This window comes from Trichomycterus rosablanca, chromosome 8 (genome assembly GCF_030014385.1).
Source record: "Trichomycterus rosablanca isolate fTriRos1 chromosome 8, fTriRos1.hap1, whole genome shotgun sequence".
In the NCBI taxonomy this organism is placed as follows: domain Eukaryota; kingdom Metazoa; phylum Chordata; class Actinopteri; order Siluriformes; family Trichomycteridae; genus Trichomycterus; species Trichomycterus rosablanca.
Genome location: NC_085995.1, coordinates 36,999,147 through 37,143,325, shown reverse-complemented (window position 1 = coordinate 37,143,325; position 144,179 = coordinate 36,999,147). Strand labels below are relative to the sequence as shown.

General features: G+C 41.4%; 3 protein-coding genes and 2 long non-coding RNA genes across 9 annotated transcripts in view; 3 read left to right on the top strand and 2 right to left on the bottom strand.

Moving 5' to 3' along the window:
• Window positions 1–8,270, top strand: part of LOC134319132 (uncharacterized) — a 12,088-nt gene extending 3,818 nt beyond the window's left edge. Inside the window, exons 2-3 of the long non-coding RNA XR_010013469.1 lie at window positions 4,277–4,319; window positions 8,134–8,270. This is a non-coding gene — a long non-coding RNA (uncharacterized LOC134319132). The remainder of the gene's footprint in view (window positions 1–4,276; window positions 4,320–8,133) is intronic.
• A 20,859-nt stretch (window positions 8,271–29,129) lies between these two features.
• Window positions 29,130–40,154, bottom strand: LOC134319131 (uncharacterized). The gene is made up of 4 exons (XR_010013468.1): window positions 40,114–40,154; window positions 30,976–31,085; window positions 30,789–30,867; window positions 29,130–29,397 (listed from the first exon to the last, which is right to left on the bottom strand). It is a non-coding gene; the product is annotated as an uncharacterized LOC134319131 (long non-coding RNA).
• A 9,273-nt stretch (window positions 40,155–49,427) lies between these two features.
• chst1 (carbohydrate (keratan sulfate Gal-6) sulfotransferase 1) lies at window positions 49,428–51,082 on the top strand. The gene has a single exon (XM_063000144.1). The coding sequence runs from the start codon at window positions 49,470–49,472 to the stop codon at window positions 50,730–50,732; it is 1,263 nt and encodes a 420-aa protein (XP_062856214.1). The 5' UTR covers window positions 49,428–49,469; the 3' UTR covers window positions 50,733–51,082.
• A 6,449-nt stretch (window positions 51,083–57,531) lies between these two features.
• zgc:101566 (Transmembrane protein 263-B-like) lies at window positions 57,532–124,899 on the bottom strand. Of its 2 annotated transcripts, none has more exons than XM_063000835.1 (3): window positions 124,837–124,899; window positions 120,927–121,038; window positions 57,532–61,504 (listed from the first exon to the last, which is right to left on the bottom strand). In XM_063000835.1, exons 2-3 carry the CDS (start codon window positions 121,012–121,014, stop codon window positions 61,224–61,226), a joined length of 369 nt encoding a protein of 122 aa, XP_062856905.1. In that variant the 5' UTR covers window positions 121,015–121,038; window positions 124,837–124,899; the 3' UTR covers window positions 57,532–61,223. The 2 variants fall into 2 exon arrangements, with proteins under 2 accessions (XP_062856905.1, XP_062856904.1); XM_063000834.1 differs by lacking the exon at window positions 124,837–124,899 and adding an exon at window positions 124,226–124,309.
• Window positions 124,719–142,928, top strand: acte1 (actin, epsilon 1). Of its 4 annotated transcripts, none has more exons than XM_063000825.1 (9): window positions 124,719–124,860; window positions 132,754–132,894; window positions 133,854–133,982; window positions 134,109–134,219; window positions 134,963–135,047; window positions 135,305–135,466; window positions 135,545–135,736; window positions 141,273–141,454; window positions 142,631–142,928. In XM_063000825.1, exons 2-9 carry the CDS (start codon window positions 132,766–132,768, stop codon window positions 142,772–142,774), a joined length of 1,134 nt encoding a protein of 377 aa, XP_062856895.1. In that variant the 5' UTR covers window positions 124,719–124,860; window positions 132,754–132,765; the 3' UTR covers window positions 142,775–142,928. The 4 variants fall into 4 exon arrangements, with proteins under 4 accessions (XP_062856895.1, XP_062856898.1, XP_062856894.1 ...); XM_063000828.1 differs by lacking the exon at window positions 124,719–124,860 and adding an exon at window positions 125,673–125,720; XM_063000824.1 differs by lacking the exon at window positions 124,719–124,860 and adding an exon at window positions 130,886–130,942.
• Window positions 142,929–144,179: the final 1,251 nt, after the last annotated feature.

The following is a 144,179-nucleotide window of genomic DNA, read 5'->3' as shown; positions in this document are numbered from 1 at the left end:
CAGAAGACAGTAAATCTACACTGCTATACAAGTTGTACACTGACTACTCTAAGTTATATCCAAGTTTCATGTCTATAGTGTTGTCCCATGAAAAGATATAATGAAATATTTGCAGAAATGTGAGGGGTGTACTCACTTTTGTGATACACTGTATATATATATATATATATATATATATATATATATATATAAAGAAATGTACGCCAACATATGATTTTTCTTGATGGTGGATCATTCTCAGCACTGCAGTGACACTGACATGGTGGTGGTGTGTTAGTGTGTGTTGTGCTGGTATGAGTGGATCAGACACAGTAGCGCTGCTGGAGTTTTTAAATACTGTGTCCACTCACTGTCCACTCTAGACACTCCTACCTAGTTGGTCCACCCTGGAGATGTAAAGTCAGAGATGATCGCTCATCTATTGCTGCTGTTTGAGTTGGTCATCTGTAAGATCTTCATCAGTGGTCACAGGACCCTGTCCACGGGGCGCAGTTGGCTGGATATATTTTTGGTTAGTGGACTATTCTCAGTCCAGCAATGACGGCGAGGTGTTTAAAAACTCCAGCAGCGCTGCTGTGTCTGATCCACTCATACCAGCACAACACACACTAACACACCACCACCATGTCAGTGTCACTGCAGTGCTGAGAATGATCCACCACCTAAATAATACCTGCTCTGTGAGACCTCCTGGGAGAGTCCTGACCATTAAAAACAGCAAGAAAGGGGGCTAACAAAGTATGTAGAGAAACAGATGGAATACAGTCAGTAATTGTAGAACTACAAAGTGCTTTTATATTGTAAGTGGAGCTGATAAAATGGACAGTGAGTTCTTAACAACTCCAGGCAGGCTTTCATATAGCTTTTACTGAACGGTGGCTTCCATCCTGCCACTCTGCTTTAACGACCTGCTGTATTGAGCATTGCGGAGGTGACTTTCTATCCAGCAGGTTCTTACATTTCCACAGGACTTTTGGAGTACTTTCAGAGTGCTTGTTCATTCAGGGTTCATCTTTGTTCACATCAACAAAGACTTTACTGCCCAAATGCCCAATTTGGCCAGATGGCCATTTTAAAATTGTTACTGTGGTCCTGGGAACACTCAATGCATTAAATATTGTCTTATATCCTACGACTGGTCTATGTGTTGCCACAATTTGATTGCAGAGGACTTCATGACTTGGCTTTTGTCCTGACAATGCAGTATAAATTGTTAGTCTTTATAACAGGAGCGGTTTTTCAAACGATGTCTAATCGATTTTCAACAGGTGGACTGCAACTGAGCTCTAGATGAACCTCGAGGATAATTAAAGCCAACCAGATGCACCAGACCAAAGATAAAATGCTTGAGATTTCAGCTTCTGATTTATAATTCATTCTGAAAAACTAGATGGATGTAAATTAATGCATAAATGTCAGTTATATCAATTCAAAATCAAATCCATAATGGCTTGGTGGGTAGCACTGTCACCTCACAGCAAGAAGGTCCCGGGTTCGATCCCCAGGCGGGGCAGTCCGGGTACTTTTTGTGCGGAGTTTGCATGTTCTCCCCGTGTCTGCGTGGGTTTCCTCCCACAGTCCACAAACATGCAGTCAAGCTAATTGGATACACTGAATTGCCCTATGGGTGAATGGGTATGTGTGTGTGTGTGTGTCTGCCCTGTGATGGACTGGTGCCCCGTCCAGGGTGTTACTGTGTGCCTTGCGCCCATTGAGAAGCTGGGATAGGCTCCACCCCCACCCCCTTTCTCGCGACCCTTATTGGATAACCGGTTAAGACAGTGAGTGAGAGTGGGTTTTTTACTTTGGTTCCATTCATGACTGGACAGCTAGTTACAAGTTACCCATGATTCATCAGTTTAAGTTTAGTGTTAAACACCATCATGGACTATTTTGTATCTTCAGTTCACTTCACTTGCAGTCTTTGTGGTGTGGGAGGAAACTAAAGCTCCTAAAGAAAACCCACACAGACACCCACCTAAGAATTAAACCCAGGACTTTCTTTCTGTGAGGCGACGTTGCTACTCACTGAGGCACTGTGCTGCCACATATTTACTAAGACACTGGGTCTGTCCGAAAACCTACTGATCCCTCTACACAGACACATACGTCATCCTATACACGCTCCCGAGAAGAAGGCTGTCCGAATTCTTATATACCTTAAAATGCTGCCTACTGAGGTGCCTTATTTCAAAGCGATAATCTGGCTGAATGACGAGGGAGCTTCCGATGCTTCCTTAATGGTGAAGGCAATCCCAGCATTCAGTGCGGCACTACTTTTCTCGCCAAAAATTTTTAATATGATGGATGAATGCGGAGTTCTTTTCAAATGTAAACAAAGTCTCATTGATTTATAATTAGTATAAAGTATAAACACATACTAGACATTTACAGGAGGAGAGCCAGGAATATTTCCTCTGACCCCACACACACCGGCCACTTTCTGTTCTATCCACTGCCATCTGGGAAGAGGTACCGGAACATCCGAGCCAGAACCACCAGACTTAAGAACAGTTTTTATCACTCCTGGTCACTCCTGCAACACTAACCAGGACATAACATACACAACTCTGACTGCCACTATCCAACCCTGCTCAATAAACCCTTAAGACTATACCTTCATTGCACATGCACTTTAACTGGACTTTGTTTACTTAAACCAAAGCTGCTAATTCACTACCTCAGAGCTGTCTATGCACCTATGCACCTTGCCTTGTTAATGCACCTTCGTCTTTGTCCATGCACATTGTCATTGCACCTTTGTCTTTGTACCTTCATATTTGCACCTTTCCCCCCCATCCCTTCTCCCCTGTTGTCTTTGCACTATTGTTTTTTGTTGTCTGCACTGGAGATGTAGCCTGACAGTGTTTTGTTATACTGTACAACTGTATTGTATAATGACAGTAAAGTTAAATTTAATTTAATTGAATTAAAGGTGTACAAGTATGGGTGGCCTGTTCCTTAGGCCGATCGGGTGACGCACCACCAAAGGGCGAAAGGGAATAAATTTTTCTATCACATTCAACCAGTGTTAAACTAGCTGTGACTGTTCTGGACAGTCTGTCTTGCCTCTGAATATCGTAGTCCAATCAGCGTCAAGTTGTGTTCCGTACAGTACCGCCCCTTTTGGGCGATTTCAGTCTAATTGAAAATCGCCCGGATTGCTCTGATAGACTCTCATGTTAAGGCTCTTTTTTTCAAACTGCAGGCGCTGCAATACAATCTGTATGAGTTCCGGGAGGGCTCGCACCTACGTGCTTGCGTCACACGTAACCTGGTGTAGCGATAATTGGAGCAGCTAGCAATCTCGTCAACATGACTACCATTACCTCAGGATCTGCTGCACCTAAAATAAAATGCTATCTGATGAAGACTGAATTAAATTGTTAGTGTGAAGGCTTTACTTAATTTCATGATTAATGGTAAAGCTGGTCTCTCTCCATGTTCAAAGTTATTTGTGAGGGCAAACTGACAGATGACTTAAGATGTTAATTGTTTAAGCTTTAATTTAACCATTGAACGGGTCACCTTGGCCATCATCGCAACAATTGCCCCCCTGAGAGATTTGGCAAGAGCCGCCACTGTGTACAAGTGTTGTTTATTTGCAAATTAAGACAATTTAACAGTTTGCGGTACATGGAGGGAGACATTTGAATAGCCTAAGGCTAACTGTGTTAGCTTAGTAAGTGGAAACTGCAGTGATGTAATCGGTGTAATCTCTGTCTAAGTAGTGCATCTAAATAATCTGCTGTAAAAAGGAGTACGATAGGTTGGGCCAAGTGTGGGAGACTTGCAAGTAGGACAGAAGCTCAGGAGTCCAAGTTCCAGTACTTTTGTTTTATTTGCACAAACAAGAAATATTTATACACACAGTTGAAGGTTAAAAACCACAGCTGGTTGACCCAAGTAATCCTATTGGCTTTAGCCAACTAAAACATAGTTACCCAGGTGAAAAGCTTTTGACCGTAGCGGTCACCATAAGGCGGTACTAGCCACCATAAGGCGGTACTTCCGCCATCTTTCTTTCCCCTTCCCTCCTAACTTCCCCCTTGTTTTAACAAAAAGGCCCCTCCCCTCTAGGACCTGGCGGCCAATCCTCAAACAGGAGAAATTAGAGAGAACATTTAAACACTAACAAAACAACACATACATATGGCCATATCATTCGAGTATACTCATTCATTCATAACACACAATGCATAACTTAAATCAATCATTCAGCTAGCTTTATTCATTCTGTTCTTTTCTCTCTCCACGTACCTTCTACCCATCAAAGTCCCGGACCAGCACCGACCCCCGGATCATCTCCATCAAGACAGGTAAGTACTTATTTATTTATTTACACTATTTACAATTATAAATTAGTCTAGCCCCCTCATAATCCATACAGCCAGACTTGGTGATGTGTAAGCAGTACTTACATCATCACATCTGCCTTATGAGTTCGATGTTTTATTAGATTCCTCTCTACTGAGGCAGCTGATCAGGTAGGCAGTAAATAGCAAATCAGCTCATTGGGTATTTGGACAGACCCGCTCAATAATTATTTTATATATGATGACAAGATAAAATCTCAATTGACAATCTCAATAAAATAAAATCTTTTAAACATTTAAATGAAAATGTGTTGAGATACAAAAAATCTGTCTAAAAAATTCCATTGTCAAAAACTACAGTAGAAAACTGAGTCACTGCTGAGGGTTGCAGATGAGCTGCTTCTAAAAATACATTACATTACTCTGTGCTCTGCTGTCTGGCTAATCCTGGCCAAGTCATGAATCACAATGTAAAATTTCGACTGGTGCTTTACATTTAACCAAGACTGTAGCATCTATATGTAGCGTATTACTTCTCTTAAATTTGAATTTAAAGTATTTGTATAAATTCCAATTACATTTGGGACAGTATATAAATGATAAAAAAGGAAGAGCAGTCATGTGTTAATGTACTGTGTGTATGGGGGTGGTGAGGAGGAGCTGTACAGCTGACTCACCACCATCAAGCTGATTCTGAATCCATATGATGCAAACACCAGTCACAAAACATAGTGAGGCTGTGTGAGACTAGTAAGCAGTAACCCTAACCCTAGTAAAGAATCTAAAATATGTTTGGATAAAACACTATTGAAACCTCTGTGTGTTGACCTGTGCTTCATCTTGCTGGTGGGGTGATAGCAAAACTAAGATTCGAACTTAAGAGCTCGAGATTTTACAGCTGAGCCACCCCAGTACAAGGATTTTTTAAAGCTCTGGCATTAAACAGCCAAATGTGACTGTTTTTTTAACAACCAGGGTTTGATCCTGGTCTCCACTTACAATCTACTAGTGATCTTCAAAAAGTTTCTACACTTTATATTTTTGTTATAAACGATGAGGGTAGGAGGACTAGTAATTGGTCGTGTTTGAGAGAAGCTTATAAGCTTTAGGTTTAGCTCCATCTGAATTCCACCTTTTTGGACGCTCAAAGAATCTTTAAGGGGAAGAAGATTTTCATGTGATGATGATGTGAAAGCAGTGCTGCATCAGTGGCTACGAGCTCAACCAAAAACATTTTTAGCTGATGGCATTAAAAAGTTGGTATGACGCTGGAATGACGCTGGAAAAATACATTGGAAGCTGACTGTGTAGAAAAGGGATGTCATTTGGTTTTGAAATTCTTATTAAATAGAGTTAAAAAGTGTTCTTTTAAAAAAAAAAAACTCATATATTTAGTTTGATAAGTAATTTATGTTTCTACTTCAGGTTTTCTTCAGGTAGTCCAGTTTCCTTTTTATGTCCTGAAACATTTAGAAGGTGAACGGGCTGCTTGAAACTGTCCGTAAGTGATTAAGCAAATGTATGAGTGTGAATTGCCCTGTGATGGATTAGTGCCCCCTTCACTGTGGATTCTCACCGCTTAGTGAAAATGAATCAGTGAATGAATGGATTTTAAAATGTTCTGTGTCAGGGCTCAGCTTAGGAGAATAAAAACCAGCGGCTGGTTTCTGAGTTCATATAAAACCTTCAGTAATCTGTTAAATCACACACATTACATTCATTTAGATGGACAGTTGGAAAGAATCGGTTTAGTGAATTTTATCGAACTTCCCATAACTAGAAGTAATCACGGTGATAATGAAGTTTATATTGATCCATTTTTTAATGAAAAAATTGGAACTAATTAAAGTTGCTTTAAAAAAGGTTCATTACTCTGGAGGCTCATGTAGAACATCGATTGTCTTTTCCTCCTTTTTTTCTAAATCAAATTATAGTCATTTCATTTAATGTCTGAAATATGATCAGTTTCATTATGCAGACCGGAGAGAGGAGGACGCTCAAGTGATTTCAAGGTCATTTATTACACTAAATTACAGCTATGGAGAAAAATTAGGAGACCTCTCCAAATCTTTACACGTCTGCCAGCCGTTCAATTCCATTCCATCCCAGTGTCTGTTAAATTCCAACACAGGATCTAATTCAACTAATAATCTGATTCTGAGTAAATGATCACTGGAACCAAATTACCAAGGAAAAGTATAAAAGCTTTGCTGTGGTCATCACTGGGCATCTGCATTAGGACCGGCTGGGTGTTAAAAACAGTGTTATCAGTCTTTTAAAAATTACTAGAATGCAAAAATTACTATTGAGCATCCCAATACAGTGGGAAAGAAAGGATTCAGTTCTGGCTTTAGCAGCAGATGAATACAGCAAAACACAGGATGTTTTTTATTCTGCAAATTTCAAAGATTTTCTTTTTAAAATTATTTAAATTACAGGGCGCTCAGGTGATGCAGCGGTAAAACATGCTAGCACACCAGAGCTGACGATTCAAAATTGTCAGTTCGAAACTCAGCTCTGCCATTCGGCTGGGCTGGGCGGCTACATGAACAACGAATGGCTTGTTGTTCATACAGGATGGGAGCCGGACCACGGACTCCTCATAACTGATGCAATTACGACCTCCGCTGGCTGATTGATGGTGCCTGCACAGAGACGAGGGATAATGAGGATCAGGCTCAGGCACGTGGCTGTCAGTGCGCAAAGCTGATCCACATGTGATCTCGTCTTGTGCAGGTGAAAAGATGCAGTCGGGTACTGCACACGTATCGGAGGGGGCGTGTTTCAGTCTCGCTCTCCTCAATCAGAAGTGGAGATCAGCATCATTAGAAAGAAAGGGTAATGCAATCGAAAAATTGGGTACAACTAGATTTGGGGGGAATGAGCCTAAAATGTTACTTATTGCAATTGTTCATACATTATTAATACTAATAAAATATTAATAATAGTAATAATGCATCTACATATCTACATACAGCCACGAAGTGTGTGGTGTGACGATGTGTGTGATGGATTAGCACCCTGTCTGGGTTGTGTTACTGCACTGCATCAAGTGATTTCTAGGAAATTGGACCCACTGTGACCCTGACCTGTATAAATTGGTGGTAAAAACATGAAAAGAAATAAAAATAATAAGAATAACTAACCAGGCGGCCTGGTGGCTCGGTGGGTAGCACTGTCACCTCACAGCAAGAAGGTCCTGGGTTCGATCCCCAGGCGGGGCGGTCCGGGTACATTCTGTGCGGAGTTTGCATGTTCTCCCCGTGTCTGCGTGGGTTTCCTCCGGGAGCTCCGGTTTCCTCCCACAGTCCAAAAACATGCAGTCAGATTAATTGGAGACACTAAATTGTCCTAAAGATGAATGGGTGTGTGTATGTGTGTGTGTGTGTGTGTGTGTGTGTCTGCCCTGCGATGGACTGGCGCCCTGTCCAGGGTGTTACTGTGTGCCTTGCGCCCATTGAAAAGCTGGGATAATCTCCAGCACCCCTCTGCGACCCTGATTGGATAAGTGGTTAAGAAAGTGAGTGAGTATGTGAGTGAGAATAACTAACCAATAAATACATATCAAGTAAGGAAGCCATGAAATGTATGTGAATGAAAAATAAATATATAAAGTGAGCAAACATGAAAGAATGATAGTGTATAAAAAAGAAAAGATAATGATAATGAATGCACAGATGGAGTTAAACATTATTGCAGGTATTTAACAGACTGATGGATTTTCGGAGGTAAATTCAGGGCTGATTCGATGGTGTGGAGAGAGACTGCTTCAGTGCTGAGCAGAGTAATTATAACAAAAGCTGATTTATTTCCTCAGTAAGAGGGGAATGAATAAAGGCTGAAGTGGAGAATGAGAGGAAGATCAGTGCTGGAGGTTAATGGTGTGTGGGAGCTTCACAGGACACGACGCTATGAAGAATGAAGGACTGAGAAGAGAAACCTCTTCACTGTCAACGGTGCATCAACTTTATCTTTAACTGTTTACCTCAATCTGAGAGATTTGTACAGAATAAAAATGTCAACACGAGTCTGTTACAGTGTTCATCACAGTCTAATTAATATTTATTAATAGAATTATTCATGTATTTAATTTAGGGCATACATATACACCGATCAGCCATAACATTAAAACCACCTCCTTGTTTCTACACTCACTGTCCATTTTATCAGCTCCACTTACCACATAGAAGCACTTTGTAGTTCTACAATTACTGACTGTAGTCCATCTGTTACTCTGCATGCTTTGTTAGCCCCCTTTCAGGCTGTTCTTCAATGGTCAGGACCCCCACAGAGCAGGTATTATTTAGGCGGTGGATCATTCTCAGCACTGCAGTGACACTGACATGGTGGTGGTGTGTTAGTGTGTGTTGTGCTGGTATGAGTGGATAAGACACAGCAGTGCTGATGGAGTTTTTAAATACCGTGTCCACTCACTGTCCACTCTATTAGACACTCCTACCTAGTTGGTCCACCTTGTAGATGTAAAGTCATTGACGATCGCTCATCTATTGCTGCTGTTTGAGTTGCTCATCTTCTAGACCTTCATCAGTGGTCACAGGATGCTGCCCACGGGGCGCTGTTGGCTGGATATATTTTTGGCTGGTGGACTATTCTCAGTTCAGCAGTGACAGTGAGGTGTTTAAAATTTGGAGAAAAAGGAAGAAAATGCATTAAAAAATAAAAAAAATAGTCCAGTACCTTAACCACTGAGCTACCACTGCCCCACATTAGTGAGAGGCACTAACATTGGATGAGAAGGCCTGGTTTGCAATCAATGTTCCAGTTCATCCCAAACAAGTTTAATGGGGTTGAGTTTGGGGCTCTGTGCAGACTAAGGGAGTTCCATCATACCAAACTTGTCACACCATGTCTTTAAAGAACTAGAAGCATGAAGCATATTTAACTTATCTGAACTCAATAATTAGGATGGGTGTCCTAATACTTTTGTATGTCCATTATGAGTATATAGTGTTCACATATTTGACGTCAACTGTATTTCTCTTCACGACTCCTTTGTTATTAATACCTAATGAATGCACTGTAAGATGAAAGCTGCTGACCGATCTTCGTCCTCCGTCCTGATCTGGGTAGCAACAGGCACAGCTCCGGCAATAAACGTATCATCCAATCAAACCAGATTACCATCCACCAGTCAGGAATCATCTCATTAAAACATCCTGTGTGGCACACTGGAATCCAGTTGGAGCTAAAAGAGAGGAGCTGGGGTGATTAGGTTGGAGAATGTTTTGTTGAATCGATCACAGTTATAACAGCAGATGCTGTAATGATGCACCAGCATCTGCATCGTCTCCAGTGTGTTACAGATGCTTCGATTAATCTCTTATACATGTAGTACTTCTATTAGTCTGTGGGTACATTCACACTGAGGTGAAATGGAACACTTCATTCAAAAACAGTTCGATATTTGCAAATGTGAGCAAAGATTGAAGCAGGTTCAGCATTAGTCTGAATTACACAGCTCCTCTCATCCAGCAATCCCACTACATGCACACTTGACCCTATACCATCCACCATCCTCAAAGACATCTCACAGGACCTAATCCCCTTCATCACACCCATCATCAACAACTCCCTGACATCAGGTGTTGTCCCTACTGCTTTTAAGAAAGCTCAGGTCATTCCCCTTCTTAAGAAACCTACACTAGACACTACAGACATTAACAACTACAGACCTGTCTCACTCCTCTCTTTTCTATCAAAGATTCTTGTACGTGCTGTCTATAACCAACTATCTGCCTTTCTTACTCAGAGTGATCTCCACGATCCGTACCAGTCTGGCTTCAAGGCAGCGCATTCTACGGAAACAGCTCTTGTAGCGGTTACTGAGAAGCTTCATGCAGCCAAAGCAGCCAAACTGTCATCTGTCCTTATTCTTCTTGACCTCTCTGCGGCCTTCGACACAGTGAATCACAGCATTCTCTTGACCACTTACTCCAACCTTGGAGTAACAGGTTCAGCATGGCAATGGATGGCCTCCTACCTAGAAGGGCGCTCCTACCAAGTGTCATGGAGGGGATCCATATCTCCCCCATGCACTCTCTCAACCGGTGTTCCTCAGGGCTCTGTACTCGGCCCACTTCTTTTCTCTATCTACACCCGCTCTCTGGGCAAGGTCATAGCCTCCCATGGCTTCTCCTACCACTCCTATGCAGATGACACTTGGTGACACAGATGACAGCTCGTTCTGTCATTTCCTCCTTCAGACACGCAAGTCTCAGCTCGCATCTCAGCATGTCTGCGAGATATCTCACAATGGATGTCGGCTCATCATCTAAAACTTAATACAAGACAGAGATGTTGCTCATTCCTGGAGATCAGTCTCCAACCCAGGACCTAGTCATTTCTCTGGATGACTCCCAGATCAGACCATCTGATAAGGTAAGAAGTCTTGGTGTTGTTCTTGATAACCAGCTGACATTCTCTCCTTATATAGCCAACATGACAAGAGCGTGTCGGTTCCTCCTGTACAACATCAGGAAGATTCGTCCATTTCTCTCCAGGGAAGCTACTCAGATTCTGGTGCAATCACTTGTAATCTCACGGTTGGACTACTGCAACTCCCTTCTGGCTGGAGCTCCCATGTCCACGATTAAACCCTTACAGCTCATTCAAAATGCAGCTGCCCGTCTGGTTTTTAACCAACCCAAACACTGCCACATCACCCCACTGCTGCGTTCTCTTCACTGGCTTCCTGTAGCTGCACGCATTCAGTTTAAAACACTGACGCTCGCCTACAAAGCCAAAAAAGGACCAGCCCCAAGTTACCTTCGGGGTCTAATCAAACCCCGCACTGTACCACGCAACCTCCGAGCCTCTAGTCTCGCTCGACTTGAGCCTCCATCCAGGACTAAAGGAAGACAAGCATCAAGGCTCTTCTCTGTTCTAGCGCCCAAATGGTGGAACGAACTTCCTCTGTCTGTCCGAACATCTGAGTCTCTTGCTGTCTTTAAAAAACGATTAAAAACCCACCTTTTTACTAAACACTTAGGCTGACTTGTACTTATTTACTAACACTTTATTCAAATCTTTTCCATTAAAAAAAAAAACAAACAAAAAAAAAAAAAAGGCCACTTTGGTTCTAACAGGTTTTAGCAGATTTGTGTTCTTCGACTGTTGTTTACCTAAACTTGAGAAATGAAATGGTTACTATAGAAGCACTGTAAGTCGCTCTGGATAAGAGCGTCTGCTAAATGCTGAAAATGTAAATGTAGTCTAGTGTAAGATGAGTTCTAGTTTAGTGTTGCACTCCAACAAAATGCTGGTTAAAAGGCCACTCTGGGATCTCAGACTCTCCAGTTCAAATGTTAGCTGAGATATCTACTTGATGTGGCATCTGACAGGCACATCTGTCCATGTTTGAGGGGCGTGTGCTAGTCTGCTGCTCTTCTTAGTCATTAGTGCAAGAGGACGAGGAGCTGAAATTAGGAATTGGAAATGACTAAATTGGGACAAAATAGGAAGAAATGCAGGAATATGAATTACCAGTCACTCACTCACTTTCTTAACCGCTTATCCAATTAGGGTCGCGGGGGAGTGCTGGAGCCTATCCCAGTTTTTCAATGGGAACAAGGCGCACAGTAGCACCCTGGATGGGGTGCCAGTCCATCGCAGGGCAGACACACATACACACATACTCAATCACACACCCATACACACACCCATTCACCTATAGGACAATTCAGTGTTTCCAATTAACCTGTCTTTAGACTGTGGGAGGAAACCGGAGCTCCCGGAGGAAACCCACACAGACACGAGGAGAACATGCAAACTCCGCACAGAAAGGACCCGGACCGCCCCGCCTGGGGATTGAAGCCAGGACCTTTTTGCTGTGGTGCTACCCACAGAGCCACCGTGCCGCCGAATATGAATTATATAATATCTTTTGATGTATCTCCACTGTACAGCCAACAGCATGTGAACCACATTCAGGTGTTTCATTCATGTTTAGGTTTGAGAAACTCCAGCAGCCTGCACAAAGTTCTCCAACGATCCCTTCCGAGATGAATAGGAATGCTGATTGTGAGTCCTAGTTGTAGACTACAGATTTCCCTCTAAATCCTCTATGGCATCAGGAGACCAAATTCTCACTGAGGATGAGATGGATGAGGCAATGGTCAGAGTTTCTAAATGGGACACAGGAGGTGGCCTGCTATGTGTCCTTGTTTTGTCTTCTCTGGTACCTTCATGCTTTAAGAACCTCCATCATCATATCAGTTTAAAAAAGATCTCTTGCCTAAATGACTACAAACCAGTTGCCCTAACAACTGTAGTCAGGAAGTGTGTTGAGGTCTGATACCTTACAGGACTCTCTGAATGTGCATATAAAGCTAACAGGTTTGTAGATGATGCCATTATGTTTGCTCTGCACTATATACTGCAACACCTGGATAGACCTAACAACTCTGACCATGTCCATGTGCTGTTTGTAGACTTTAGCCCTGCTTTCAACACCAGCATTCCTGATCTTCTATTGGATTAACTCTGAAAACTCAGTGACCCCAAATCTGTCTGATATTGGATCCAAACATCTTGTCTAACAAGAAACAGGGCACATACCTGGGCACCACCATTCAGCAGAACCCCAAATGGGACAGACATAGCACAGTTATAAAGAAGGCCCAGCAGCATTTGTACTTCTTTATAAGCTTACAAAATTCGGACTGCCTCGAGCATTGCTGGTCTGGTTCTACACTCCCACAGTAAAGTCCAGAATCACATCCTTCATCTCTGTCTGGTTAGGCTCTGACTCCACACACACCAGGAGTAAATTGGCTCTCCACCCTCAAAGACCTTTACTTCTCTAGGACGAAAAAGAGAGTGTTAAGGAAATCAAGGCTGACCCCTCTCACCCTGGTCACTCTCTCCTCCAATGGTTTCAATCTCAGTGGAGACCAAGAGTCAGAACCCTTAGGACTCAAACCAACTGCCAGTTTCAACTTTTTACCCCTAATCTTCAGAAAACAGGGACCCTTTTTACATCTCTTTGCTTTAAACTGCTGCACTTAAGCAATAGAACACGAGAGGGAGTGTGTTATCGCGAATAACATCACGGCTGTGATTTGGTCGCAGGCACGAACCGAAGGTGAGTGCCGTAGATCATCACAGCCGTGATGTTATTCGCAATAACACACGACCTCGAGTGTTCTATTGCTTTTATACAACAGTTTTTACAAAAGAAAGAAAGAAAATAAATCAAAGAAGCCCTGAATTTCATATTAAATATGCTTTAATATTGACAATACCTTCCGCCTTCCGTCACTCCCTTCATATATCCATCCATCCATCCATCACTCCCTTCATATATCCATCCATCACTCCCTTCATATATCCATCCATCCATTCATCACTCCCTTCATATATCCATCCATCCATTCATTGCTCTCTTCATCTTTTCATCATCCATCCATTATCCATCCATCCCTCGCTCCATTCATCCATCCCTCATCCATCCATCTCTTGCTCCCTTCATCCATTCCTATCCATCCATCCATTACACATCCATCCCTCGCTCCATCTATCCATCCATTAATCCATTCCTCATCCATCCCTCGCTCCATCCATCCATCTCTTACTCCCTTCATCCATCCCTCACTCCCTTTATCCATCCCTCATCCACCCATCCATCCATTCATCCCTCGCTCTATCCATCCATCCATCTCTCGCTCCCTTCATCCATCCCTCATCGCTCTATCTATCCATCCCTTATCCACCCATCCATTCATCCATCACTCCCTTTATCTTTTCATCATCCATCCATTATCCATTCATCACTCCCTTTATATGTCCATCCATCCATCCATCCATTAATCTAACATCTCACATGTACATCATTGTATTCAATACTAAATGTATTCAATTTTAATTATGAATCATTACTGATAGCAGTAATCAGTTCACTACCTTCATACACAAGGACATTCACTTCAAACTGAGTTAGATAAAGCCTGGTAACAAAAATAGAATGCATGAATAAAATCCATATTTCTCAGTGGTTTACTGCAAAGAAAGCTAAACAAATATTTTTCAGCTTGGGAGCTTGCTTGCTGATCCTTGACCTCAGCTAAAATGAGAGAGCCATGTTTGTGGATTGGTGCTTGGTGATGCGCTGAAGGCTGTGCATCGACATTCTTGTGGTCTCTGAGCTTAGTGTGTGGACTGATCAGGGATTTGCACTCCCCCGCTTTGAAAAATCACTGCAAAACAACGGGTTGAAACCAGGCTAGTAAAATGTGTCATCCTGAGGCGCTTGTTGTTGGAGAGCAGAACCGGGACTAGAACAATATCATCTCTGAGCTCAAATCCAATGACCTTGTATAATTTGTAGCCATCTTCAGTGTTGAGCCCGGGGGTAATAAAATAAACAATGCACTGTGTTTGTGACGTGTTGTTTTCTTATGAAGGTTGTGTATATTGTGACAGCAGACTCTGTATCTCCCATATGGATGATTCTTAAAAATAAAGACTGGGCAACGATATATCAGTAAGTAATGCCTCATGTGAGATTCCATACCTGCTCAATAATCAGCTCATGGATGTGTATGTATGCTTGAATGTTCCCAAATAGACTCATTGTGCATTTGTCAGACAATATGAAGACATTCCAGATAAATAACCACAATATACTGGGTTTAATATCCACAATACAGCTGCAGTTTCTTCCTTCCTATGCAATGGTAATGTAGGGTCTGATTATTGTACTGTAAAAATGCTTTGACCCTTTTACACATCTTAAGCTTTATTTTAACATCTGCTGTATGTAATTGTCAACTAATTGGTAGAATTGTCAAAATCTTAGTAATCAGACAGGACATGAAGTATAAGCAATCTAATAATGTTACAGAGTAGGGATTTTGTTTAACCCTTGTGTAGTCAACATTCTGTTTCTCTGTCCTCAAAATGACATGCCCTTACTAAACCCCTTAAAATTAGGGCAGTTTAATTAAATTTTAAACCCAAACTTATTTTGCATAAAAAACAACGTGTCATTTATCACAAACTTTGTGAATATTCGTGGTCACTCTAGGAAAGTCAAATTTTAGGTTTAGAATGAATGTTCTCTGCTGATAATCATATTGTTGGGTCATTTTTTTACCCTTAAGACAACACAAGGGTTAATAAAAACTGGTATAGTATACTTCCGTTCAGCCATCCCATTCATCCAGCTATCCATCCCATCCATCCCATTTATCCATCCCATTCATCCATCCATCCATTCCATCCATTCATCTATCCCATTTATTCATCCATCCATCCATCCATCCATCAATCCCTACTTCCAGTGGTGATACTACTAGACTTCATGGCCAAAAATATTAGAAACTCTTTTTTAATTATTAAGTTAGTTTATTGTAGCCACACTCATTTATAAAAGACATATATAATTATTTACATAAAATAATTTTTATGCTTACAACTTTGTAACACTTTTTGGGAAGTATGACTGTGCCCTTGTGTACAAAGCCGGTTTCATAAAGACCTGGTTTATGGTTTTGATGAGTCACACACATGAGAACCACAATTGAATATTCAACATACAGTTAGTCCCTAAACTTACAAATTGACAAATACTATTTTGACCAAATGGGCACAGATTTTTACAGACACACTCCAAAATCTTGTGGAAAGCCAGTGGCCATAAAGGTTGTGTGTGGGGTAGGCGTAACAAGTTCGCTGTGCCAGCCAGAGGTAAGCCATTCATCTGTTCATTCCTATTTATGTAGCAAAAAATGAAAAAATAAATAAAATATCCAGCCCTCAGTTGGCACAGCAGTAAATTACGCTGGCCCACTACCGCTGGGATCCAGGGTTTGAATCCCCAGCGGTACTATTAGCCGGTTGGGAGTCTACATACAGACGTACAGAGATGATTGGCTGTGTTAACAATCTCCATTTTTACAAACACAAAACTAAACTCTAGGATTTCACACACACACACACACACACACACACACACACACACACACACACACACCACCACCATTGAGGGGGCTAACTAATTGATGCACATAATTTTGGAAAAGGATGTGGAAATAAATAAATAAATAAAAGAAATATTACTTCCAGATTCTGTAATGCTGCTTTACTTGAACAATTCGTTTCTTTATTTCATTCCTCCTCATTTCAGTATCGTACATTTAGTCCGTTTTACCCTGAGGCTTTGGTCATTATCTTCATGGGGTGTTTTTGTTGTTTTTTATAGCAGTATGGAGGTCAATCTGGCTATTGAAGTTTTTGATTAGCATAAGTCTAGGACAGCAAAGGCTTTCCCCTGAAAGTGATTTGCTGACTGTATATCATTATTACTGGCCATAACCTGCACACATTAAAGCCTAGATGGCAATTGAGGAGAAATAATATTTCTGAAATCTGTACTTTATGTGTGAGCTGGTTTCTCTGGGCTCATTAGCAGCAGAGATGGGGCTTTCATTTTAATCTTCAAAGCTATTTAATTAAAACCTGATGTGGCAGGAGGATGTTAACACAATCTAAAGACCTTCTGCTATTAGTAAAACCAGCTTTTCAAGAGATGCCATCTAGTAGCCAAAGCTACACTGACCAGGAATAACATTATGACCACTGACAGGTGAAGTGAATAACACTGATTATCTCTTCATCACTGCACCTGTTAGTGGGGGGGATATATCAGGCAGCGAGTGAACATTTTATCCTCAAAGTTGATGTTAGAAGCAGGAAAAATGGGCGAGCGTGAGGATTTAAGTGAGTTTGACGAGGGCCAAATTGTGATGGCTAGACGACTGGGTCAGAGCATCTCCAAAACTGCAGCTCTTGTGGGGTGTTCCCGGTCTGCAGTGGTCAGTATCTATCAGGAGTGGTCCAAGGAAGGAACAGTGGTAAACCGGCGACAAGGTCATGGGCAGCCAAGGCTCACTGATGCACGTGGGGAGCGAAGGCTGGCCCGTGTGGTCTGATCCAACAGACGAGCTACTGTAGCTCAAACTGCTGAAGAAGTTAATGCTGGTTCTGATAGAAAGGTGTCAGAATACACAGTGCATCACAGTTAGAGGGCTGTTTTGGCAGCAAAACAGGGACCAACACAATATTAGGAAGGTGGTCATAAGTTAATACAGACAGACAGACAGACAGACAGACAGACAGACATAGATAGATAGATAGATAGATAGATAGATAGATAGATAGATAGATAGATAGATAGATAGATAGATAGATAGATAGATAGATAGATAGATAGATAGATATGGATGGATGATAGATAGATAGACAGACAGACAGACAGACAGATATGAATGATAGATAGATAGATAGATAGATAGATAGATAGATAGATAGATAGATAGATAGATAGATAGATAGATAGATAGATAGATAGATAGATAGATAGATATGGATGGATGATAGATAGATAGACAGACAGACAGACAGACAGACAGATATGAATGATAGATAGATAGATAGATAGATAGATAGATAGACAGACAGACAGACAGACAGAGATAGATAGATAGATAGATAGATAGATAGATAGATAGATAGATAGATAGATAGATAGATAGATAGATAGATAGATAGATAGATAGATAGATAGATAGATAGATAGATATGGATGGATAGATAGATAGATAGATAGATAGATAGATAGATAGATAGATAGATAGATAGATAGATAGATAGATAGATAGATAGATAGATATGGATGGATAGATAGATAGATAGATAGATAGATAGATAGATAGATAGATAGATAGATAGATAGATAGATAGATAGATAGATAGATAGATAGATAGATAGATAGATAGATAGATAGATAGACAGATAGATAGATAGATATGGATGGATGATAGATAGATAGACAGACAGACAGATATGGATGATAGATAGATAGATAGATAGATAGATAGATAGATAGATAGATAGATAGATAGATAGATAGATAGATAGATAGATAGATAGATAGATAGATAGATAGATAGAGCCTTGTTCAATTATACAAAAGACTAAATAAATAAAAACTAAATAAAATCTTTCTCTAACGCTGATGGAATACAGTAATTGTTGAAACTTCCTCATAGATGTGCTAACTCAATCCTGCACAATATTCAGTAAAATGACGTTTAAATTCATTTTACTATTAAATTATTCTCTATTATGTGATGCAGTTTGGGCTCTTACTGTTTGGTCACTTTGAAACTTTAGTAGTTTTCTCCTGTTGATTTAAACCTTTTATTCATTTCAAAATGATTTATTTTTGATTTAGGTAAGTTGTTCTTTTTTTAATGATTGTTCTAATAAACCTAAATATTTGCTGACTCATCTAAACTGCCTTACAACTTCATGTTTATTCCCTGCAAGGATTAAATCAGGAGCCAATCTACATATTTATTTGCCCATTTTCAGCTCCCTGTTTAGTATTCACTCTTCACTCCCAAATTCATGCCCCCAGACGAGGGTGCGTTGCCATGCGTGTATTACAAGACCCTGCATAACAAGGTGAGATCTCCACTTATTCCATACAAATGAGGACGTGCCTGACATTCTCGTGCCCAAATCATGTAGCCGAGCTACGAGTTCCTCACGCACCGTGCCCAGGCTGCCATCCAGGTCAGTGCCCACATGGACCCTACAGCCTGCCTGACACCGCCAGTTGGAACAGGTTCGCTCCAGACCTTCTGGCATTACATATGGCTCAGTTACACTAGGTTGATTGCTACAAGTGCTCAGAAGAATTCTGCAGCATGTTTCGGGGATTTGGACCGGTTGTACTGCGCGTGTATATTTAGAATTTTAAATATTTAAAGCTCAGAACAATTCAGGAAGGATGTAAGACTGAGAATTATAAGTGTGGCTCATGTTACACCAGACTCAGCAAATCATCAAATCATATTCAGACTTTGTGTGCAGACTGTCTGGCCAAAAGTTTGTGGACACCCAATTTTACTATTAAGTTCAAGGTTTGTGGCAACAATTTAGTGAATGTCTTTTCTGTTCCAACATGGCTGTTCCCCTGTGCACAAAACAAAGTCCATAAAAGCATGACTTGGCAAGTACACCGATCATCAATAACATTAAAACCACCTCCTTGTTTCTACACTCACTGTCCAGTTTATCAGCTCCACTTACCATATAGAAGCACTTTGAAGTTCTACAATTACTGACTGTAGTCCATCTGCATATTTTGTTCTTTAATGGTCAGGACCCCCACAGGACCACCACAGAGCAGGTACTATTTAGGTGGTGGATCATATCAGTGACACTGACATGGTGGTGGTGTGTTAGTGTGTGTTGTGCTGGTATGAGTGGGTCAGACACAGCAGCGCTGCTGGAGTTTTTAAATACCGTGTCCACTCACTGTCCACTCTATTAGACACTCCTACTTAGTTGGTTCACCTTGTAGATGTAAAGTCATTGACGATCGCTCATCTATTGCTGCTGTTTGAGTTGCTCATCTTCTAGACCTTCATCAGTGGTCACAGGACGCTGCCCACGGGGCGCTGTTGGCTGGATATTTTTGGTTGCCTAATGCATAATTAAGTCAGAATTTACTCTTGGAATGTAAAAATGCCTTGATAACGTTTGTATTAAATAAAAAAATAGCCACTGCTAAACTGCTAAACACAGTGGAGGAGTAATTTCAGGTAAAATCTTTCGTTCTCAGTCTGGCCACGTCCCCTCCACAGAGCATGACAAACAGTGAGCTTCTGGTGTTACTAGAGCTTAAACTAGGCACACATTAATTCCACTGGGTGATTAGTTTTAGATTGTTACTTGCCATGCTAAAGAGGGTCATTCTGAACTATGGTTCCACCTTAAATCTCTTGAAATTACAGCTCAGTCTGAAGGGCGAGTCAAAGTGTAATTGGTTGACCCCGAATCCTCATTCCAGATAGAGAGTTTATTGCCTATCCGAACAGGGCTGGATTAGAAGACGAAGCCTCGTTTACACACCAATGCTCAGGGCTTGACACCTTCTGATACTTGAGCACACATAGTGATTAAAACTGAAGATACTAAACACACACACACAGATAGAGAGAGAGAAAGGTCCTGAGGTCCATCCCACCAAATGAGAAGGTAGGGGGTTAAAGAGGAAAAAAAGGGAAAATCATTTGCACAGCAGGGTACATTTATTTATTTTGCTCTAATCACTATAAAAATACATTATTCAATATATCTTCGAATGCTTTTGAAATATGCACAAGCAGATTAATTAAGCATCTAGCTTTTTAGAAGACCTGAGAAGACCAGGAGGATTATAAAAGGCTTCACCCACCCGAACCACTGCCTGTTCTCACAGTTGCCGAGCGGCAGGAGGTACAGGAGCATCATGTCAAGAACCAGCCGGTTTCGAGACAGCTTCTTCCCCCGAGCCATCAGACTGCTGAACAGCAATGGACAGGCACACCCCTCATAATCAATACAGTGATCTCCACAGGAACCCCCACCATACACACCCCATACAACCCATTCTGCTCTCTGCACTTTACTCACTCGAACTATATTCACCACACCTGCACACATACCATGTATAACTCATAACTTGTACAATAACTGTACATTTCGGACTTATTATTCCAAATTTTACATAAAGAGTCTTTAATCAATACCTGTATATATTAAACAAATGGTGCTAGTTTTATGTAAGTTTTATGTAAGTTAATGTGTATATTTTTTGTAATTAATGTGTATTGCAACTGTGAGGAACTATGCACCTAAGATTTTCACTCACCTTTCACACCTGTGTTAATGTGACGTGACAATAAAGTGATTTGATTTGATTTGATTATCAGTCTGCGGTGGCCAGCGGCCTCTTTTTTTGCTGTAGTGTGCTGGGGTGGTGGCTTCAAGGCTGGAGAAACCAATAAACTAAACAAGCTGGTAAGGAAAGCCAGCTCTGTGGTGGGTCTGGAGCTGGACAGGTAGTGCGTGAGAGGCCGATTAAAGGACAAAATTACGGCAATCCTGGACAATCCCTCTCACGCTCTCAATGAGGAACTTTGGCAGCTGGGCAGTTCCTTTAGTCATAGGCTAATTCCACCAAAGAGCAAGATGGAGCGCTTCAGGCGTTCTTTTGTGCCAACTGCCATCAGACTGAATAATAATAGCAGAATACACAGACTGTCCTCACACTGACAAGCCTACACAATAACTCGAAGATCTTCCTCCCCCACCCTTTTCCCTGCACTTGAATCTACATGTCATACTACATATGTACACCGATCAGCCATAACATTAAAACCACCTCCTTGTTTCTACACTCACTGTCCAGTTCATCAGCTCCACTTACCATATAGAAGCACTTTGTAGTTCTACAATTACTGACTGTAGTCCATCTGTTACTCTGTATGCTTTGTTAGCCCCCTTTCACCCTGTTCTTCAATTGTCAGGACCCCCACAGGACCACCACAGAGCAGGTATTATTTAGGTGGTGGATCATTCTCAGCACTGCAGTGACACTGACATGGTGGTGGTGTGCTAGTGTGTGTTGTGCTGGTATGAGTGGATCAGACACAGCAGCGCTGCTGGAGTTTTTAAATACCGTGTCCACTCACTGTCCACTCTATTAGACACCCCCACCTAGTTGGTCAACCTAGTAGATGTAAAGTCAGAGACGATCGCTCATCTATTGCTGCTGTTTGAGTCGGTCATCTTCTAGACCTTTATCAGTGGTCACAGGACGCCACCCACGTGGTGCTGTTGGCTGGATATATTTTTGGTTGGTGGACTATTCTCAGTCCAGCAGTGACAGTGAGGTGTTTAAAGCTCCAGCAGCGCTGCTGTGTCTGATCCACTTATACCAGCACAACACACACTAACACACCAACACCATGTCAGTGTCACTGCAGTGCTGAGAATCATCCACCACCCAAATAATACCTGCTCTGTGGTGGTTCTGACCATTGAAGAACAGCATTAAAAGGGGGCTAACAAAGCATGCAGAGAAACAGATGGACTACAGTCAGTAATTGTAGAACTACAAAGTGCTTCTATATGGTAAGTGGAGCTGATAAAATGGACAGTGAGTGTAGAAACAAGGAGGTGGTTTTAATGTTATGGCTAATGTATATATAGTGTTATTTTATAGTTATAATTGTCATACTGTTGTATAATAGTAATTGCATTACAGAGTCAATATTTTTTTTAAACTTTTACATTTTATTTTAATGTTATTCTACTCTATTTTATTCACTCTATTTACTGTACTTACTGTTCTTACACTGTACTGGAGCTGTTGTAACACCTGAATTTCCCTCATGGGGATCAATAAAGGAATCTTATCTTATCTTTGTGTCATGTCTATAACACATACAATACTGCAAATCTAAGCTTAACCAATTTTGCAATCTGAGTTTGCATGTTCTCCCTGTGTCAGCGTGGGTTTCCCTTGGGTGCTCCAGATTCCTCCCACAGTCCAAGAGACACAGTCAGGTTAACTGGAGATACAAAATTGACCTAGCTGTAACTGTGCGTGTGTGCGTGTGCGTGTGTGTTTGCCCCGTGATGTATTGCCAACCTGTCTATGGTGTTTCCTACTTTCGCCCAGTGAATTTCACCCACAGCATCCCTGACCAGGATAAAGCGGTGGTAAAACAGACAATAAATTTTAATAAAGTTTTACACTTACAGCACTTGACGGATGTTTTTATCCAGTGTGACTTACAATTCTAGGAAACCTGAAGAGAATGGATCTCTGTTGAGTCTGGTTCCTCTCAAGGTTTCTTCTTGGTGATTTTAAGGAAGAATGTATTGGCTTGCTCAGCTGGCTTGCTAGTTTTTGGTGCTGGACGCTGTAAAGAGACAACATCTGTTGTACAGAGCACTACTTCAATTCATTTGACTTGACAACTGTAACTGAATACAATTTAAGTAATTGAGGGTTAAGGACATTTCCCAGGGGCCTAACAGTGGCAACTTGACAGTGGTGGGGCTTGAAGCAATTGAGGGTTAAGAAACTTGCTCAGAGGCCCAACAGTGGCAACTTGACAGTGGTGGGGCTTGAACTAACATCCTTCTGATTACTGATCCAGTACCTTAACTGCTGAGCTACCACTGCCCTACCATTTTAAAACCAACTCTCTGTTTTCATACCTAGAATGAAAAGAACAAACTCACTTGTACTGGCTATTACAATCCCTACTGATGCACATTCTGTGCCGGGAAATTGAGGCCAGTCGGCATAACAGATGCTTGTGATGTACACATTCTGCTGCATGTGGGGCAACAAAGACCTGGTTTGGGACAATGTCTGCAGCACACTGATGAAGCTGAGAATGTTTCTTGTCAATGTTTTGTTTTGTTAACCTTTTAGGATGACCTGTTTTAATATTTTACTGACATCCTTAAAGCCTTTCTGGTCCTTTTTGTGTGTGGCCATATAGGACTTGTCAGTAGAGTCAAAGGTCTGTTTTATAAATCACACGTTTTAGCCACTGAAGGTGATGCTCAGCTAGTTCTTCTACACTGGGGTGACACTTTACCTTTTAACAGCCAAAGACCACTGGAGTTGCTTTGTGGCAAGTCTCTGAATGTCCTAAAAAGACCAGACTTAAACCCCATCGAATGTTGGTGGAGGGTCTAGTGATGTAGTACAATGTAATACTCATACATACACTGCCACAGCCTGCTTAGTACAGCTGAAAAAGAACCAATAGTGGTTTAAATGTTCCTAAATAAACATGAATCTGCTTGATGGATGAGAACATTTCACCACAAATGAAAATCAAGACAAACATGAGGAACAGCGTACTGGTAAAAACAGATTTGCAATTCATTTGATTTGACAATTGTCACTAAATACAATTTAAGTAACTGAGGGTTAAGGACTTTGCTCAGCAGCCCAACAGTGGCAACTTGACAGTAGTGGGGCTTAAACCAACAACCTTCTGATTACTGATTACTGATTACTACCACTGCCCTACCGTTTTAAAACCAACTCTCTGTTTTTATACCTACTGTAGAATGAAAGAACAAACTCACTTGTACTGGCCATAACATTCTGTGCAGGGAAATTGAGGCCAGTCGGCATAACAGATGCTTGTGATGTACACATTCTGCTCCATGTGGGGCAACAAAGACCTGGTTCTGGGACAATGTCTGCAGTGTGCTGATGTCACTGAGTATGTTTCTTGTCTATATTTTGTTTAATGGGTTTGTAGATGCAATGCACTGTGACACTGGTAACCTTTGGGGATGACCAGTTTTAATATCTTTACTGACATCCTTAAAGTCTTTTTGGTCCATTTGGTGCGTGTTCCGTTTGCCATATAGGACTTGTCAGAATAGTCAATGATCTGTTTTATAAATCACACATTTTAGCCACTGAAAGTGATGCTCTGCTAGTACTTCTAAACTGGGGTGACACTTTACCTTTAAGCAGCCAAAGACCACTGGAGTTGCTTTGAGGCAAGTCTCTGAATGTCCTTGAATGGCCGAGCCGGTTGATGGAGGGTCTAGTGATGTAGTACAATGTAATACTCATGTACGTTAAACATTTTTGTACCCAATAGTGGTTTAAATGTTCCTAAATAAACATGAATCTGCTTTATGGACAGGAATATTTTACCACAAATAAAAATCAAGGCAAACATGAGGAACAGTGTACTTATAAAAACAGATTTGCACTTAATACAAATTTAATACTGAAATGGGACAGGAGCTATATACACCGATCAGCCATAACATTAAAACCACCTCCTTGTTTCTACACTCACTGTCCATTTTATCAGCTCCACTTACCATATAGGAGCACTTTGTAGTTCTACAATCACTGACTGTAGTCCATCTGTTTCTCTGCATGCTTTGTTAGCCCCCTTTCATGCTGTTCTTCAAGTGTCAGGACCCCCACAGGGCCACCAGAGAGCAGGTGGTGGATGATTCTCAGCAGTGCATTGACAATGACATGGTGGTGGTGTGTTAGTGTGTGTTGTGCTGGTATGAGTGGATCAGACTCAGCAGCGCTGTCACTGCTGGACTGAGAATAGTCCACCAACCAAATATATCCAGCCAACAGCACCCCGTGGGCAGCGTCCTGTGACCCCTGATAAAGATCTAGAAGATGACCGACTCAAACAGCAGCAATAGATGAGCGATCGTCTCTGACTTTACATCTACAAGGTGGACCAACTAGGTAGGAGTGTCTAATAGAGTGGACGGTGAGTGGACACGGTATTTAAAAAATTTAGCAGTGCTGCTGAGTCTGACCCACTCATACCAGCACAACACACACTAACACACCACCACCATGTCAGTGTCACTGCAGTGCTGAAAATGATCCACCACCCAAATAATACCTACTCTGTGGTGGTCCTGACCATTAAAGAACAGGGTGAAAGCAGGTTAGAAAGGTATGTAGATAATCAGATGGAGTACAGTCAGTAATTGTAGAACTACAAAGTGCTTCTATATGGTAAGTGGAGCTGATACAATGGACAGTGAGAAACAAGGAGGTGGTTTTAATGTTATAGCTGATCAGTGTATGTATATAATATGTATATAAAGATACACCAAATTATTTACAAATTAAAACTAAGTTGTTATGGCATCCTTCCCCACATTTCTGTGTAATACCGACGTCACCAGTTGCCATCAGAAGTCACATAATTATTTAAATAAGGTCTACCAATGTGCTAGTAATGTGTCATAAAACCTCAATGTAAATACACCCTTGTCCTGAAGGGCTCCAGAGTTGTCAACACACGTCCAGAACAACATTCTGGAACATATTCATCAGAGTTTGGTTAGAGAAAAATATCCTAAACTTATAGAACATAAGAAATGAAGAAAACATGAACCATTTATTAAAAAATGGAAACAATATTGCACAGCTACATCCACTAAACACAGTGCCAGGTTTAAAAATCATCAGAATTATTTAACATTTTTCAAAAAGACATAAAAAAGTTATTCAAAAGACTTACAAAACAAACGGAAATTGGTTCTCTGGTCCATTAAGACCAAATTAAGATCATCCTGCCCCTAAAGCAAAAAGCTGCATTTGCCAGATATCTAACAACACTCACCCTGAGAACACCATCCCGACAGTGAAGCATGATGGTGGCATCACGTTGTGAGAGTGATTTTCATCAGCACGAGCTGTGAAACTGGTCAGCCAAGAGGAATAAAGTGTAATCCTTTAAAAAAAAAAACTATTCCATTTTGCAAGAGACTTAAGACTGGGGTTCAACAGAACATCAACCCCTGAGTATGTCGCCACACTGAAGTGGGTCAAAACAATCTGACAATGTCTGAGCAATTTTGCCAAGAATAACCAGGAAAAAACAGGGTACAGAAGTGCAAGCAGAAACATTAAATAAAAGCTAATAGGTCAAGGGCCTTGTGGTACTTAGGTAAGACATTGTAATACCCTTGTTTGTTTGGTTATTAGGATTTTAACGTCATGTTTTACACCATTCATGACAGGAACGGTAGTTACTCATTACACAAGGTTCATCAGTTCACAAGTTTATATCGAACACAGTCAGGGACAATTTAGTGTCTCCAGTTCACCTCACTTGCACGTCTTTGGACTGTGGGAGGAAACCGGAGCACCCGGAGGAAACCCACGCAGACACGGGGAGAACATGCAAACTCCACACAGAAAGAACCCTGACCGCCCCACCTGGGGAACTAACCCAGGACCTTCTTGCTGTGAGGCGACAGTAAACCTGATCCATGTGCAATACCTTTTAAAAACAGTGCAACATTTGTAGGGTAGTTGTAGCCTAGTGGTTAAGGTACTGGACTAGAAATCAAAAGGTCACTGGTTCAAGCCCCACCACTCCCACGAACGAATCCAGGACCTTCTTGCTGTGAGGCAACAGTGTTACCCACTTAGCCACCATGCCGCCCTAATACCCTTATAAAAAGTTGCCTGGCTGGTGTGTAGAATTAAAATCTTGAACTTCACAATCAAAGTCAAGCAGTCATCCTAATCTGTTTAAGAAAAGGGCTACAAAGTGACACTTGACAATGACAAAGACCTACTTGTTTTAGCTTCTGCCGCCTTAATTAATGTAACTTCAGATAACTGAATTTGATCGCTAAGAGACTATTTAACCATTATAAATGCAAAAGAGGTCATCCGAAAATACTTGTCAAAAAATATGACCCTGAAGGAGAAGTCCTTCACAAAACCATGGCCTTGCATGGATGCGACATGCATAAATAAGTTATGCAAGAGGCCATGGACCTGGTCCTTAAAGCAATCCAATTGTTACAAGCTGACTTAATATATATGAAGCAGAAATGTGTTCCAATTGAAGCTCAAGTAAGAAATGTAACTCTCAAATACCCCTTTTCCACTGATGTGGAACAGTTCCAGTTCAAGCACTTGATTTTGAACCGGTTCCGTGTGTTTCCACCGAGAAAAAGAGGTTCCAGACAGCAAACTACCGTCTAATCTGGCACCACAGAATACTTGGTTTTTCAGCGCGAACCGTGACGTCATCGGTGGGTGTGTCAAAGTGTAGAGGTTTGGGTGCTCTGTTCTGTTGTCTCGTATGGAGCTTGACACTGCATTTCTTTTTTTTAAAGTTTATCTGATTTAATTTTGAGGCAGTTTGCCGCTAATATTTGCTGATCTTCAGATTTTCAAAGCGCCTCAAATGAGCTGAACTGTGTGATATGACGTGGTAAAAGTGACCCCGAAAGTACGAAAAACGCTTAACGTGAAAAATAAAGTGTAACGTGGCTTGTTGCACTAAAACAGCGGCCGATGAATTTGGGCAATACAGAGCACTTATAACCAGTAACAACGGAGAGAAATTTAGTGTCGTACTTTTAGTACAGTCATCCACGTTACGCTTTTTTTTACGTACAGAGTTTTTGCCTCTGCCGAGACGCTGATTCTCAGAACCCCGAGCTGCGTAAACACCACTCGTGAAGTAAATACAGCTAAACACAGATGTATGTATTGGATTTTAGACTGGATTTGATGGTTATTTCACACAGATGTTTGTTCGTGTCGTGGAACTTCAGTGATGTTTAATCGCTCAAGCTGAGCGCTGAGCAAATCGGCTATTTGTGCCGAGGGTCGCGGTGAGAGCGAAGCACAAAACTCTTCTCACGTCAGTGAACTAAAGAAAACAACAACTGCGACAAACACGTCTACGTCTTCTTATCACCAATAGCTGATCGATGCTTTTTGCATAAAAACAAACATCTGTAACAACAGCACAAATCCCCACAGTTAATCTACACGCTCCACCATCATGTTACTCTTTACTTTTGTTGTGTAACACCCACCGTTGTTGACGCAGGCTTGGTTCCCAAAAACTGGTGGAAACGTGGGTCGGTTCTCTAAAAAACACCAAGGTTCGAGGAAACCCGAACAGAAGTGGTTCAAGAATCAGAGTTCTTTTGGTGGAAAAGCGCTAAAAATGGCCAACCTAAAGGAAACATGCATTGACCTGGAGAGGCACTTAAAGCTGCAAAACTTATGGATTCCGTTAGTGCAGGCGGGGATGGAATATGCCCAAAATATTAAGGATTTTACAGCGAAGCTGAAAGAGAGTGCACTAGGCCTTAAGGAGCTTTCAATTATAGATAGAGAACACAGAGTACTTCACGTCCAGCCTGAAGATGGAAGCCTGCCCTGACAGCTCGTTCTCCATGTGCCCTCCTATAACGTGTTGAAAAACACACTGTCAAAGTGGCTGCAAACAAACATCAGTGTTTTAATGGTCAGTATTTAGTTGTTCTATGCTGCTCATGTGTTAATGTTCATGGATCAGAAAGACAAAGAGGTTTTTGCTTAAGAACTCTATGAAACTACAACATAAATTACATGATTTATTAAGGAATCTTTAATATAATCACTTTTGGTTAACAGCACAGCATGCATGCACACAGGCACAGCTGGTATCAACAACAACGTGTCTTTAGGCAAAAGTTTACAACTGTCTGCACTGTGAATATGGGCGAGGTGTTGGATGGACTTAGTTTTTCTTCTGTTTTGAGTTGTGCTGTACAGTTCTGTTACAAAGGGTTTCTATGGGAAGGGGTTGGCAGGTGTGAGTGCTACCAAGTGTGATAGGTGGACGTGTTGTACCCAATTTACAGTCTCAATGCAAGGTGAGACAAATGCAGCTGTGGAAGGAACTCAGGGTTAAATTTAGTAACATAGAATGTACAGGTTTTAATAATCTTTAGATAATACACTGATAAGCCATAACATTAAAACTACCTCCTTGTTTCTACACTCACTGTCCATTTTATCAGCTCCACTTACCATATAGAAGCACTTTGTAGTTCTACAATTACTGACTGTAGTCCATCTGTTTCTCTGCATGCTTTTTAACCTGCTTTCACCCTGTTCTTCAATGGTCAGGACCCCCACAGGACCACCACAGAGCAGGTATTATTTAGGTGGTGGATCATTCTCAGCACTGCAGTGACACTGACATGGTGGTGGTGTGTTAGTGTGTGTTGTGCTGGTATGAGTGGATAAGACACAGCAGTGCTGCTGGAGTTTTTAAACACCTCAGTGTCACTGTTGGACAGGGAATAGTACACCAACCAAAAATATCCAGCCAACAGCGCCCCGTGGGCAGCGTCCTGTGACCACTGATGAAGGTCTAGAAGATGAGCAACTCAAACAGCAGCAATAGATGAGCGATCGTCTCTGACTTTACATCTACAAGGTGGACCAACTAGGTAGGAGTGTCTAATAGAGTGGACAGTGAGTGGACACGGTATTCAAAAACTCCATTAGCGCTGCTGTGTCTGATCCACTCATACCAGCACAACACACACTAACACACCACCACCATGTCAGTGTCACTGCAGTGCTGAGAATGATCCACCACCCAAATAATACCTGCTCTGTGGTTTCCTGTGGGGGTCCTGACCATAGAAGAACAGGGTGAAAGCAGGCTAAAAAGGTATGTAGAGAAACAGATGGACTACAGTCAGTAATTGTAGAACTACAGAGTGCTTCTATATGGTAAGTGGAGCTGATAAAATGGACAGTGAGTGTAGAAACAAGGAGGTGGTTTTAATGTTCTGGCTGATCAGTGTATATTCTTGCAAGAAACCTCAAATGTGAAACAACTCTAATTCTAGATGACGGTGAACATGGATTGGTCAAATATACGGTATCAACCACATTTTCACAGTCTAATGAAACCGCCATTCTTATTTGGAAAGGAGTTTCATTTAAGCATTAGTTTAATTTCAGATATGACGAGCAGATATGTAATAATCCATGGGGAGCTTTAAGTGTATCAGTTACATTATGACTTGGGAGTGATTTCATAAATAGTACTGGACAGCTTGGCGGTGGTTAGGTAAAGAAACCTCAACTCCCACTTCAGTGAACTTCTAGTAAAGAAAATTTAAAGAGAACATGGGGATATTTACGGCTTAAACACAAAACCTGCTTTAATTCTCAACATTATCTAGTTTATGTCAAACTAGGGTAACATGTGTAAAGCCACTGGCTGCATCTTCACACCAACTAGAGGCAGATTCGTACATACCCACATAGCAGGTGACTCTGAACTGGTTCCGACTAAGTCTCCCCAAATCGGGCAGACTGTGACATCAGCAAGCACGGATCTGGAACAAAGACGTTCACAATGACATAACCAAGTGTGAATGAATCATTAGTCACTGAGCACATCCAAGCCAGGATCCAAGCCAGATCAGCAGTTCGATTATCCTGACCATTTAAAATTCACCGTTCTTGCAACTGCTCTGTGATGGATTGATGTCCCGTCCAGGGTGTTCCTGCCTTGTGCCCAGTGTTTTCAGGTGGAACTGGACCTGCCGTGGCCCTAAAAAGGATTAAGTGGTTGATGAAACTAAAAGGAAATTAATTTTATTAAGACGAATCCAAACATTAAGTAAAAAATGACTCATTTTTGGTATCTAAAGTAAGAGGACGAAGATGCTTGCATAGCCTTGCTAATATCCTAACTTATGTCTCACTAAAAATTGATCTGGGTCACATTTAATAATGGCCAAGGTGCATGTGGACCAGATTCTGTCCTTTTTGCATCAGATATGGTAACCAGATTCATGCCGGTATTGGACTGCTGTGCAAAATGACACTCAGCCAGATCTGTTTTATAACTCTAAACTAGACTGCAATACATTTGTCTCAATTCTCTTCCAGAATCCTCTTGCTGTGTGTGTAGACATAAGTCCCCATCACACTACACAATTTTAGCCCTACTTTTCCTCTTGCCAATTGGAGGACCATGCTACTCTCACAGTATTCTTCCACTGCTTGTGTTGGTACCTCAACCAAACAGTAACATTAAGTACCCATCACCCCAAAATCCCCGTTAGGTGATGTAAGGTGATGTTTGTGGTGATGTTAGATGATGTTAGGTGATGTTTGTGGTGATGTAGGTGATGTTTGTGGTGATGTTATGTGATGGTGATGTAGGTGATGTTTGTGGTGATGTTATGTGATGGTGATGTAGGTGATGTTTGTGGTGATGTTATGTGATGGTGATGTAGGTGATGTTTGTGGTGATGTTATGTGATGGTGATGTTAGGTGATGTTTGTGGTGATGTTATGTGATGGTGATGTAGGTGATGTTATGTGATGGTGATGTAGGTGATGTTTGTGGTGATGTTATGTGATGGTGATGTAGGTGATGTTTGTAGTGATGTAGGTGATGTTAAGTGATGTTTGTGGTGATGGTAGGTGATGTTAGGTGATGTTTGTGGTGATGTAGGTGATGTTTGTGGTGATGTTATGTGATGGTGATGTAGGTGATGTTTGTGGTGATGTTATGTGATGGTGATGTAGGTGATGTTTGTGGTGATGTTATGTGATGGTGATGTAGGTGATGTTTGTGGTGATGTTATGTGATGGTGATGTAGGTGATGTTTGTAGTGATGTAGGTGATGTTAAGTGATGTTTGTGGTGATGGTAGGTGATGGTGATGTTAAGTGATGTTTGTGGTGATGGTAGGTGATGGTGATGTAGGTTATGTTTTTGTGGTGATGGTAGGTGATGGTGATGTAGGTGATGTAGGTGATGTTTGTGGTGATGTAGGTGATGTTTGTGGTGATGTTATGTGATGGTGATGTGGGTGATGTTTGTGGTGATGTAGGTGATGTTTGTGGTGATGTAGGTGATGTTTGTGGTGATGTTATGTGATGGTGATGTGGGTGATGTTTGTGGTGATGTTTGTGGTGATGTAGGTGATGTTTGTGGTGATGTTATGTGATGGTGATGTGGGTGATGTTTGTGGTGATGTAGGTGATGTTTGTGGTGATGTAGGCGATGTTTGTGGTGATATTTGTGGTGATGTTATGTGATGGTGATGTTAGTTGATGTTAGGTGATGTAGGTAATGTTTGTGGTGATGTAGGTGATATTTGTGGTGATGTTTGTGGTGATGTAGGTGATGTTTGTGGTGATGTTTGTGGTGATGTAGGTGATGTTTGTGGTGATGTTTGTGGTGATGTTAGGTGATGGTGATGTTAGTTGATGTTAGGTGATGTAGGTAATGTTTGTGGTGATGTAGGTGATATTTGTGGTGATGTTTGTGGTGATGTAGGTGATGTTTGTGGTGATGTTTGTGGTGATGTTAGGTGATGTAGGTGATGTTTGTGGTGATGTAGGTGAAGTTTGTGGTGATGTTAAGTGATGTAGGTGATGTTTGTGGTGATGTTAGGCAATGTTTGTGGTGATATTTGTGGTGATGTTTGTGGTGATGTTATGTGATGGTGATGTTTGTGGTGATGTTAAGTGATGTGGGTGATGTTTGTGGTGATGTTAGGCGATGTTTGTGGTGATATTTGTGGTGATGTTTGTGGTGATGTTATGTGATGGTGATGTTTGTGGTGATGTTATGTGATGGTGATGTTTGTGGTGATGTTATGTGATGGTGATGTAGGTGATGTTTGTGGTGATGTAGGTGATGTTTGTGGTGATGTTATGTGATGGTGATGTAGGTTATGTTTGGGGTGATGTAGGTGATGTAAGGTGATGTTTGTGGTGATGGTAGGTGATGGTGATGTTAGGTGATGTTTGTTGGGATGGTAGGTGATGGTGATGTAGGTTATGTTTGTGGTGATGGTAGGTGATGGTGATGTAGGTTATGTTTGTGGTGATGTAGGTGATGTTTGTGGTGATGTTATGTGATGGTGATGTAGGTGATGTTTGTGGTGATGTTAGGTGATGTTTGTGGTGATGTAGGTGATGTTTGATGTGATGTTATGTGATGGTGATGTAGGTGATGTTTGTGGTGATGTAGGCGATGTTTGTGGTGATATTTGTGGTGATGTTTAGTGATGTAGGTGATGTTTGTGGTGGTTTTTGTTATGTTTGTGGTGATGTAGGTGATGTTTGTGGTGATGTTAGGCAATGTTTGTGGTGATGTTATGTGATGGTGATGTAGGTGATGTTTGTGGTGGTGTTAGGTGATTTTTGTGGTAATGTTATGTGATGGTGATGTAGGTGATGTTTGTGGTGATGTAGGTGATGTTTGTGGTGGTGTTAGGTGATGTTTGTGGTGATATTTGTGGTGATGTTTGTAGTGATTTTTTTCCTGATGTTAGGAAATGTTAGGTGATGTTTTTGGTGGTGTTAGGTGATGTTTGTGGTGATGTAGGTGATGTTAGGTGATGTTTGGGTTGATGGTGGTGATGATTGTGGTGATGTAGGTGATGTTTGGGGTGATGTTAGGTGATGTTTATGGTGATGTTAGTGGTGATGTTGGTGATGTTAGATGATGTTTGGGGTGATGTTTGTGGTGATGTTAGGTGATGTTTGGGGTGATGTAGGTGATGTTAGGTGATGTTTGTGGTGATGTTAGGTGATGTAGGTGAAGTTTGTGGTGATGTAGGTGGTTAGGTGATGTTTGTGGTGATGTAGGTGATGTTTGTGGTGATGCAGGTGATGTTTGTGGTGATGTTAGGTGATGTAGGTAATCTTTGTGGTGATGTAGCTGATGTTTGTGGTGATGTTAGGTGATGTTAGGTGATGTAGGTGATGTAGGTGATGTTTGTGGTGATGCAGGTGATGTTAGTTGATGTTAGGTGATGTAGGTAATCTTTGTGGTGATGTAGGTGATGTTTGTGGTGATGTTAGGTGATGTTTGTGGTGATGTTAGTTGATGTTAGGTGATGTAGGTAATCTTTGTGGTGATGTAGGTGATGTTTGTGGTGATGTTAGGTAATGTTAGGTGATGTAGGTGATGTTTGTGGTGATGTTAGGTGATGTTAGGTGATGTAGGTGATGTTAGGTGATGTAGGTGATGTTTGTGGTGATGCAGGTGATGTTAGTTGATGTTAGGTGATGTAGGTAATCTTTGTGGTGATGTAGGTGATGTTTGTGGTGATGCAGGTGATGTTAGTTGATGTTAGGTGATGTAGGTAATCTTTGTGGTGATGTAGGTGATGTTTGTGGTGATGTTAGGTGATGTAGGTGATGTTTGTGGTGATGCAGGTGATGTTAGTTGATGTTAGGTGATGTAGGTAATCTTTGTGGTGATGTAGGTGATGTTTGTGGTGATGTTAGGTGATGTTTGTGGTGATGTTAGGTGATGTAGGTGATGTTTGTGGTGATGCAGGTGATGTTAGTTGATGTTAGGTGATGTAGGTAATCTTTGTGGTGATGTAGGTGATGTTTGTGGTGATGTTAGGTGATGTAGGTGATGTTTGTGGTGATGCAGGTGATGTTAGGTGATGTTTGTGGTGATGTAGGTGATGTTTGTGGTGATGCAGGTGATGTTTGTGGTGATGTTAGGTGATGTGTGTGGTGATGTTAGGTGATGTTAGTGGTGATGTTAGTGGTGATGTTAGTGGTGATGTTAGGTGATGTTAGTGGTGATGTTAGGTGATGTTTGTGGTGATGTTAGGTGATGTTAGTGGTGATGTTAGTGGTGATGTTAGTGGTGATGTTAGGTGATGTTTGTGGTGATGTAGGTGATGTTTGTGGTGATGCAGGTGATGTTTGTGGTGATGTTAGGTGATGTGTGTGGTGATGTTAGGTGATGTTAGGTGATGTTAGTGGTGATGTTAGGTGATGTTTGTGGTGATGTTAGTGGTGATGTTAGGTGATGTTTGTGGTGATGTTAGTGGTGATGTTTGTGGTGATGTTAGGTGATGTTAGTGGTGATGTTAGGTGATGTTTGTGGTGATGTAGGTGATGTTTGTGGTGATGCAGGTGATGTTAGGTGATGTTAGTTGATGTTAGGTGATGTAGGTGATGTTTGTGGTGGTGTTAGGTGATGTTTGTGGTGATGTTATGTGATGGTGATGTAGGTGATGTTAGGTGATGTAGGTGATGTTAGGTGATGTTTGTGGTGATGCAGGTGATGTTAGTTGATGTTAGGTGATTTAGGTAATCTTTGTGGTGATGTAGGTGATGTTTGTGGTGATGTTAGGTGATGTTTGTGGTGATGTTAGGTGATGTAGGTGATGTTTGTGGTGATGCAGGTGATGTTAGTTGATGTTAGGTGATGTAGGTAATCTTTGTGGTGATGTAGGTGATGTTTGTGGTGATGTTAGGTGATGTTTGTGGTGATGTTAGGTGATGTTAGTTGATGTTAGGTGATGTAGGTAATCTTTGTGGTGATGTTAGGTGATGTTAGGTGATGTAGGTGATGTTAGGTGATGTAGGTGATGTTTGTGGTGATGCAGGTGATGTTAGTTGATGTTAGGTGATGTAGGTAATCTTTGTGGTGATGTAGGTGATGTTTGTGGTGATGTAGGTGATGTTTGTGGTGATGCAGGTGATGTTAGGTGATGTAGGTAATCTTTGTGGTGATGTAGGTGATGTTAGGTGATGTAGGTGATGTTTGTGGTGATGCAGGTGATGTTAGTTGATGTTAGGTGATGTTTGTGGTGATGTAGGTGATGTTTGTGGTGATGCAGGTGATGTTTGTGGTGATGTTAGGTGATGTTTGTGGTGATGTTAGGTAATGTTAGTTGATGTTAGGTGATGTAGGTAATCTTTGTGGTGATGTTAGGTGATGTAGGTGATGTTAGGTGATGTAGGTGATGTTTGTGGGGATGCAGGTGATGTTAGTTGATGTTAGGTGATGTAGGTAATCTTTGTGGTGATGTAGGTGATGTTTGTGGTGATGTAGGTGATGTTTGTGGTGATGCAGGTGATGTTAGTTGATGTTATGTGATGTAGGTAATCTTTGTGGTGATGTGGGTGATGTTTGTGGTGATGTTAGGTGATGTAGGTGATGTTTGTGGTGATGCAGGTGATGTTAGTTGATGTTAGGTGATGTTTGTGGTGATGCAGGTGATGTTTGTGGTGATGCAGGTGATGTTTGTGGTGATGTTAGGTGATGTGTGTGGTGATGTTAGGTGATGTTAGTGGTGATGTTAGGTGATGTTAGTGGTGATGTTAGGTGATGTTAGGTGATGTTAGTGGTGATGTTAGGTGATGTTTGTGGTGATGTTAGTGGTGATGTTAGGTGATGTTTGTGGTGATGCAGGTGATGTTTGTGGTGATGTTAGGTGATGTTAGGTGATGTTAGTGGTGATGTTAGGTGATGTTTGTGGTGATGTTAGTGGTGATGTTAGGTGATGTTTGTGGTGATGTTAGGTGATGTTAGTGGTGATGTTTGTGGTGATGTTAGGTGATGTTAGGTGATGTTAGTGGTGATGTTAGTGGTGATGTTAGGTGATGTTTGTGGTGATGTAGGTGATGTTTGTGGTGATGCAGGTGATGTTAGGTGATGTTAGGTGATGTAGGTGATGTTTGTGGTGATGTAGGTGATGTTTGTGGTGGTGTTAGGTGATGTTTGTGGTGATGTTATGTGATGGTGATGTAGGTGATGTTTGTGGTGATGTAGGTGATGTTTGTGGTGGTGTTAGGTGATGTTTGTGGTGATATTTGTGGTGATGTTTGTAGTGATTTTTTTCCTGATGTTAGGAAATGTTAGGTGATGTTTTTGGTGGTGTTAGGTGATGTTTGTGGTGATGTAGGTGATGTTAGGTGATGTTTGGGTTGATGGTGGTGATGATTGTGGTGATGTAGGTGATGTTTGGGGTGATGTTAGGTGATGTTTATGGTGATGTTAGTGGTGATGTTGGTGATGTTAGATGATGTTTGTGGTGATGTTAGGTGATTGGGGTGATGTAGGTGATGTTTGTGGTGATGTTAGGTGATGTTTGTGGTGATGTTAGGTGATGTAGGTGGTTAGGTGATGTTTGTGGTGATGTTAGGTGATGTAGGTGATGTTTGTGGTGATGTTAGGTGATGTAGGTGGTTAGGTGATGTTTGTGGTGATGTAGGTGATGTTTGTGGTGATGTTAGGTGATGTAGGTGATGTTTGTGGTGATGTCAGGTGATGTTTGTGGTGATGTTAGGTGATGTTTGTGGTGATGTTAGGTGATGTTAGTGGTGATGTTAGTGGTGATGTTAGGTGATGTTTGTGGTGATGTAGGTGATGTTTGTGGTGATGCAGGTGATGTTAGGTGATGTTAGTTGATGTTAGGTAATGTAGGTGATGTTTGTGGTGATGTAGGTGATGTTTGTGGTGGTGTTAGGTGATGTTTGTGGTGATGTTATGTGATGGTGATGTAGGTGATGTTTGTGGTGATGTAGGTGATGTTTGTGGTGGTGTTAGGTGATGTTTGTGGTGATATTTGTGGTGATGTTTGTAGTGATTTTTTTCCTGATGTTAGGAAATGTTAGGTGATGTTTTTGGTGGTGTTAGGTGATGTTTGTGGTGATGTAGGTGATGTTAGGTGATGTTTGGGTTGATGGTGGTGATGATTGTGGTGATGTAGGTGATGTTTGGGGTGATGTTAGGTGATGTTTATGGTGATGTTAGTGGTGATGTTGGTGATGTTAGATGATGTTTGTGGTGATGTTAGGTGATTGGGGTGATGTAGGTGATGTTTGTGGTGATGTTAGGTGATGTTTGTGGTGATGTTAGGTGATGTAGGTGGTTAGGTGATGTTAGGTGATGTAGGTGATGTTTGTGGTGATGTTAGGTGATGTAGGTGGTTAGGTGATGTTTGTGGTGATGTAGGTGATGTTTGTGGTGATGCAGGTGATGTTTGTGGTGATGTTAGGTGATGTAGGTAATCTTTGTGGTGATGTAGCTGATGTTTGTGGTGATGTTAGGTGATGTTAGGTGATGTAGGTGATGTTAGGTGATGTAGGTGATGTTTGTGGTGATGCAGGTGATGTTAGGTGATGTAGGTAATCTTTGTGGTGATGTAGCTGATGTTTGTGGTGATGTTAGGTGATGTAGGTGATGTTAGGTGATGTAGGTGATGTTTGTGGTGATGCAGGTGATGTTAGTTGATGTTAGGTGATGTAGTAATCTTTGTGGTGATGTAGGTGATGTTTGTGGTGATGTTAGGTGATGTTTGTGGTGATGTTAGGTGATGTAGGTGATGTTTGTGGTGATGCAGGTGATGTTAGGTGATGTAGGTAATCTTTGTGGTGATGTAAGTGATGTTTGTGGTGATGTTAGGTGATGTTTGTGGTGATGTTAGGTGATGTAGGTGATGTTTGTGGTGATGCAGGTGATGTTAGTTGATGTTAGGTGATGTTTGTGGTGATGTTAGTTGATGTTAGGTGATGTTAGTTGATGTTAGGTGATGTTTGTGGTGATGTTAGGTGATGTTTGTGGTGATGTAGGTGATGTTTGTGGTGATGCAGGTGATGTTTGTGGTGATGTTAGGTGATGTGTGTGGTGATGTTAGGTGATGTTAGTGGTGATGTTAGTGGTGATGTTAGGTGATGTAGGTGATGTTTGTGGTGATGTTAGTGGTGATGTTAGGTGATGTTTGTGGTGATGTAGGTGATGTTTGTGGTGATGCAGGTGATGTTTGTGGTGATGTTAGGTGATGTGTGTGGTGATGTTAGTGGTGATGTTAGGTGATGTTTGTGGTGATGTTAGTGGTGATGTTAGGTGATGTTTGTGGTGATGTTAGGTGATGTTAGTGGTGATGTAGGTGATGTTTGTGGTGATGCAGGTGATGTTTGTGGTGATGTTAGTTGATGTTAGGTGATGTAGGTGATGTTTGTGGTGATGCAGGTGATGTTAGTGGTGATGTTAGTTGATGTTAGGTGATGTAGGTGATGTTTGTGGTGATGTTAGGTGATGTTTGTGGTGATGCAGGTGATGTTTGTGGTGATGTTAGTTGATGTTAGGTGATGTAGGTGATGTTTGTGGTGATGTTAGGTGATGTTTGTGGTGATGCAGGTGATGTTAGTTGATGTTAGGTGATGTTTGTGGTGATGTTAGGTGATGTTTGTGGTGATGTTAGGTGATGTTTGTGGTGATGCAGGTGATGTTTGTGGTGATGTTAGTTGATGTTAGGTGATGTAGGTGATGTTTGTGGTGATGCAGGTGATGTTTGTGGTGATGTTAGGTGATGTAGGTAATATTTGTGGTGATGTTAGGTGAAGTTTGTTCAGTCTCGCGCCTCATTTTAGCTCAGGTTTGAACTGCCACCCGATGATGAGCGAGCGTCGCGCGCACTGTCTCACTCGCGCCTCACTCACTTCAGCACGCGCACACACACGCCAACCGCCATCCTCTGTCAGGCGAGTCTCGCGCGCAGCCTCATCAACGAATTTTAAAGGATTTTCATCGTTCTTTTATAGTCTAAACATTTCAGTGTGTTTTTATATAAACAGTTAAATGAAATATAGACGGACGCTTGTTTTCTGACGGACGCTGACCGACGGATTACAGCGTGTTTGTCTTTATTTATTCCCGTGGACAAATCTTCTCATCTTTATGACCGGCTGCTACCTGAGTGTTTCTGTTATTTTGTTTGTTCTCTTTCTCCTCATCGTTGTACGACACTAACAGGCAAGAAAATACGATTAAACTAGTTATGTGACATTTGATTTTACCTTAACGCTGCTCTTTCGCTTTGTATTCTCTCTCCGCAGCTGTTTGGGGCTTGATCTCAAAATGTATGCTTTTGTAAATACAGTGCACTACATAGGGTGCATAAACGCATTGATTATATACCCTCTGTAGTGCACTTGAATGAATAGCGAGACGTGATTTGGTATTCAGCCTGACTTTTATTTATTTATCGTTCTCTCAAGGCTGCTAATTCCGTTACACTGCGGTATGTACAAACGCTGGCACAGATCGATGTTTATATTAATGACATTTTTTAGGCTCGTATGGTCTTAATAGTCTACACGTTTTTGAATTTTAATATACTGTGCTTTATAAATCCTCCACAGGTGCTTGAACTCGTCACTGAAGAGTCTTTAAATAAGGAAAACTGGTCAATATTCTTCAGTCCCATTACAAACATGATGTTTCTTTGAGTGGCTTTGAGCTCATCGTGCAGATCTGTATCCCAGCTATGCTATAGATTGTTAGGATTGCATATTTCACAATTTGGTGATCTACCATTTAAAATAATGTTAATAGAAGTGCAACACAATCAAGCAGGCTTTGATTAACCACCTTCCAACTTGTCCCTATGAAACATCTAACTAAAAATCCCTACAGAGTTGAGAATCCTTTAATGATGTTTTAAGGGTTTTTCTATTCTTTAACATGCACATTTGCATATTTGCAATGCTGATCTGCATTAATTCCTAACAACAATTCTAAGAAACACTTTGATTATTTTTACAGGTTTGTTTTTTGCAGTGTGTAACTTATTCGCTTAATATTTTTAAATAATTTCTGCTGTAATTTGCTCTAGAATCTAAAGTTTGTTTATTGTTTGTTTATTAGGATTTTAACGTCATGTTTTACACTTTGGTTACATTCATGACAGGAACGGTAGTTACTCATTACACAAGATTCATCAGTTCACAAGTTTATATCGAACACAGTCATGGACAATTTAGTGTCTCCAGTTCACCTTACTTGCATGTCTTTGGACTGTCGGAGGAAACCGGAGCACCCGGAGGAAACCCACGCGGACACGGGGAGAACATGCAAACTCCACACAGAAAGGACCCGGACCGCCCCACCTGGGGATCGAACCCAGCACCTTCTTGCTGCGAGGCGACAGTGCTACCCACTTAGCCATCGTGCACTCTAGAATCTAAAGATAATAATTCATTGCTTGAGCTGTTGGGTCTGAACATCACATTGATGCACAGCTTAACAGTTACTTGACTGTGTGCTGAATTTGCACATGAATTTTTTCCTGCAAGAACAAACAATTGAGGTAAAAAAAAATAAAATGCATTTTTTGCACGTTTTCTTATGGCAGTCTTGAGATTTTAAATCTTTTACAGTGTTTTATTTCAATTAATTGTACGTTTTCTTAATATAGAGCTAAATATACATACAATAAAGCAGATTATTATTTTGGTGATGTAGAAGACAGCTGGTGACTTCTCTGTGCCCATATACACTGATGAGCAGTGTAGTAGGCAGTGCTACCTTAGGCAAGCTGGACAGTGTTGTAGAAGAGCATCAACCCTGCAGCAGGACCGGTATCTGCTCCTTTGTGCATGGGGGAACAGGGGGAGCACTATTTGAGCCCTACAAAATGACCTTCAGCCCATATACACCGATGAGCAGTGTAGTGGGCAGTGGTAGCTTAGTGGTTAAGATACTAGACTAGTGGTTAAGGTACTAGACCACCACTGTTGGACCCCTGAGCAAGGCCCTTGCCCCTTAATTGCATGGACCGTATTTAGTCATAATTGTAAGTTGCTCTGGACAGAAGACATTAGGACTACCTGTCTAATATCCTGTCAGTACGAGACATGTGAAGGAGTCCTGAGGTATCTGTTATTAGGACATTATAGGCAGGTCTTTGTGCATCCTGGACCCATCACTTCTGATAATGAACCATGCACACATGCACATTGTAGATGCTTTTAACAGTGCACAGGAGTTTGCCTGCTACTGGTGCACTGTCTGTTGTTTCACATTCACCTCATCAGCAGGGTTAAAATGATCTGTGATCTGTACAGTTTGACCCACGGTAGCTTTTCTGTCGGTCCGTACCAAACCGCATAGACTTCACGTCCTCTGGAATCAATGAGACCTGGCTGCCTAACAGCCTGCTAGCGATTGGTGGCTTGCACCTCGTTAGACCACTGTCAGTTTTGGAGATTCCTTATCCCAGTGATCCAACCATAACAAGCTGGCCCTTATTAAAGTCACTCAGGTCTATATGCTGCCAAAATCATCTGTATTCAACTTGTGTACTATGGGTAATTACCATAAGAATTGCCAGTGTGTAAATAGGGCTGTATACAGTATATTTTACCTACTGGAACGAGTGACGTGCATTACAGAAGATAAGTCTTAGAGCAGGTCAGAGAGAATACTTAAAAAATGGTGTTAAATTGGGCGCTATGGTGGCGCAGCGGCAAAACATGCTACCACACCAGAGCTCATATATAAGCTTCGAATGTCAGCTTCGATACTGGCATGCCAGGCACCTATGATGATTGACTTGTCTTGAGGGTGGGAGTGCCAGAGATGATTTCTCATAACTGCTGCAATTATGATCTCTGCCTGCTGCACAGAGATGGGGGATCATGACTATCTGTACGTGATACGGATCTCTAAATAAACTTGCCTCGTGCAGGTAAAAAGAAGCGGTCAGCTATTGCACACGTGCCAGAGGGGGCGTGTGATAGTCTCGACCATCCTTGGTCAGAGTGGATGTCTGCAGCAGTACAGGAAGCAAACTACAATCAGGTAATTGGATATGACTAAACTGGGAGGAAAATTGGAAAAAATCCATAAAAATGCACTTAATTAGTCATCATTTAAATCCCAAGACTGCCATAATGTACGTACATTCTCCCTACCAGTGGTTGTAAACATTTGATCTGTACTTTTGACATACAGTAGATGCCCTCTTAAATATTCAAAAATTACATCCTGTAGCTTTAATGTACCTACATGTAATACAGACTCTAAAATTAATGAGTGTTATTTCCAGCTGTGTTTTTAAACTTGTCATGGAACGTTAGGGTTCAGTTGCAGCTCTCATTAAAAAGATACTATCAGAAGGTGTTACCAGACTAAAAAGCAAATAAGGATCAATTCTATCAGACAAAAATTATGATTACACATAAAGGTTTAATCTGATCACAGGTGATCTGTTTGGCGCTTCCTCGGATCGCCGGTCCTGTTTAAAAAGACAAAAGCTCTCTTAATTATTTCAGTTTGATTCGGATAATCACTTTTCCCTCTTTTTAATTAAATCAGCTCTGACAAATGAGTGTGTCTTAATAACTCGTTTTAGAAATCCTCCGCTGATAATCACTTGTATTTCAGATTCTAATTGGTGTGTTTGTCTGTGTGTATCCAATAAATTACAAACATTATTAATAAGAAATTTTAACAGATGGGTTAATAGAGAGAGTGGCATGCATTTAGTGTCCAATTTCTTTAATTTTCTGTAAAAAACAAAACAATAAAATGTATTTTAATACATTTTGTACTATTTATTATGTAAAAATCTCAATACATAATTTTATTGTGAAATACACTGATCAGTCATAACATTAAAACCACCTCCTTGTTTCTACACTCACTGTCCATTTTATCAGCTCCACTTACCATATAGAAGCACTTTGTAGTTCTACAATTACTGACTGTAGTCCATCTGTTTCTCTACATACTTTTTTGCCTGCTTGCGTGCTGTTCTTCAATGGTCAGGACCCCCACAGGACCACCACAGAGCAGGTATTATTTAGGTGGTGGATCATTCTCAGCACTGCAGTGACACTGACATGGTGGTGGTGTGTTAGTGTGTGTTGTGCTGGTATGAGTTTAAATACTGTGTCCACTCACTGTCCACTCTATTAGACACTCCTACCTAGTTGGTCCACCTTGTAGATGTAAAGTCAGTGTAGAAACAAGGAGGTGGTTTTAATGTTATGGCTGATCAGTGTAAATACCTAATATTTAGGCATTTCCAGTTCAGAAATGTCAAATATGTGTATTCGCCCAAACGCATTCAGATAAAATACCAAAAAGTGTGTTTAAATCACATCCAATCTTTGTTTGAAAACTGTGACACGCTGCAAATCTGCACAGATTAAAAAATATCTATAAAAATAATCAGGTTTTGAGATGATTATATACACTGCTAAAAAATAAATAAATAAAGGGAACACTAATCATCACAGTATAGCACCAAGTCATTCAAACTTAATGGGTATCGATCTGTCCAGTTAGGAAGCAAAAGCGATTGTGAATCAGTTTCACCTCCTTTGGTGCAAATGAAAGTAACAACTGGTGCACTGTAGAGGCAACCGCAGGACAGCCCCCAAAAAGACAGTCTCAAGAGCATTGAGAAGATACCAGGACATGGGCTATTACATGAGGCAAGCTGGACAGGGCTGTAGACGGACATCAACCCAACGGCAGGACCAGTATCTAGTTCTTTGTGCAAGGGGGAACGGGGGAGCGTTATTTGAGCCCAACAAAATGAACCTCAGAACAAACTGTCAGAAACAGACTCCATGGGTGGCAAGAGGGCCTGACATCCTCTACTGGGACCTGTTCTTACAGACCAGGACCATGCAGCTCTATTAACATCCAGAAAACACCAGAAATAGCAGGTCTGCCATGTGCACACTAAGTAAATGTGACAGGTGAACATTATGTTGCCTGCAGCATCATTTAGCATGACAGGTTCAGTGTTGGGTCAGTGAAGGTTTGGGGAGGCATATCCTTGGGGGGTCGCATAAATCTCCATGTGATATCCACCGATACCCTGATTGCGTTTATGTAGTGGGATGAAATCCTCAGACCTTATGCTGGTGCAGTGGGTTCCTCCTGGTGCAGGACAATGCCCTCAACGTCCTCATGTGACCAGCGTGTGTCAGCACTTCCTAAATGACAAAGGAAATGATTACATCGACTGGCCCTCACACTGCCTAGACCTGAATCCATTTGAGAACCTCCGGGACACGATGAATCAGTGCATCAGACGCCACTAAGTAGTGCTACAGACTGACCAGGAGCTCAGTGATGTCCTGAACAAGGTCTAGGAGAATACCATAAACACTACTGAGTCACGTTATGAAATTCGTGCCAATCAAATCAGGCTGTGATTTCAAATTTTCACTTTGATTTTTGGTGTGATTTTGAATCCAGGCCTTGAATACAGACTTGATGATGATGATTTTGGTTTCCACGTCATTTTGTTCTCAACAAATGACACAATTTAAATCATCTTTCGTTCTGCGAGAGCCACAGTGTAACATAAATGTTCCCTTCATTTTTTTGGAGCAGTGTATTTAAACTGATATTAAACTAATGTACATACACTGATCAGCCATAACATTAAAACCACCTCCTTGTTTCTACACTCACTGTCCATTGTATCAGCTCCACTTACCATATAGAAGCACTTTGTAGTTCTACAATTACTGACTGTACTCCATCTGTTTCTCTACATACCTTTTTAGCCTGCTTTCACCCTGTTCTTCAATGGTCAGGACCCTCACAGGACCACCACAGAGCAGGTATTATTTAGGTGGTGGATCATTCTCAGCACTGCAGTGACACTGACATGATGGTGATGTGTTAGTGTGTGTTGTGCTGGTATGAGTGGATCAGACACAGCAGCGCTGCTGGAGTTTTTAAATACTGTGTCCACTCACTGCCCACTCTATTAGACACTCCTACCTAGATGGTCCACCTTGTAGATGTAAAGTCAGAGACGATCGCTCATCTATTGCTGCTGTTTAAGTTGGTCATCTTCTAGACCTTCATCAGTGGTCACAGGACGCTGCCCACGGGGCGCTGTTGGCTGGATATTTTTGGTACAGTGAGGTGTTTTAAAAAAATACCTGCTCTGTGGGGGTCCTGACCATTGAAGAACAGGGTGAAAGGGGGCTAACAAAGCATGCAGAGAAACAGATGGACTAAAGTGCTTCTATATGGTAAGTGGAGCTGATAACATGGACAGTGAGTGTAGAAACAAGGAGGTGGTTAAATGATGTTAAATGGATTATTGCAAATACAAAATACATTATTTACTTTTTTAAACTTATCAGTGACCCACATACATCAGTGATGTTTCTGGGACAGTTACACTAAATGAAAATTTCAGACACTGATGGGGTTACATAAACTACACTTCTTTTCTTCTTGCCTGTTAAGTGAGATGCACTTATGCCCCCATACTGTTCTTATTTTCAGTGCTGAATTGGCACCTGCAGTGTTATAATGTAACATAAAATACACTTTTATTATGCAGTACCTCACAGTTTAATCGAACTGTAGCTGAAGCCTAACAAATTGATTTAATAATTATGGCTGGGAGATGGATTTATATACGCTGAGTTTATTGGGTACACCTCCCGTTTAGGGGGTTGTTACTGGCTGCTTTATTGGGTACACTTACCTTGTTGGTACAATAATAAATGCACAGATACTATAGCTCAACTTTTTAGGGATCAGCACCTCACACACTTTTATCAGCACCTCACACACTAATGTGATACACTTATACCAGCACCACACACACTATCATAGTACACTAGTACTTGTAGTACACTAGTACACTCACACTACCACAATATACTTTTACCATCAGCACACACACTGTTGTGGTACACTCATGTTACCATAGTACACAAGTAACATCACACATACTATACACTAGCATTATACACTCGTGTTATCACACACTAACATGATACACTCATACAGGTGTCACACACACTACCACAATACACTTTTACCATCAGCACACACACTATCATAGTACACTAGTACTTGTAGTACACTAGTACACACACACACTACCACAATACACTTTTACCATCAGCACACACACTACTGTGGTACACTTATACCAGCGTTACACACACTACCATAGTACACTTTCACCATCACCACACACACTACCATGGTACACTTTCACCATCACCACACACACTACCATGGTACACTTTCACCATCACCACACACACTACCATAGTACACTTTCACCATCACCACACACACTACCATAGTACACTTTCACCATCACCACACACACTACCATGGTACACTTTCACCATCACCACACACACTACCATAGTACACTTTCACCATCACCACACACACTACCATAGTACACTTTCACCATGACCACACACACTACCATAGTACACTTTCACCATCACCACACACACTACCATGGTACACTTTCACCATCACCACACACACTACCATGGTACACTTTCACCATCACCACACACACTACCATAGTACACTTTCACCATCACCACACACACTACCATAGTACACTTTCACTATCACCACACACACTACCATGGTACACTTTCACCATCACCACACACACTACCATAGTACACTTTCACTATCACCACACACACTACCATGGTACACTTTCACCATCACCACACACACTACCATAGTACACTTTCACTATCACCACACACACTACCATGGTACACTTTCACCATCACCACACACACTACCATAGTACACTTTCACCATCACCACACACACTACCATAGTACACTTTCACCATCACCACACACACTACCATGGTACACTTTCACCATCACCACACACACTACCATGGTACACTTTCACCATCACCACACACACTACCATAGTACACTTTCACCATGACCACACACACTACCATAGTACACTTTCACCATCACCACACACACTACCATGGTACACTTTCACCATCACCACACACACTACCATAGTACACTTTCACCATCACCACACACACTACCATAGTACACTTTCACCATGACCACACACACTACCATAGTACACTTTCACCATCACCACACACACTACCATGGTACACTTTCACCATCACCACACACACTACCATGGTACACTTTCACCATCACCACACACACTACCATAGTACACTTTCACCATCACCACACACACTACCATAGTACACTTTCACCATCACCACACACACTACCATAGTACACTTTCACTATCACCACACACACTACCATAGTACACTTTCACCATCACCACACACTACCATAGTACACTTTCACTATCACCACACACACTACCATGGTACACTTTCACCATCACCACACACACTACCATAGTACACTTTCACTATCACCACACACACTACCATAGTACACTTTCACCATCACCACACACACTACCATGGTACACTTTCACCATCACCACACACACTACCATAGTACACTTTCACCATCACCACACACACTACCATAGTACACTTTCACCATCACCACACACACTACCATGGTACACTTTCACCATCACCACACACACTACCATGGTACACTTTCACTATCACCACACACACTACCATGGTACACTTTCACCATCACCACACACACTACCATAGTACACTTTCACTATCACCACACACACTACCATGGTACACTTTCACCATCACCACACACACTACCATAGTACACTTTCACCATCACCACACACACTACCATAGTACACTTTCACTATCACCACACACACTACCATAGTACACTTTCACCATCACCACACACACTACCATGGTACACATTTACCATCAGCACACACACACACTATTGTGATACACTTATACCAGTGTCACACACACTACCATGGTACACTTTCACCATCACCACACACACTACCATAGTACACTTTCACCATCACCACACACACTACCATAGTACACTTTCACCATCACCACACACACTACCACAATACACTTTTATCATCAGCACACACACTATTGTGGTACACTTATACCAGTGTCACACACACTACCATGGTGCACTAGTAACAGCACACATATACACCAACATTATACACTCATACCAGTGTCACACACTACTATAATATACTTTTACCATCGCCACACACACTATTGTGGTATGCTTATACCAATGTCTCAAACACTACCATAGTACTCTAGTCATTTATAATACCCTTGTGTCATCACACACTAACATGATACACTCATACCAGTGTCACACACACACACACACACACACACACACACACCACATTAGACTTTTACCATCAGCACACACACTTTTGTAGTACACTTATACCAGCACCGTACACATTGCTATGGTACACCAACCATGTATAAGTCTACATTTACTTTCTGATTGTGTACGTGTCATTTATCAAGTTAAATATGGCATTTGTTATTTTCCACTTGTCAGGTAGTTAATTACTGAAACTGGCACACACTCACCCAGACTCTCCTCTCGTTTCCTCTTAGCTCTTCGTTTGCCGATGGGCCCTGAATCCGACTGCAGCGTCTAAATGAAGTTCCTGCGCCATGCAATGTTCCTGGAAGGCTGTGATTCTACTCGGCCTGGCATCCATCGCCATCCAGTACACAGTGATCAGGACGTTCACGTCCGAACCCTATCAGATCTGTCCCGTCCCGAGCCCTGTGAACTGTGGCCTGGCTCAGGAATCAGAGACCTCAGAGCGCTATTGTGACGATTTCTCTTTTTTCTCGTATAACACCTCTAAATTAAAGACGCACATCCTGATCCTGGCCACGACTCGGAGTGGCTCATCTTTTGCGGGCCAACTTTTCAACCAGCACTCGGATGTATTCTATTTATTTGAGCCACTTTATCACGTTCAGAGCGCTCTACTCCCTCACCTCACACACAGCCGGTACACGTCGGATCGCAGGGTGATGCTCGGAGCGAGCCGCGACCTTCTGCGCAGCCTGTATCACTGCGATCTGTACTTCTTAGAGAGTTACATCAAACCTCAGCCTGCCAATCACAGCACGGACAAGCTTTTCCGCCGAGGAGCCAGCCGGGCACTTTGCTCTCCGCCTGTCTGTGATGCTTTCAACCTTAACGACATAAATATAGACGAGGGCGAGTGCGTCAGGAAGTGCGCGCTGCTCAACTTGAGCCTGGCAGCCGAGTCTTGCAAAGAAAGGCGGCACGTTGCAATCAAGACGGTGCGGATCCCAGAAGTAAGTGACCTCCGCGCCCTGGTAGAAGATCCACGACTCAATCTGAAGATTATCCAGCTGGTCCGGGATCCACGGGGCATTTTGGCGTCGCGTATCGAGACTTTCAGGGACACGTATCGTCTGTGGAGAATATGGAGGGCCACCGGGCGCAAACCATACAACCTGGACCTTAGTCAGATCACCACGGTCTGCGATGACGTTCTCCGGTCGATCAGCACAGGCTCCGAGCGTCCGGCGTGGCTCCGGGGACGCTACATGCTGGTGCGATACGAGGATTTGGCACGCCGGCCTCTTCAAAAGACGCGTGAGATCTACACCTTTCTCGGCTTGTCCATGGAGAAAGGGGTAGAGGAGTGGATTAGGAACAACACCAGAGGGAGCAACGAGGGCTTAGCAAAGCATAAATATGGAACAGTGAGAGACTCTGCTGCCAACGCCGAGAGCTGGAGGCTTAAACTCTCGCATGACATTGTGGACTACACCCAGACAGTGTGTCAGCAGGTCTTGGAGGAACTCGGATACAAAGCTGCAAATTCACCCGAGGAGCTGAAGAACCTGTCCATGTCGCTGATCGAGGACAAAACGTTTGTACCTTTTTAGGGAGGGCTGGGGTTTACCTATTTTTCTACATTTCTATGTTGCCTTAATTAAAACGTTTGCACTATGAACTTTTCAGTCACGATACGAACAGCACAATAACAAACCAAAATACCCACAAGGATGAAGATCCACTGGGGATCGACTTATTACAGGACAGAAATGACAGATGTGTTAATTAAGTTTACCAATAAACACTATTTGCTCCTTGTATCCAGGCCATTGCTCTGATCAAGGTTTGTGGTTTGGGTGCAGGACTGAAACTACGTTTGAAAATTCACAAATGCACATCCATTTGCTAATGAGGTCTGAAATAAGAACACCATGCAATAAACTTGTGAATGTTGCAGTCAGTCCTGATTTCTCAGCTCTTTCTTTTACTGATAGCGCTTTTCCACCAAAAGAACTCTGGTTCTTGAACCGGTTTTGTTCGGGTTTTTTGGAACCTTGGTGTTTTGTAGAGAACCGACCTGTGTTTCCACCAGCTTTTGGGAACCAAGCATGCGTTATCATCAGCAGTAAGCGTTACACAATGTAAGTTAAGAGTAACATGATGGTGGAGTGTGGAGATTATGTGCGAGCATTTGTGCTGTTGTTACAGATGTTCGCTTTTATGCAAAAAGCATCGATCAGCTATTGGTGATAAGAAGACGTAGACGTGTTTGTCGCAGTTGTTTTCTTTAGTTCACTGACGTGAGAAGCGGTTTGCGCTTCTCTCTCACCGCGACTCTCGGCGCAAATAGCCGATTTATTCAGCGCTCGGCTTGAGCGATAAAACATCACTGAAGTTCCACGAAACGAACAAACATCTGTGTGAAATAACCATCAAATCCAGTCTAAAATCTCCACACGTGTCTGTGTTTAGCTGGATTTACATCACGTGTGGTGTCTATGCAGCTCGGGGTTCTGAATCCGCAAAAAGCTTCAACTAAATACATTTAACTAAAAGTACCACACAGAAACACTCAATTTCTCTCCGTTATTACAGGTTATAAGCGCTCTGTTTTAGTACAACAAGCCATGTTAAGCTTTATTTTTCACGTTAAGCGTTGTTCGTACTGTCCGGGTCACTTTTACCGCATCATATCACACCGTTTATCGCTTTGAAAATATCAGCGAATATCAGCGGCAAACTGGCTCAAAATTTAATCAGGTGAACTTTAAGAGATGAAAGTGGTTTAAATTCTATATAATGTTATAGGGTGTGTTCTGAAAGCTAGTGATCTCTCTACACAGACGCATTTTACGTCATCCTACGCGCGCTCCCGAGAAGGAGGCTGTTCGAAATCCTAGATGCCTTAAAATCCTCACTACTAAGGTATCTTAAAATGTCAATGCTATTTTGACTCGAGAACGAGTGAGCATCGGAAGCGTCCTTAGTGATCGAGGCAATCCCAGCATTCAGTGCGGCAGCTCTTCTCTCACAGAAAAATAATAAAAACATGGCTGACGGGGCGGAGAAACGAACGAGTTATTTTCAAACGTATATAAATTATTGATTTTTAACTTATTTGCAAGTTCGGGCTTGTCAGCGAATCTAACCGTCTTCGGTACACGGAGGGAGATAGGGAGAAGAGAGTTAGTGGACATGCTAGCGTGTTGTGCCTCCCCATCCCATTGGTTTGAATGACAAAATGCTAAATGCGAAACTTGATGGAATCGCTGTCTAAGTAGCGCGTTCGAATAACCTGCCTTATAAGTCATTGACCTATTAGAATCTTCTCCACTGAGGCAGCTGCCTGTGTAGTCAGTAAGACAGCAAGGCAGCTCACTAGGTTTTCGAACACACCCATACAGTCTCAAGTGAATGCCTCTACACTGTGACACGCCCACAGATGACGTCACGGTTCGCGCTGAAAAACCAAGTATTCTGTGGTGCCAGATTAGAATGCTAGTTGGCTGTCTGGAACCTCTTTTTTTTCGGTGGAAACATGCAGAACCGGTTCAAAATCAAGTTCGTTAACCGGAACAGAGCCGGATCCCGGTCGGTGGAGAAGGGGTATGAGGACAGTGATTGCAGGGAAACAGAAGTCATTTTTCGCATGAATTGACCTTTCTCTCTATCAGCATTAACACTCAGCCGGCTTATCATGGAAATCTGCTTTTCTTTTTTCATCCCTTGCAGCGAGTGGCTTACAAAAGTAATGTATGCATGTTTACACAGCGCTGATTTAAATAGTTCAGGATCAGTCTGAGTCTCGTGGGCATCAAATGCAAATATCAAATTTGCACCTCAGAATTCTAACATTAGTGCTAACGCCGTCCGACTGAACACATATCCAAAAAATAAATAGAGGGAAAGAACTGGGTGGTGATGCGGATGTATTTTTGGTCACTCTGAGGTTTAGTATGTTTTATATACACCGATCAGCCATAACATTAAAACCACCTCCTTGTTTCTACACTCACTGTCCATGTTATCAGCTCCACTTACCATATAGAAGCACTTTGTAGTTCTACAATTACTGACTGTAGTCCATCTGTTTCTCTGCATACTTTTTAGCCTGCATTTACTCTGTTCTTCACTGGTCAGGACCCCCACAGGACCACTACAGAGCAGGTACTATTTAGGTGGTGGATCATTCTCAGCACTGCAGTGACACTGACATGGTGGTGGTGTGTTAGTGTGTGTTGTGCTGGTATGAGTGGATCAGACACAGCAGCGCTGCTGGAGTTTTTAAATACTGTGTCCACTCACTGTCCACTCTATTAGACACTCCTACCTAGTTGGTCCACCTTGTAGATGTAAAGTCAGAGACTATCGCTCATCTATTGCTTCTAGACCTTCATTAGTGGTTACAGGACGCTGCCCACGGGGCGCTGTTGGCTGGATATTTTTGGTTGGTGGACTAGTCTCAGTCCAGCAGTTACAGTGAGGTTTTTAAAAACTCCAGCAGCGCTGCTGTGTCTGATCCACTCATACCAGCACAACACACACCACCACCATGTCAGTGTCACTGCAGTGCTGAGAATGATCCACCACCTAAATAATACCTGCTCTGTGGTGGTCCTGTGGGGGTCCTGACCATTGAAGAACAGCATGAAAGGGGGCTAACAAAGCATGCAGAGAAACAGATGGACTACAGTCAGTAATTGTAGAACTACAAAGTGCTTCTATATGGTAAGTGAAGCTGATAAAATGGACAGTGAGTGTAGAAACAAGGAGGTGGTCATAATGTTATGGCTGTACACTGATGTCAAGGATTTGTTGGGAAAAAAATTAAAATTAAATTTTTTTTACTGTAGGTTTTGAAAATTGGACAAAGTTTGTTGGGTTAATCCACAAAGTTGAATCAGTTCATCTGGACACAAGTTTGTTGTAGAGAAATGTTTTTTCACTCAATCCGAATGACTTCTTGAGTCTGAGCTGGTGGTGAATACCCCGACCTTATATGCATAATGACCGATCACCCCCCTTTGCATAACAGTGAAACTGGTGATCAGGTCCATATGCAAATCAGAATGACCATTAATTACAATGGTCATGTGTGTCTTTCACACATGATTGGGGTAAAGCTCCTATTACGGCGTTGTATGATGGTGAGAGATGTACTCTCAGGCACCCTACCCGGTTCTGTTATGGTTGTTCCCTCTTCACATAGATGGCCACTTTGACTCCCCGTTCAAACCAGCATTCCTCCTTGTCAAGGATCTGCACATCTTCATCATTAAATGAGTTACCGCTGGCTTGCAGGTGAGTGTAAACCGCAGAGTCCTGGCCAGAAGAGGTCGATCTTCTATGCTGGGCCATCCGTTTCGCCAGTGGCTGTTTAGTTTCCCTGATGCACAGTTCCCGACAATCCTCCCGGCACCTCACAACATACACTATGTTCCTCTGTTTGTGTCGTGGGACCCGGTGCTTAGGGTGAACTCATTTCTGGCGTAGCGTGTTCTGGGGTTTGAAAGCAACTAAAACACGGTGTTTGGAGAATATCCGTCTCAATTGTTCCGATACTCCTGCCACATACGGAATCACCACTGGTTTGTGCTCTGCACTGGTTATGCACTGGTTATGCAATGGGCGGTGATCAGTCGTTATGCAAATCAACTGCATATAAGGTCGGGGTATTCAACACCAGCTCAGACTGAAGAAGTCACTTGGATGAGTGACGAAACGTATCTCTACAACAAACTTGTGTCGGGATGAAGTGATTCAACTTTGTGGATTTGTGTACCTGGATTATTGAGCATGCATCAAGAGATGTGTTGGGTTAAACACACATCAAACTTTTTCAATATTTGAGTGTACAGTGGACTCAAAAAGTATTTAGACCCCTTGAATGTTTGCACACCTATAGTTTTAAGGATTTAATTTTTTAATGGTTATAACTGCATTTTTACCCATCAGTGGACATTTGATACCTCATAATGACAAAGTAAAACATGCTTTTAGATTTTTACAGAAATGTATTAAATCTTCTCACAATCTAGGTTTTCTCACATGCAGAGTGGATGGTGAGCATCTGTTAAATCTCTTCACAAATGTTTTATAAGGTTTAAGTCTGGGCTTGGGTAACTGAGGGCATTCAGAGACTTGCCCCGAAGCCACTCTGTTATTGTGATGAAAAGTGAACTGCTGCCTCGGTCCGAGTTCCTCTACACTATGGAGGGTTTTTTCTTTGAGAATGTCCCTCAGTTCTTACCAGGCTTACTTAGGGTGGCCACATTCATAGTCACAAAAAGGAGGACATTACACCCCCAAAAGGAGGACGTCATACCAGGAACAGGGGGGCATGATACTGCAACACACAGAATGAAACCAGAACCCATATAACAGAGTTTTTGAGCAATTTAAGCAAGAATTCTATAACAAATTACTGTTTTACTCACCAAATGTTGTGTCTACTTTTGATATCTTTGGCATTTTCACAGCGTTCCTGAGCATGAGAGCTGACTAATTGACTCAGGTAGAGGTGTATGCAGAACAGAGCGAGCGGGCGAAATTCAACCACCCAATCACAGACTAGTATTTAGAGGGCGGACTAGTATGGGAGGTCCGCCCATGATAGGTACTGTAGATTGGCTGTTAAACCAATGAAATACAAAGCATTTGTTTTGACATGTACCTGAGCCAATGATCAAAAATGTAACCAGTTCACTCCAAAAGGAGGATCCCCCCCCCTCCCTTTTTCTCCCCCTTTTAGTGCATCCAATTGTTCAATTTGCATCGTGCTTCCTCTCTGTCTATGCCGAACCCTGCCCTGACCGAGGAGATCGAAGCTAACCCATATCCCCTCCGAAACATGCCGGATGCATTTTTGCCACCTGCACATCGATGAGTTTGGCGCCACCTAGCGTTGCATGCGGAGAGACACACCCTAAGGGCACTCTTCCTCATCTCTGTGCAGGCGCCTCTAATCAGCCGGCAGAGGTCGTAATCGCATTCTGACAGAGAGATACCCACATCCGGTTCTTTGTCCCGCCCCCCAACTGAGCAACCGGCCAATCGTTGCTCATACAGCCAACTCAGCCTCGAACCCGTAAGGCAGAGCTGGATTCGATACGAGGTCTTTTTACCGCTGCGCCACCTAGAAGAATCAGAATCTCCCCCCATAGCATGATGCCATCATGTTTGACTGTAGGGATGATTTTAGCCAGAAAATGTCCAGTGCAGACATAATGCTTCATGTTTTACCATGACTTTTTGTTTTTATAGACCAGACAGTCTTGTTTCTTGTGTTAGCAAACTCAGACAGTCACATGCTGTTTATCTTTGCCACTCTGCCACACAGGCCTGATTTATGGAGTGCTGCAATGTGATTGTCTTCCAACACATACCCCCATCTCTGCACAGGACCCCTGTAGCTCTTTTAGAGACACTGTTGGGTTTCAGGCCAAGAACCTTCCAGCACGGATGCCCAGTTTATCCAGATGATCCAGCTGGAGCTTTTTCTGTTTCAAAATATTTAATGCTACAGTTTTTCTAGTAACACTCAAAGCTTTAGGTATTATTTTATATGATTTATGCCTTGACATATTATGATCAGAGACACACAGTCAGTTCATTGGACGTCATGGCTTTATTTGTGTCCCAACTTGTGCCTTTCCAAACTATGTCCAGGCATTTCAGATTGAACTGGTGTACTCCAGTTAAGTTCTGGACACATCTGAGGAATACTTACAACAAACACCTGACCACAATTTTGAGTGCCATTGCAAATGGTGTGAATATGTTGATTTTTATTATTTTATAAAAAAAAAAAAGTTTTTATTATGGTTAATTGATGGTAAAATGGCAAAATATCCACGAAAAATCAAATCCACAATAAAATAAAGTGTTAATATAGTCAAGGGGTCAGAATACTTTTGGAATCCACCTTATGACCCTCTACCTTCCTTTATCATGATCAACCATCTTTAATGACCAGAAAGAAGCTTCTGGCAACAAATTCTGCTATAATATTTGACCATTTAGTAGATTGTATCTTTTCTGTAACAGACTCTGTGAATGACCACAGACTAGCCTGCGTTCTCTGGTGTATGAAGTCATCAGGCACTTCTTTTACATCAGTCAGTGATGGATTCTCAATGCTGCACTGAGGACGGAAGATTACACTATACCCAGTGTGTTCCTCCAGACAGCAGATTCGCTGTTTCACCCTCATCCATGTCCAACATGTCCAACTGTGTCTGTTGAGTGTCTGGCTAGGCTGGTAGCAACGCTGTGACCTAAACTTTTAACTGTGAACTGTGAGTTACACGATTGTGTCCAGTTTTTTTTATATAAAATAAACACATTTCTTTACAAAATACATGAAAAAGATCAGAATGTTTGAAATGTAATAAACACTCGACACCAGAATAAAATTCAGAATTGCTTTAATTGTAGAATACAGCATCAATTTAGCAAAAATAGTTCTATCATAGACAAAAATCTACATTTTTTTCTTTTTTAAAGTTTATAGTAACAGACTTGAAGACAGGTCACCTAACAAAATCATACAGAAGAAAAATGAGATGCATAATTATGCTTCATTTAACGATACAGGAGAAGAGCATGCAGCGCCATGCCAAGCCTGGAACAGTGCACGTACAAATAAACACTAATGAACATGTGTGTAGTGTAATAGATCAGACATGTAAACATTTCACACAACCGCAGACGGTCGTTTAGAGAACAAAACAGCCACTTAAAGACGAAATGAAACAATTTAAATGTGTCGTATATCCAGAATTTAGTTAAAGATCTTAACTAGAGTAAATGTGCTCTGTTCAGCCACAAGTTCAGAACAGACAGGTGCTGAGATCACAACGCACTGCTGCTAATCAAAACAAGTTTTATTATCGCTTTATCCTGGTCAGGGTTGCAGTGGGTCTAGCTTCCCCGGAATTACTCGGCACAATGCATTAATGCACCCTAGACAGAACGCCAATCAATCACTTGCTTATAATATTCATGATTGTATGTTTTACCAAAGCTTTATCCTAATCAAGATCGTGGTGGGTCTGAAAGTCAGGAACCACCCGGGACAGGTCGCCAGTCCATCACAGGCATTACTACTACTACTAATAGTAATAATAAAATAATAATAATAATAATAGTATATCAAAACAAAATATTATAAAAATCTAAAGTTTTCATAAACTTTGGCTCGGTGGGTAGCACTGTTGCCTCACAGTTGCCTCACAGCAAGAAGATCCTGGGTTTGATCCCCAGGCTGGGCAGTCTGGGTCCTTTCTGTGTGGTTTGCATGTTCTCCCTGTGCTCCGGTTTCCTCCCACAGTCCAAAAACATGTAGTCAAGTTAATTGGAGACACTGAATTGCCCTATAGGTTAATTAGTGTGTATATGTGTGTGTGTGTGAGTATGTGTGTATATTAAGGTCCCCCGACCTTAATTGGATAAGCGGTTAGGACAGTGAGTGAGTGTACATAAACTTGTATTGAACATAATTTTAGTTTATTTATTTATTTATTTATTTATTCATTATTTACTTTTTTTGTTGCAGTTCTGCGATTTGACTTGCTTTCAGTTCCTGATTGTGAATTTGCTGCTGCTCACACAACCATCCAATCTGACCATGGAGAGCCGGGATCACCACACACCACCTTCAACATGTGTTTAATCTACCGCTGCTTCTTTCTACCTGCCTGTGTTGGGTTCCCACACTGAGCCATGTTGCATACAGAGAGCCACGCTAAGCTTCATGATGCTTAACACACACACACACACACACACACACACACAAACGCATTCATGCAAGAAATCTAATCCGACCTTCCCTGCTTCAAACATGAACAGCAGTGTTTGTGTGGATGCCTGGTCATGTCGGTGGTGCTGTGCCACCCGAGCACCCAGTTGCTCTTTTATTACTAAATAACTGGAACATTTGGACCCACTGCGACCCTGAGCGGTTAAAGAAAATTAAATGAATGTATAAAGTTTTGGCAGTGCTCATGAATTGGGTTCCTATTACATATTACTATTAATAATACTAATAATAACATTAATTTTAGTTCTGCAAGTCAGATCATGTTGTGATTTTAATTGTATTATAATAACACAGAATATGAAGGAAATCGTTTGATTGTGTCTGGAGGGAACGATTTTTGTTTCTGAGCATACACTATTTGGACTTTTGGACAGCTGACCATGAGCTGGTTGAATGTCAATTTTAAACATGAATGCTATTAAAACAGACTGACCTCTGTGTGGCCACAGACTATAAATGATGTCTGTGGGAATTTGTGCCCCTTACGTCAAAGAACATTTATATGGTTGTGAGAGAAAGGGAGTTAAGTCATTTGGAGCTGATTGTGAATGTGTGTGTGTATGTGGGTGTGTGCACCCTGTGATGGACTGAGTCACCGCAACCATGACCAGGATAAAGCTGAGGTAAAACAGACAATGAATGAATAATGAATGCACTATACCCTTAAAACTAACAGTTCCGCCATGAACACATGAATTTAAATAATAGAAGGAATGTCCCAGTACTTTTGTCTGTATAGTGTATTTCTGGAAATGAGATCATCAGCATGTGTTCAGTGTTTCATCCCCAGCGCATGCAGAGACTGATCCAAACTAACGACCAGAACCAGACGTGTTCAATTAGGAACCCAGAAGAGAAAGTGCAGAAATGAACGAGGACCATCGGAGCTGTGTGTAATTAAAGCTCTTCTAACATCCTTGTGCCAGGATCATACTGCAGGATTAACGACATCAGTAACACTTTTATAGTTTCACACTGATTGTTCTGGTACGTGTAAACACACTGAGCTGAACCTGATCAGGCACGCCGACCTCTCACCTCATTAGTACTGTGGTTATACAGAAGTCACGTCTGTAGCGTCTGTGTGTGTAGAAGCTTTCAACACACCTGATCTACCTTATCAGCTAATTATCACAGCTGAACTGGGTGTTAGAGGCGCTAAACACTGAGCTATGCAGGCCAGAACCTGTGAGCATATTAATACGTATCATTCGTTTGATAATTAGGATTGTAAGGTCACGTTTTATACTTTGGTTCCATTCATGCCAGGATGGATATTTACAGGTTGCCCATGATTCAGACACGGGGAGAACATGCAAAGTCCACACAAAAAGCACCCGGACCGCTTCACCTGGGAATTCCCACATGGAAAATAATGCTCTCACCTCACAGCAAGAAGGGTCTGGGTTCGATTTTTGGGCTGGACGGACCAGGTCCTTTCTGTGTGGAGTTTGCATGTTCTCCCTGTGTCTGAATAAATGACTTCTGGGTGCTCTGGTTTCCTCCCACAGTCCAACGGCATGCAGTCAAGTCATTTAGAGCTGAATGTGTGTGTGTGTGAATGTGTGTGTGTGTGTGTGTGCGCCCTGTGATGGACTGAGTCACCGCAACCCTGACCAGGATAAAGCTGAGGTAAATCAGACAATGACTGGATGAATGAATACATTTACTATACCCTTAAAACTAACAGTTCCACCTGCTGCAAGCATTAGCGTATTTATGTTTGATGTAACACTCCTACCATCTACACACACACACACACACACACACACCTGTTCAGCATCACTGCCCTTCACTGTGCGGAACAACTCACAGTCAGTCAGTGATTGTGCACCTATATTATAGTAAAACTGATGTACAGGGGGATGTATAAGGTGGGTGTCCCCAGTAAACTGGCAGCTCAGTGTATACACCACATACTTTATACATATTTTACCATTGTCATTGTCACATGAATGAATGGACCTAAATATTTTGCCTTTAGCCAGAATACAAACAAAAATAAAAAGAATAAAAGCAAGAAGATCCCGATCATTAAAGGCTACAGCGGTGGCTTGATGCTGTTAGCTGAAGTTGCCCTTCATGCCGTTCTGGGTAAGTTTTGGGGTAGTGCAAACAGACCGACGGAGCTTTAATCAAACCCTCGTTTCTCTCCAAAGGGCGACTTCAGCCAAATCAAATAATAAACAGCATCATGCACCAGGAAAGAGAGCGACCAACCGCTCGCCCGCTAACGGAAACATAAAGCAAAGAGACGCGCTCAGAGACGATAGCCGCCACGCTAATCAGACTTGTCCTTTTTCTTCGCCGTGACTTTACCGGCCACGGCCGAGCCCACCGCCCCGACTCCTCCCGTTACCACGGAAACGCTGCCCTTGACCAATCCCACGCCGGCCGCCGGGACGCTCGTCACGGCCGTCTTGGTCAGCTCAAAACTCTTGCTGCCCACCCAGGCCACGCCCCCCAGGGTGGCACCCACAGCTCCTTTGGTGAAATTAAAGAGGCCGCCGGTCATCCTCCAGACCACGCCGGCTTCGGTCTTCGGGTGGTCCTTCTCCAAATCTGAAAGAGATAAAAGGATTTATTTATTTATTTATTATTATTTATTTATTAGGATTTTAATGTCATGTCTTTGGTTACATTCATGACAGGAACGGTAGTTACTCATTACACAAGATTCATCAGTTCACAAGTTTATATCGAACACAGTCATGGACAATCTTGTATCTCCATTTCACCTCACTTGTACGTCTTTGGACTGTGGAAGGAAACCGGAGCTCCTGGAGGAAACCCACACAGACACGGGGAGAACATGCAAACTCCACACAGAAAGGACCCGGACCGCCCCACCTGGGGATTGAACCCAGGACCTTCTTGCCCACTTATCCACCATGCCGCCTGATTTATTTATTTATTAGGATTTTACACTTTGGTTACATTCATGTAGTTACTGGTTACACAAGATTCATCAGTTCACAAGTTTAATGTCAAACAGTCATGGATAAATTTGTATCTCCAATTCACCTCACTTGCACGTCTTTGGACTGTGGGAGGAAACTGAAGCTCCCGGAGGAAACCCACACAGACACGGGAAGAACATGCAAACTCCACACAGAAAGGACCCAAGCTGTTTCACCTATGGATCAGACCCAGGACCTTCTTGCTCTGAGGTGACAGTGCTACCCACTGAGCCACCGTACTGCCTGAGATAAAGGGGATACATTTTAAATTCGCCTGTGGGGAAAAGTAATAGAGGTACGGTGTGTCGACAATCCACAAAAATGCCACATAATGAATCGAGCGTGTAGGTTTTTACTCTGGATTTAAACTGACGTGTAAAAGAAAGAGACAGTTTAAGAATACATTTTGCTGCCTGTCAGTAAACACAGACACAGTGTTGTAGTATTTATAGCTGCGTTTTTGGATGGAGATCAGAGGGTTTTTGTCTTTGAAGTGACCTTGAAATAAATTGAAATGTTCATGCTTTGCCTTGGAGTGGAAAAATGTCCCAACAATTCTTTCATCCTGTAATTTTTACTTTCATCAATTCATTCAACCACAAAACAATCCAACATCACATGACGGATACATTAATAAACAGTGACGGGGGACTGTGGTAGCCTAGTGGGTAAAACTTTGGACTATCGAGGTTGAGAGTTCAAATCCCAGCTCTGCCATGCAGCCAATGTTGGGCCCTTGAGCAAGGCCCTTAACCTTCTTAGCCGGCCCTGCGCTCCGACCCAACATCTTCCAAACAAGCTGGGATATGCAAAGAAAGAATTTTGTTATACTGTATGTGTATATGTACACCGATCAGCCATAACATTAAAACCACCTCCATGTTTCTACACTCACTGTCCATTTTATCAGCTCCACTTACCATATAGAAGCACTTTGTAGTTCTACAATTACTGACTGTAGTCCATCTGTTTCTCTACATACTTTTTTACCCTGTTCTTCAATGAGTATGAGTGGATAAGACACAGCAGCACTGCTGGAGTTTTTAAATACTGTGTCCACTCACTGTCCACTCTATTAGACACTCCTACCTAGTTGGTCCACCTTGTAGATGTAAAGTCAGAGACGATCGCTCATCTATTGCTGCTGTTTGAGTCGGTCATCTTCTAGACCTTCATCAGTGGTCACAGAACGCTGCCTATGGGGAGCTGTTGGCTGGATATTTTTGGTTGATGGACTATTCTCAGTCCAGCAGTGACAGTGAGGTGTTTAAAAACTCCATCAGCTCAAGGGCCCAACAGTAGCAACCTGGCAGTTGTGGGGCTTCAACTAGCGACCTTTCTATTACTAGTTTAGTGCCTTAACCACTAGGCTACAACTGCCCATTTCTAAATACATAATCCATTAATTCATTGTCTGCTTCATCACCGCTTCATCCAATTTAGAGTCACGGTGGGTCTGATTCATCAGGCAACACCTCGGACAGGTCACCAGTCCATCAAAGGGGGCTCATACACACACACACACACACACACACACACACACATAGGGTCATCTTTGTACTGTGGGATGAAATGGAAACCCCACACAGACACGGGAAGAACATCCACCAAGCTATCGTTCCACCCCATAACTCATTCATCTACCTTTTAATAGATCTGTAATATATTCCTGCAGATCTACACACAGCTTGAGTCTCCCAGGTGCAAACAACAACTAAAAAAACACGATCAGTTTTCTGCACTCCAGAACCTTCCACAGTCAGTTTCAGCTCTTTAGCCCGAACGACCCGCTGTGAAAGCCGTTATTATGTGGAAAACAAATAACGGCCGAGTTCTGCTCAGCTCTGCACAATCTGCAGCCTGCATACAGCGGGTATCGGGCGGCGCGGATGCAACAGCGGCACAGATCTTGCGGGGCATTAGCTTCACCTCTGCTTGCTTTGGCAACTCTGCCAGACTGTAACGCCACACGGTTGAACCGACAGCACTTAGCAAAACAAAGCACAGCGCCGACGGCTGCATGCCAGCGGACTGGATATTTTTTCACATGAGATTGATGTGACTGAAGGACTGAGGGAGGTAAGTGTGTGTGTGTGTGTGTGTGTGTGTGTGTGTGTGTGTGTGTGCAGAATTACCACAGGCTGCCTTGATAAATGACGAAGTCAAACCAGTCAGAAAGAATATGAGAATATTCCTGATCTACAGGGTGAAAACATCCGGGTCAGTGTTTCTTAACATACACTGATCAGCCATAACATTAAAACCACCTCCTTGTTTCTACACTCACTGTCCATTTTATCAGCTCCACTTACCATATAGAAGCACTCTGTAGTTCTACAATTACTGACTGTAGTCCATCTGTTTCTCTACATACCTTTTAGCCTGCTTTCACTCTGTTCTTCTATGGTCAGGACCCCCACAGGACCACCACAGAGCAGGTATTATTTAGGTGGTGGATCATTCTCAGCACTGCAGTGACACTGACATGGTGGTGGTGTGTTAGTGTGTGTTGTGCTGGTATGAGTGGATCAGACACAGCAGCGCTGATGGAGTTTTTAGATACCGTGTCCACTCACTGTCCACTCTGTTAGACACTCCTACCTAGCTGGTTCACCTTGTAGATGTAAAGTCAGAGACGATCGCTCATCTATTGCTGCTGTTTGAGTTGGTCGTCTTCTAGACCTTCAGTGTCACTGCAGTGCTGAGAATGATCCACCACCCAAATAATACCTGCTCTGTGGTGGTCCTGGGAGAGTCCTGACCATTGAAGAACAGCATGAACAAAGCATGCAGAGAAACAGATGGACTACAGTCAGTAATTGTAGAACTACAAAGTGCTTCTATATGGTAAGTGGAGCTGATAAAATGGACAGTGAGTGTAGAAACAAGGAGGTGGTTTTAATGTTATGGCTGATCGGTGTATTTCAATCTATTTTTTCTAATCTACTGGTGAGTGAATTTGTGTTACTGGTGAAACTGGTTTTAAAACATTCACATTTGTGTCATTTAGCAGACGCTTTAATCCAAAGCAAATTACAATTATGTCTAAATACAATTTAAGCAACTGAGGGTTAAGTGCTTTCCTTAGGGGCCCAACAGTGGCAGCTTGGTGGTGGTGGGGCTTGAACTGGCAACTGTCTGATTACTAGGCCAGTACCCTAACCACTGAGCTACCACTGTCCCCAACATTAAAACAATGTTGAACCACACAGAACACACATTTCACATTTCCAGAAGCAGTCTTGGTATCAAATACAAATAATTCATTAATTCAGAGTCTGTTTCACGACTGCTTTATCCTGGTCCGGGTCAAGGTGGGTCCAATAGGGGGAAAAGTAGAAAACGCCCCAGACAGGTCACACTCTCATGGCTTATGGCAGTGTTTAGTAGCTCTAACCGGTCTGACTGCATGTCTTTGGACTTGTGGGAGGAAACCGGAGCACCTGGAGGAAACCCAGGGACACAGGGAGAACATGCAAACTCCACACAGAAACCCTGACCCTGACTGCCCGGCAGGGGAATCAACAGGGAGAACATGCAAACTCCACACAGAAAGGACCCGGACCACCCCACCTAGGGATCGAACCCAGGACCTTCTTGCTGTGAGGCGACAGTGCTACCCACCGAGCCACCGTGCCGCCCCAGTGGATAGCGCTGTCTCATCACAGCAAGAAGGTCCTGGGTTCGATCCCCAGGTGGGGTGGTCCGTGTGGGTGTCCTCCCACAGTCCAAACACATGCAAGTGAGGTGAACTGAAGATACTAAATTGTACATGACTGTGTTTGATATAATCTTGTGAAATGAGTAACTACCTGTTCTGTCATGAATGTAACCAAAGTGTGAAACATGACGTTAAAATCCTAATGAACAAACAAACAAACAAACAAACAAACAAACGCTACCCACTGCCCCACCGTGTGGCACCCATCATGCACCGTGTGAATATTTATGCAACTATATTATTGTTTTGTCCCCACCAATAGATTTCAGTTGTTTTTTTATTGGAATTGTACAGATTATATTAAAGGTAAAAAAAAAAAGTGATGTTCAGATTGTTATAAAAGGTATTTGTACTAATTCCAGTGCTGTCAGGTCGACTCTGACATGTTGAGACTCCAGGACAGAACAGAAGAACAGAACGACTCGATTACATGAAGTCTGTTTGTTTCTCTGGCTGCATCACAGGCTCGTTCTGACTCAGACGCTGAAGTGTGGGAAGAAGAAACGTCTCGAGCAGCAGGTCGGAGTGGTTTGGATGTGTTGTGACGGACCTGCTGTGAGGAGGCTTCAGTTGTGTCACACTGATGCTTACAGCTCACGAGGGCTCACTGAGAGTAAACACACAACCCAGATAATGAGCTTCTGCTCACAGAGTAAATTATACAGGGACAGTGTGATGGGGGGGGGGGGACAGTGGCAATGTGGCTATAAATATATACGAGGGTTCCTCAAATAGTTTCCACACTTTTTAAACTCTATTTATAAAGAATTTCTAAAACAAATGGCATCACTTTTCTACATCTTCACCTTCTGATGCATTTCTTCAGCGTCGTACCAACTTTTTAATACCATCAGCAAAAAATGTGTTTGGTTGAGCGAGTAGCCACTGATGCGCCGCTGCTTTCTCATCATCACACACACACACACACACACACACACACACACACACACACACACACACACACACACACACACTTATATACACCGATCAGCCATAACATTAAAACCACCTCCTTGTTTCTACACTCACTGTCCATTTTATCAGCTCCACTTACCATATAGAAGCACTTTGTAGTTCTACAATTACTGACTGTAGTCCATCTGTTTCTCTGCATGCTTTATTGGCCCCCTTTTAATGCTGTTCTATGGTCAGGACCCCCACAGGACCACTACAGAGCAGGTATTATTTAGGTGGTGGATCATTCTTAGCACTACAGTAACACTGACGTGGTGGTGGTGTGTTAGTGTGTGTTGTGCTGGTATGAGTGGATAAGACACAGCAATGCTGATGGAGTTTTTAAACACCTTAGTGTCACTGCTGGACTGAGAATAGTCCACCAACCAAAAATATCCAGCCAACAGCGCCCCATGGGCAGCGTCCTGTGACCACAAATGAAGGTCTAGAAGATGACCAACTTAAACAGCAGCAATGGATGAGCGATCGTCTCTGACTTTACATCTACAAGGTGGACCAACTAGGTAGGAGTGTCTAATAGTGTGGACAGTGAGTGGAAAAGCAGGTTAAAAAAGCATGCAGATAAACAGATGGACTACAGTCAGTAATTGTAGAACTACAAAGTGCTTCTATATGGTAAGTGGATCTAATAAAATGTACAGTGAGTGTAGAAACATGGAGGTGGTTTTTATGGCTGATCAGTGTATGTATATATAAATAATGGACCATACCTTTTCTTGTCTCATCTGCCTGCTGTCACTCACATTCATTAGAGTTGCAGTTGCGCAAGTCAGAGAAGGTGCTGTATGTTAATGTAAGTATCTATTTAGCTTGTTTAATACGTTATTGCTCTCTGATTTTCTGATTTAGACTGTATCAACTGCATATTGATAAATGCTAACATCAGCTAACTAAATAATGACCCCAACTGTTTTTTTTAACTCTTTTTTTCCCCCAGTCCACACCTGTAATTCAAATGTAATTCATTCCTGCTAATCTGTAATGCTGATTCATTTCAATTCTCTTTGCTCTGATTTCTCTCAGATTTCTCCTGCTTTTATTGTTCAACGATTCTTTTTACATGTGCATAAGCCCAGTCCTCTGAGACCAGCCATTTTCTGAAACATATGAGAGCTAGAGATGAGAAGCTGTATGGGAATCTGGAATAAAAGTGGGTGGAAAATAAGATTTTCAGAGATCGTTAGGGCAGAACCAACTGCTTTTTAGGAGACATTTGGTTGGACCGCCTTTAGCTTTGATTACGGCACGCATTCGCTGTGGCATCGTTTCCACAAGCTTCTGCAGTCACAACATTTATTTCTGTCCAGAGTTGCATTAATTTTTCCCCAAGATCTTGTATTGATGATGGGAGATTTGGACCACTGCGCAAAGTCTTCTCCAGCACATCCTAAAGATTCTCAATGGGGTTCAGGTCTGGACTCTGTGGTGGCCAATCCGTGTGTGAAAATGATGTCTCATGCTCCCTGAACCACTCTTTCACAATTTGAGCCCGATGAATCCTGGCATTGTCATCTTGGAATATGCCCGTGCCATCAGGGAAGAAAAAATCCATTGATGGAATAACCCGGTCATTCAGTATATTCATGTGGTCAGCTGACCTCATTCTTTGGGCACATAACATTGCTGAACCTAGGCCTGACCAACTGCAGCAACCCCAGATCATAGCACTGCCCCCACAGGTTTATACGGTAGGCACTAGGCATGATGGGTGCATCACTTCAGCCGCCTCTATTTTTACCCTGATGCGCCCATCACTCTGGAACAGGGTAAATCTGGACTCATCAGACCACATGACCTTCTTCCATTGCTCCAGAGTCCAATCTTTATGCTCCCTAGTATATTGAAGACGTTTTTGCTGGTTAGTCTCACTGACAAGTGGTTTTCTTAAGGCTACACAGCTGTTTAGTCCCAATCCCTTGAGTTCCCTTCGTATTGTACGTGTGGAAATGCTCTTACTTTCACTATTAAACATATCCCTGAGTTCTACTGGAGTTTTTCTACCATTTGATTTCACCAAACGTTTAAGTGATCGCCGATCACGATCATTCAAGATTTTTTTCCGACCACATTCCTTCCTGGAAGATGATGTTTCCTCCCCACTGTCCTTCCACTTTTTAATAATGCGCTGGACAGTTCTTAACCCGATTTAAGTAGTTTCAGCAATCTCTTGATGCATGCCAATAATTTGACCCTTCTGAAACAGATTAACATCTTTTCCACGACCACAGGATGTGTCTTTCGACATTGTTGTTTAACAAATGAGAAGCTACTCACTGTATCAGTTAGGGTTAAATAACTTGTTGCAAACTGAAACATAATCACCCATGCAGTAATTATCCATGGGAGGCTCTTACCTATTTGCTTAGTTAAAAAAGGTGACCTTTTTTTTGGCCAGGCAGTGTATATTTTTTTACACGTGCATAAGCCCACTCCTCAAAGACCAACCATCTTTTAAAAACATATGAGAGCTAGAGATGAGAAGTTGTATGGGACTCTGGATTAAAGGTGGGTGAAAAAAATATCCAACAGTAGTTGAACTGTGCTGTGTGTGAAATGGGACACTACTGTTTTGTACGTCAACTGCAGTACCAGTGATAAAGCTACATAATATAGCACAGAGGATAGAGCTTGCATTTTCCAAAGCAAAGAGGACAGAATAATTCAGTAAAATAAATAAATTAGGGCTGTCACACGATAACATTTTTTAATCGAGATTAATCGACTGCAAAAATAACGAAGCAAAATCTAAAGTTATGCAAATTTTTAGTGCAAGAAAATGTTTACCAATAAAACAATTATGATAAAATTATTAAATTTAAATTATTTTTAGAAAGACAGCCAATGCCTATATAGAGTTGTTAACAGCTTCCCATCTTTCAGCCAGTTATTTAAAATGACAAGTCTGTTCACATTATCTGGCAAAAGTGAGAATCTTTACCTGTTTGTAACCCAGAGCTCAGGGTACTAATATGATCCATTTCTAGATGCAACACGTATAACGTCATGTAGACCCACATCTATGTATGTTTATTCTTTTTTGTATTATGACATATGTTTATTCTTATTCGCCCACTTTAGCACATCCAATTTCTGCCTGTCAATCATCCTCACACTAATGCTGGTCCCCGCTCCTGATTGGGGAGGACGAGGCTGCTCCACGCCCCCTCAGACACGTGCACAGCAATCGAACATCTTATCACCTACACATGACGAGTGCAGTGCAGTACAGCACTGTGTACGGAGAGCCACACCCTCTACCGCACTCCTTTCCCATCTCCGTGCAGGCACCACCAATCAGCCAGCAGAGGTCGTAATCGCACTAGTCTGAGAGAGAGTCCCCAACTGGCTTAGTCCCGCCCCTTATCTGAACAACAGGCCAATCGTTGTTCATGTGGCCGCTCAGCCTCAGCCAGCAAAGCAGAGCCGAGATTTGATACGATGTATTCGAGATCTCAGCTCTGGTGAACAGCGTGTGTTTTTACCGCTGCGCCACCTGAGCGGCTTGTATGTTTATTCTTGATTAATTTTTTTAATCGAGGTTAAACATTTAACGCGTTAATCGTGTTAATTAAGGCAAAATAAATCTTACAGACCTGGTTGTTTCGCATACAAGCAAAACAATACTGCAGAATGTAAAAGTACTAAACTGAAATAGTACCAAACTTCAAGAGAACTCAAACATTATGTACATTTCTGAAGCACTCATTGTTTCCCAGGTTTGAGATGCTGTTTTGCTGGTGTTATTGCATGTATTAAAACTGTGGATGTGACTGTGCTCACTTTTCATTTTTATTTCTGTTTGTATCCGACTGTACAGCAGTTTTTAAGCTCTGCGTCTCAGGCAGGACAGTTAGTAGATGGTGCCAGGCAGAGCTGCTCAGCTTTGGTAAATGTACCATTATTGTCGGGTACAATCTCGCAGCAGATTGGCAGTGGCTTAGAGTCAAACAGATTCACATAACGCCTCGTCATCTCGTAAATCAGGAGAAGTGTTGGATCAGACTTCTGTGGTGTTGATTGAGTAATAATAAAAGACAGAGAGTAAACACAGTGAGACGTACAGGTATGAAGAGCGGTGTGGTTTCTCTGTATGATGGGTGGATGGTGTAGATGTGAATTGTTAGACCAGCAGGACCAAAACACAGTGTACAGAGTCTCAAGATGCCAACAAACAACGCCTGCTGCTTTCCTCCCGCGCTCATTCTCTGTCTCTTATGTCGCTATCACAGAGGAGCAAGGCTGGACTGCACTGACCCTTTATATTTAATAAGAAATACACATTGTTCTGAGATAGATCTTCTGTCTAAGATTCAGGATTTTTACTGTCGTGTGCACAGTAGGAACAGCAGTTACACTGTTCAATGTTAGTAATTCTTACTCTGCTTGTTCTCCGTATATATTTACATGTACCGATCAGCCATAACATTAAAACCACCTCCTTGTTTCTACACTCACTGTCCATTTTATCAGCTCCACTTACCATATAGAAGCACTTTGTAGTTCTACAATTACTGACTGTAGTCCATCTGTTTCGCTACATGCTTTGTTAGCCCCCTTTCACCCTGTTCTTCAATGGTCAGGACCCCCACAGGACCACCACAGAGCAGGTATTATTTAGGTGGTGGATCATTCTCAGCACTGCAGTGACACTGACATGGTGGTGGTGTGTTAGTGTGTGTTGTGCTGGTATGAGTGGATCAGACACAGCAGCGCTGATGGAGTTTTTAAACACCTCACTGTCACTGCTGGACTGAGAATAGTCCACCAACCAAAAATATCCAGCCAACAGCGCCCCGTGGGCAGCGTCCTGTGACCACTGATGAAGGTCTAGAAGATGACCAACTTAAACAGCAGCAATAGATGAGCGATCGTCTCTGACTTTACATCTACAAGGTGGACCATCTAGGTAGGAGTGTCTAATAGAGTGGGCAGTGAGTGGACACGGTTTTTAAAAACTCCAGCAGCGCTGCTGTGTCTGATCCACTCATACCAGCACAACACACACTAACACACCACCACCATGTCAGTGTCACTGCAGTGCTGTGAATGACCCACCACCTAAATAATACCTGCTCTGTGGTGGTCCTGAGCATTGAAAAACAGGGTGAAAGGGGGCTAAAAAGCATGCAGAGAAACAGATGGACTACAGTCAGTAATTGTAGAACTACAAAGTGCTTCTATATGGTATTTGGCCCTGCGAGTCATCCGTAGTTCATGTTGAGACTTGACCGTGTGGTCTGACTGGTAGAACCAACGTTTTAACGTCGGACTTGCCACCGTTTGTTTCATTTGCGGTTTGTTAACATAATGTAACCGAGCGTTGTAGTGATGCACTTGCATAATAAAGAAATAAATACACGCTATATTCACAAATTGTCGGGAGCAGAACACTTTATTAACTTATTCTGTTGCGGACAGCTAGTCATTATGTTAGCCAAGCACACTACTCCATGAACTATGGAAGCCCCAAAGGGTCAAAACACACTCACTTCGTGTAGAAACGTCCATCAAACCATTGTCACGATACAACCACAGCAAAGTCTGTTCTCTGATGGAGAAATTTTAACCTACAATCTGACATATATACGAAGTCAAGGGTCTCTGCTGGATAGTATTACTGCCTAGTATGTGAGTGAATAAAACTTCCTTACAGTTTTCTCTTGTCCCAGCAGTTTTTAACATCAGTACATGTAGCATAAAATGTGTTCACAATTTTAATTGTAACATTTCACTTAAAAATCCTTGTTTTCTATAACATTTACACAGATTTTTTTAAAATGCGATTAATCGCGATTAACTATATGAAATTCTGAGATTAATCGCGAATAAAAATTTTAATCGTTTGACAGCCCTAATATATATATATATATATAATAAAAATTAAATACAACAAAAAAAGGAAACTACAGAAATAAAAAAGAAAATAATAATAATAATAATAATAATTAATAGTAGTAATAATAATGAATAATAATAATAATGATAATAATAATAATAATAATAATAATGGTCTATATTGGTTGTGCTGTGATTTTTTTCCTTACTTCTGCCTGTGCCAAGAATCAGTCAAGTACACAGATCAAACAGTTTAAATACCACCTTAAAATACAGTCCTGTTAACGTTTCATCACACACACACACACTTTATACTTTATTTGTTTCCATATACAATATATAACATCAGCAGGAAACAAAATATTTCTAAAAAACATCCAACATGGCTACAGTTCATTTCTCAATAACATCCCCAAGTTTAAGGATAGAGAAAACAGCGCCTTTTCCAAATATGCATACTTCCAATGATTGCTGAAATAGAGCAATATTTCACCACCTGTTTTGCTTTTGCTCTACTAAACCCCCCAAGACCAAGACCACACACTGCAAGTCTGTGCACATGTCCAAGACTTCCAAACACCAGGACTATCAGTTGACATCTAAATCCTAAATTTTCGATGATATTAACTAGTGTTTGGTACTTTATCATTTTTTAAGTATAAGACTCCTCCAGATACAAATCAAATGCACATGAAATTTCATACAGTACCACCCTCTTCTGACTCTGGGAAATACAAACAATATCTGGTGTATTGGCGATTCCTAAAAAGATCCCAGACGTCGCATTAAACCACTCAGGTCTAATTTTAGAGTGCTTAAAGATTAATTGATTCTTTACACATGGAAGCTGAGCTGTTATCAGGTCCACGAGTCTATCATGTCGTGCCGTGTACAGACCTTTAAGAGAACTACAACCGTTCAGAATGTGTGCTACAGACTCCAGCTGCTGAGTGGAGCCATGCAGCAGACAGAAAGGTAAATGAATGGATGGATACCACAGTGAGAGGTTATATTTAGTTGGCAGAATCTGTAAGCATGCTTTCACACAAAATATAAGAACCTCCTCACCGATTACAACATTTCTAAATATTGTGTGTGATACTGAGTGATCAGCAGATGCCAGTTTGGTTAGCTTTCCCTGAAGCTTCAGACTAGACCAGTATTGCTGCTGCTTTGCTCTTTGAGCCTCCAGCAGCATTTTTCTTGATGTTTTACACTGCAGTTGGTAGGATGTTCCGTCAACGTCAACACAAGCCTCAACAACAACTGACGGATCCCTCACCACCACTTCCGAAACATTTATAGATTCCTGACTTAATGTTGTCCATTTTAATTCTGTATTCGTTCTCCTACATAGATCATTCAGATCTGGCCAATCAGATGAAACGCCAAATCCCTGAGCCTGTACATCCAGTTTCCCATTATCCTTTCTTCTAAATCCTAAGAAATTATCCTCACCAGATGATGCTAGTGGGATTTTTCGTCGTCTAAAGTCCAAAAATAGTGAAGCTCTCGCCATTTCCCGCACAAATTTATCATCACTATTCAGCATGTTAATAAGATGTGATTGTCGGGTGGCAGTATATAACCAAGTGCAATTTGGAACACCCAAGCCCCCATCTTTTCGGCTTTGAAATATAAAGCACCTGGTTGACCGTGTGTTTAAATTAAGCCACTTTCTTACGACTTGCACAATCTTAGTATCCATTTCTTGAAGAACATTTTGAGGTAAATGAACATTAGCAAACAAATGCTGAATTTTAGCCACTACAATTTCTCTTATTGCTTCTAACTTCATCACAATAGGGAGAGGAGAAGTATCAATCATCTCCAATCTAAAATTGAACTGGTTTATCATTTGTTCCACCTGCTGACTCCAATCTCCTGCTATATTAAATTTGTGGCCCAGGTAGCTGTAAGTCTCATGTCTGTTATAAACTCTAACTGGCTGGTCAAGAATTGAAAAGATAGGAGGCTTGTCCGTCTTAGATTTATACCAACGATTTCCTCCACTTCTCCTTTCATAAAAAACTGCACACTTAGTATGCTTTACCTCTAGACCAGACCATCTTAGAAATATATCAGTACGTGAAAGCATGTTCTTAATTACAGTTTCATCTCTAGATGCAAGCACACACACACACACACACACACACACACACACACACACACACACACACACACAGTTTGCTTTTCTGACAGGAAGCTGAAGGTTCGATCTAATGCAGCAGCCAAGTGAAAAACTAGTGAACATGAACGGTGGCATTCACAGCTCAGCTCGAAAGGGCAGCAGATTCGTCTAACTCGTCTAGGGACGTAACGATACACTCGCCTCACCATTCGATATCACTCACGAGCTCTGTTCATAATATGATTCTCACGATATTTGTTTTTAACAGAATAAGCAGAAACATATTCTTTTATTTATATAAACTGTGCAAAACATCGTGTCCTCTTATCAAAAGTGCATCTGTTATTGTATTCTGGCTTAAAAAAAAAAAAAAAAAAAAAAGGATGGGCCGCTCAGGTGGCGCAGTGGTAAAACACACGCTAGAACGCCAGAGCTGGGATCTCAAATACATCATATCGAGTCTCAAGTCTGCCTGATGGCTGAGCTGAGAGGCCACATGGACAATGATTGGCCTGTTGTTCAGATAGGAGTGGGATATTAAAAGCCGGATAGGCTATCTCTCATAGCTAATGCAGTTATGACCTCTGCTGGCTGATTGATGGCGCCTGCACAGAGACGAGGAAAGAGTGCGCTGATCAGGGTGTGTCTCTCCGTACACAATGCTGATCCACATTGCACTTGTCAAGTGTAGGTGACAAAATGCATACGGCTGCTGCCCACGTGTCGGAGGGGGCGTGGGTTAGCTTCATTCTCCTCAATCAGAGCAGGGATCGGCATTGGTGGAGAGGAAGCATGATGCAATCGGGCAATTGGACACGCTAAAAGTCGAGAGAAAAAGGGAGAAAATGCATAAACAAAATAATAATAATAATAATAAATAAATAAATAAAAAAGGATGAAGTCACTGTGGTCACAGTAATGTGGGCTTACCACTCATGTTTGGTCAGTCTCGGCCTGTGTTAGGGCACATTCACATAAGCAGCATTCACATTCACAGCCTTGGCAAACTGCCACTTTGTTCAGCGCTCGGCTTGAGCGGTGCGGTAAGATGTCATTAAAGTGTGAATATATATAATACGAATCTGCATTTGTGTGGAATAAGCGTCAGATCCAGTCTGAAAGCTCCACGTGTATCTGTGTTAATCTGGATTTTCCTCCCTGTTTCACTTTTAAACTTGTGTTACATCTCGAGGGTCTGAGAAATTGTGAGAATCAGAATCAGGTTTTCCGAGAGAGTTTAAAACACTTATCGTTAAATAAAGCTTAACGTGGTTTAATGTATTTAAAGAAGGACACAGGAGCACTAAACTTCTCTTCATTATTACTGCTCATAAGTTCTCTCCACTAATCAAATTCCTTGCTTGTTGTTTAATACAATAAGTCACGTTAAGCTTTGTGTTGCTCGTATGGACTGAGGCGCTTTTACCAAATCGTATCAAACAGTTCGTCTCATTGGAGAAGCTTTGAAAAGTCAGCGGCAAACTGGGTCAAAGTTCAATCAGATGACCTTTGAGGGGACCCACTTCTCAAGTGAACGCGCCCTTAGAGTTCCATATCTGCCTTTCTTGTGAGGACTGGTTTATCGCAGACGGCTGGAGCAGTTTGTCATATCGCAACATCCAGTTCTCATTTCTGCACTACCCCTTTACTGTCCACTTACTCTGTTGCAGGGTTTACGGAGCTTTTGTGTCTTTATTTATTATTTTAATTCTATTAATTCAGCCACTTGTTTGTTTTAATGTCCTTTTTTAGCTTGTGGATTATTATTCTACCTTAATAAAATAACTGCAAAATGGATTTTGTTTCTTTTCCACCAGGTTTATGTGGATTCGCCCCGCTGTCTATTTAGTTCTGGTATGACTTAAAACAGCAAGAACCACAGTTACACACTCATCTACTAAATAATAGATATCACAACAAAAGTAATATGAAACAAAAACTCTCTTTTATGTTATTCTGACCCTTGGTGTAAATACCAGGAGACGGTGTTTAGCTCTGCTAGTAACATTTTGCAGTTACTGTAGGTGTGCCTGAATAAAACCAGTGAAGCAGATGGTCAAACATCAACTCCAGTCCCAAATCACCAGTCAGTGCGCCCGGAGTGTGAGGCGGAGTGCCAGCTGACTGCATTAATCTTCAATCGGCTGAATTTACGATCCGTAGCCGCGCCCTCCCTCTGTAGAGCTCACTAATAGGCAAAACATCTTGCTCTTCACTTACTGCTGAGATTTATAGGATGGGACGAGGAGAGAAGAAGAGAAGGCAGACAGAGCCTGATAAAAATCCTGAATGTAAAAATCTTAAAATGTAAAAAATCCTGAATGTAAAAATAAAATCCTGAATGTAAAAATCCTGAATGTAAAAAAAAACCTGAATGTAAAAATCCTAAATGTAAAAATCCTGAATGTAAAAATCCTGAATGTAAAAATCCTGAATGTAAAAATCCTGAATGTAAAAATCATTAATGTAAAAATCCTGAATGTAAAAATCATTAATGTAAAAATCCTGAATGTAAAAAAATTAAAATCCTGAATGTAAAAATCCTGAATGTAAAAATCCTGAATGTAAAAATCCTGAATGTAAAAATAATTAATGTAAAAATCCTGAATGTAAAAATCATTAATGTAAAAATCCTGAATGTAAAAATCCTGAATGTAAAACAAAGCCTGAATGTAATAATCCTGAATGTAAAAATCCTGAATGTAAAAATTCTGAATATAAAAATGTTCATTAGTTAAACCTATTTTTCCCATAAGAAATAACTTAAATAGAATTCATCCGTGTCAGACCCCCCCAAACCACCCCCTTACCTAACCTTTCTAATGTCTTAAATGGTCTGTTTTGTTGTAAATACAAGTATATTTTCCCTTAAATCTTATAGAATAGATAATACTGTAATAAACAATAATGAACAACAATACACAGTAGTACTGTACAGTACATAAAAACAAACACCACATTTCAGTACAGTACGTGTGCTGTACCATACACCATAACAAATTTCCTTCTTTTTATATAAAATGTATCTACCAGAAACAACAATAACTCTCATATTTCTCGATTATTTCCTTCTTTATTTCAGTAGTGTTGTATTTTGTAGGTGTAACTGCACGAAAGAAAGAATAATTTACTGAGCCGAGTTCCTTCTTCTCTCTCACTCACTGTCCCCTCTGTCTGATACACAGTGACAGCTACTGGCAGGAGTAATTATACAACACACCAAATAGTGATAGATTTATTTTCTCACCACTACGCTTTGTCTGCACCTTCTCTGGGGCTATTTTAATATTGAATTTTACAAAATATAAAGAAAACACTGAAAAAACACCGCCCGCTGTCCGAATGTTTGCTCACTGTATACAGTGCCTTGCAAAAGTATTCAGCCCCCTTGAACTTTTCAACCTTTTGCCACATTTCAGGCTTCAAACATAACGATATGAAATTGTAATTTTTTGTGAAGAATCAACAACAAGTGGGACACAATCGTGAAGTGGAACGAAATTTCTTGGATATTTTTTTTAGAAATAAAAAACTAAAAAGTGGGGCGTGCAATATTATTCAGCCCCTTTACTTTCAGTGCAGCAAACTCAGAAGTTTAGTGAGGATCTCTGAATGATCCAATGTTGACCTAAATGACTGATGGTGATAAATAGAATCCACCTGTGTGTAATCAAGTCTCCGTATAAATGCACCTGCTCTGTGACAGTCTCAGAGTTCTGTTTAAAGCGCAGAGAGCATCATGAAGACCAAGGAACACACCAGGCAGGTCCGAGATACTGTTGTGGAGAAGTTTAAAGCCGGATTTGGATGCAAAAAGATTTCCCAAGCTTTAAACATCTCAAGGAGCACTGTGCAAGCGATCATATTGAAATGGAAGGAGTTTCAGACCACTGCAAATCTACCAAGACCCGGCCGTCCCTCTAAACTTTCAGCTCAAACAAGGAGAAGACTGATCAGAGATGCAGCCAAGAGGCCCATGATCACTCTCAATGAACTGCAGAGATCTACAGCTGAGGTGGGAGAATCTGTCCATAGGACACAATTAGTCGTACACTGCACAAATCTGGCCTTTATGGAAGAGTGGCAAGAAGAAAGCCATTTCTCAAAGATATCTATAAAAAGTCACCTGGGAGACACACCAAACATGTGGAAGAAGGTGCTCTGGTCAGATGAAACCAAAATCGAACTTTTTGGCCACAATGCAAAACGTTATGTTTGGCGTAAAAGCAACACAGCTCATCACCCTGAACACACCATCCCCACTGTCAAACATGGTGGTGGCAGCATCATGGTTTGGGCCTGCTTTTCTTCAGCAGGGACAGGGAAGATGGTTAAAATTGATGGGAAGATGGATGGAGCCAAATACAGGACCATTCTGGAAGAAAACCTGTTGCAGTCTGCAAAAGACCTGAGACTGGGACGGAGATTTATCTTCCAACAAGACAATGAACCAAAACATAAAGCAAAATCTACAATGGAATGGTTCACAAATAAACATATCCAGGTGTTAGAATGGCCAAGTCAAAGTCCAGACCTGAATCCCATCGAGAATCTGTGGAAAGAGCTGAAAACTGCTGTTCACAAACGCTCTCCATCCAACCTCACTGAGCTCGAGCTGTTTTGCAAGGAAGAATGGGCAAAAATTCTCTCGATGTGCAAAACTGATAGAGACATACCCCAAGCGACTTGCAGCTGTAATCGCAGCAAAAGGTGGCGCTACAAAGTATTAACGCAAGGGGGCTGAATAATATTGCACGCCCCACTTTTCAGTTTTTTATTTCTAAAAAAAGTTTAAAATATCCAATAAATTTCGTTCCACTTCACGATTGTGTCCCACTTGTTGTTGATTCTTCACAAAAAATTACAATTTCATATCGTTATGTTTGAAGCCTGAAATGTGGCAAAAGGTTGAAAAGTTCAAGGGGGCTGAATACTTTTGTGATACACTGTATATATACAGGGGTTGGACAATGAAACTGAAACACCTGTCATTTTAGTGTGGGAGGTTTCATGGCTAAATTGGACCAGTATGGTGGCCAATCTTCATTAATTGCACATTGCACCAGTAAGAGCAGAGTGTGAAGGTTCAATTAGCAGGGTAAGAGCACAGTTTTGCTCAAAATATTGCAATGCACACAACATTATGGGTGACATACCAGAGTTAAAAGAGGACAAATTGTTGGTGCACGTCTTGCTGGCGCATCTGTGACCAAGACAGCAAGTCTTTGTGATGTATCAAGAGCCACGGTATCCAGGGTAATGTCAGCATACCACCAAGAAGGACAAACCACATCCAACAGGATTAACTGTGGACGCAAGAGGAAGCTGTCTGAAAGGGATGTTCGGGTGCTAACCCGGATTGTATCCAAAAAACATAAAACCACGGCTGCCCAAATCACGGCAGAATTAAATGTGCACCTCGACTCTCCTGTTTCCACCAGAACTGTCCATCGGGAGCTCCACAGGGTCAATATACACGGCCGGGCTGCTATAGCCAAACCTTTGGTCACTCGTGCCGATGCCAAATGTCGGTTTCAATGGTGCAAGGAGTGCAAATCTTGGGCTGTGGACAATGTGAAACATGTATTGTTCTCTGATGAGTCCACCTTTACTGTTTTCCCCACATCCGGGAGAGTTACGGTGTGGAGAAGCCCCAAAGAAGCGTACCACCCAGACTGTTGCATGCCCAGAGTGAAGCATGGGGGTGGATCAGTGATGGTTTGGGCTGCCATATCATGGCATTCCCTTGGCCCAATACTTGTGCTAGATGGGCGCGTCACTGCCAAGGACTACCGAACCATTCTGGAGGACCATGTGCATCCAATGGCGGTGCCGTGTATCAGGATGACAATGCACCAATACACACAGCAAGACTGGTGAAAGATTGGTTTGATGAACATGAAAGTGAAGTTGAACATCTCCCATGGCCTGCACAGTCACCAGATCTAAATATTATTGAGCCACTTTGGGGTGTTTTGGAGAAGCGAGTCAGGAAATGTTTTCCTCCACCAGCATCACGTAGTGACCTGGCCACTATCCTGCAAGAAGAATGGCTTAAAATCCCTCTGACCACTGTGCAGGACTTGTATATGTCATTTCCAAGACGAATTGACGCTGTATTGGCCGCAAAAGGAGGCCCTACACCATACTAATAAATTATTGTGGTCTAAAACCAGGTGTTTCAGTTATTTTGTCCAACCCCTGTATATATATATATATATAGAGAGAGACGGTCGGAGTCAACTTGTTCGTGACGTCACGTGTTTCGCGAATTTCGGTTCGTAATACGAAATCTGTTCGTATGTTAAGTTGAAAAAGATCGCTCGTAATCCGAAATGTTAGTATGGTAAACCGTTCGTAAGTCAAGGGTCTACTGTATATCCACAGGCCATTGCTGCTGGCCCATACAGATCAATAACACAGATCAATTGTAGCTATTTATAGACTGCCTTTTGGTATTTTACTGGAATTTATGAGAGCGATTGAAGGTGCTGACTTGCTGAGATTCGGGGTTTGAACCTCAGCGGTGCTACTGGCTGGTCTGACAGGAGAGGGGTGGTCAAATTATTTGGAAGTGAACTTGGCGGTGCACTCTTAGTGCTGGTCCCATGCCAGGATAAAGAGGAGGGTTAAACCACTAGGGTCAGCCTTGAAACCAAGAGTGAAGATTTACGGCTATTTACATGACACACACCTGCTTCTTTTAAAAGTCTATTTCAGTTCATAGCATCTACACGACCACGTCTCTGTTCTGTCTTCTGAATAAAACCGTTTTCTTATTTCACTGAACGTGAAGAAAAGAAGAAGGACAGAAGAGAATCAGTCCTTCTCCTGTGAGGTAAAGCCTCGATGGGTTTCAGCTCACTACCTCTGTTCTTTCTACAGCACAAATCGTGTCGACCACGTCCCTGCTGAACCTGCTATTTTTAATCCATGCAACCAAAACGCACGAGCGCTTCAGGTGCCACCGGGTGAAGCGAGACGCAGAGTGAAAAAAAAACAGGTCTCGTGTGGGAGAAAGAAAATAGTGGAATGTTCTGCTGTAAAATCTAGTTCAGTGTTTGAGGTACGAAACGATAAGAAGCCACAGCTTCATATATTTACCTTATACTGATCAGGGTCACAGTGGGTCCAAAGCACAAACACACCCTGCCTAAAGCAGCGATCCATCACAGGGCATAACACACTCACACATTTATCACTAAATCAAACCTTTGGGCGGTTTTGATTAGTCAGTAGACAGTCTCTCACAGACAATGAATAAAAATGACATTTAATTCCAGGTCCTGAGAACCCTAAAGCTGTGTAGCACCAACGCTCCCTGCTGCACCACCATGTGTTCCTGCTGTCATGTGTCTCCCAAAAACAACAGGTTTAGCTGGTAAGCTGCACCCAGTCAAGTGTACGAAATTTGACAAAAATGAAGGTGCCCAGGTGGCGCGATAGTAAATCATGCTAGCCTTCTAACGCTGAGATCTGGGATTTGAATCAGAATTCCTGTGGTGCTGTCGGCCTTTCAGGTGTCTACGCAAACATAATTGGCCATGTCTGGTGGGGAGAAGTTGTTGGGGGGGGGGCAAACAGCCTAGCAACTGGGTGGTGCACTCTGAGGGCGCGTTCGTATGAGAAAACTGTGAGCCTCTGTGTAAATAGCCACTTTAATCAGCGCTCGGCTTGAGTAATGCAGTAAAACGTCATCAAAGTGCGAATATGAGACGAATCTGCATTTGTGTCAAATAACCATCAAATTCAGTCTGAAAGCTCCACATGTATCTGTGGTTATCTGGATTTTGATAATTCCTTTCAACTGCTCCCATTAGGCATCACCCTAGCGGATTATCTGTCCACATGTCTGATTTGGCACCGTTTTTTAATTTATTTTTTATTTTACCCCTTTTTCTCCCACTTTTTAGCACATCCAATTTCTACCCGTCGATCATCCTCTCACTAATGCTGGTCCCCGCTCCTGACTGGGGAGGACGAGGCTGCTCCACGCCCCCTCCGAGACGTGCACAGCAATCGGACATCTTATCACCTACACTTGACGAGTGCAGTGCGGTACAGCGCTGTGCGTGGAGGGCCACACCCCCTACCGCACTCCTTCCCCATCTCTGTGCAGGCGCCACCAACCAGCCAGCAGAGGTCGAAATCGCACTAGTCTGAGAGAGAGACCCTATCCGGCTTTTAGTCCTGCCCCTTATCTGAACAACCGGACAATCGTTGTTCATGTGGCCGCTCAGCCTTCAGCCGGCAAGGCAGAGCTGAGGATTCGATACGATATATTCGAGATCTCAGCTCTGGTTGCAGCGTGAGTTTTTACTGCTGTGCCACCTGAGCGGCTGATTTGGCACAGTTTCTACCCATTCTGATGAAACCCCTTCTATGTATCTGGGCTTGGGAGCGGCACTTAGGGTGCACTGATGTGTGTCCTTTACCAGTTACTACTTTACTGTTCCCAGCAGCGTGGCTCCTTACACCACAGTTACACCACACAAGCTCACGTGACTGCTTTATTGATTGAATGGGCACAAATTTCTATTCCCAAAAACACACTTCAGAGTGTTGTGTAGAGCAGGGGTTTTCAACCTTTCTGGACATGCGCCCCCCTTCGTGTGCCAACCGTGAACTTGCGCCCCCCCTCCCCTTCGTCAACCACCGCACATAAATCATTGAGAAAGCTTCTGACAAGCTAAAAGAACGTAATTAATGTTGTGCACATTATATAATTTTGCTGATTGAAAATATTATTTTAAAAAGATAATACAGTCCGACCCCATCTGAGCCGATTCTATCAGCACATTATATAAATTCGTGGTTCACTTTGGTAAATCATAAGCGGTTCTTGCTTTTTGATGTAGATGAGAGCAGAAAACGTTACTTCACAGAGTCAAGCAGAGACAAAAGTTCATCAATTACTAAGTTGGTTAGTTCGGGATCATCTGCTCTGACTGAAAACGTTTAGCTCCACAGGCAGAACGACTCTGACTCTGTGGTAATACTCAGTATAATTAAGCCTGAGCTTTTTAAGGTAAGCGAGTCACACAAAATGTTCTGTAGTAGTTGGTGTTTATTTACAACCACAACATTCATTATAACAGTAAACACGGAGAGATGACTGAGAAAAGAAACTTACGCTGCGCTTAAAATGAATTGAGTCACTTATAATCGATACTGTGAACAGAGCGTCTCTCTTAAAGACACAAACACGTCCTATAACAGCGGTCGTTGCTTTTGACACCGGTTATCTTCGCTGTGAGCCCTATTTTGAAGGTTTTTTTCAGACGGAACTGAATAACATTAAACGTGCGTGTGAGCGTGGTCAGTTAGAGTAATGAAATATGTCTCCCATGGGTGAAAAATGAATTGCTTTAGTTTTAGAAGTAAAAAAATCTCGTAATGCCACGCTCCCCGGTCAGGCACCGGGTACTTGTCTGGGGGGGCGCGCCACACAGGTTGAAAACCCCTGGTGTAGAGTAACGGCTATGAGGGGTGAATGGAGACTGTATGGGTGTGTTCGAAAACCTAGTGAGCTGCCTTGCTGTCTCACTGTCTACACAGGCAGCTGCCTCAGTAGAGAGGATTCTAATAAGTCATTGACTCATAAGGCAGGTTATTCGAACGCGCTACTTAGACAGCGATTACTTACTAAGCTAACACATTTAGCATCATGCCATTCAAACCAATTATTCCCCTCATTATTCAGTCAAAATAGCATTGAAATTTTAAGATATCTTACTAGGGAGCATTTTAAGGCATCTAGGATTTCAAATAGCCTCCTTCTCGGGAGCGCGCACAGGCTGATGTAAAATGTGTCTATGTTTGTTTGTTTTAGGATTTTAACGTCACGTTTTACACTTTGGTTACATTCATGACAGGAACGCTAGTTACTCATTACACAAGATTCATCAGTTCACAAGGTTATATCAAACACAGTCATGGACAATTTTGTATCTCCAATTCACCTCACTTGCACATCTTTGGACTGTGGGAGGAAACCGGAGCACCCGGAGGAAACCCATGCGGACATGGGGAGAACATGCAAACTCCACACAGAAAGGACCAGGACCGCCCAACCTGGGGATCGAACCCAGGACCTTCTTGCTGTAAGGCGACAGTGCTACCCACTGAGCCATGCCGTCTATGTAGTGTGCTCCCTGGGTTTTCTAACTATGTTAGGTAAAATGTCAAGGTCCATAAACGTTTGGTGACTTGTCCTTCTTCTCTGGCCTCTGTGTTCTCTGGCCTCACAGAGGTGCTCATTTCAGTAACAGCTAACCACGGCATCTGTTTCAACAGGTTTTATTCCCCTCCGAACAACCCCAACACCCCTAACCATCAACTTGGTTCTGGGCTATGCTTTTAAATCATTCTTTTTGTGTTCTACTATTAAAATTCCACTAAGGTTAGACATTCTCACGTACACATCAGCTATATAAGCTCAACTTTTACTACAATAAAACATAAATTTACTCGGTTTTACAGGGCTCCTTTTCTCATACTCAGCAAATGACACTGAAGTAGAAGATCTGAGCAGCAAGATTTCTTTAAGATCTCTTGATGTTCTAACACTCTACATAAATACCTACAGAAGATGTAGGAATAGGTTTTTCAACAAGTTTGTGGCCACATAATTTTGGTCAATATATTAAGGAAAATGTACTTATTTCATCTAAAAACCACATTTTGGATTAAAACATTAATGCAAACCAGTGGCGGCTCCTGCCAAATCTCTCGGGGGGGCAATTGTTGCGATGATGGCCAAGGTGACCCGTTCAATGGGTAAATTAAAGCTTAAATAATTAACATCTTAAGTCATCTGTCAGTTTGCCCTCACAGATAACTTTGAACATGGAGAGAGACCAGCTTTACCATTAATCATAAAATGAAGTAAAGCCTTCACCCTAACAATTTAATTCAGTCTTCATCAGATAGCATTTTATTTTAGGTGCAGCAGATCCAGAAAAAAGATCGGCATCGGGGCTGATGTGTAATGAATAAAGAAGTACAATTAAACAATTGGGAAGATACAATAAGTGCAATCACAATTCACTATTTAAAAATTACATTACTTACTTGTAATTTACTAGATACTTGATGTTTAAATTTGGTCTGGGTGGCCCTAATTCTTAAGTTGCTAATTTATCCTGATTACACGATGGAGTTGCTCCGAACTGAGGTAATGGTCATGGTGACGAGATCGTGACACCAGGTTACATGTGACGCAAGCACGTAAGTGCGAGCCCTCCCGGAACCCATTCAGAATGTATTGCAGCGCCTGTAGTTCGGTACTGTATGGAACACAACTCGACGCTGATTGGACTACGATATTCTGAGGCAAGACAGACTCCAGAACAGTCACAGCTGTGATAGAAAAATGTCTTCCCTTTCGCCCTTTGGTGGTGCGTCGCCCGATCGCCCTAAGGAACGAACCGCTCCTGATGCAAACACATAAGAGCAGTCTTCATTACCACTTAAATACGTAATACCTGTTAAGCCTGGAGCTATAATATAATGAAGGTTATTTTATTCTGCTTCTATTTAAATGTACACAAACGTTACTCCTTATTACAATATAATGGAACTCAGTTTGCAGTTAGTGGTTCTGATATTTGTTTTTCATACACTGAAGTTCAAAGCCTGTGCCTGGCACATCATGGGCAGAGCTATTCTCTGGTTCTATTCCATCAGCTCTTTCTAAACAATCTTTCTATAGATTAGATTCTGCTGATCGTGCATGTTTTTTGATTGGCTTTATTAGCCACTTTGGTGCATACCTAATGAGACGGCACTGTGTTTGCATACAGAAGACAAGGCAATATATAACAGTTATTCCTTACCGAGTCCCACATCTCCTCATCACTGTTCCCTAGTCACTTACGATTTAAAACAAAGACAAAACAAAGCCCACCTACAAAGCTGAAATAAAAAGCACTGATTCAAACAAGCCCAGTCTAACCCCCTTTACACCCCCAGGACTCAAGGAAAACAAGCATCATGGCTCATTCACTGGCTTCCAGATGGTGGAATAAACTATTAGAACAGCCCAGTGTTCTCTCTGTATTAGTGAGAGTGACCACAGTTACATGGTCAGGACATAAACCAAGAATATAAGGCACTGCCTTACAGATAAAGCCCTACTGAATTCATGGCTGTAAAAATCCGTAATATGCGATTCGCTGTGAAATTCAAACATTCAAAATTAAAGGTTTGTGTTTAGTGATTTAACATTTTGAATTTGCTAAACGCTCAAGTGGGCGGCACGCTGGCTCGGTGGGTAGCACTGTCGCCTTACAGCAAGAAGGTCCTGGGTTCGTCTTTCTGTGTGGAGTTTGCATGTTCTCCCCGTGTCTGCGTGGATTTCCTCCGGGAGCTCTGGTTTCCTCCCACAGTCCAAAAACATACACGGACAAACACGGACAAGAATTTTCATCTTTAAGACCGTCGCTGGATGTTCTAGGTTTACATTCAACTATTAAGGTAGCTGTGCTGTGTATTCTAGCTTCAATTTATTCTATCATTTAATTTATGAGTGTAATTTAATAACTGCTATGAAATGTGACACTTTTCTTCTGTGATTTTTGAAAAATGAGGTCTGTGAAATTAAGCACATTTACCTGTGAATTTAGTAGGGCCCTAATTATAGGTGGACAGGACGGCATTTCGCTCTTAATCAAAGTTACAATCAATCTCGCGGTTGCAGCAGTTCAAAACGAGGCGGTCTATTCCTGTGTTACAGAGTACGGCCGTGTACGACGGTATGTTGCTAGGAGACAAAACTGTCCAAAAATAATTGTATACAAATGATTAAAATAAAAAATAAAAACAGGAAAATAAAGCTTCGGAATTTTATGCGGCTTTTATGCCCCAATCAGGTTCTCCGTATCAGATCACTGTGCAGACAAATTGCGAATGTTAAACTATCTTTTGCCAGTCCAACCAGGTTGCCAAGACAAGCAGGTCCAGTTTATATTTATGGGAACAGCAACTTTTGGCAAACAGGAAAAAAAACACATGCTCAACTTAATTAGCACTTCCCCTCTGATTAACTACTGAACCAGAATGAAAGTAGATCCCTTTGGTAGATGTCAAGTCTACATACACTGATCAGCCATAACATTAAAACCACCTCCTTGTTTCTACACTCACTGTCCATTTTATCAGCTCCACTTACCATATAGAAGCACTTTGTAGTCCTACAATCACTGACTGTAGTCCATCTGTTTTTTTAACCTGCTTTCATGCTGTTCTTCAATGGTCAGGACCCCACAGAGAAGGTATTATTTAGGTGGTTTATATGCTGGTGTGAGTGGATCAGACACAGCAGCACTGCTGGACTTTTTAAATACCGTGTCCACTCACTGTCCCCTCTATTAGACACTCCTACCTAGTTGGTCCACCTTGTAGATGTAAAGTCAGAGACGATCGCTCATATATTGCTGCTGTTTGAGTCGGTCATCTTCTAGACCTTCATCAGTGGTCACAGGATGCTGCCCACTGGGCGCTGTTGGCTGGATATTTTTGGTTGGTGGACTATTCTCAGTCCAGCAGTGACAGTGAGGTGTTTAAAAACTCCAGCAGCGCTGCTGTGTCTGATCCACTCATACCAGCACAACACACACTAACACACCACCACCATGTCAGTGTCACTGCAGTGCTGAGAATGACCCACCACCTAAATAATACCTGCTCTGTGGTGGTTCTGACCATTGAAGAACAGCATGAAAGGGGGCTAACAAAGTATATAGAGAAACATATGGACTACAGTCAGTAATTGTAGAACTACAAAGTGCTCGTATAAGGTAAGTGGAGCTGATAAAATGGACAGTGAATGTAAAAACAAGGAGGTGGTTTTAATGTTATGGCTGATCTGTGTACATTACTACTAATCGTACTTCCAGTGACCTGGATGAACTGAAAACCTTCCCAGACTAACAGGGTTGATTAACCAGCATCTTTTCCCATTCTCAGATACCCTGCCACCAACCTGAATCCAAGCTATAGAGCGCTATTGTGTCCTGTTAACAATGCATTTGCCTTAGGAGACTGCATGGATAAAAATACCCCTCCCCGGTGTGAGAATCAGAACTGAAAACGTGTCCCGAAACCTCACCGCGACCAAACCGGAGTGAGAGGATCTGATGTCAGAAGCTCTCCCTGTGGGAACGTCTAAGTCGGTAGGATTAGAGACGTTAGGACAGAAGCCTGGCTGTAAGGAAATATCTGACACTAAACAATACCAGCCTGTTCAGCAGCGCAGGACATAAGGGCTAAGATAATGGCCTGGACGTGGCTAATCTAGAGGGACAAATCTCTGACAAGAGTGCTTTTGTTGCACATGTTCGAGCAGAAGCACCGCTACCTTGGCAGTGACACAGACGTTTCCTGGTCCAATCACAAATGGGATTAATTTACCCTGGCCGAGAGCCAGTCCGGCATCCAAGAGCAATTTACAGTGTTAGTGCTACTTTGTATTGCAATTAAAGCCGGAGAGTGTGTGCAGGTGTTGCTTTAAATTGGCTCTGGCTGTGCTTTTAGCGCACATCACAGATGGGGTGAGAGGATTAAGCCGAGCCGAGCGCGAGATTTCACTTCCAGTTCAAATTCAGATTGATTGCAGGTTGGCTGGATCCTCAGTGAAAAGGTCAGCGTATCAACATCGGTGTTTGAGCTTATGGGCTGATGACCTTTTGCAGGAGACACGTATGATGCTCGAACGTATGCCAACATGGAAGCAATGGCAAGTTAATTAACTTCCAAGTAAAAGTGATTAAGCACAAGTCAAGAGAAGAAAACCTATTTGCTGTTTCCAAGCTGGAACATTTAATAAAATGCAATAAAAAGAACAATCTGTTGTGGTAATTTCCTTAAGCCTACAAACAGTACAAAACAGACCTCCAATGTTTTCACTGACCAACTTATTCATTCATTCATTCATTTTCTTAACCACTTATCCAATTATGGTCGTGTTGGGGGGGTGCTTTTCCAGCTTTTCAATGGGCGCAAGGCACACAGCAACACAACAACACCCTGGACGGGGCGCCAGTCCATCGCAGGGCAGACACACATACATATATACAACCATTCACTTATAGGGCAATTCAGTGTCTCCAATTAACCTGACTGCATGTTTTTGGACTGTGGGAGGAAACCGGAGCTACCGGAGGAAACCCACGCAGACACGGGGAGAACATGCAAACTCCGCACAGAAAGGACCCGGACCGCCCCGCCTGGGGATCGAACCCAGGACCTTCTTGCTGTGAGGCGACAGTGCTACCCACCGAGTCACCGTGAGGCCCCCAACTTAATTATATTTTGTAAATATAAACAAATTCAGAATCTGATGCCTGTAATTTATTTAAGTATTATTTATTAGGATTTTACCGTCATGTTTTACACTTTTGGTTACATTCATGACAGGAACGGTAGTTACTCATTACACAAGATTCATCAGTTCACAAGTTCAATGTCAGACACAGTCATGGACAATTTTGTATCTCCAGTTCACCTCTTTTGCACGTCTTTGGACTGTGGGAGGAAACCGGAGCTCCCGGAGGAAACCCACGCAGACACGGGGAGAACATGCAAACTCTGAAACACAGAAAGGACCCGGACCGCCCCACCTGGGGATTGAACCCAGGACCTTCTTACTGTGAGGCGACAGTGCTACCCACAGAGTCTGTGCCGTCCCTGATGCCTGTAACAAACTCAAAAAACTTGGGGCATGTTCCAGCTAGTTTTGAAAGCTGGGGTCAGAGCCATTGTACAGCGCCCTTGGAGTCGAGATTGTTAGGGGCCTTGCTCAGGAGCCAAACAGTGGCTGCCAGCCAGAGCTGAGATTTGAACTCTCAACCATTGGATTGATAGCCCAAAGCTTCATCCACTAGGCTACCACTGTCCCAAATGGTACCCAGAGGGGTCTTGAGTTTGTATCAGCGCATGAGCCAATCATGACTGTGCAGGCGCCCCAGCCGGCCGATAGCAGAGGTGAGAATCGAACTCAAAAGCTCGAGATCTCATTAGTGGTGAACTGGCTTGTTGTTCTGTATAATTCCTAATGCATCTCTGCTGCCTTTCATCTGTTCTGTGATCTCCAAACAGAACTAACGGCATGGGTTACATAATTTTGTTTAGCGGTGTGATAACAGAATGTGGATCCAGTATGACTGCTATACATGCTGGGTTTAATAATAAGGCTCCAGCGTGGTTGTTTGATCAGGCGGATTGATTTCAAACTGTGATTTAGCTTTTGAGGAAGTAAGGGATTAATACACGGTTGACTAAATTAAAAGCTTTTTTTGGTCGAAAGACAAACACGACGTAAACTGACTACATAAAAATGGAATGTTCACACCAAAGATGAATTAAATTAAAGACTGAGGGTCCTAACGTAGCCATGTGTATATGTACTTGTATGCATATGCATATGTATCATACACAATATTGCCAAAAGTATTCGCTCTTCTGCCTTCACACGCATATGAACTTGAGTGACTCCTATACTTAATCCTTAGGGTTTAATATGATGCCGGCCCACCCGTTGCAGCTATAACAGCTTCAACTCTCCTGGGAAGGCTTTTCACAAGGTTTTAAAGTGTGTTTATGGGAATTTTTGATCATTCTTCCAGAAGGGCATTTGTGAGGTCAGACACTGATGTTGGACGAGACGGCCTGGCTCGCAGTCTCCGCTCTAATTCATCCCAAAGGTGTTCTATCAGGACTCTGTGGTTGAGGTCAGGACTCTGTGCAGGCCAGTCAAGTTCTTCCACACCAAACTCGCTCATCCATGTCTTTATGGACCTTGCTTTGTGCACTGGTGAGCAGTCATGTTGGAACAGGAAGGGGCCATCCCCTCACTTTGTTATAATACCACTGACAGTCGACTGTGGAATATTTAGTAGCGAGTAAATTTCACGACTGGACTTGTTGCACAGGTGGCATCCTATCACGGTACCACGCTGGAAATCACTAAGCTCCTGAGAGCGACCCATTCTTTCACAAATGTTTGTAGAAGCAGTCTGCATGCCTAGGTGCTTGGTTTTATACACTTGTGGCCATGGAAGTGATTAGAACACCTGAATTCAATGATTTGGATGGGTGAGTGAATACTTTTGGCAATATAGTGTGTGTGTATATATACTGTGTATATATATATATATTGGCCTCATTGTACAATATTGTCACATCACTTTACTATTTAATAATTTAATAATTTAATATATAACTTTATACTGAAACTATACCTCATGCATAGTCATTATCGTTACCAGTTATCCATTTTATGTAATGTACTTAGTTCTAGTTTTTCTGTTTGCTTGTGTTTTGTACTGTTAATTATTTGTTGTATTATGCTACTGGGGCTTTAATTTCATTCGGGATTAATAAAGTGTCTGTCTGTTTATCTGTCTGTCTGTCTGTCTGTCTTAAATTCCAAAATATGCCTAGAGAACCTGTGAGCTCTTTCTCACAGCGATAAATATAGATCACAACATGCAAATCCTCACAATTTAAGGAGAAAGAGCAAAATATGAAGGGGATATGGGATCATCTGCACTTGGCCGAGGGTTAAGGGATAAGTCGGTCGGTCTAATGCATAAACATAAGTGAAACATAAGTGTCACCTTCACCGCTGGATTTTAATATTACATTCACTTCAGTGGGAAAAGACTTAAACAGACTCTCACAGGAGAGAGACGTGAGAGAGTGGAAGGTCAAAATCAAAACACAACCCTGGCTCCTCATGACGGCCTCAGAAAATGGATGCTGACTGACCTTTCGCTCTGAATATTAAGACAGATTTAATATTCCAACACTGGGAGATTATAAAGCTTTTATTCGGTTAGCGTTTAGTTTAACTCCAGAACTTTTGGCTTTTATGCACTTGAGATCCTGTAAATAAACAAACCAACAGTCACGTGAGCATCAGAGCCAGACCACTGAGCTGCAGAATGAGGTGGACGTACCTGATGAATCACATTTTACTTTAAATCACGTGGACGTGCAGGGGTGTGCATTGCTTACCTGGGGACAACATGCACCACAATGCACTATGGGAAAAATCTCAAGCAGAGTGATGCTCAGGGCAATGTTCTACTGGGAAACCCTGGATCCTACCTGGACATGGGCTCCCTTTTAAAAATCTCATGCATTTACACTGATGTGAGCAAAAGTATGTGAACACTTGGGCATCATTATCATATCAAAGCGGTTAATAAGGTCTGGCTCACGATCGCTGTTCCAAATCATCCCATGGTGTCAACACCACATCCACACCGAACTAACCAGACCATGGCTTAGGGCGTGTTCACCTGAGAAGCGGTAAAAACGTTTTGTCGCCGGCTGTGACGTTGTATACTATGGAGTGTTGCGCTAGGCATCGGCACCGCACACTTTTGCCACGTTGGACTCGCAATTGTTGAGCTTGCCACGACGCTCAAAGTTCACCTGATTGAACTTTAGCCCAGTTTGCCGCTGACCTTTTCAAGGCTCCTCCAATGACACGAACTGTTTGATATGAAGCAGTGAAAGCGACTCAGGCAGAACAAACAACGCTTAATGTGAACAAAACTTAACGTGACATTGTACTAAAACAACAAGCAAGGAATTTCATTAGTAGAACTTATGAGCAGTAATAATTAAGAGATGTTTAGTGTTCCTGTGTCGCAGTTCCAGTGTTCCACCCCAAATCCTGACATTTTATCTGCACTTCAGCTTTAACATCACAGAGACAGAAGAAACACAGAGAGCTGCTCAGAGCCGCGGCTCAGCCTGCAGTGACAGGTCACCCTACTGAAGGACAATTAGTCACGCACAGCAGCGCATTATATAACATCCGTCCACCTCAGTCTCATCCAGGTCGTTCTGAACGTCCACTAAAACGTGCAGTGTGATCTTCCAGACGTATTGCCAGTCATGTGATGAGGTTTCACATGTATTATGTATTAAGTGACAGAAAGTGACATCCAGTTCTGCAACACTGCTGACTCTTTCTTATTACTACTCAGTGGTAGCCTAGTGGGTAGAGCATTGGGCTATCAAACGGAAGTGAGTTCGAATCTCGGCTCTGCCGTGCAACCACCGTTAGGCCCTTGAGCACAAGGTTTCAAACTAGTATATCAAGCTGGTATATTAAAAAAAAACATTTCATTGGACTGTACGAAGGCGTTCCATCTGCCCTGAATTATTATCATTGCTTGACACAGATAAAAGGCTACAGGGTGAATTTCATTTAAACAACTAGTCAACTAGTTTGAACATAATCACTGTCCATTTTATCAGCGCCACTTACCATATAGAAGCACTTTGTAGTTCTACAATTACTGACTGTAGTCCATCTCTTTCTCTACATACTTTGTTAGCCCCCTTTCATGCTGTTCTTCAATGGTCAGGACCCCCACAGGACCACCACAGAGCAGGTATTATTTGGGTGGTGGATCATTCTCAGCACTGCAGTGACACTGACATGGTGGTGGTGTGTTAGTGTGTGTTGTGCTGGTATGAGTGGATCAGACACAGCAGCACTGATGAAGTTTTTAAACACCTCACTGTCACTGCTGGACTGAGAATAGTCCACCAACCAAAAATATCCAGCCAACAGCGCCCCATGGGCGGCGTCCTGTGACCACTGATGTAGGTCTAGAAAATGACCAACTCAAACAGCAGCAATAGATGAGCGATCGTCTCTGACTTTACATCTACAAGGTGGACCAACTAGGTAAGAGTGTCTAATAGAGTGGACAGTGAGTGGACACGGTATTTAAAAACTCCAGCAGCGCTGCTGTGTCTGATCCACTCATACCAGCACAACACACACTAACACACCACCACCATGTCAGTGTCACTGCAGTGCTGAGAATGATCCACGTTAGTCACGTTAAGCTTTGTTCATGTTAAGCGTTGTTTGTTCTTCTTTGTTCTTTTTTGTTCGCTTTTACCATGTCATATCAAACAGTTCGTCTCATTAGAGGCGCTTTGAAAAGGTCAGCGGCAAACTGGATCAAAGTTCAATTAGCTGATCTTTGAGCGGCGTGGCAAGTGTTAAAATAGTGAGCGCAGTGCTTAGGGAAGCGCAGCAGCAAGATAAGCAGCACCGCCACACTCCTAACAGCCATCATCTGTAGATCTTGAGAAATTTTGGAACAGTGATGAATGGAGATGCATTATGGGCCATGGTACAGTTAAGATAATGAACTAGTAATTAGATGGTCGCTGGTTCTAGCCTCAGATCTGCCAAGTTGTCACTCTTAGGCTCCTGAGCACGGCCCTTTAACCTCAAATGCTTGGATTGTATACAGTCAAACACATTTTGTTGATTTCTTTCAACTAATAACTAAACGTCATTATATACAAATATAAAAAGTTTCAAATCAACATGTCTTTATACTTCACTGATTAATAAACAAAGTCACAGTTAACGTGGCGGTCAATTAGAACAGTAAGATAAACATAAACACAGAGAGCAGAACCAGTTCAGCATTCAGAATGTAGAATTTATACTGTAAGAGTCTGTAGCGAACGGTTCATTACACATGTTAACTAAAGATGCTAATCATATTACATGATTAAAGATGCACTGTGGTGGGAAAAATGTATAAAAACGCTAGGATAGCACGTCTAGACTCTCGCTGCCATCAAGATTTAGATGATGTGAGAAACATCAAGGCCTGGATGATGTATATCTGGGAGTATGCAGATTGTGAGGTGTGTAAGTCAGAAGAAGGAGACACACCATGACAAGAACTGTATGAAATGAGTGAGGCAGGAGCTGCTTCATGGACCGACTTTTAGGTGGGTCGTGAGCCGGAAAAACTCGCAGAGAAAAATAATAAACTTACAACAAACTTGAACGTGAATGCCCCCTTGTGTTGACTGTGTTGCGTAAAAAAATCATGGAAAAAATGTGTCCATGGGTCACTTAAAAGGGTTTAAAAAACCCTGATGTAGTCAATCGTAATCAGTAATGAAGAATAAGGGCGCATTCACATGAGAAGCGGCAAATCCATTTTTGTGCCGGCTGTGCTGTTGTTTCCTATGGAGTGTGCGCACATGTACTTTTGCCACATTGGGCTCACGATTTTTGCGCTCAAAGTTCACCTGATTGGCCGCTCAGGTGGCGCAGCGGTAAAACCACACGCTGGAACCAGGCTGGGATCTCGAATACATCGTATCAAGTCTCAGCTCTGCCTGCCGGCTGAGGCTGAGCGGCCACATGAACAACGATTGGCCTGTTGTTCAGATGGGCGGGCCTAAGCCGGATGGGGTCTCTCTCTCATGACTGGTACAATTACGACCTCTGCTGGCTAATTAATGGCGCCTGCACAGAGATGAGAAAAGAGTGCTCTCAGGGTGTGTCTCTCTGTACACAACGCTGAGCTGCACTGCACTCGTCAAAGTGTATGTGATAAGATGCATACGGCTGCTGCCCACGTGTCGGAGGGGGCGTGGGTTAGCTTCGTTCTCCTCCATCAGAGCCGAGGCCGGCATTAGTGGAGAGGAAGTATGATGCAATTGGGCAATTGGATGCACTAAAAGTTGGGAAAAAAAGGGGAGAAAATGTATTTAAAAAAAAGATCACCTGATTGAACTATGACCCAGTTTGCCACTGACCTTTTCAAAGTGCCTCCAATGAGATGAACTGTTTGATATGACGCGGTAAAAGCGACTTATGCCGTACAAACAACACTTACTGTGAACAAAACTTAACGTGACAACGAGTGAGGAATTTCATTACTGGAGGAAACTTATGAGCAGTAATAATGAAGAGAAGTTTAGGCTCCTGTGTCGTTCTTTCAGTACATTCAACCATGTTAAGCTTTTCTAACGATAAGCGTTTTAGACTCTGGGAATAGCTGATTCTGATTCTCACGATTTCTCAGAACCTCGAGCTGTAACACAAGTTTAAAAGTGAAAGAGGTAGGAAAATCCAGATAAACACAGATACATGTGGAGCTTTCGGACTGGACTTGACGGTTGTTTCACATGAATGCAGATGACGTTTAATCACACAGATCAAGCCAAACGCTGAACAAAGCAGCAGTTTGGGTGGAGGCTCACAATGAGCGAAGCACAAAATGCTTCTCGTGTGAATGCGCCCTAAGGTCATGCTATAAAGCAAAGTGACATTAAGGAACTTTCTACACCACCACTGGCTCAGTGGGTAGCACTGTCGCCTCACAGAAAGAAGGTCCTGGGTTCGATCCCCAGGCGTGGCGGTCCGGGTCCTTTCTGTGTGGAGTTTGCATGTTCTCCCCATGTCTGTGTGGGTTTCCTGTGGGTGCTTCGGTTTCCTCCCACAGTCCAAAGACGTGCAAGTGAGGTTAATTGGAGATACAAATTGTCCATGACTGTGTTCGATATAATCTTGTGTAACAAGTAGGGATGTAATGATACACTCTACCCATGATGCGATTCACGATACTGGGTTCAAGATAAGTTTTTTTCCCAATTTCTTCAACTGAAATTGAAGACAAATGATGACTAAGTTTCCTTTTATTTCTGAGGTAGGTACAAACTATGCAAAACAATTTTGAATTAAACCCAAATTGGCTGAAAAACCCCGAATTTGGCAACCAGGCGTAAAGCGCCAGTGACGTCAACCATTTTACATGTCAAATCGATGTGAATCGTGACATTTTTGAATCGGTTATTAACTGTCTTGTGGTGAATCGTTACATCCCTATTAACGAGTAACTACCGTTTCTGTCATTAATGTAACCAAAATGTAAAACATGACGTTAAAATCCTAATAAATAAATAAATAAATGAATAATCTACACCACTACAATGATCCCCTGAGCTGCTGTCTGTATATTTCATCATATATTCCAAAATGAGAAGCTTGTGTTACAATCACAACATTCAAGTGTGTGTCAACATCTGACTTCAAACGTGGATCTTCAGCTGTGCAGTTCTACAGGAATAATGATTAATGTCGGACCTGTGGGCAGCTAGCTGGATTGAAAGGAAAATAATTGACTTGGGCGTAATCTGTCTATCTGCACATAAAAAATAATGGTCTGTATTAAATATTACTGCCACCCCATACACACACACACACACACACACACACACACACACACACACACTTTCCTTGTGTACAGTTTATCTTGCAGAACAGGGATTTGTACAGAATGCTGATGAGCAGTAAACAGTTTTGCTGACAAGCGAATTCTGCACAAAATAAGCATACGGGTCATTTTCAAAGATTCATCTGTGGTTAAAATGAGAGCAGCTGTGTTACTTTTTCCTCCAATTCACTTCACTTATTCCAACCAGAGCTGTACACACACACACACACACACACACACACACACACCTCAATTACCTGCACCTGCTTCTACATTTTTAACTTCACTTATTATTTAAAGTTTTACTGCAAATATTTTGGATTAGGACTGTGTGATATGACTAAAAAACTCATATCTCAATATGCTTTTGAGAAGTGGCGATATACGATACGATATAATGTAAACTTAAAGTACAGTGGCAGACCACTGCTTGTATTTGAGCTTATTTGGTTTACAAGTTATCTTAAAAATACAAAGCGTAGTATTTCTGATCAATTCTACAGAATTACAGTGTTTATATTTGGTACTATTATAAGGCTGTATTTGTATTCATATTGACAATATTTATATTAAACAAACCATCTCACATTTCTGCTGTCCATTTTACTTTAAATAAATGAGCATCCAAAAAAATCCCGAAAAAGTTTAATATTTAATAATGCTTTGCTAAGACTGCAAAATGAAAGTGCACGTTAAACAGCACTGCGACCCAGATCAACCACACAGCAGCATAAAATTATAACCGCTGCTCACCTGAGCTTCACTTTCTCAAATTGCGAATTAAATTTATATCCGTGTGTTGTTCCATTAGGGATATAATCACCTTGTCTTTCTTCTTGAAGGCCACCCTATATGTTTCCAGAATATTTCCAGGATATATAAATCCATTTCCAACTGTGTTTATCCTCCTATAAGGTAAAAAGCTGAAAGTGGTAATTTGTTCACTAAACTGTCACTTATGTCTTTACAACCAATCAAGAGAGAGATTAAAATTCTGCCCAAAATCTGAATTCAGAGGCTCTGATTGGTTTATACAGCTGTTATACCACAAATGAATCTCTTTCACAAATGAACTGATTCATCACAAATGAAGATTCATTCATCAATCTATACCATAGATAAGAGCACAGTTCCCTGATTTGATTCGTTTGAAAAGAGTCTAACTGACTCTTTACTCAGTGATTCAGTTTGCATGTGTGTGCGTGCACTCGCCCACCCGCTCATTCGTGATATACCGCCCAGCCCTACTTTGGATTCCAAACTACTGTATATTTTTTGCTATCTGTCCGCTGGTCCAGCTTATCCAACATAAAATTGTCGGAGGATGCTACCTTTACAACAGTTTTATCACATTTCTGCCCTGCTACAGTTGCGCTGACCAACTGCTCTTGTAAAAAGGAAACGTTTGGCATTCTGACTTTCCCTCACTCGAGAAGTAACATCAGCCTAAGATCTGTTCTGTGAAGCTTTATGGATGAAGTTTCCATGCCGTTCAACCCATGCAACATTCTAGAGTTAAAGTAGGCCATGCTGAACATGAGCTGCTGTGGTGTAAAGCACACCACTGCTGGACCCTAAAGCAGTATTTATTTATTTATTAGGATTTTAACGTCATGTTTTACACTTTGGTTACATTCATGACAGAAGCCGCAGTTACTCATTACACAAGATTCATCAGTTTAAGTTTAATGTCAAACACAGTCATGGACAATTTTGTATCTCCAATTTACTTCACTTGCACGTCTTTGTACTGTGGGAGGAAACCAGAGCTCCTGGAGGAAAACCACACAGACACGAGGAGAACATGCAAACTCCAGACATTGTTTGTTTGTTTATTAGGATTTTAACATCATGTTTTACACTGATTAAATTCATGACAGAAGCGGCAGTTACTCATTACACAAGGTTCATCAGTTCACAAGGTTATATTAAACACACTTGCCTCACTTGTCTCACTAACCCAAACGGACACGGGAGAACATGCAAACTCCACACAGAAAGGACCCAGACCACTCCACCTGGGAATCGAACCCAGGACCTTCTTGCTGTAAGGCAACAGTGCTACCCACTGAGCCACCGTGCCGCCCCTCTACTAAAGCAGTACAAACACATTCTCTGAATTACACACCTAAATGTGAAGGGTTTGATGTAAAGGAACTTAAGTGGTCTGCACAGAGAACTGACCATAACTTCATTTAACACATTTGGCATGAAATAGAATGTCGACTGTGAGTCGTTTTTTTTCAGCACAGAAATGCTGATGGACCGGTGACCTGTGCTGGGTGTTTCCTGCTTTTCGGTTAATGAATCAGACCCACCACAACCCTGACCGGGATAATGCGCTGGTAAAACAGACAGTGAATGACTACTCTACAGAAGTCTACTCCTCATCTAACATGTTGGGATGATTTGGAATGACCTGACATCAGTTACAGTAGTAGTTCCAGTTAGGGTGGCATGGTGGCTTGGTGGGTAGCACTGTCGCCTCACAGCAAGAAGGTTCGAATCCCAGTTAGTGCTGTCTGGGTCCTTGTTGTGTGGAGTTTGCATGTTTACATTTACATTTTCGGCATTTAGCAGACGCTTTTATCCAAAGCGACGTACAGTTGTGACAGTATACTATCTAAGCAATTGAAGGTTAAGGGCCTTCCTCAAGGGCCCAACAGTGGCAACCTGGCAGTGATGAGGCTTGAACTGGCAGCCTTCTGATTACTGGACCAGTACCTTAATCACTAGGCTACAGCTGCCCTTGTTCTCCCCGTGTCTGTGTGGGTTTACTCCGGGTGCTCCGGTTTCCTCCCACAGTCCAAAGACGTGCAAGTGAGGTGAATTGGAGATACAAAATTGTCCATGACTGTGTTTGACATTAAACTTGTTAACTGATGAATTTTGTGTAACGAGTAACTACCGTTTCTGTCATGAATGTAACCAAAGTGTAAAACATGACGTTAAAATAAATAAATACATAAATATTTCCAATTACTACTCAACTTGCAGCTAAATAGAAGGAAATCCCTGGAGTCATGTTCTAGAATGAACTCACAAGCGTACTAGAAGAGAAGAAAGAGAACTGAATTAGTAATAATGCAGAAGATTCTGGAGGTGCATCTTTAACAAGCACGAGGATGAGACGTTTCAGCCATGTAACATACGAGGGTCTGTGCGTCTCTAGTCATTAAGATAAAGCCACCACAGACTGTCGTCTCCTTTCATTAAAAACTGACACTGCAAACAAACCGGCCTTACACAGGCACCGAGGTCTCCTGCATCTCGACGGAAACAAAGCCAAGTAAACCATAATGTGCTTTGGTCAGAGCACAGGGGAGACGGTGTGAGATAAAAAGAGTAACGTAGACACATCTGCAAAAACATCCCGATACCTCTGTCAGACCCTCTGTCGCCTATTAGCACAGCGAGGAGAGAGGAAAATGATGAAATGAAGTGAGATATTGGGTTCTCTGAGGGAAGAGCAAAGGACCAGGGGGATGAGCGACAAGGCCTGGGACAGAGGATGGGTCCCTGCTGAGTCTGGTTCCTTTCAAGGTTTCTTCCTGTATTTTCCTGTCGCCCTCGGCTTGCTCAACAGGGGTTTTTGGTCTGTTGGTCCTAGATTCTGTAGAGCTGCTTTGAGACAATGTTCATTGTAAAAAGTGCTATATAATTAAATTTGACATGACTTGAAACTGGCGATGTGATAGATATTCAATACCCTACCACCCACAGTACCTCACACTTAATTTGGTGTACGGGCTAAGAAACGTACGCCGACATTGGGGTTTTTCGTGCGCCACACTGTAGTTACAGGTTCTACAAGATTCGAAGGGGGTGTGTGTCAGTCGCAGCTCTCCTCCGTGGGTGGAGGGTGGAGCATTATGCAATTGGGTAATTGGATATGCTAAAAAGTCGGGAGAAAAAGGGGAGAAGATGCATAAACAAAAAAAGATATATTTAAAAAATAGAAGAAATCAGAAAGAGGGTCAATATATTTTACTGGACTTTGTATTGAGAAAAAAACATCCTGCAAATCAATAACTGGCGTCCAGATTCAGCTTCAGAGTTTGTCATTTTGTGTGATTTTCTGTTCCGAACAACATACAAACGTAGTACATAGATATTCAGACATCCCAAGTTGCAAAAACTCATTTCAGGGAGGTACCCCCGGACCTGGACACCGAAACCCCCCCCCAAAAAAAAAAAACCTAAAAAACCTCTCACACACACCAAAGGATATGGGTGATAACAGAACTTTTAGGAGCTGCTAACTGAGCTACTAAACTAACTGTTCGCATCACAAACACATTAATGTATACTACATAATACATAGTGCACTAGATAGTGTGCAAGATAATAGATTTATGTTCCCTACATAGTGCACTAGATTGTACATTAGAAAAGAATTTATGTTCCTTACTTAGTGCACTAGATAGTGTACTAGATAATAGACTTATGTTTTTTCACATAATGCTTTAGGTAGCGTATTAGTTAACGGGTTTAGGTTCCCTACATAGTGCACTAAATTGTATATCAGATAACGGATTTATGTTCCCTACATAGTGCACTAGATAGTATTTTAGATATGAATTTATGTTTCCTACGTAGTGCACTACATAGTGAATTAGACAATTGGTTTATGTTCCCTACATAGTGCACTAGAAAGTATAACTACGTAGATGATGATTTGTGTTCCTTACATAGTGCACTAGACAGTGTATTACATAATTAATTATGTTCCCTACATAGTGCACTAGATTGTATATTCGTTCATAGATTTATGTTCCCCACTTAGTGCACTAGACAGTATATTAGACAATTGATTTATGTTCCCTACACAGTGCGCTAGATTGTATATCAGATAACGGATTTAATACGCGATCGGGGAAAAAAGTCTGTGTCGCCTGCGTGCGCGCGTGCGTGTGTGTGCGCTCTTGGCCGCTCGTTCTAGATTCCGGGAGATTTTATCTGACTTGCGGGCATCAGGGAGCCGCTATGTATATGCGGGAGACTCCCGGAACTTCCGTGACACTTGGGATGTCTGGATATTGGAAGCTCGTCAATTATATGATTATGTCTTCCTTAAAAGAAAGAGAGAGAGAGAGAGAAAGAGAGAGAGAGAGAGAGAGAGAGAGAGAGAGAGAGAGAGCATTGATCTGATTAGCTGCTCTTCGCTATCTGATAGCTGTACAGTTCTGTTCACGTCCTCTTGTTTCACAGTCATGACAAGCTGTAATTTACTCTACTGATTGCTGGGGTGGATGAATGACTGTGTGTGTGTGTGTGTGTGTGTGTGTGTGTGTGTGTGTTTGTGGGAGGGAAGTGATGGATGGAGGAAGTGCCCTTCTGTTTCAGATGAATGAATGATGATGGGCTTTCAGTCTTCTTCAAACCTGTACTTTTCAGATACAGCAGGAACATAACAGAACAGACTCATCCAAGTGTGAAGCAGGAGCTGAAAATGATAACACTTCATCACTGCCTCGACTTCTGTCTGACTTTCCTCACTCTTACACTGTCTGTCTCTGATTCTGTACCGTATCTCAGTAAAACATGGTAACATGGACGAGGTAAGACATGTCCTTACTGTCACTCTCATCCCAAACTGATGAATGATAGACATCTAGATAGATGGTACAATGCTTGGGTCATGCTGCAGTAAAACGTGCTAGCCCATGTGATTTTGGGCTCTTGAGTTTGAGTCTGAACTTTGTTATCATCCGGCCGGGCGCCTGCACAGACACACCATGATTGTGTGGGACAATGACTCAACAGGGTTCCTCATTGCTCATGCAATTACGACCTCTGCTGACGTCTGGCGCAGCTGATCACCGATGGCACTCATAGCGAGAAGGTCCGGGTTTGATTCCCAGGTGGAGTGGCGGTCCGGGTCCCCTCCGGTCTATTACACTACACCTCCACCACTAACATATGAGGTTCCGATCTCAGCAGGTGCTATCAGCCGACCACACAGACACAACTGACCTGATGGTCCGAACGCACCCTGAATAAGAAGTCATTGCGAGGCTTCGGCCATCCCGACCCTCAGACATAACCAGTGTTTCGAGGAAACCAGACCCACCGCAACCCTGGTCAGGATTAATCAGTAGTTAAATGACCCCATGTGGGAAAATACAGGCAAGAGATAAAGATCTGTGCATGTAGAATAAGGACACACGTGGTTCACTGACCTCATGTAGGTTAATTAGCTGAATGAGGACGCAGTGAAAGTGCTTATTAAAAAGCACAAAAGTTTAAAAGGTGATAACGTGCACCAAGTGTAAGTGTAATGTGACCTTGGTGTGACTTCTTCCACACACACAGCCACACACAGTCTTACTTTGTAATTTTATTTAGTCTCTTGCTAGTTTTCTACCCAATTAAGACCCTGAAAACACTCGTCCGCTTTCTGTGTCGCTCCAGCACACCGGAGACCCCAAACCTGTAGTGGGAGGGCGAGCGAACGCGTCCTCAGAGACACAAGCAGCCAGACTGAACAAGTTTAGAAACTATAGCAGCCTGTGTAATTTAATCAAAGAATGATTCTCCTACCACCCTGAGAGAATAGCTAATTAGCTCCCGGCCCTGAAAAGCTCGTGGAACAGTCGGAGCTGAACCTGCAAGGTCTGTATTACAAGGTGAAGGATTATTCTACTGCTCAGAGCAAAACATTTAGAGCAAAACATATAATTTGGGCATTAATAAGCATGTCATATCATTTATATTTTACTATTTTTATACATTGTTTAGGTAGAACATCTACATCTGAATTACTTTTATTAGGATTTTACACTTCAAATCTGTAATTATTAGTGATACTTAAAACCACCTCCTTGTTTCTTCACTCACTGTCCATTTTATCAGCTCCACTTACCATATAGAAGCACTTTGTAGTTCTACAATTACTGACTGTAGTCAACTGTTTCTCTACATACTTTTCACCCTGCTTTCACCCTGTTCTTCAATGGTCAGGACCCCCACAGGACCACCACAGAGCAGGCATTGTTTGGGTGGTGGATCATTCTCAGCACTGCAGTGACACTGACATGGTGGTGGTGTGTTAGTGTGTTGTGCTGGTATGAGTGGATCAGACACAGCAGCACTGCTGGAGTTTTTAAATACCGTGTCCACTCACTGTCCACTCTATTAGACACTCCTACCTAGTTGGTCCACCTTGTAGATGTAAAGTCAGAGACGATCGCTCATCTATGGCTGCTGTTTTGAGTCATCTTCTAGACCTTCATCATTGGTCACAGGACGCTGCCCACTGGGCGCTGTTGGCTGGATATTTTTGGTTGGTGGACTATTCTCAGTCCAGCAGGAACAGTGAAAGTGCTGCTGTGTCTGATCCACTCATACCAGCACAACACACACTAACACACCACCACCATGTCAGTGTCACTGCAGTGCTGAGAATGATCCACCACCTAAATAATACCTGCTCTGTGGTGGCCCTGTGGGGGTCCTGACCATTGAAGAACAGCATGAAAGGGGGCTAACAAAGCATGCAGAGAAACAGATGGACTACAGTTAGTAATTGTAGAACTACAAAGTGCTTCTATATGGTAAGTGGAGCTGATAACGTGGAAAGTGAGTGTAGAAACAGGGGGATGATTGTAATGTTATGGCTGATCGGCGCAGAACTGTTTTAATTACATCTAAATTACATTTATTAGGATTTTTCACTTCAAATCTGTAATTTTCTTTATGACTGTAGTGTTTAGTGCTAATTAGTTGTGCTATGAAGCACTCAGGTGGTGTAGCTGCCTATTACGCTAGCCCATCACCGCTGAGATTGAGGCTTTATTCTCAGCAATGCTATCAACCAGCTGGGTGATAACGTTCCATACACAGGACTGTAGGACTTGAGTCGAAACACCAGCTGGCAATTCTTTACCCACATGACGAAGGAGGTGAATTAGAGAATCAACTGATCATGAAGTGAAGAGCAAACAGCTCACACGTGAACACATTCTGTTCTCTCTAATGAGGGGTGAAGTTCAGTCCCTGAGTTTATTTTCTCCCAGAATTCCCTCTCTGCTCTCCACGTCCATGACAGAGCGCCGATAGCGGAGCGGACAGTGGAGAGGTGCTGATGTGTATCGGCTCTGACGCTCTGAGAGTCGAGGCCCCGAGTGTGTGTGACTTCAGCGCGACTGTGTGTTTAATGGATGAGGAGTTGCGACACGTTTCTTCCAGTTCAGGAGAAAGCACAGTAATGGTGCAGATTCCCCCAGAGTTCACAGCTCGAAGGAAAATCACAAACAGAGAGTCCCGAAAGAGCTTAGAGATGAAGATGTGTGTGAATCTGCTCGCTAGAATGCCAGACCTGCAGCAGAAACGTACTAACCTGGATGAAAACGTTTACATTTGCAGCATTTAGCAGATTTTAATCCAAATCGACTTACAATTACGACTCAATACAATTCGAGCGATTCAGGAGCCCTTGGCAATGGTGGGGCTTGAACCCACAACCTTCTAATTATTAGACCAGTACCTTAACCGCTGAGCTATAGACACTGACTCACTTTCTTAACCGCTTATCCAATTATGGTCGCGGGGGGTGCTGGAGCCTATCCCAGCTTTTCAATGGGCGCAAGGCACACAGTAACACCCTGGATGGGGCGCCAGTCTATCGCAGGGCAGACACACATACACACTCACACATACACACACACACACAAATACACAAACAGACACACATACACACACATATACACACACATAAACACACACAGACACACACATACATACACACACACTCACACATACATACACACACACAGATACACACACATATACACACACACACACAGATACACACACATATACACACATACACACACACACACACAAATACACACACATACACACACACAGACACACATACATACACACACACACTCACACATACACACACACACACATACACAGATACACACACATATACACACACACACACACACAAATACACAGACACACATACAGACATACACTTACACACAAACACACACACATACACACACACACACACACACACATACACACACACAGATACACACACACACACATACACACACACAGATACACACACACACAGATACACACACACACACACACACACACACACACACACACACAAACACACACATTTTATATTTTATTTGTTTCCATATACATTATATAACATCAGCAGGAAACAAAATATATAAAAAAACATCCAACATGGCATACAGTTCATTTCTCAATAAGATGTTATAGCACTTCTCCAAGTTTAAGGATAAAGAAAACAACACCTTTTCCAAATATGCATACTTCCAATAATTGCTGAAATAGAGCAATATTTCATCACCTGTTTGCTTTTGCTCTACTAAATCCCCCAAGACCAAGACCACACACTGCATGTCTGTGCACATGTCCAAGACTTCCAAACACCAGGACTATCAGTTGGCATCTAAATCCTAAATTTTCAATAACATTAACTAGTGTTTTGTACTTTATCATTTTTGAAGTATAAGACTCCTCCAGATACAAATCAAATGCACGTGAAATTTCATATAGTACAACACTCTTCTGACTGAAATACAAACGATATCTGGTGTATTGGCGATTCCTAAAAAGATCCCAGACGTCGCATTAAACCACTCAGGTGTAATTGTGGAGTGCTTAAAGATTAATTCGTTCTTTACATATGGAAGCTGAGCTGTTATCAGGTCCACAAGTCTATCATGTGGTGCAGTGTACAGGCCTTTAAGAGAACTACAACCATTTAGAATGTGTGCCACAGACTCCAGCTGCTGAGTGGAGCCATGCAGCAGACAGAAAGGTAAATGAATGGATGGATACCACAGTGAAAGGTTATATTTAGTTGGCAGAATCTGTAAGCATGCTTTCACACAAAATATAAGAACCTCCTCACCGATTACAACATTTCTGAATATTGTATGTGATACTGAATGATCAGCTTTCCCTGAAGCTTCAGACTAGACCAATATTGCTGCTGCTTTGCTCTTTGAACCTCCAGCAGCATTTTTCTTGATGTTTTACACTGCAGCTGATAGGATGTTCCGTTAACGTTAACACGAGCCTCAACAACAACTGATGGATCTTTCACTATTTTAGAAACATTTACAGATTCCTGGCTTAATGTTTTCCATTTAAATTCTGTATTTTTTCTCCTACATAGATCATTCAAATCTGGCCAATCGGATAAAACACCAAATCCCTGAGCCTGTACATCCAGTTTCCCATTATCTTTTCTTCTAAATCCTAAGAAATTGTCCTCACCAGACGATGCTAGTGGGATTTTTCGTCGTATAAAGTCCAAAAATAATGAAGCTCTCGCCATTTCCCATATATTCAATATTCAGCATATTAATAAGATGTGATTAGTAGTACAATTTGGAACACCCAAGCCTCCATCTTTTCGGCTTTGAAATATGAAGCACCTGGTTGACCGTGTGTTTAAATTAAGCCACTTTCTTACGACTTGCACAATATTAGTATCCATTTCTTGAAGAACATTTTGTGGTAGATGAACATTAGCAAACAAATGCTGAATTTTAGCCAATACAATTTCACATACACACACACCCATTCACCTATAGGGCAATTCAGTGTCTCCAATTAACCTGACTGCATGTTTTTGGACTGTGGGAGGAAACCGGAGCTCCCGGAGGAAACCCACACAGACACGGGGAGAACATGCAAACCACACAGAAAGGACCCGGACCGCCCTGCCTGGGGATCGAACCCAGGACCTTTTTGTTGTGAGGCGATAGCTCCTCATCACCTGACTAAAACAATCTGCAAGTCGACCCACAGTGGCTCTTCTGCTAGCCTTTGTCTCCTGGCATCAGGACAGTGGTAGCCTAGTGGGTAGAGCTTTGTGCTGTCAATCCAAAGGTTGAGAGTTCGAATCTCAGCTCTGCTCATGAAGCCACTGTTGAAGCCATCTGCTCATGAAGCCACTGTCCCTTGAGCAAGGATTTTAAACCTCTCTGCTCTATGACTGACCCTGTGCTTTCAAAAAACGAGCTTTCAAAAAACAAGCTGTATATGTACAGGCATAACATTATGACCACCTTCCTAATATTATTAATTTTATATTAATATTAATTATACCAGCATTAACTTCTTCAGCAGTTTGAGCTCCAGTAGCTCGTCTGTTGGATCGGACCACACGGGCCAGCCTTCGCTCCCCACGTGCATCAATGAGACTTGGCCGCCCATGACCCTGTCGCCAGTTTACCACTGTTCCTCCCTTGGACCACTTTTGATAGATACTGACCACTGCAGACCGGGACACACCCCACAAGAGCTGCAGTTTTGGAGATGCTCTGACCCAGTCGTCTAAGCCATCACAATTTGCTCCTTGTCAAACTCGCTCAGATCCTCACGCTTGTCCATTTTTCCTGCTTCTAACATCAACTTTGAGGATAAAATGTTCACTTGCTGCCTAATATATCCCCCCCACTAACAGGTGCAGTGATGAAGAGATAATCAGTGTTATTCACTTCACCCGTCAGTGCTCATAATGTTATGCCTGGTCGGTGTATAAATGACAAATAAAGGCGTTCTATCAATACGTCTTGAAACCAATGAGTACTGGTTTCTTCCTGCCTCTGCTCGGGATTCGGACACAGTCTCAATGTTTATGTCTAGACTGAATACATATTTATTTTCTCTAATATTCTTTTGATTAGTATAGACAAAGGCGCAGAGCTTGGGGGTTCTTGGTCATAGAAACTTGTGGTGATCAGGGATGTTGGGTTGCTGTCGTTCTGCCTCTCTTGTCCGATCACTCAGGTTTGATGATGGTTGGGAGGTGGGCGCTGATGTCCTGTGAAAGCCTTCATGACCTTGTTACCTGCTCGCTCTCCCTTTTAGTTATGCTGTAATATTTAGGGCTGCCGGAGTCTAAAACTCTCTGTAAAACTGTTTTACTTAACTAGCATTGTACATTATTAACTACATTCTTTGTTGTTTTACTCCAAAGGCATTCTGATGGAAACCTGTTTACCCGCCGAGGTTAAGGATTAAAGTCGAGACTGCAGTGCCAACGATGCTGCTCCTGCCGGATGTGACGGGTCTGGAGTAATTGCACCAAGAATGACAAGAACTCACTACAGACTTTATTGAAGATTAGACCGAATAATAACTCTATTATTATTATTTCTTTCTTTCTTTATTTATTACCAGTTATAACTTTTAGATCATTTAATTCTGTGTTTGTATGATTTGTGTAAATCCTATTTATTTAAAGCATCCTCCAGACCATCCAAGAAGGATGGGCCCTGCTGAGTCTGGTTCCTCTCAAGGTTTCTTCCTGTAATTTTCAGGAAGTTTTTCCTCGCCACAGTTGCCCTCGGCTTGCTCAACAGGGGTTTTTGTATCTGTTGGTCCTGGATTTTGTAAAGTTGCTTTGAGACAATGTCTATTGTAAAAAGCGCTATATAAATAAAGTTGACTTGACTTGGTGGGCACAATGGCTCACAAGTGAGGTTCCAGTTCATCCCAAAAGTGTTCAGTAGGGTTGCAGCCTGGGCTCAGTGCTGGACACTGTGAGAGTGGACGAGACGTTTTATTTTATCCTGATAGATAATTCGTGACTTATTTAAATTAAGAAGTTAGCTGAAACAAAGCAGAACAGAACTGAAACTTTATAGCGAGTCTGTATACAGTACACGTAAGTGTGCCGCTCCATTAATGACACCCACTCAACATTCACCGTTCGTTTCTGACAGGCGCGTCTGTCAAAAACGTTCATGTAGAGCACTCAGAAAGAACGGGAGCCGGCCTAGCCTCTCTATCGGCTGTGCTTCAACACATGCGTTCGGTTATCTTCTCATCCTGCTGAATAATCAGCAATGCAAATAAATCCCAGACGTCTTAATAAGGACGTTCTGTCAGAGACGGAGATAAACAGAGCGTGCTATCGGGCAGCGACGCTCCAGCACCTGGGTAAAGCGCATTGATTTATTTTCGTAATTAATTCTCAAGAAGATTGCAATCTATCCTGGATCTGCAGGAGTGTAAAAAGTTTCAAAAGTACGTGTTCTCTTAAAACCTAATCATACTTTCATAATCTTTCATTAACTTTATATCACAGCACGGTGTTATTCTCGATGCTGACTGTTTTAAAGCTGTGGATTAATCTTTTATGAAAACTGGCTCGATCATGAACAGCTCTGACGTAACGACGGCTCAGAGGGGAACCGCCCGGGCCCTCGAGGCCCTTCAACGTGGTGAGCAGTGATCACACTTTGCCCCCTACAGAAGGTTTATTGAACACTAGGGATGTAACGATACACTCTACCCACGATGCGATTCACGATACTGGGTACACTATACGTTTTTCCCCCGATTTTTTAAACAAACTAAAATTAAAAACAAATGATGACAAAGTTTCCTTTTATTATTTCTCTTTAAAAAATAAAATAAAATATACTGTATTTGTGCTTATCTTTTATTTATCTAAATAATGAATGTCCTTTTATTTTTTAGGTAGGTACAAACTATGCAAAACAACGCTGCACATTTCCCTTGTTGTGTAAAAAATCCCACATTAAATAAATAAATGAATAATACAAATAAAGAAAGTATCTTCACATAAATAAATCTGGCTGGAAAATTCCAAACCTGGCAACCCTGTAGTGACGTCAACCAGGCGAGGTGAATAGTGCGAGCGCCCTCTGCTGTTTAAAGTGAATACTGATTCATTATACATGTAAACCGATTTGAATCGTTACACATGTGAATCGATTTTTAACTGTCTTGTGGTGCATCATTACATCCCTATTGAACACACATTGGGTGCAGGAGCCTATCCCTGCTTTTTTATGGGCGCAAGGCACACAGTAACACCCTGGAGCCAGTCCATTGCAGGACAGACACATACACATACATCAGCCATAACATTAAAACCACCACCTTGTTTCTACACTCACTGTCCATTTTATCAGCTCCACTTACCATATAGAAGCACTTTGTAGTTCTATTACTGACTGTAGTCCATCCGTCCATAAGTACATGCTTTGTTAGCCCCCTTTCACCCTTTTCTTCAATGGTCAGGACTCTCCCAGGACCACCACAGAGCAGGTATTATTTAGGTGGTGGATCATTCTCAGCACTGCAGTGACACTGACATGGTGGTGGTGTGTTAGTGTGTGTTGTGCTGGTATGAGGGGATCAGACACAGCAGCGCTGCTGGAGTTTTTAAACACCTCACTGTCACTGCTGGACTGAGAATAGTCCTGTGACCACTGATGAAGGTATAATAGATGGACTACAGTCAGTAATTGTAGAACTACAAAGTGCTTCTATATGGTAAGTGGAGCTGATAAAATGGACAGTGAGTGTAGAAACAAGGTGGTAGTTTTAATGTTATGGCTGATCGGTGTATATATGTACACACACACACACACGCAATTCAGTATCTCCAATTAACCTGACTGACTGTGGAAGGAAACCGGAGCTCCTGGAGGAAACCCACACAGACACACCTGGGGATCGAACCCAGGACCTTCTTGCTGTGAGGCGACAGTGCTACCCACCGAGCCATCTTACTGCCCGCATCCTAGAATTTGTGAATTTAGTACGTGCTCCTACATGTGAACAGTAGCAGTAGCACAGTAGCATTTTTCTGAAGGACGTAGGTTGTTTTAGTCTGTGGGCTGGAAGAGCAGCGAGTGAGCGAGTGTATGACAGTGTTGGAACACACACTTCCTCTCAGTGTGTACTCGGTGTGTACTGAAGGTCCTGGTATAGACGTTCAGCCCAGAGTTCAAACAGACCCTGCAGTTGGTGTTTGTCTTTTCAAGCAGTTAGAATAATCCACTGCATTAGCATGAAGTCACTCTTCAGTCCGTCTGTCTATGTCTCTCTGAACCCACAGCCGGATTAAACAGTTACGGTGCAACATTTCATTAATGATCAGTTACTGCACACACAGCAGTGTTTATTATAAAACCAGTGAGAAAATGTAACTCAGAAATAAAAGGAAGTAGTTAGTGATTTTGTGAGGGGTTGTAGTACTACACCGACATTTGCTTGGCATGGTGACCAGGTCTGTCAACATTAGGGTGACCATACATCCTCTGTTAAAACCTCTGTTAACAAAAAAACCAATCCATCAAGAATATCAGTTATACATATACAGGTCCTTCTCAAAAAATTAGCATATTGTGATAAAGTTCATTATTTTCCATAATGTAATGATAAAAATTAAACTTTCATATATTTTAGATTCATTGCACACCAACTGAAATATTTCAGGTCTTTTATTGTTTTAATACTGATGATTTTGGCATACAGCTCATGAAAACCCAAAATTCCTATCTCAAAAAATTAGCATATCATGAAAAGGTTCTCTAAACGAGCTATTAACCTAATCATCTGAATCAACGAATTAACTCTAAACACCTGCAAAAGATTCCTGAGGCTTTTAAAAACTCCCAGCCTGGTTCATTACTCAAAACTGCAATCATGGGTAAGACTGCCGACCTGACTGCTGTCCAGAAGGCCATCATTGACACCCTCAAGCAAGAGGGTAAGACACAGAAAGAAATTTCTGAACGAATAGGCTGTTCCCAGAGTGCTGTATCAAGGCACCTCAGTGGGAAGTCTGTGGGAAGGAAAAAGTGTGGCAGAAAACGCTGCACAACGAGAAGAGGTGACCGGACCCTGAGGAAGATTGTGGAGAAGGGCCGATTCCAGACCTTGGGGGACCTGCGGAAGCAGTGGACTGAGTCTGGAGTAGAAACATCCAGAGCCACCGTGCACAGGCGTGTGCAGGAAATGGGCTACAGGTGCCGCATTCCCCAGGTCAAGCCACTTTTGAACCAGAAACAGCGGCAGAAGCGCCTGACCTGGGCTACAGAGAAGCAGCACTGGACTGTTGCTCAGTGGTCCAAAGTACTGTTTTCGGAAATCAAGGTGCCAGAGTCTGGAGGAAGACTGGGGAGAAGGAAATGCCAAAATGCCTGAAGTCCAGTGTCAAGTACCTACAGTCAGTGATGGTCTGGGGTGCCATGTCAGCTGCTGGTGTTGGTCCACTGTGTTTTATCAAGGGCAGGGTCAATGCAGCTAGCTATCAGGAGATTTTGGAGCACTTCATGCTTCCATCTGCTGAAAAGCTTTATGGAGATGAAGATTTCATTTTTCAGCACGACCTGGCACCTGCTCACAGTGCCAAAACCACTGGTGAATGGTTTACTGACCATGGTATTACTGTGCTCAATTGGCCTGCCAACTCTCCTGACCTGAACCCCATAGAGAATCTGTGGGATATTGTGAAGAGAAAGTTGAGAGACACAAGACCCAACACTCTGGATGAGCTTAAGGCCGCTATCGAAGCATCCTGGGCCTCCATAACACCTCAGCAGTGCCACAGGCTGATTGCCTCCATGCCACGCCGCATTGAAGCAGTCATTTCTGCAAAAGGATTCCCGACCAAGTATTGAGTGCATAACTGAACATAATTATTTGAAGGTTGACTTTTTTTGTATTAAAAACACTTTTCTTTTATTGGTCGGATGAAATATGCTAATTTTTTGAGATAGGAATTTTGGGTTTTCATGAGCTGTATGCCAAAATCATCAGTATTAAAACAATAAAAGACCTGAAATATTTCAGTTGGTGTGCAATGAATCTAAAATATATGAAAGTTTAATTTTTATCATTACATTATGGAAAATAATGAACTTTATCACAATATGCTAATTTTTTGAGAAGGACCTGTATGTTAAAACAGCATATTGACTATATAAGAAGCTCATCTCCACCCATATTATTAAAACCTCATACCCACTTATAATGTAAAAACTCATCCCCATTTATAATGTTAAACACCCATCCCCATTTATAATGTAAAAACTCATCCCCATTTATAATGTTAAACACCCATCCCCATTTATAATGTAAAAACTCATCCCCATTTATAATGTAAAAACTAATCCCCATTTATAATGTAAAAAAACATACCTATTTATAATGTAAAGACTCATCCCCATTTATAATGTAAAAACTCATCCCCATTTATAATGTAAAAACTCATCCCCATTTATAATGTAAAAAAACATCCCTATTTATAATGTAAAATACTCATCCCCATTTATAAGGTTAAAGACTTGCCCTATTGACAATCTTAAAAACTCATCCCCGTTTACAATGTTAAAACTCATCCCCACTTATAATGTTAAACTCATTCCTATTTATGTTAAAAACTCATCACCACTAATGTTAAAAACTCAACACCACTTATAATGATAAAAACTCATTCCTACTTATGTTAAAAACTCATCCCCACTCATAATGTTAAAAACTCATTCCCACTTACAATGATAAAAACTCATCCCCATTTATAATGTTAAAAACTCATCCCCATTTATAATGTTAAAAACTCATCCACATTTATAATGTTAAAAACTCATCACATAAAATGTAAAAATAACATCACCACATATAATGTAAAAATAACTTACCCCACTTATAATGTTAAAAGCGAATTCCCATTTATAATGATAAAAACTCATCCCCATTCATAATATTAAAAACACAGCACCACGTATAATGATAAAAACTCATCCCCATTTATTATTTTAAAAGCTCATCCCACTTTGCAATAATAAAAACTCATCCCCACTCATAATGATAAAAACTCATCGCCACATCACAGTTTGTTTGGAAGCTGGGGTCAGAGCCAGTGTACGACGCCCCTGGAGCAGACAGGGTTAAGGGCCTTGCTCAAGGGCCCAACAGTGGCTGCACAGCAGAACCTGGATTTGAACCGACAATTTTACGACTGACAGCCCAAAGCTCTACCCACTAGGCCACTGTCCTGAAAAAAATATCAATAAAATATTAAAGGTGGTTAGCGATTAAAAGTGACACCAGTGAGTGGAGCTTTAGAGGTTCGCTGGTGCTCTGTAGCTAAACGTAGATTTTCCTAATTCAGGGATGGAGTCATAAGAGCGGATCTGATAAACACCACTTCTTACAGAGAGCAGATATGTGATATACGATGGCATATAGCTGAAGACCCTAGCAATAAAAACAAACCCAAGAGTTTACCGCCGCACAGCTAGAAAAGACCAAGATGCAGCCGACAATTATGTGCCTATTGGGGTGAAGTGAGTGATAGTCTCAGCCCTTCTCGACCAGCGCAGGGGACGCTGGTAGCAGCAGGAGGGAATTGGAGACGACAAGATTGGGAGTAAAGGGAGGGGAACAAAAGAAAACTGAGGCAGAAAAGAGATCTCCAGAACGGGACACTGATCCGAGCGTGTTATACAACGAGATACAACATCTACATACCAGATCAATAAAATGAATATTTAAATATGTTTAAATATACAAACATAAACATGCTCATTCCCTTCAGATCTACACTGAGACGCTTTATAAATGTGAACCCTGGACTGGAACATCTCAGTGCAGCCTTCTGAGCGCATGGTTATTATATAAGCAGCGTCTGAATGAAAGTGTCAGTCTGTTTCTCACTGCTTTTATCTAATAAACATGCTACATTATTTATTCACATACTGTAAGCAGGTGCTGCACTGAGTGGCTTCTTAACAAAGAGGGTTTCACACAGTACATTATACAGCCCAGCTTTGATTTAGCTTCAGCAATAAAAACCGGAGTTATACAACCACCAGTGCACCAGTGCAACCACTGAACTCCAGTCAAAGCAGTTTCTATACAGTTACACACATTTACATTTTCGGCATTAAGCAGACGCTTTTATCCAAAGTGACCTACAGTACTGTGACAGTATACAGTCTAAGCAATTGAGGGTTAAGAGCCTTGCTTAAGGGCCCAACAGTGGCAACCTGGTAGTGGTGAGGCTTGAACCGGCAACCTTTTGATTACTGGACCAGTACCTTAACCACTAGGCTACAACTGCCCAGCAACATACAGCAGCCTGAAAAGAGGATGCAGAGCCTGTAGTATCCATGAAAGACGATCAATCTTGAGAACGGTGCTATTCGATATGCACACAGGGTGACATGGTGGCTCAGTGGGTAGCACTGCCACCTCACAGCAAGAAGGTCCTGGCGGGGCGGTCCGAGTCCTTTCTGTGTGGAGTTTGCATGTTCTCCCCGTGTCCCTGTGGGTTTCCTCCGGGAGCTCCGGTTTCCTCCCACAGTCCAAAGACGTGCAAGTGAGGTGAATTGGAGACAATAAATTGTCCATGACTGTGTTTGATATAAACTTGTGAACTGATGAATCTTGTGTAATGAGTAACTACCGTTCCTGTCATGAATGTAACCAAAGTGTAAAACATGACGTTAAAATCCTAATAAATAAACAAACAAACAAACAACTGCACACATGATGTCTATATACGGGACCTTTTAGGCTTACCAGCTTAGTTTTTTGTTCTTTGTTTTATGTTCTTATACCCCTATATACGAGGGATCTTCAAAACGTTTCCGCACTTTTATATTTTGGTTATAAGCGGTGAGGGTGTAGTAGGAGGAGGAGTAATCGGTCATGTCTGAGAGACTGAGAGACGCTTATAGTCCGGATTTAACTCCATCTGATTTCCACCTTTTTGGACGCTCAAAGAAGCTTTAAGGGGAATAAGATTTTCATGTGATGATGGTGTGAGAGCAGCGCTGCATCAGTGGCTACGAGCTTAACCAAAAACATTTTTTTTGATGGCATTAAAAAGTCGGTACGACGCTGGAAAAATGCATCAGAGGGTGACTGAGTAGAAAAGTGATAAAAAAGTGCGGAATCCCTTATAAATCGCTGCTGTAACACTGCAATTTTAACGTCATGTTTTACACTTTGGTTACATTCATGACAGGAACGGTAGTTACTCATTACACAAGATTCATCAGTTCACAAGTTTAATATCAAACACAGTCATGGACAATTTTGTATCTCCAATTCACCTCACTTGCATGTCTTTGGACTGTGGGAGGAAACCCACCCAGGCACGGGGAGAACATGCAAACTCCACACAGAAAGGACCCGGACCGCTCCACCTGGGGATTGAACCCAGGACCTTCTTGCTGTGAGGCGACAGTGCTACCCACTTAACCACCGTGTCACCCCGGCAATCATTAAAGTAATAAATCAACCTCAGGCAGGTCGCCAGTTACAGGGCAAACACACACACACACACACACACACACACACACACTTAGGGTAGCTCTAAATTTGCCTGTCTTTGGACTTGTGGGAGAAAACCAGAGCATTTAGAGGAAACCCACGAGGAAACAGGGAGAACATACTAACCCCATACAGAAATGCATGGCTACCCGGCAAGTGAATCAAACCCAGAACCAGACCCTTGCACCACCGCGCCGCCCGATACTAATTCAATCAGGATTAATTAGATCAGAAAAGAAAACCAGTATCATGCACTGCAAATGCACCAGACCTCTCTGACTGCACTAGATTTCTCTCTGTAGTGCCCAGCCAGAGCTCAGGCGGGGGTCTAAGCTGGGTCTATTAAAAAGGTTAATTCCTTATCTGTTCTGTACTTCTGCTTACTGTTAATAAACATAATTACATGTTGGTGAACTTAAAAATGAGAAAGCGAAGCGGGAAATAAAAAATAATCACAAGTAGATAGTGCCTGCTTGCCATCCTGAAAACTGAATCACAAAGAGTCACTTGACTATTGATTTTATCTTGTTTGCATTTTTATTTTGGCAAATATGCAGCTTATTGCAAGTGAAAAGAAACAACAACATAAATATTGCATTTTCATTTTAGTTTGGACACTTACTGAAGATTTGTTTCTTGTTTGTTTATTGGAATTTTAACGTCAGGTTGTATAAGCCGTAGCCTAGTGGTTAAGGTTCAGGACAAGTAATAAGAAGGTCGCTGGTTCAAGCCAGGTTGCTGCTGTTGGGCCCTTGAGCAAGGCCCTTAACCCTCAATTGCTCAGACTGTATACTGTATCTGTAATGTAAGTCGCTTTGGATAAAGAAGTCTGCTAAATAATCTAAAATCTTTCTACTCTTTTAATGATTCTGTGGAAGCCAGACCCACCGCAACCCTGACCAGGATCAAGTAGTGATAAAACATGAATATGAACATGAAATGAAGGACAGAAGGACTGAATGTGTTCATGTGTTTCATGTAGGGATGTAACGATGCACCACAAGACAAATCGATTCACGTGTGTAACGATTCAAATCGGTTTACATGTATAATGAACCGATATTCACTTTAAACAGCAGAGGGCGCTGGCGCTATTTACCTTACCTGGCCGACGTCACTACAGGGTTGCCAGGTTCGGAATTTCCCAGCCAAATTTATTTATGTGAGGATACTTTCTTTATTTGTATTATTCATTTATTTATTTAATGTGGGATTTTTTACACAAAAGGGAAATGTGCAGCATTGTTTTGCATAGTTTGTAGCTACCTCAGAAATAAAAGGACATTCATTATTTAGATAAATAAAAGATTTTATTTTATTTTTTAAGAGAAATAATAAAAGGAAACTTTGTCATAATTTGTCTTCAATGTAATTTTATTTTAAAAAATCGTTTTATGTGTTTATTATGTGTTTATATTTTAGTTTTATGTATGTGTTTATCCTGCCAAAAACGCTACCAACTATTGTCCAAAATAAATCATGACAGATTGAACCAGGTTTTGTTGCTTTTTTTTAAAGAAACGTTGCATCAGACTGCTTTTGTCTTCTGAGAAAGTTCTGCTCTTTAATGACTTTATCGCTTGAGTGAGCGAAGTAATGGGACGGCTTTAAGGATGGTGACAGGGTCTGACCCAAAGGGAACTGGACCTAAAAAGTCGATGGATTGTGTTTAAAGTTGGAACACATCTTTAGAGGAGGTTGCTTCCTCTGCTGGCACACACTGCCATCTTGTGCAGACGGGTGGCACCGCGCTGGCTTCACTTAGTTCAGCTTTAAAGTCTTTTATTCACTGTTACTGATCTTAAAGATTTCTATTGGCTCTTAAAAACCTTTGCGGGCCTGAGTAATTAGTATTAAGCTTTAAACATGCACAGAACAGCAGCTCTCAGTCCTGACAAAACCTTCCACTACTGACCTCACAATCCTTCAAATTAAAAACAGCACTAATACACTATATGACCAAATGTATTTGGACACCTGACCATAAACGTGTCGGACATCCCATTTAAAAAAAACAATAGGTATTAAAATAGAGTGACATTTATGTGATATTTTCAGATATAACAACAGCCACTCCTCTGACAAGGCTTGTGGGAATTTGTGCTCATTCAGTCAAAAGAGCATTTGTATGGCTTGGCACTGATGTTGGTCAAGAAAGCCTCAGTTGATGTTCCGGTTCATTCCAGAGCTGTTGAGTGGTGCTGAGGTCAGGGCTCTGTGCAGGACACTGGAGTTTCTTTAAACCAAAGCTTTTCTTCATGTCTTTACAGAGCTTGATTTGTGCACAGGGATACAGTCATGCTGGAACAGGAAAGGACCTTCCCTAAACTGTTGCTGCAAAGTTGGGCGTGTATAATTTCCTTGATATAATTGATTTATTACACCTGTTAGCAGTTGTTGTGGCTGAAGCACATAAATTTAAAAATTAGAAGGGGTGTCACAATATTTTATAGTGTATGTCCATATAGTGTATGTATACACTGATCAGCCATAACATTAAAACCACCTCCTTGTTTCTACACACTGTCCATTTTATCAGCTCCACTTACCATAGAGAAGCACTTTGTAGTTCTACAATTACTGACTGTAGTCCATCTGTTTCTCTGCACACTCTCACACACTCCTCATTACAAGTCATTTTATAACCCGCAAAAGGAAAGTTCATGAAACTACAATCAATTCCAAAAAAGGAGAATTCAGTTTAAAACCTCTTCTGATTTAAAGGGATCACAATGATGCATTGATGAAAAACTACACACAAGCACGTATACAGATCAGAACACCTTTGGAACGATGTGCTCCAGTCAAGAGAAACGAAAAGCATGTGGTGTTTAGAGAAAGAACAGTGGCCTGTATAATCCTGTGTAAGAAACATATAGTGAAGTACGGAGGTGAGAGAATTATGACATGTGACTCTGCAAACATTACAAGAAGTGACTGAAGAGATGAACCAGAACAATTTAAAACCAAATGTAATTTTACCAGCCATCAGATTAAATCTGAGTGGAACACTCACTGAACACTGTTTGACAGGATAATGCAACAATGCAATTGGCCTTGCCAATTTTTCAACTGAAATCTCATTAAACTTTGATGAAGGATTTTAAAATCCATCAGAAAGACCTTTGTAACTAAAAACAAAATAAAGACGATTGGTCAAACGTTATGAGCAAAATTCAGCTACCTTCAGGTGGCTCCTCCTGTAGGTAAGGTGGGAGGTCATCGTTGTTTAGGTGGGTAGGTAATGATGTACTCTCTTCTGTTACCTCCATTACGTCGGCCTCAGCACTGGGGCCCTGTGTGAAAATAAATCCCATAGTTAATATTTAAGGAAACACATTTTTCTTCTCCAAATGTAGCCAGTACAAAGTCTGACATTTGCTTCTGAACCTATGAAGCTAATAAAGCTAACAGTTTACTACTTTTATTGTCTATTCATGGAAAAGTAATGTTAAACGTGGTACTGATAGCACAGCTGTTCAGCACAGAGCTAAAGTTACTAATTCTATAGAAACAAAACAATCATTCAAACATTGAAATTATTTTATAATCAACCATTAGTAGACGATATTAACCACTGACCAATAATTTGGCATTAAGCTTAGAGAAAGCCATAAAAAAAATTTGTCACCAAAACTTTAGGCTTTATTGTGATAAACATGACAGTAATGTGAGAAAGTAACATGACCTGAACTAGTGTAGCATTCAGAACAGAGACTTTAAACAAAGGAGGTCAGTAACGATATATTAGATGATGAAACAAACTAAACATGCTAATCTAATAACAGAGATACAACCAGTATTTTAAATCTATTCCTAGCTACATAATACAGATACAGATAATTTTACAAGAACACCAAGGTTCTACCTTTATACTGGGCCAGGAGGCAAAATTATCCTAATATTTCTGCTAAAAACAAGCAAAGTAAATGTATTTATTTATTATTAGATTTTCTGTTATCATTTAATTTGTTTTTGTCTTTATCCTGTTTTTGCAGGAGGATAACTGTGTCATATGGTGTCAGAAGCCAAATAAACATCTTTGTTACTGATTACTTATACCGAATATTATTACTGATCACTATTACTGATCTTTGTTACTGATCATTACTACTGATCACTGTTACTGATCATTATTACTGATCACTGTTACTAATCACTACAACTGTATACTGTTACTGATCACTATAACTAAACACTGCTACTGATCACTATTAATGATTACTGTTACTGATCACTATAACTGTTGATGCATGCTCAATAATCCAGGTACACAAATCCACAAAGTTGAATCAGTTCATCTGGACACAAGTTTGTTGTAGAGAAACGTTTCGTCACTCAATCCGAATGACTTCTTCCGAATGATCACTATAACTAAACACTGTTACTGATCACTATTAATGATTACTGTTACTGATCACTATAACTGATCACTATAACTAAACACTGTTACTGATCACTATTAATGATTACTGTTACTGATCACTATAACTGATCACTATAACTAAACACTGTTACTGATCACTATTAATGATTACTGTTACTGATCACTATAACTGAACACTGTTACTGATCACTATTAATGATTACTGTTACTGATCACTATAACTGATCACTATAACTAAACACTGTTACTGATCACTATTAATGATTACTGTTACTGATCACTATAACTAAACACTGTTACTGATCACTATTAATGATTACTGTTACTGATCACGAGAACTGGTCACTATAATTAAACACTGTTACTGATCACTATTAATGATTACTGTTACTGATCACTATAACTAAACACTGTTACTGATCACTATTAATGATTACTGTTACTGATCACGAGAACTGATCACTATAACTAAACACTGTTACTGATCACTATTAATGATTACTGTTACTGATCACGAGAACTAAACACTGTTACTGATCACTATTAATGATTACTGTTACTGATCACTATAACTGATCACTATAACTAAACACTGTTACTGATCACAATTAAGGATTACTGTTACTGATCACTATAACTAAACACTGTTACTGATCACTATTAATGATTACTGTTACTGATCACAAGAACTGGTCACTATAATTAAACACTGTTACTGATCACTATTAATGATTACTGTTACTGATCACTATAACTGATCACTATAACTAAACACTGTTACTGATCACTATTAATGATTACTGTTACTGATCACGAGAACTGGTCACTATAATTAAACACTGTTACTGATCACTATTAATGATTACTGTTACTGATCACTATAACTGATCACTATAACTGATCACTATAACTAAACACTGTTACTGATCACTGCTACTGATTACTACTAGGTGAGATTGTGTTATGTAATGGTAAAAGCCACACTGCTGAAAACAGCAGTGCATATAATCCGAGAGCTGGAATACAGATTCTGGGCTCACAATACAGAAGACATGGCATTACATAAAAAAAAAGCCAGTGAGGGGACACATCAGTGCACCCTTAGTACTGCCTGGATAAACAGGAGTTTCTTTCATGAAGGAAATCTGTTGTAAAAACTGTGCTTAATACTTATGCAGATAAATGTTCTGCTGTGATGAACCCTAAGAGGAGCAGCCAAAAGAAATTATTCATAACTGATCACTACTACTGCATTAGTACTGATTACTATTACTGATCATTTAAGGTTTAAGTTAAGTGTTCCTTTAACAGTATGTAGAATAAGAACTTGAAAATCATGTATTTCATTAGAAACCATGGTGTCATTACATTCCAGCCATTTAGCAAGAGGGTCTTCCATGTTTTGATTTGATTTGATTTATAACATGACTGGCAAGAGGAATGTAAACAAGCAAACCCAGACCTTAGTTTTTCAAATGCTATAGTCTTATAATCCACTTGCTTTGATTGCATTTAGTTCCATTCATTAAGTTCCACTATGCTCTCTAGATATTTCCACTGTATTACCAGCTATATAATCAATGACATATTTTGCACATTTTAATATTTACAGGTTTTAACTTCATTTAGACCTCATTTATTCCTATGGGGAAAAGGCAAAGTATTGCAATGTGCCTAATTTCCCAGAATAACTGTCCCATATTGTGCAGGTAAATTCCTGATTAATAAATACTGCTGTACTGCTGGAAAATACGCCAAATCTTAAACTGCAGGGAAAGAATTCCATACACCGTATCCCAAATACACACACATTCCCTCCATAGGAACACTTTGTACTTAATGAACTGTATGTCTCCCAGAAGCAGCCTACCTAGGGCACTTCATATATATTTGAGAACAGCCCACTGTCAATTTGGTAATAGGATATCCTAGTGCTACATCCTAGACAGCATGCAAAACGAGTATAAACAACAAAACACCAGTTTTAATCACCGCTATGATTAAAAGTGTGCTCATGTATAAAATTACGAGGCATGTTAATAATAAAACACAGAAATTGATATAAAATCGCAGCAAAGCTTTTTACTTAGAGTTACCTTCATGACTGAAGTAACGGAGAATACTGAGCAGTAATTCTCTGAAATGCTTCACAACAGGCGCAAACGGAGAAAATTCTGCTTTTATTCGCAATTACGTAAAAAGCTGCACAAAATATCATCTGCTAGCTTTGTTTTGTAATGACTGAAACAGGAAGTGACGTTTAGATGTTTACGGAATTTGATGCAGATTATAAAAATGTTTTCATTTTTACGCTCACATAATACAATTCATACATAGTTTAAACAAGTTCTCAAGGTTGTTACGTGTTTTTACTGTTACATGAACAATAATTTCAGTTATTTTGTTTGTAAGGTTTGGTTAGTGGTTGTCAACACATTATTTACACACTATCTAGTTTGCGAGTGCGGTTTGGGACACAGCCGTGAGCTGGTCGCCATGTCAACCTCCCTGGTAACCATGGTAACCACAGTACCTTCTGATAGAGTCCTATTTTCGTATTCGTATTAACCATAACGTGCAGTTTGGGACACAGTTATCTTAATTTTTATACTTTATTTCTGTGGGATAAATTTAAAGTATTTTATTGATTGATTTTCATAATTAAAAAGCTTAATAATTCTTTTTTCTTTCATTTCCAACCACGAACCTCTTTATCCTGGTCAAAGTCGGGGTGAGTTCAGTTCAATCTATCGCCATCCATGTCCACCGTATCCAGTTCATCATAGCAGACATCCCAAGTTGCAAAAACTCATTTCAGGGAGTTACCCCCCGGATCTCGACCCTGACCCCCAAGCCCCAAAAAAAAAAAAAAAAAAAGCTAAAAAACCTCTCGCACACACCAAAGGATTATGGGTGATAACAGAACTTTTAGGAGCTGCTAACTGAGCTACTAAGCTAACTGTTCGCGTCACAATTACATTAATGTGTACTACATAGTGCACTAGATAGTGTGAAAGATAATAGATTTATGTTCCCTACATAGTGCACTAGATTGTATATTAGAAAATAATTTATGTTCCTTACATAGTGCACTAGATAGTGTACTAGATAATAGACTTGTGTTTCTTACATAATGCTTTAGGTAGCGTTTTAGTTAACGGATTTAGGTTCCCTACATAGTGCACTAAATTGTATATCAGATAACGGATTTATGTTCCCTACATAGTGCACTAAATTGTATATCAGATAACGGAAACAGCTAGAGAAAATCAACCAATGGGGAGTCTGAATTGGGAAACAGACATGATGTCTGATGTACTTCAAAACACTTTCAACACAAATTTAAGACATCTGTAAGGTTTTTGGGAAAGTGATTTTATTCAATTAGTTACTTATTTAAATGTGAATATGAACTGTTATTTGCTTTTTATTATAAACTATTATATCATATTTTATATTATATATTACTATGTTATTTGATTTTGCACCTTACTCTTTTATATCTCTGCTGCTATAAAAACCATATGCTGCTAAGAACTGAAAACTACTTTGGATTCCTTTATCCCCCAAAAAGCTGATCAGCCCAAACAGGTTGGTTCCTGATTTTTGTTTTATTAGGCTTACATTGAAACAGTGAGGATAATACTTCTGACTAGTGTTTTCTCCCAGAAAAAAGGCTTTACAGAAAGTCAGAGAAAAATCATAGTAAAAGATTTTTTTTATAGAAAATACAGAAAGAACTGATTGATAACATGACTAGACGTGTATTTACAGGTCTGTTCTTAATTAATTGTATTGTATAACATAACACTGTGTGCACATTCTTACACAGTGTGTCATATAAAATGTGGATAAGTGTGGACAACACCAAAATGTTTAGGCTGATAACATTCAAGGAAAGAAAAAATGTGTGCATTCATTTTCATCTTCTATACTATTTATTAAGCTGAAATACTCTTGAAGCAGAATTATTCTGTTCACATGTCTTTTATTTCCATTTCCATTTTCGGCATTTAGCAGACGCCTTTATCCAAAGCGACTTACAGTAGTGTGACAGTATACAGTCTGAGCAATTAGGGGTTAAGGGCCTTCCTTGCTCAAGGGCCCAACAGCAGCAATCTGTCAGGGGTGGGGCTTGAACCAGCAACCTTTTGATTACTAGTCCAGTACCTTAACCGCTCAGCTACAACTGCCCAGTTTAAGTCAAGTTTAAGAGTAACACAATAAAAAATTAGGATTAGGAAAACTCCGTGAAGTGTTTTATTTTATTTTGTTTAAGAAGCTGCAGTTTTGTATGAGTTACAAAATTAGGTGGAGTTTTCTTGACTGTAAAGAAAAAAACATGCAGTAGTGATAATTGCTCTCATTTAAAGACGTCATTAATAAACTAGGTTTACAAAATAGTTTCAGCAGAAACAAGTTGATACTTTTGGACCAATGTTTAAATCTTTATTATTTTATGCCCATTTGTCAACAAGTCCATACAAGTCCCTGTGAATGAGCCTATACCAACCCACTCTCTCTCCTCCAAATTGATTACACACACTCTTGACATGTCTCTAAATTCCCATTAAGTCATAGGGAAGCACAAAGGGAATTTCCCTGGTGTCCAGCAAAGCACTTTTAGGATCTTGATTAGATCATAATTCTGTCTGCCATCAGAATAAAATGTGGTTCTGGGTCCTACAGACCACAGCGTAGACCCAAGCTTACTGTTCAGCAAGGCAGGTTGTCTGGGTGTGTGCTAAACCGACCACAGCAGAAGCTAGATACAAACACTGATGCAAAACAGACATAGAAGGGTGGCTGAGTTAGGAAAGAAGCTGTTTAATACAGTTTTCCCAGGCCTTGAGAAACGAGTATAGGTTTGGCAGAGTCAAGTTTTAAATGTCTACTTCATACAATAACCTTCTTAAATGATTATCAAATAAAATCTCAAATGATTTACATGAGTAACAGATTTTACTGATCTGTCTAAACAGAATAAACTAGCTTAAGGCCTCAAATAGAACAGTAACGCAGTGATGTGGGGTAGTTGTAGCCTAGCGGTTAAGGTACTGGACTAGTAATCAAAAGGGCGCTGGTTTAAGCTCACTGCAAGGCCCTTAACCCTCAATTGCTTAGACAATATACTGCCACAGTACTGTAAGTCGCTTTGGATAAAAGTGTCTGCTAAATGCCAAAATGTAAATGAGTTCAAATCTTTCTAGCATGTGTTTTGTGAACTGAGAAGACAAACACATTCAGCTTCTACATTGGTTCAGTTTATTTCTATAAGGTTTTACTTATAATTACTTATAACATGATTCTGTCAGAAATAGGTTTTATTTTTTACACAAAAATGGGCATCCGTCTCCCAGTGAACCCAGTGTAAACACCAGACTGATGTGTCTCTGACCATTTATAACCTTTTAGTTCCGTCTCTTTAATATGTACAGCTGGTGCCAGTATAAATCGCCGAGCTGTGCTAAGTTTAGCTGAGAAGTATGTGAGCTATGAGACAATAGGGACACCTAAAAGCTGGTCACATGACTCAGTGGTGTCAATGGAACACTAGTAACGGAGCCTGTGTGGTGTGTTTGAGGTGTGTGTGTGTGTGTGTGTGTTGGGGGGGGTGTATGCACTACTGTGTCTGAATATCCTTAAAAAGTCACTAGGATTGTAGTGAAGTCACATGTCACCAACATAAAACTGGAAAAGATGCCAAAGACTTTTCCTGGAACATTTGTAACCTTGCTTATTATTGATTTATACACTCACCGAGCACTTTATTAGGTACACCTATCTGGTAGGAAAATTTACTGATTATTTCATTAGCTAAATCTACCATACAGATGAACTTATTCAATTAAAATACTTATATATTCAAATACTGACTGTAGTCGACTTTGTACACACTGTCACCCCCTGACTCCCATTTATCAACCACTGACTAAATGATGTTTCAGTTGTTGGATCATTCTCAGCACTACAATAACTGGTATGTGTTTATTATGTTGTTTAAACCCACTGATCTCTTTGTAGCTCTTGTGACTGTACAGTTAAAGACTAGAACTATTTTTTATTTTTATGCATATACAGTGGTAATTTTCCAAAAGTCATTTATTAGTGGATACTTTTTGATCACAATGTGTTGGGTTTTTTTTTTGGCTGGTGTATGATTCTCCTCTCACCATAACCACTGATATGTTTAAAAATCCTAACAACACTGCTGCACCTAATACACCAACACCAAAACTACCCGACTCATATGGACATCCCTTTTGATTGATAAATGGAGTACAAGCATAAGAAGATAGTAGACAGAGTTTAGTACATATGGGCTACAGTCAGTAATTGCATAACCAAAAACTTAATCTATATGGTAGGTGTAGAATATAAAACAACGTACCAGATAGGTGTACCTAATAAAATGCACAGTATGTGTATATTTTATATTACTAAAGACTAGGATATAAATTCCTACAGATTTTGCAAGAGATTTCAATAGAATAGAGCTCCTTTATTTGTCATATATACATATACAGGTGTACAGTACAATGCATATCCCAGCTTGTTTGGAAGCTGGGGTCAGAGCGCTGGGTAAGCCATTGTACGGCACCAATGGAGCAGAGAGGGTTAAGGGCCTTGCTCAAGGGCCCAACAGTGGCTGCATGGCAAGCTCTACCTACTAGGCTACCACTGTCCCAATTTGTCATGTTAGGTCTTTACTTATATTAACACTGAGGAAGAGTTTCTTCCAAATCACAACATGTAAATGTGCATGGACAAGTCACAAACACACAAGTTTAAACTGAATATTTGGGTTTAACATGGATTATGTAGAGGCTGCACCTCTGCCATAAATTCATGGACAGAATTGGAAAGTTACGCTTGGACAGGGAGCAGGTCAACCAACCAAACAACTAAAAAAAATCCCAGAGCAGTCTATATAGCCATCACATATAAAACAATAACAATAATAATAATTTTATTTGATTTTCATGTCTTACCATTTATTCTGGTCATTGTCATGGTGGGTCCATCGGGCGGCACGGTGGCCATGGTGGGTAACAATGTCACCTCACAGCAAGAAGGTCCGGGTGGAGCGGTCCGGGTCCTTTCTCTGTGGACTTTGCATGTTCTTGCATGTTCTCCCACACTCATAACACACGAGTGAGGTGAATTGGAGACACTAAATTGTCCATGACTGTGTTTGACATTAAAATTTGAACTGATAAATCTTGTGTAGCCAGTAATTACCGTTCCTGTCATGAATGTAACCAAAGTATGTAAAACATGACGTTAAAATCCTAATTAAAAATAATAATAAATGCTGGGTCCAGCTTTTCGCAATGACTAAGAGCAACTGTTAATACATCACACTGGTCTGTGTCCTGTTTTTCCACCCATTTTGGTGTGGGCACCTGTTTTCAGTTTTTTTCCACCTGTTTTAATATTTGCACTTGTTTTCAGTTTGTCCCCAATTTTGTTGGAGTTCTACTGTACCTGTGCCTTGTTTCTGCTCATGTATTTAAGCCTGTTTGTTTCCACAGACCTGTGCAGGGGTATCGGCGAGTGTTTCTCCAAAACAATTGCCTTTGATCTCGACCTTAGACTCGATCTTTGACCCTCAATATAAACCTTGTCCATTACAGCCTGTTTATAGATCGACCGGCTCTCGTTTATCTGACATTGAGTTTTCTGATTGTTCGTTTGTGCACTTGCATCCTAATCTGCCTGTAAGTCCTTGTTACAGCAATGCACTAACACACCCCAACTGGGAACTTTACATGTGTTGAATGAGGTGTTTTATAGACGACATCCTCCTCAGCCAGCTAAAAGATGTTAAAAAAAAAAAAGTACATTCATTTATACTATATATCTCGCCTGAAAACCAAATCTTTTGTACTGCATTCTCAGAAGCATGATTGAAGAACAACACTTATTATGAGCGTTGTAGTGGGTCTGTCACAAACGCTGGGTCAAGTTGAACAGGGTACAGATCCATCACAGTGCACCACACACTCATTTATTCTCTCATACACCCAGGGATGAATTGTCTCTGAGAAATAAATGTAAGGAAATAGTGAAGTGGTACTGAGTACCAGAACAAATCAAATTTCAGGGGTGGATTTTCTATCAAATACATTCTATACATATAAGGAATTGACATGCCCATATCAGTGCACACATGAACAGGAGTGTGTTTACACTTATGCCCATAATAGACCAACTCAGATCTACTCAAACTGTCATTGTGAGTGTGTTATTGCTTCCTGTATGAAATGCTGACAAACACCACCCCGTTTATCCGGAGAAAATAGCCCTGGCCTGGTGGTTCATTGTCCACACCCATTGTCCTCATGTTGAAAAATTTCCTTTGAAGGCCTGCTAGCTGAGGGCGCAGTCGTCCCTGTGTTCATCCCTGGAATGCCCTAGCAGTCAACAGCCGGCAGACAAACGGCCACAAACGCCATTATTACTTCTGACCTGCACTATATTTATATCGGATAGCAGCATGCCAATGCCCTGTCCATCTCTTCTTGTAGGTCTGACTGTCCTACAGGCAGTAAATTATCCTCTAATATTGAATGCTAGTGGGACAGATTCCCAGATTCCATCCACACCGAGGACGCTCTACCTTTGTGGAGTGTCTGTGTGTGTGTTCAGCTGGGGCGCAACGTGCCCTAAAAAGGCAGAGATCCCGGCGGTACGACTCCTCCGGGGGGTTTAAATACAGGGGACAGGTAAGGAACCGGTTCACTCTCTCTCTCTGTTCAGAGCTCTCCTAAGGGAGTCCGAGTTCCAGGCCTCTTTGTCAACTCTCCTTGGTGAGTCTTGGCCGTTGGATATTTTCATTACGCTAATGGTTTGTGCCGCTATGCTGCCATGCTTAGAAGGGATAAGTTAGATACTTAAAGGATTAGTATGGCTAAGTATTACATTTACACCATTTACTACTTACCCCGATATAGCTTATCAGCCATGTTGACATTTATTTCTCTAGTCTTGCACTGGAGCTACAAGAATAATCTATTTATCCAGTCAAACTATTCTATTAACAATCTACATTGGGCATGGTGTAATCATACAATATATATATTAAAACTATTAGCTAAGATTCATTTATGTATAATGTGAATGGATCAACATTTGACATGCATGTTATTAGACTGATTATTTTATAAGCCACACATAGCATACACATGAACTTTGTGGGTTTACTATTATTAACATACCATCACTGATTGCCATTATGGTCCACTACCTGAACATGATCTGGTCATCAGTGGGGGTCTTATGGAAATCCCTGTTTATTGATAAATGTGGTACATACAGGTGACAAAGTACAGAGGTACAGACTAACAGTCAGTAACTGAATACCAACAAATGTATCTGTGATGGTGGGTGTAGCTTAATATATTCAATGAATGATCAATGAATGTACGCACCACATAGGTAAACCTAATAACCTATTATGGCATCGGTAGCTCAGCGTTTAGGGTAATGGACTATTTAGCTAAAGGTTTAAGCCCCACCACTGCCAGGATGCCACAGTAGAGGCTTTGAGCATTGCTTAGAATGGGTTTGGTCCTAATTGTAACTTGCTTTGGATCCACTAAATGCCATAAATTTTTATGTAAATATTTTCTGTGTGTGTTAATAATCAATATCAATCAATATTATATAGTATATTTGGGGCCTAATGCAGAGTTTGAATACATTTTGTTATATTTGTGAAATGCTACCTTAAAGTGGAACCCCAACAAAGTGGAGTCCAATTTTACAGGGACTTAATGCAGCATCACAATAATTTAAAAAAGGGGCAAATACTTTTGCATAACATGTAATACTATCATTAGTGGAACTCCCGAATTTGTCATTTATTCATCTACACTACAGTAAAATTCTTGTTCCACCTTTCCCAGCTTGTTTGGAAGCTGGGGTCAGAGTGCAGGGTCAGCCATTGTACAGTAGCCCTGGAGCTGAGAAGGTCAAGGGCCTTGCTCAGTGCCAACAATAGCTGCACAGCAGAGCCAGGATTCGAACCTTAACCTTACTACCTTTTGATTGATAGCTCCACACAAAGCTCTACACCCTAGGCCACCACTGTACTTTATGCTTAAAACTACAATACAGTGAAAACGTTCCTAAAAATTCCACTGATCCCTGTGCCGTCCTCAGTTTGGTCCACATGTATGGTGAACAGAAGGGTTAGTAGCCCACCCCAAAAAGAGTCGAATTTTACAATTGAGTTTACCCAAGACTTATATTTATATAGCTTATTACAAAACAGCTGAAGCATATTAGCCAAAACAATTGACTTCTGCTTAGCTGGCAAGAATGTACATTTAGGTTTTGTCTTTAATGTACATAAAAAATTTAACCAAACGGTCGTAGCGCAACATGGTTCTGGGGACCTGAGTTCGATCCTTGTTCACTGTCTGTAGGGAGTTTCAATGTAGTTTCTTACTAGTTAGAATCAATCCTCTGCTTATAATCGAGCTGTTACAAATAATTTCATTTCTGAATAAATGATCAATGATTAGATACTTGATGTTGTGTGTGTGCATGTAGTATAAGTACGTATATGCCTGTAATTAAGGTCATAAATCTTACACACTTGTCCTATAACACACAGCAGTAAGTAACCATGTGTGATGAGGAAGAGACCACCGCTCTGGTGTGTGATAACGGCTCAGGTCTGGTGAAGGCTGGATTTGCCGGAGATGATGCCCCCAGAGCTGTGTTTCCCTCCATCGTGGGTCGCCCTCGCCACCAGGTGTGTTTGTTCACCCACTTTACACAAAGAATCGCTGGGCACAATGCAGCAACACACCGCAGACACAACGCCAATCCGTCACAGGGCCTCGGCCAATCAGCCGGTAACAAAGGGCTGCCCCACCAGCCGGTAACACAGCTGGGGATTCGATTCCTGGATCCCAGTGGCAGTCGGCTAGCGTACTTCATACTTTGTACTTTAGCGCCTCATATGTTTACATTCACATTTCTATACACAGTATATACTAAAAGGTGGCCAAAATAACAGAAACAAAAAATAAATAAATAAAAGACACAAAAACATTCACAGCCCGCAACGGAGAAAGTGGATATAAAAGAGATAGCGCAGAACTGAGAACTGGATGTCACAATAGGACAGGCTGCTCCGGCCATCTGCAACAACTCAGTTTTCAGAAAAAGAAAAGATAAGGAACCCTAAGAACAAGCTGGACCGGCTATGCACGAGCGACACCCTAACTGACACACCCTACACATAACATTAATTTACAGATGGGGTTCTTTTCAGGAAAGGGGCATCACTCTACTTTGGGGCAATCCGATATTCCCGTGTAGTTTCATGGTGAGGCTCAAAATGCCTCAAAACAGGGGTGAGTTCCCAGATGGCTAAAAATGCTAGTGGAAGACCGGACCAGACCAAGTGGCCCAGTATCACGGCTTCAGAGAGATGCAAGTGTACCAAAAAAGAAGCTGGTGAGTGTGAAGGAGTGAAACCATAATAAACAGAAAAACTTCCACCTGAAGTGAATTAATAGTTTGTGCTTATGTGGCGCAGTCAAGTAAAACTGACACATTAAGCTGTGCCTCCATGCCCTTCTGCCAGCCAAAAATGGCAACACAGAAGGACACGACTCTTAACTTTGATCTGCTACAGACCTACATTCAGCAACTGGTACATTACAGGAGAGAGTTTTTACATTGTTTTGTTGTTGTTTTTTGTAGGGTGTGATGGTGGGTATGGGTCAGAAAGACAGCTACGTAGGAGACGAGGCCCAGAGCAAGAGAGGCATCCTCACCCTAAAATATCCCATTGAGCATGGCATCATCACCAACTGGGACGATATGGAGAAGGTATGAAATACCCATATAGCAGAAACATGTAGTGCATGGCTGTTTTAATATCTATCTATAACGATACATGTATGTTAGTAATGAATAATAAATAATAATGGGAGATTTTTAATGGCCGACTCTCAGATCTGGCACCACACCTTCTACAACGAGCTGCGTGTGGCTCCTGAGGAACATCCTGTCCTCCTGACTGAGGCTCCTCTCAACCCTAAAGCCAACAGGGAGAAGATGACCCAGGTACGCTAGTCAGAATGGAACCCTTATCCATTTAAGTAATTCATGGAGGCAGAGTTATCCATGGACTGCTTATTGTAAATGTTTACTACAAAGGACACTTTTATAATAGTTTATTTTATTATATTACATATCAGAATCTATCTATCCAACCATCCATCCATCCACCCGTCCACCTATCCATCCTTCCACCCGTCCATCCATCCATCCATCCATCCATCCAGCCATCCATCCATCTATCTATTATCTATCTATCTATCTATCTATCTATCTATCTATCTATCTATCTATCTATCTATCTATCTATCTATCTATCTATCTATCTATCTATCTATCTATCTATCTATCATCCATCCATCCATCCATCCATCCATCCACCCGTTCACCTATCCATCCTTCCACCCGTCCACCTATCCATCCATCTACCTATCCATCCATCCATCCATCCATCCATCCATCCATCTATCATCTATCTATCTATCTATCTATCTATCTATCTATCTATCTATCTATCTATCTATCTATCTATCTATCTATCTATCTATCTATCTATCTATATAGCATTAGCTAACACACCAAAACACTAATAATAATGCATGTTAACAGATTTGGTTTTATTCATTTGCAACTGTTTCATCATAGATTATATTATTTAATGGAATAAGTGAGCTTTATGTTATATAATACAATCAATGTGCTTTATGTTATTTAATGAACTCAGTGTGTATGTATATGTGTAATTTCAGATCATGTTTGAGACCTTTAACGTCCCTGCTATGTACGTGGCCATCCAGGCTGTGCTCTCCCTCTACGCCTCTGGACGTACCACAGGTCAGAAGAATCCATATCAACCTCTGAAAATGTCTGATACTCTAGTTAAAAGAATTAAGTTTTTCTAATAAACATCTTACTGATGTTTACTTTATAAGAGACCTTGTATAAATCTATTGAAATATTTAAAAAATAAATGATTAGTATTCATAATGTGTGTGTAAAATGAACTAAGTATATTTTATAGGGTGCATGTGATGCGTTTATGGGGATCTTATGTTGTGACGTATTTCTTTTCCGGGTGTGTGTATGTTCAGGCATCGTGCTGGACGCTGGTGATGGTGTGACCCACAACGTGCCCGTATATGAGGGATACGCTCTACCCCATGCCATCATGAGGCTGGATCTGGCCGGCAGAGACCTCACTGACTACCTCATGAAGATCCTCACTGAGAGAGGCTACTCCTTCGTCACTACAGGTACTCACCTACGTTTGTGCTCAGGTGTGAATGGAATGGTTCTGAATGGTTCTGATGTTCTCTCATTTGCCTCTCCAGCTGAAAGAGAGATCGTGCGTGATATTAAGGAGAAGCTGTGCTACGTGGCTCTGGACTTTGAGAATGAGATGGCCACTGCTGCTTCCTCTTCCTCCCTGGAGAAGTCATACGAGTTGCCAGACGGTCAGGTCATCACCATTGGTAACGAGCGCTTCCGTTGCCCCGAGACCCTCTTCCAGCCCTCATTTATCGGTCAGTTTTGCACTTCATACCTTTATTACTGTATATTTACACTTAAGACTGACCTGCATTCACTATAATTCTAGCATTTTATAATTTTAGCATCTGCTCTTTTTTAAACTAAATGATTGGAGCTCTTTTTGTTTTTATTCATTAGATTTTCTTCTAAAGTTTTTATGGGTTTTCCAAAATTAGGCTGCGTCACGCAAGCTTTACATCACCGTGGGTTCAGAGGCTGCCATGCAAAAAAAGTCTCTGATCTAAAACTGGCACCTTTAAGCTCGGCTGAAGTTGGTTTCACAGTGTCCTCTAAATCCGTGCTCATGATATAGATAGATAGATTAATGCCCCAGTAGCATTATACAACAAATAATTAACAGTACAGTACAAAACGCAAGCAAACAGAAAAAACAGAACTGAGTATTTTCTTGTATTTGACATAAAATGGATAACTGTAATGATGCATGAGGTATAGTTTCAGTATAAAGATTGAATAGTAATTAAATTATTAAATAGTAAAGTGAACTGTGACAATATTGCACAATGAGGCCAATATAGCCATATATATACTGTACATACACATATATACACATATACACATATGCAAATACATACACATATACGTATATACACATGCATGTGCATACAAGTACGTACACACATGGCTACATTAGGACCCTCAGTCTTTAGCTACAGCCAGCCGTCCCTGCCTGGTGGAGTTGTAGAGCCTGATAGCTCTGGGTACGAAGGACCTTCTAAGCCTGTCCGTGGAGCAGCTCTGTGACAGCAGCCTGTCACTGAACATACTCCTCTGTTTAATCACTTTAGATATATACACACATATATTGTATGCTGTACATTATACATACATAAATTATGTATATACTATAGTGTATGTTTATACATGAATTCTATTAACCAGAGGTGTAAATCTATGTAGTTCAAAGTAGATTTTTAGAGCTCTTTCCACACTTGCAGGGTTTGTGCAGAGGCTGAAAAGTATTTTATTCTCGGAAAGAATAAGCATGATTTAAAATCTGATGTTTATTAGAGAAATTGCATTTAGTAAATAATGCTCTTTAAATCAGTATTAGTGATGATGTAAAAGAAGTCCTTCTGACCTGAACAAATCGTACTGCTTAAAAGGTTAATGACATTTATTAAAGTGTGATTAAGATTTTATTAAAGATGAGAATAGGAGAATATTCTGCATTACCAGGCTGGTCATTATTTACATCCCAGTTTAAACATGCAGCTCCAGAAGCTCTTTAGCTCTCCAGAGATCATTTAAACACGAACCTTTTTATTCCTTTAAGCTCACATACACATAAAGCCTGAACCGAGATAATGAAAAATTCAGATTATTAATAATTCTCATCTGGACTAGGAATAAGAACCGACATGATTAAAGATTAGCTATAAGCACAGGATTCAAACAGTTCAGCCTCATGGGATGAGAACAACACATCTATAGATTCTCCATTACATTTTCATCCACATACTGAATAAATGTAATTAGTAAGTAGAAAGTGTTGCATAAAAAGCTGTATTCAGAATCCAGGATCATAAAATATATTAAATCATATTTATTAAATGTAAAAGTTTATTTAATTTGTGGAAAGTTCTTTTAATGTTTTATTTATGTTAGAAAGTGCTCACATTTGTCAAAATAATATTTACTAGCAATTCAATGTTTTATAAAAATATATTATTATATAGAATTATTTACATTAAATAACATTATTATTATTATTAAAGGTGAGCTCATGTGCTGTTACAGTAAGAGCCACGCTGATGTTAACAGTTCTGGGGGTTTAAATCCTGAACTGGCCTCACAAATACAGAAGGCAGATGAAGTTACATGAACCTAGTCATTGTGGGGACACGTATCAGTGCAGCTTTAGTGTTGCTCCCAAACCTGGATAAATAGGAGGATTGTTTTAGGAACAGGAATCTGCTGTAGAAACGTGACAAATCATGCAGTCCAATGATCCAAAAGGGAGCAAATAAAAAAACATCCATTATTATTATTGCTATTATTATTATTGTTATTAGTAGTAATAGTAGTAGTAGTAGCAGTAGTAGTAAGAGTAGTAGTAATAGTAGTAGTAGTAGTAATAGTAGTAATATTAGTGGTAGTAATAACAATAGTAGTAGTAGTAGTACCAATAGTAATAATAGTAGTAGTAATAATAGTAGTAGTAGTAATAGTAGTAGTAGTAATAACAGTAGTAGTAGTAATAATAGTAGTAGTAGTAATAGTAGTAGTAATAGTAATAGTGGTGGTAGTAATAGTAGTAGTAGTAATAGTAGTAGTAGTAATAATAGTAGTAGTAGTAATAATAGTAGTAGTAATAATAGTAGTAGTAGTAATAGTAGTAGTAGTAGTAATAATAGTAGTAGTGGTGGTAGTAATAGTAGTAGTAATAGTAATAGTTGTAGTAGTAGTAACAATAGTAATAGTAGTAGTAGTAACAATAGTAATAGTAGTAATAGTTGTAGTAGTAGTAGTAGTAGTAGTAGTAACAATAGTAATAGTAGTAGTAGTAATAATAGTAATAGTAGTAGTAGTAGTGGTAGTAATAGTAGTAGTAGTAGTGGTAGTAATAGTAGTAGTAGTAATAGTAGTAGTAGTAGTAATAATAGTAATAGTAGTAAATAGTAGTAGTAACAGTAGAAGTAGTAGTAGTAGTAATATTCAACTACATGTATTTAGCTAAAGTGTTTTATTACCATTTTAATACCCTTTTTAAAGGGTTTTTAAATTAATAACTTTTCCATCCAAGTAATAATTGTTTTATTAGATCTTTTAATATTTATTATGTAAAAATATAGTGTTTCTTTGTTTATGTTTGAGCAAGTGAATAACTGTATAAATATATTTAGTTTGATTATTACTTTTTGAAAAAGTTAATAACATTTTAAGTTGTATTATTGTTTATATTGACACTCCATCGTGCTCTACACAAGAGCTTTGTAAAAAGAAGAATGGGTTTAGTTGTGTTCCAGCATTCTCAGAGCATTAGTAGAAGTGCCCAGATTAAACGAGACTTTTAGTGGTGGATTAATTGATGGCTGAGCTGTATAACTGGAGGCTCAGGATTTATTTCAGAGCCAGACAGTCTTCTGTCTTTCAGGCTCTTACCATCAATCATTGTCTGAGAAAGCTGGAGGTGTGATTGCTTCCTTCTTTAATTAAAACTTCTAATGTCTGTTGTAGCCTCGAGTCCTGTCCTAAAGTACTGCAAAAATTAAGAAACAACAATGAAGATGATAGTTCAGCCTTACAAAGGCAACAAGCAAATAGCACAGAGAGAGAGAGAGAGAGAGAGAGAGAGAGAGAGAGAGAGAGAGAGAGAGAGAGAGAGAGAGAGAATGATCACCTCAACAAAACAGTTTACAAATAACTTTACAAATAATCACATTATTACACAGGCACTACACTGCACCTGTGTCCCCACAGCGGGCGGAACCTGTCATAAAGTTAACAGTAACAGAGCCCACTCATAGGCGGCATTTTACATTATCCTATGCCCACTCCCTAGAAGGAGGCTGTTCGAAATCCTAGATGCCTTAATATGCTCACTAGTAAGGTATCTTAAAAGTTCAACGGTATTTTGACTGAATAATGAGGGAGCATCCGATGCTGTCTTAGCGGCGAAGGCAATCCCAGCATTCAGTGCGGCACAACTTTTCTCACAAAAAATAACAAATATGGCGGACGATGCAAAGCAAGGGGTTATTTTGACTGAATAAATTTTGACTGAATAAATTTTGACCTTTTTCTCTCTCTTGCTCTCGTGGAAGACGGACGCACTTTTCCCTCCTCCTCCCTTATCTTCCCTGCTTGGCTTCTCCTGTATCGTATTGTCTCGTCTACTCTACTCTACAGAGATTTTCTTAGCACAGCTCCTCAAAGAACAAATTATGGAATTAGTTAAATGGTCTCTGAATGCTATTGACACCATCTTCTCATCGAGAAGTTCGGGTTCGGGGGAACCCACATGCCCCGACGGAATGCAGATGGCAGGATACGCGATGGACTCGTGGGAGAAGTGGACGGTCGTGTGCCTGGCACCTCTTTCGTTGGAGGACGTAGAGGATTTTTATCTATTCGGAACTTTGATTGTGGGGTTTTTGCTGATTGGATTAGGCTTTGCCCTGATGTATCGGGAAATTAAAAGAGTTGGGTCAGTTGTCAAAGGTCCCCAGAAACTGCCCAATTTGATTGATATGGTGGGCAGAGCCATTGGAACTCAGACTGTGAGTATAAATCGCATTATGGATTCCATCTTGGAGAAACTAACGGCTTTGCGAAATGAGATGAACCAGAGACACATTAATTCTGAGAGTTTAAATTCTTATTAGCGCTCAGACAAAACAACAAGTCATTTCTGCTCTTGGCTCCCCTGTTATCAGCAACGGCCTTGCTGATAAGTAAATTCCCCCAGAGGATCTGCTGCGACGTACCTACCTCCCCCCCTTCACTGACTGTTTTTTCATTCTGGGCAGTAAGAGCTGTAAACAGCCATGTTATCGCGAACTTTGTACAGACTTTTTCTTGCTGTAGGAATGGAGGACCGACAGACTGTTTCCTAATCCCAACCAACGTCTCCACTCTTAGCTTAATCCCACCAATACGGCAGGACGAGCTGCAGTGCGCGCCGGCATATGGCTGCGAATCGCTGGATGGCTGCTTGTCGTAGATGGTTACTTTCCTATCCCCACATCCCTAACCCGTGGCTCGTTGTGTGACTATGTTATGTTCTTATGTTTACATGTGCTTGTGTGCTGTTAGGGGCTTTTTTTCGTGTTACCATATCTGGTTGCTGGTTTTTTTAATCTCCTACTCTCCCAATGTGTTACCATTTCTTGTCTAACGATGTAAATTTCCCCATTGTGGGACTAATAAAGGATTATCTTATCTTATTTTTAAATGTAAATAAATTATCATTGGTTTTTCATTTGTATAAACGTGTGCAAGTTCTCGCTTGTCCCATTGGTCTGAATGGCATGAGGCTAACTGTGTTAGCGAAAACTGATGGAATCTCTGTCTAAGTAGTGCGTTCGAATAACCTGCCTTATAAGTCGATGACTTATTAGAATCCTCTCTACTTAGGGAGCTGCCTGTGTAGGCAGTAAGACAGCAAGGCAGCTCACTAGGTTTTGGAACACACCCATGGTGTCCCATGTTTAATGTTTACTTAGAGCTTGACACAAATTAAGCTACAAGTAGAATTGTAAAAATCCCAAAGTCAAAACCCACCTTTGGAATCGATAAAGCAGGTATTTAATATTTGCTTGCAGTTACATAAAGACAATCATTGTGATAGGCTAACAGTAGACAGTAGTTGTTAGCTATGTTAGCCTTTAGCCCTGTTGCAAAACTGAAGTTGCGATTGTCGGACAGCAATGTGACGCGCATTGCTAAGTGTTTAACCTGACCTAGCATTTCAAGCTCAATGGTCAGTGTGAGATCAGTAGGTTTTGCTTTAAGGTTTAAGGTTGTATGGGTCCATTTATGCTGCTCTCTGAACCTCTGCTGTAGGCATGGAGTCGGCTGGTATTCATGAGACCACCTACAACGGCATCATGAAGTGCGACATCGACATCCGTAAGGACCTGTACGCTAACAACGTGCTGTCCGGCGGTACCACCATGTACCCGGGTATCGGTGACAGGATGCAGAAGGAGATCACAGCACTCGCCCCCAGCACTATGAAGATCAAGGTAAAAACTCATTCATCTTATTGGTGTATTCTAACTATATGTGCACTATATGACCATACGGGGCAGTTGTAGCCTAGTGGTTAGGGTACTTGACCAGTAATCAAAAGGTCGAAGGTTCAAGCCCCACAACTGCCAGGTTGCCACTGTTGGGCCCTTGAGCAAGGCCCTTAACCCTTAATTGTTTAGATTGTATACTGTCACAGTACTGTAAGTCGCTTTGGATAAAAGCATCTGCTAAATGCCGAAAATGTAAATGTAAATATGACCAAAGATATGTGGACACCCGACTATAAGCATGTAACTGCCCCCATAAGAAAAACTTTCCATAAGATTTATGGATGCGTCTGCAAAAATCAGTTACTGAATGTAGCCTATCCTTTGCTCTGTACATTTTGCCCCCACATTTATTTTTCGAAAGGGAACCTTATGAGATCTCCACTGTTGAGTGGTTTGGGTGGTGGACCGTTTTCAGCACTGTTATGACACTGACATGGTACACAACAGTGTATTGTTCTGGTGTGAGTGCAACAGGTGCAGCAGTGTTGTTGATTTTGATATACTGTTTAATCTCACAGTTTAATCTGATTGGCTGTTGTTCATACAGGGTGGGAGTCGGATGGGGATTCCTCATAACTGATGCAATTACGACCTCTGCTGGCTAATTGATGGCGCCTGCACCAGTCGAGGAATAATGCGTCGATCAGGATGTGGCTCTCCGTACACAAAGCTGATCCGCATATGAACTCGCCTCGTGCTGGTGAAAAGATGCGTGAGTCGGTCTCGGCTCTCCTCAGTCACGGCGGGGATCGGCATCAGTAGAGAGGAAGCATAATGCAATTGAGTAATTAGATACGCTCAAAAGTTGGGAGAAAATGTATAAACAAAAATAATTAAAAAAAAAAAGAAAGACAGCAGCATGAATTAAAGGAAAATCTCAACATTAACAGTAAGGTGTAAAAATCCCAACAACACTGGTGCACCTGATACAATTATACTAGAACAGCACACATTACCACGAGGTAAGGGAAGGCAAGATAAGGTGAGACAAGAGTAAGACTTTATTGATCCCCTTAAAGAAATTAACTTTAGTATATTTTAATATATGTGTGTAATATAAAAAAGCACACTGCTATAAAATGTTACTATACCTGATAATACCCATGATTCCCCTCACAGATGATCGCCCCTCCTGAGAGAAAGTACTCTGTATGGATCGGCGGCTCTATCCTGGCCTCCCTTTCCACCTTCCAGCAGATGTGGATCAGCAAGGATGAGTACGACGAGGCCGGACCCTCCATCGTCCACAGGAAGTGCTTCTAAACATCCCCTCCCCTCCAGTCAGGTCCCTTATACTGTGTCTCCTGAATTTACGTCCTGCTCTCACCCAGGAAATCCTCAAGTGCTCCTCAAGTTTCATGTTCAAAGTGCCTCTGTTTGGAAAACTGCTCAATAAATGTATTTTGTGTATTTTGGAGGCCGGTGTAGAAGTTTGGTGTTATTGATTCATGTCTTTATGTTTGTATTGCTCAGATATTAGAGCACCCATCACAAACATCAACATAAAAATGGTTCTGAAGCAAAATACAACTGTTTTGCTGTTTGGATTTTAATGTACAGAAGAGAAGCAAGTATTTAATGACGTCTAAATTTTTTAAAAATTAAACTTCCAGTAAAATTATCCTTTTAAATTGTAAACAAGACTATATAAACAGTATGAGATCAAAATATTTGGACGGCACCCAGGTGGCTATTCCGCTAGCACACCAGCGCTGAGATTCTGAACACCCCACTTCGAATTTCTGCTCTGCTACTGGTTGCCTGGGCGCCATCTAGCGGGCACAATTGGCAGTGCCTGCAGAAGACAAATTGGCCACCGAGCAGCCCTGGTTCTGGACTACTTTGCTGTGGAGGGGCAGTGAGAAAATCTGGGGGGGCAATGCCCACCCCAGTGCCCCCATAGCGCCGGCCCTGCTTGTGTTACTTTAGTTTCACCCTAAGCCGGATTCGAACCTAGGGTGGAAAAAATATGCACGCTGCGCTCTGCCCACTGCGCTACACAAACAGCATTACTAAGACTTAAAGTAAACACTACTTAAAATAATAACCAAACACTTTCTAATTCCCACGCTTGCCCCGTTACAGGTTCAGAGATCATTAAAAAAAAAAAAAAGCCTTTGCTTGCGTTGTGCTTGGGGGAGGCAGTGAGAAAGTCTAGCGCCGGTCCTGCTGGGTAGGAAAAAAACGGACTAAGTGGGCAGGGTCTTCAAACGCTGTGCAGGGACCCTGGTTAGCAGACCGAGGTGCCTGTGCAGAAGAAGCCTCATGTGCGAATCCACCAAAGCATGGGCGAAAAAGAAGGGGGTGAGGGACTGTGCACAAGTCGGTGGGGGCGTGGAGCAGGCGAGTATACCCTCCTCGAACGCAATCAGGATCCCCAACAGTGGAAGACTAATTGGCTATGCTAAATCGGGAGGAAAAGTGATAAAATGCCTAAATAAATAGAAAAAAAAGCATTTGGACACCTGATTATGAGCTATTTTAAAAACCTCTATGTGACCTCTATGGCATCTCACTATACTTTGAAGTATGCCTGTGGGAATTGGTGCACATTCAGTCAAAAGAGCGTTTGCATGTCTGGGCACTGATGTTGTCAAGAAAGTCTCAGTTGATGTCCAGTTCATTCCAAAGCTGTTCAGTGTGGAAACCAAGCTTTTCTTCATGTCTT

What these genes read in the sequence shown, in the direction of transcription:
- chst1 (XM_063000144.1), top strand. Translation starts at nt 49,470, where the DNA reads ATGCAATGTTCCTGGAAGGCTGTGATTCTACTCGGCCTGGCATCCATC.
- zgc:101566 (XM_063000834.1), bottom strand. An exon ending in ACAGGAGGAGCCACCTGAAG is followed by an intron (nt 61,505 to 120,926) that starts GTAGCTGAATTT and finishes TATCTCTTTCAG; the next exon opens with ATTTGGAGAAGGACCACCCG.
- acte1 (XM_063000825.1), top strand. Translation starts at nt 132,766, where the DNA reads ATGTGTGATGAGGAAGAGACCACCGCTCTGGTGTGTGATAACGGCTCA. An exon ending in TGGGTCGCCCTCGCCACCAG is followed by an intron (nt 132,895 to 133,853) that starts GTGTGTTTGTTC and finishes TGTTTTTTGTAG; the next exon opens with GGTGTGATGGTGGGTATGGG. An exon ending in CTACTCCTTCGTCACTACAG is followed by an intron (nt 135,467 to 135,544) that starts GTACTCACCTAC and finishes TTGCCTCTCCAG; the next exon opens with CTGAAAGAGAGATCGTGCGT.